The sequence below is a fragment of the Eumetopias jubatus genome, unplaced genomic scaffold (genome assembly GCF_037043125.1).
Source record: "Eumetopias jubatus isolate StellerSeaLion01/CBP00866 unplaced genomic scaffold, mEumJub1_p1.0 scaffold_6, whole genome shotgun sequence".
Lineage (NCBI taxonomy): Eukaryota > Metazoa > Chordata > Mammalia > Carnivora > Otariidae > Eumetopias > Eumetopias jubatus.
In genome coordinates, this window is record NW_028274812.1 from 106,448,967 (window position 1) to 106,587,247 (window position 138,281).

Genomic DNA, 138,281 nt, shown 5'->3' on the forward strand with positions numbered 1-138,281 from the left:
TCTGCCTTCCGCTCCCGTCATTGTCCCAGGGTCCTGGGATGGAGCCCTACATCGGGCTCCCTGCTCAGCGGGAAGCCTGCTTCTCCCTCCCCCACTCCCCCTGCTTGCATTCCCTCTCTCGCTGTGTCTCTGTCAAATAAATAAATAATAATAAAAATTTTATTTGAGAGAGAAAGCGGGGGAGTGGGTGGGGGAGAAGCAGACTCCCCAGTGATCAGGGAGCCTGACAGATGGACAGACGGATGCGGGGCTAAATCCCAGAACTCTGGGATCCCAACCCGAAGCTGAAGACAGACCCAGCTAAACCAGCTGAGCCACCCGGGCACCCTTTGATCTATTTATTTACAAGACCAGTGCTCTAACCCCTGAGCTATGGAGCCCTTTCCTTTGATCTATTTATTTAAAATTTTGTTGAATTCACCTATACAATTGCCTGAGTCTATTGTTTTCTGTATGGAAACATTTTAACTAGGGATTCAATTCTTTTTAAGATTTTTTTTTAAGATTTTATTTATTTATTTATGAGAGAGAGAGCACATGAGGGGGGGAGGGTCAGAGGGAGAAGCAGACTCCCTGCTGAGCAGGGAGCCCGAGTGGGACTCGATCCCGGGACTCCAGGATCATGACCTGAGACGAAGGCAGTCGCTTAACCAACTGAGCCACCCAGGCGCCCCATCTTTTTAAGATTTTTTAAATTATTATTATTGTTTTTTTTAAATATTTTATTTATTTGACAGAGAGAGACACAGCGAGAGAGGGAACACAAGCAGGGGAAGTGGGAGAGGGAGAAGCAGGCTTCCCGCGGAGCAGGGAGCCCGATGCGGGGCTTGATCCCAGGACCCTGGGATCATGACTGAGCCGAAGGCAGACGCTTAACAACTGAGCCACCCAGGCGCCCCTAAAATTATTATTTTTAAGATTTTATTTTATTTTTTTTAAGATTTTATTTATTTATTCATGAGAGACAGGGAGAGAGAGAGAGAGAGAAGCAGAGGGAGAAGCAGGCTCCCAAGGAGCAGGGAGCCCGATGCGGGACTCGATCCCAGGACCCCGGGATCATGACCTGAGCCGAAGGCAGACGCTTAACCATCTGAGCCACCCAGGCGCCCTATTTTTAAGATTTTAAAGTAATCTCTACACTCATATGGGCCTTGAACTCACAACCCCAAGATCAAGAGTTGCATGCTCCACCACTGAGCCAGCCAGGTGCCCCTCACTGTTTTTTTGTTTTTTTTTTTTAATGATATAGGACTATTCAGGTTTTCTCCCTCTCCTTGTCAATTTTGTTTAATAATTTTTCTGGGCGTTTCTTGAAAGCTTTATTATGGCATAGTCTTCTCTTTGACTCTTTTCAACCTCTATTCCATCTAAAGTATGTCTTTTTCATCCCTAAAATTGTTTTTCGTGTCTTACTCTTTTTTTCATGAAAAGTTTCACTAGAGATTTGTCTATTTTATTTATATCGATGTTCATGTATTTAAATTTCTTTTTTTTTTAAAGATTTTATTTATTTATTTGAGAGAGAGAGAGAGAATGAGAGATAGAAAGCACGAGAGGGAAGAGGGTCAGAGGGAGAAGCAGACTCCCTGCCGAGCAGGAAGCCCGATGTGGGACTCGATCCCGGAACTCCAGGATCATGACCTGAGCCGAAGGCAGTCGCTTAACCAACTGAGCCACCCAGGCGCCCCTGTATTTAAATTTCTGCTAAAATTTTTATTATTTCTACTTTCCTTGGGTCAATTCTGTTATTTTTTTTTTTTTTTTAAGATTTTATTTCTTTGACAGCGAGAGGGGGAACACAAGCAGGGGGAGTGGGAGAGGGAGAAGCAGGCTTCCCACTGAGCAGGGAGCCCGATGCGGGGCTCAAACCCAGGACCCTGGGATCATGACCTGAGCCGAAGGCAGACGCTTAATGACTGAGCCACCCAGGCGCCCCAGTTCTGTGTTCTTTTTCTATTTTCTTAGCTTTAAAACCTAGCACATTAAATTTCAGCCTTTCCCTTTTCTGACATTCTGATTTAAGGCTACAAATTTCTCTTCAAGTACTATTTTAGCTATATCCCCCCATGTTTTAGTATATAATATTTTTTGGAAAGATTTTATTTATTTATTTGAAAAAGCACAAGCAGGGGGAGCAGCAGGCAGAGGGAGAGGGAGAAGCAAGCAGGCTCCCCACTGAGCAGGGAGCCCAATGTGATGTGGGACTCTATCCCAGGGTCCCAGGATCACAACCTCAGTCAAAGGCAGACACTTAGCCAACTGAGCCATCCAGGTGCCCCTATAGTATTTTTATTATAATTAGTTTTAAGGGTTTTCTGATTCTTCTTATGGCATCTTTGTTGATCAGTTTAAAAGTGTTCAACAGGGGCGCCTGGGTGGCTCAGTCATTTAAGTGTCTGCCTTTGGCTCAGGTCATGATCCCAGAGTCTAGGGATTGAGCACTCTATCAGGCTCCCTGCTCAGTGGGGAGTCTGCTTCTCCCTCTGCCCCTCAGCCCACTTGTGCTCTCTCTCAAGCGCATGCGTTCTCTCTCTCAAATAAAGAAAATCTTTTTTAAAAAAAGTGTTCAAGGGGCGCCTGGGTGGCTCAGTCGTTAAGCGTCTGCCTTCGGCCCAGGTCATGATCGGGATCGAGCCCTGCATTGGGCTCCCTGCTCGGCGGGAAGCCTGCTTCTCCCTCTCCCACTCCCCCTGCTTGTGTTCCCTCTCTCGCTATGTCTCTGTCAAATACATAAATAAAATCTTAAAAAAAAAGTGTTCAACATTTCTAATTATTTTTATATTATCTCTTAATTATGTTACAGACATACAATGCAGTGTGTATAATACTGGCTTTTGTATTTGAGACTTCTTTTGTAATCTAGGATGTGGTTAATATGTGTAAAGCTTCCATGCATGCTTGAGAAAAATATGTATTATTTAGTTATTGGATAAAAGTCTAAATATATTAAATCCATTAAGTCATGCCAGTTAATTGTGTTGCTCAAAACAAATAAAAAAACACTTGGAGATTCCACAGGACATAGCTTGGAGAAGGCAGAAGCCGAAAGTGGGGAGATCACACAGGGGTAGGGAAGAGGCTCGGTGTTCACCTCTTCTGTGGTAGAATGATTGAATATGAGGGCTGAAGGCTGGGGAAGAAGGCCACTCTGCATTGGAGGGGGTCAAGAATCCGTTTTAGGCATGTTATGGGGCACCAAAGAATGTCCAGGAGACAGAGACTGATGGCTGAAGTCATGGGCAAGAACACCATTTCTCAGGGGAGTGTAGTGAAAAGACCACAGTTATGATCTAAGCCATTTGAAATTGTAACTAGGGTATCTTTGGTACCTACTCTATTAATACACATATGAGTGTGTCTTGACTCTCTGAGGCCATAGTATCAGTGACCTAAGGGGGGGGGGGTTGTGTGTGACTGAGCCCTGCCTGTCATTGTCAACTGAGCTCTAAATTGTCTGTTGTCCTCAGGCCATGATGCCCACCAGGTGTCTCTTTTTGTCTTGGGTGTTGTTCAGTATTCCCTGGTCCCTTTGACTAAGGTAAAACTTAACCCCAAATCAGTTCAGCCCAGAGTAAATTACAGGCAGGGGAAGGTGCAGGAGGGGTAGGTTCTACCACAAACAACCCTGACCTACTTAACTACTCTGCCTGCCACCTGACCCGCCCCAGGCACAAGTCACTGCCCAAAGTACAGTTCTCACCTGACTGGATTTCTGGACCCAGTGCCTGCCTGGCCCACCTGCGCCCAGATAAGGGACTGGTAAGGCTGTGGTAGTGCTACTAAGTGCTGAGGAACTCACAAACAGGAGGGACTAGGGTTAGACATCAGGAAGGACTTCGCTGCTTTCACCTAGAGAGGTTTACGTGGGAGTTCCAGATCCTGGGAGGCCGGGGTCCTTGGGTATGTGAAAGGAGAACTTTCTGGGATGTTTTGAAGGCTAGGAAGGAAGGTATCCCCGGCTTGCGTTATGGTGCCACGCTATCACAAGAGGCCTTGTATCTCCATCTCCTTCACTGTCTGGGAATTCTCCCCATCTCTCCGAGTCTGTGTGTCTCTCTGCTTATCTGATAGGTAGAGAGAGACAGGCAGAGACTTGTATTTACCCGGTGCTTTGCGGTTTACAAAATATTTTTCCATCCTTTAACCATTCCAGCTTCAGTTTCCCGGAGTACAACGGGCATAGCAATGGTCAGCACCTCATAGAGTTACAGGGAGACGGGAGGCCACAAGACACGGAAGACGGGAGCAGGGTGGTAGGTGAAAGAAAGAGTTGTTAATTCCCCTGCCTCGGTCCGAGTTGCACAGCCCAGAGAAAGGCAGTGCGCGTGTGCCTACCCTTACTTTACAGATGAGCGGCTCCGCGATGGAAAATGCCTCGTTCAAGGTCACCCAGGCTTAAAGGGCAGCGGAGCCGGCCTCAAGACGCCCAATCCGCTCTCCCACTCGCCAAGAGTCAGGTGTGAACGGCCGCGCCGCCGCGCAGCCCGCGGGACGGTGACGTCACCTCCCCCCGCCGCCGCCGTGGGGCGGGGCTCAGCAGGCTCCCCCTCGTCTCGCCCCGCCGCGCCCAGCCCCGGTCCGGTTCGGCGGTTGTCCGCTGTCAATGGCTCATCTGGGACCCGCGGGGCGGTTGGCACTGGAAATGTCTGGTGTAGGGGAAAATGAGGTCTGGCTCTGGAAGGCTCCGGGGACTGAAGCTGGGGGAGAGGAGCAGCGAGCCGCTTAGAGCGGGAGCGCACCAGGCTGCGGCTCATCCTCATTGATTCTTGGTGCCACGTGTCTCTAGGGTAATCACTTCTTGCATCCAGGCTCTCCCACAGACTCCCTAAATCACCTTTGCAAGTCCATACATATAGATCACCCCTCCTGAAGAACAAGGATCTGGGCCCGGAGAATGTGACTTGCCTGGGGTCACACAGCTGGTATTTGGCAGGCCCAAGATGGAATGCTAGGCTCTGAAATGGAACCAACCCTATAGACAGGCCTGCGAGAGAGGCCCCCCCACTTTGTGGGGCCCTGCCGACTCATTTAGCAGTTGCCCTGCAGTTTGGGGCCAGAATGCCAACTGGCTCATTCACAGGGAGCACCAGGACTACCAAGGATCTAGAGGGCTCTCAGTTGAGCACCTTCTCTTGGAAGGGGACGTGTACAGGAGCCAGGAGCCCAGCTAGGGCACTGCCACTTGATGGGTTGGGGAGGGGGGACACGGGTTGTGCTCATGTGAGGTGCCCATCTCCACACTCACCGCCAACTCGCCCTAGAAACCAGATGGGCCTCAGTGCCAGTTCTCCTGGCTGGCTGACGTCCCTCAGCCTGCCACCCTTCCAGTGTGTCAAGACTCGGGTTTCAGGCAGAACTCGCTAGCCAGAAAGCACGGCCATCTCTTTAAAGTGATTCTGCATTTCTCACTCATATCCATTTTGAATCCTTATCAGAGTTTAACATTCTGAGTATTTGTTTTCCCCATAACTGGAGTTTGCCCTTCAAGCCCCCCACCCATTATACTGCCCTCACCATGCTCCTTCCATATTCATTTCAGAGAAGATACAGCTATATTCCAGTTCCTCGGTCATCCCGGAGGCTTGACTTCTACCTTTTAAGGACTGATTTTACTGGGGCTCTTAGCTTTTCAAAAGTTTTGAGCCCCAACAATTCACCATATAAGATCAAACACAAGGGAAATGTGTTGCAGTGGCCACCACCCCAGGGAGGCCAGCAGCTAAATACACAGACTGATGCTTCAGGCAGAAATGTCACACGGAAGGAAGGTGACGACCAGCACAGGTCTTGGCAGAGTCCATGATACCCGTGATTCCCGCCTGATTCTCACGCTCAGCCCTTCCCCACCTTACAGGAAGCAAGTGCTTAGGGGCAAAGTGGAGGCCTGGCTCCTACGGTATGGTGTTGCCTTCAGAGCACCTGTTGTGGTCAGGAGCCATCACTGTGCTTGGGTCCAAGGCAGGAGACCTGGGAGCTACATTTTCTCGCCCCCACCTCTCCTGTCTTGAGGTCAAGACTTGAGGTCAGGAGAATAGAAACTGAGTGTGAGACTGCACACTCTTGGCATTTGCATTAGAAAACATTTTTGGAAAAAATATTCTAGTAATTTTCCTCCACATCTATTTGAGTACAGAAAGAAGGAAAGTGATGTGATTATCTGTTTTTCCATCCTTCAAATCATTGCTGGCATCCAGAGAAACCCACTTAACACCCATCTCCATCTCTTGAGCACAGGGAATGGAAATGAGTGGCACCACACAGCTGGAGTCAGGCATGTGGAGTGCTTGGGGAGGGACAATTTTGTGAGTACCTCTGGGAGCCAGGTAAAGCACCTGTAACTGAAAAAGTGAAAACATGAATAGAATGTAGACCCTATCTCAAAAAACATGAGTTCTGTCTGGTAGCCGGAGTATGGTCAAGGGCATGATAAAAGTTAGGTCACCAAGTTACAAAAGCTCTGAGGCACAGAAGGGGAAGGAATTGCATAAACTAGCTGTCATTGCTGGGAAATCAGGAAATGCTCAGCATACTCTGGAGAGAAACCAGCATATCACTTAGGTTTTTTGGATTATTCTGTGGCCATGTGTGGCACGGACTGAAGGACACCTGGGCTGGAGTCCTGAAAGAGCAGGCAGAAGGCCGTAGAGGGAACCCAGGGAAGAAAGACAGCATCCCTGAGGGGCTGCTTGTGCCAAGGAAGGAGCCCAATAGGACGCTCAGGTTGGGGTCCCATGGGAAGGTCAAGAGGGGCTGAGGGAGCGAAAACAAAAAGCACCGGTTAATTTCAGCCTCAGTGCCAAAGGGCACTGCAAAGGCTGAGGCATACTCAGGGAACCCTGCTTTTGAATCTGATAGGAAAGGAGTACCTTATTTTCCACCAGCCTCGGATATAAACCTTGGTTTGACGTGTACCCCTGGAGTCTCCAGTTCTCCATATAATGATATGCTTAACTGCCCCCTGAGAACTTCAGAGCTCATCAAACAGCCTTAAAAATGTGCTAAGAGCCCTTAATGAGGCCTGAAGCCTTCAATTAAACTGAGAAACAAAAGCCCTGACAGAGGTGCCAATTTGTAGTGTGTGTGTGTGTGTGTGTGTGTGTGTGTGTGTGTGTGTGTGTGTGTGTGTGTGTGTCGCCCAGCGGCCAGAACTCCCACTTCCAGTCAGGAAGAGCCATTTCTGTGAAGGGGATCCAGTGATACAGCTCCCTCCACGGAGCCACTCTTAGAGTCCCACAGACCCTTCCTTAGGAGAGTTGGAGAAGAAAAGGGGAGGGGGCCCCATTTCCATGCAAGGACACAGAGGCCCCATGTTCCCCAGGTGTCAGGGCAGAGTGCCAGGTAGGGGACATGGTGGGGCTGCAGCCTCTTCTTGCCTGGAGGTGTGGGAGTGCAGGGGAGGGGATGTTCGTGGTGGGGAGGAGCGGACCAGGGTCGCAGGTTTATTCCTGCGGCTGAGGGGTGAGGACAGGTGAGGCTTGCAGTAAAGACAAAAGAAAGACGGGGCACTGTCCCTACCCCCACTTCTGTGAAGGAAGGAATTGAGCAGCAAAGAAAAAATGGCCTTTTTCAGTCTCAGCCAGCAGTCTTGGCTCCAGACCTGTCCCTCCTCTGTGGCCCCAGCAGGGGGCACTGCAGCCCCACTGAGGCTAAGAGGACTAACTGCACCCCCCCCCCACCCCGCCACTGGACACAGGCCCAGTGCTGGCCAGGGCTCAGCGGGGTCATGCTCAACCCCCCGATTCAGGCTGCCATCCTGCTGCCCTCTCTAGGAGCTGCGGCTGGAGGACACAGGGAGCCGTGGAGAAAAAAAATTTTTTTTTATTTTATCAGAGAGCCTCTGAAGGCACCTGGTTTCTGTTGAATATAAAAAAAGGCAGTAAAATGGCAACTGTACAAGGTGCATTATTGGTAGAAACAAGGCCGGGGGAGCAGGGGAGGGGCATGGAAATGGGGGGGGAGGAGGCACATGGGGAGAATATGGAAATATTATCGATGGGACCTTAGACAGACAGTCCTGGCCCCAAGCCGCTGCTGGTAAATATGCAGAAGAACAGAGAGCCACACACGCACATATACCCTAAGCCCAGCAGTCTCTGCTGCCCTGCTCAAGCAGGGATCAGTCGGAGCCAAGCGTGTGTGGGGGCGGTGGCTGAAGGGGACTTGAGCAGATGCAGAGACTGCATGCCCTCCCTTGATTCTGACCCTCAGGCTCACAATGTCCCCACTATCCATCCGTAGACGCTCCCTCCTCAGGGCCTGGACACCCAGGCCCAGAACAGGCCGTGAGAAAGCAGAAGCTGGCGAAAAGAGAAAACCTCCAGATCACCCCTGCCCATCCCTGAAGGAGAAGAAAGGGCGCAGGAGCAGGTGGTCAGTGCAGCCCTTCTATCTGTCCACGGTTACACGACGGACCGGCACAGGAAGGAGAAGACAGCCCCCAGTGCCAGGCCCAGAGACAGAAAGAAGGCCATGATGGCTCCAGCTGTCTCTGCCTCAGTCGGCTTCACTTTCCTAAAGGCAGGAGGGCAAGGCTTCCTCAGAATGGCCCCTACCCCAGCCCCCAGCAGCTCTCCCCCCACAGAGCATCTGTGACGGCGAGACTTGCCTGAGCACAGAATTCTGCTGCTCCCCAGGCCCCTCCTACTTTCCCACCTCCAATCTGGCTTTTGCCTCGTGGGGGAATGCATAAGGGGGCTGTCTCCCACCTTCCCACATCTCCACCTGGGTACCCGGGGTGCCCCACTCTCCACCACGACCCCTTCACCTACATGCCCCTCCAGGATCAGGGAGTCTCCTGTTGCCCTCTCTCCCTCCACGAGCTGTCCACCGCTGGAGCTCTAGACCCCGCCTAATGCCACCAGGGGCCCCACTCACTTGGGCCCGAAGCACATGCAGAGACTGGCGAGGTAGCCGTTGGAGAAGGCGAAGGCAGCCATGAAGACGATGAACCAGGCGTCGTGCTCAAAGACCACAGCCAGGTGGCGGCGGGGCTGGACGTTACATAGCAACAGCAGGGGCACAAACAACATCCGGGCCAGCACCAGGCTTGGCAGCCAGTGGCTGTCCTTCCCAGGCTACGGAGGAACAGGTGGTGCCTCAGCCTGGGCTGGCCCCCAGCGCTCCACTTGGGGCCCCTCAGGATCTGCATTGGATCTGGTTACCCTTCGGGCATACTGATTGTGAGGGAACATGGTTGAGCCATCTTGAGTGCTGGAAACGTTCTCTATCTTGACCTGGCTGGTGATTATATAGGGGCGCGTGCGTGCGTGCGTATGTGTGCGTGTAGTCATTAAGCTGTATGCTTAAGACTTGTATGACTTAGTATACACAGATTATGTCTTGGTTTTTTTTTTAAAAAAAAGCATGGTCCCATTATCACCATATTTTCTTGGTTCCCTTTCTGGGTCTCAGGCTGAACTCTGCCCTTGCTTGCCCAGGGGCTGGGCACCTCCTTCTTCCGCTTACCCATGTAAATACAGCTGTAAGGCTCCGGCCCAGCCAGTCGAAGACATTGAAAGTCAAGAAACAAGACACGGGAATGAAGTAGTCTCCTGGAAAAAAAAAAGAGTAGAGTCGGGTTGGTTGTTAGGTCCAGAGAGACAGATTCAGCAACCCTAACCCTCACGGGGGCTCAGTTTCCCCAGCTGTAAAATGGAGAAGATGCTTCCAGGTCAGGGAAGGGCAAATGGGCCAGGAGTTTAGCTGGGGAGACGGAAGCACAGGCTCCCCCTGCGCCCCACTCCCAAACCTGCTCTAGCCCCGGTGTGCCCCTATCCTGGGAACCGACGGTGTCCTCACCCCAGGCACTGGTGCCCGCGATGCTGGACCGGACCTCAGCAGTCACGGCGGGAAACACCCCAATGGTGACCGTGAAGATGAAGCAGACAGAGAGAGCCGGGACTAAGATCTGGAGGAAAGGGACCCAGGCCCGTGTCTTCATGGTGGTTGTGCAACAAGGAGCCCAGAATCCCCACCCCCCCCAACACACACACACAGAATCCAGGGGCGTGGCCAGTCTCGGGTAGGGAGCGGATGGACAGTGCATGGGTCGGGAGGGGCAAAACTAAGAGAAAAAGAGGGTAAGGTGCCGAGGGCAGAACACCCGTGCCCCACATACGTTTCTGAGGATGGCTCGGATTGAGTGGCCTTTGTTGGTGGGCTGCGAGCTGGGGGCTGGAACTCTGGACTCCTCTTTGTTTGCTCCTGTCTCCTCTCCTGGGGTGGGGTGGGGTGGGGGTGACAGGTTGTGGGAGCATCACGTTGTGGGGAGGATAGAACAAGAGATGACAGAAACATTCCCCCAAAGGGCCGGGGTTAGTTGGGGATGGAGACCCCTTCCCTGGGACACAGCCACACACCCCCCCCCAACACCGAGCCCAGACCTCCCAGAGTTGTAAATCCCACGTCACAAGTCCCAGGGGTCCTGACCTCTCCCGGGAGCCTCAGGTCCTATTACAAGAATCTGAAGTGGCTTCCCGCTGCCCTCAGGCATTCGAGGGCGCCCAGCATCTCCCCCCACGTCACCTCTCCTGGCCTTCATTTCCTACTGCCCCCGGCTCATCCCAGCCCCAGTCCGTCTGGCTGCTGGCTTATAACCGCCAGCCAGTAGGGCACGCTCCTTCCTGCCCTCTGTACCCAGGCTGCCCCCTGCTGGGCGGGCCGCCCTCCGCCCCAGCGTCTGCAGGCTATTCTGACCTTTACTAATGAGGTCCAACTTGGTCTCCTGCTCCCCAGGCCCTTCAAGCTTGAACTGCTGGTAGTAGCGGTAGAACTCCTACCAAGTGGGGGACACCGGGGGGGTGGATTCAGAGGTGGAAGCTCCAGAACGCCCCCCTCCTACGCCGGGTTTGGGTCCCAGAACACCACTGGTCTGGAGCCCTGGACTCCCCACCCCCACCCCGAATCCAGCTTTCTCCATCTGCTTACCAGGCGGGGCAGGGCCAGGTAACAGACGATGGCTAAGACAATAACCCCGCAGGCGATGATAAAGTAGCCGAAGGCACTTTCTGACAGCTCTGAGCCACCTGTGTGGAGCACGTGAGTGATCAGAGACCGTCCCCACCCCTGCCCCTCCCCTCCCCCACCCCACCCCAGCAACCAGGCCGGCAGGCAGGCGGCCGTACTTACTGGCAATGGCACAGATCATGGCCACTGAGGCGAAGATACCTGCCAGGCCCTGGCCACTCATGATGGGGGCAGTGTAGCTGGTGGGCAGGAGGCCGGCCAGACCAAACAGGCTGCCTTGCAGGATGGCACCGAACGCTGGGGGCACGAGGTGGGCGTCAGCAGGGGAGAGAGAGCAGAGGGGAACTTTCTTCCACTGCAGGTGGCTGGGGGCCCATGGGAAAACGGGTCCCAGTGGGGTCGTGACACCAAATGGCCCTCTCTGCCCTGCTTCCAGCCCTGGTCCGTGCCTGCTCAGGCCTCTGGAGCCCGGACCGTCCACGGCATCCATTTCTTTCCTCCAGGGTGGGAGGAAAGGGCTCCGTTCCTGGCTGACTGTGGGTCTGAAGGAAGGGTGGGGGGATGTGGGAAGATCTCTGCCCCCTCCCAGCCCCACTTACAGTTGATGAGAACGATCTTGACCATGGTGATGACGAAGAAGGGTAGGGCAGCCAGCTGCACCTTCACCAGGACAGCAGTGATCAGGAACACCAACAGGATGGCTACCAGGCTGCCCAGGATCCGAACAGACTGGGGGATCCTGCCCAGAGGCCGGGGCGGTGAGGCTGGGGGCTCAGCCCAGGGAGAGCAAGAGGCAGTGAGGGGTCAGGCCAGGGGCCCAGGCGCTCACCTCTGATGCAGGAAAGAGTTAAGGCAGGTGAAGAACAGCAGGGGCAGCATGGCACATAACGTCATGACATTGTTGAAGACAGCGCTGAGCAAGTTCCGCTCTGGGGAGGGCACTGTGGGGGCGGCTGAGGGCTGGATGTCCTTGCTCAGCTCGGCAGTGACCAAGGACACATTCTGGGACTCGTCCAGGCGGTTTGTGAAATACTGTGGGGGTTGCAAGACAGAAGCCTTGAGACTTCTCTCCCAGCGCTCCTGAGGACACGGCAGCCAGGCCCTACATGCCCCCTGGAGCCCAGGTCCCCGAGTCTCACCCTAGTGGCTGTCATGAAAAAATTCCATGGGAGTAGCGTCCCCAGACCCAGCATGAAGAAGATAAGCCAGACGGCTTTGTACCTGAGAATGGGAGAGGAAAAAGGGGCCAAGTGATCCACCACCCCACCCTCCTTCCCAGATCAAACCTAAAAGCTCCTGCCTCCCCAACCTTCGGGCTCTCCAGCCGTTGCAGGACACAGGCATCTGTGTTTATGTCCATGTGCCTGAGACTTCCTACGGGTTTACATGGAAAGGGAAAGTGTCCTGGGATAGGGAAAAGGGCAGACAAGTCCACAGGGGGAGGAGGGCCAGGGAGGGACACAGGACTGAAAGGCATGGCCAACAGGACCTTGATTCTCAGCCCCGAAGACTCGGGGGTCCCTGCAGGCTTGGGAACCAGTGTGACCCATACATCCGGAGGTGGTTTTGGAAACCCTGCTAGGGGCTGGGGGTGGGCGGGTGAGTGAGAAAGCAAACAGAAAGTGTCTTCCACCCCCACCGGGCAGGCTGGAAGTGATTATGCTGTCTGGGCAGGCACTGTGTGGTTCCCCAAAGAGGACTCTGAGGTCAAGAAACTCCCAAACCACTCTGGACCTAGTGGGACAGGAAGGCGGGTGACTTGGGGTGGCTGGGAAGTGAGGGAGCTGTTTTTTTCCCCCCGGCCCAGACAAAACTAGCTTTGTAGGTCACACCACATAGGGGAGGCCAGGCGGTCACAGGCCATTGGACGTCATGTGGGCCGCAGAGAGTAAATGAGTGCCGCCCCATTCGGCTGGCCCGGGGCATTGCCCCCAAGCCCTACACCTCAGGACCTGTGTGCGATGGGCCAGCCTCCCCCAGGCAGCCCTGGGCCCTCCCAGCGTGGTCTCCAGATGTGTCTGCCATACCCATCCACAGCCGACGCCGGCTTTCTTCACTGAGTGACAGGGACAAAGCCCAAGGCAGGGAAAAAACAGGTCTGGCCAGAGCGCAGGGCCTGGCCTCACACAGGGAACGCCCAGGTGAATGCCCCGAGTGGAGAGGCCCGAGCCATTCAACTACAGCGCCCCCCCCCCACCTCCGCACCTCATATCCTCATGATCTTGAAGAACACAGCTAAGGGCTTGATTCAGAGGCCCAGAATGAAGGGAGAAGCCCCTGGCCGAGGCTGCCCAGAACGGATGGTCAGAGCAGGGCTGGGGGAGGGGACCAAGGCACATGGAGATGGGAGAGGGGTTCCCAGAACTGCTACCAACGGGTGAGGCTCTGACAGGACAGGTGGCCTGGGAACAGAGGAGACAGGGAACGACCCAACCTGCGGTCTCCTTAAATTCCCTCCCATCCCAAATAAACCCCACCCCGATTTTACAGGTGGGAAACAGTCACAGAGAAAGAGGTCCCACAGCCAGAAGTGGCCTAGTTCCGCGGCCTTTTGGCACAAGAGGAAGACGGGATGCGCAGGGGCGAGGGGATGCAGTTGGGGGCCTGGGCTGAAGGGAGTTTTGGACCGCAGGCATGGCTTCATCAACTGTCTTGGGTCCCAGACTCCTTGGAGAGCTTCAACCAAGCTACAGCCTCTTCCTCAACAAAACACATACGTGTGATCGTGGTGGCAGGTCTAACTTAAAGGAGCTTATAGGCTCCGGGGGTGGGGAAGTGAGAGCGAGGTCAGCTCAAGGACCAGGGTGGGCCAGGGTCATCTCAGGCAGAGGCTCAAGGCCAGGTCTGAGGAAGAGGGCAGTTCTGCCAGATGTGTTCTGGAATGAGGGGTGCCGCCAAATATTTCCCCAGAGTGATGGGAGGAGAAGCTGGAAACTGCTAGCTGGCTGGAGAGCAACAGTGGAAACACTGAGAGGCCAGGGAGGGGCTGCCGCCACCCACCCACCCCGGCCCTCCCCACAGGCACCCCAGCTAAGGCGCACCCGGCCCCCACCCCTTGGGCAGACCTGACTCACAGCTACTTTGCCGGAAGGCCAGTCAGCAGTGGAAACCCCAAATTCCAAAGGACGTGGCACCCAGCCCCTTGGAGACCCACGTCCGCTCCCCTGGATGCCCAGCCCAGGTCCCCGTACCTGTCCTGAGGCTGGTGAGTGGTTGTCATGGTGACGGCGGTGTTGGTTTTGCCTGGCCGAGAGCTCCCTCCTTCTGGAGCTTGCTGGGGGCAGAAGCAGCGTGAGGCCACGTCTTGGCCCGGCTTCCCCATAGGCCTCTTTAGGCTCTTGTGGGGTAGGCTGTGGTGGGGATAGCACACACAGCGGGCAAACTGAAGAGTCCAGAGGTACCCCCCCCCCCAGCCCCTGCCCTGCCCCTCGGGGCTGCTCAATCTGACCCCTGCGGCCAGCGCTGTCGGGGCCCCTGCCTGCTCAGGCACTACCTGGCTCCCAGCCTGGCCACCGCTATTTTTATCCGGCAGCCGAAGCAGTTTGTAAGCTGGGAAACGGGAGAGTGGCGAGCAGGAGACGAGGAGGAGGAAGTATAAGCGAGAGGGAGGGAAGGACTGGCAGAGAAGCAAGGGAACAGGATGACAGGGGCCAGGGACTGCAGCGATAATGAGGGGGGCAGGAGGGACAGGAGGGAGGAAACAGGAGTCACAGCAAAGAGGGCGCGGGAGGGGAGAACGGAGGGCAGACAGCAAACATTCGCAGCTGCAGCGAGAAAGGACTGAAGCCAGAGATGCCTCCCCGCCCCCCGCCCCACGCCCAGGTCCCTCTCTGCAACTCTGACCTTCACACCCTCGGCGGGAGGGGCGGGGGGCCCTGCCCTCACGGCAAGAGTGGACTTTGGAGAGCCTGCCCCCTCCTGGAGGCCCCCCAGCCTCCAGCCTATCTGTGCTGGGGGCGCTTTAACCTTCCTCTGCAGTCACTGCCCAAGGGTTTCCTAGTCCTGGCCAGTTTTCTAGGAAAATGCTTCACCACGGATGTGGGGACACAGCCCTTCCCACAACCAAGCCTGCCCCTCCCCCATCCCCAGGCCTGGCCCCAGGGTCACCCCATCCCCCCTAGGTTCCTCTCTGACTCACTCCCAGGCCCCTGTCCTCTTCCCCTTTCTGAAAACAAACTTGGAAGGGAAGACTGGAGGAGCAGGGGCACAGGCCTGACCTAAAGCTCCTGGCCTCCCCCCTCGGTACCCCCCCGCCGCTCCTGCTTCCCACTCGTGCAGGGGAGGCAGCCTGGCGCCAGATGAGACAGCCTTCCCTTTGGACAGCATGGAAAGCCAAGCAGGCGTGTGCTGGCGCATCCCCCACGTGCGGGCCTAGCTCTGGAGCCAGGTCTGCTGTTTGGGGTGAGGACTGGCTTCCCCACCCGCCTGGGCCTGGGCCCGGGGCCCACACTCACCGGATGCCCAGACTTGCTAGCAGAAGGGTCAGAGCAGAGGGGGCCTGGGCGGTCCTTGGGAGGTGGTCCTAGCTCAGGCTCCGGCAGCAGGCCTTGTCCATGGGCTCCCCCTGGGTAAGGGTCCAGAATTAATAAAGTGGCAGAGGCCGGATGGGGAGAGAACCCTGCAGGCCTTGCTGTGAGAGGGATCAGTCCCATTCTGAGAAGCCTCTTACACACACAGGCACACACTCACCCAGGAGATAAAAACTGCTCCCGTAGATAGCCTGGAGATAAGCCACCCAGCAGTCTCAGTAGGGGCGCTGAAGGGGTGGGGCAACTCACAGGTACTGCCAGTGCTCCAGGTCCCAGCCTGAGCCCGGCAGACACATACCGCCAGGGACCCCCAACACCCTCAATGGGCTTCTCTATCCTTCCCCATAATTCATCTCAACCCCTCCCTGGGTGAACTCCAGACTCTCCAAAGGCGTTCCTCAGCCCCTCAGTCCCCCAGCCCACACGTGGGTTGTAGGCGGCTGTACGGCAGGGACAGGAGAAACACACCCACACCTCCAGATGGAGGCAGAGGGCTTCTTCCATTCATCTTTTCAACAAATACTGACTGAGGACCTCTGCATGCTAGCCAGGCACTGTTCTAGGCACTGGGGAATGGACAGAGTGGTGAACAACAGTTTTTATGTTTTCAAGAAGGATGGGGGCAAGAAGGCTCTACCCTGGGGGGTAGGCAGAGAAGGCTCAGGACTCAGATTTTCTATTAGGTAGCAGGGAGGGGATCTCCCAGCTTCACACCTCAGCACACCCCATGCTCCACCCCTCCCCCGCCCCCACAGGCAAGATTCCTGGCAGTGAAAGAACTGGTATAGCTTCAACCCAGATGGGAGCTGGGGTGGAGAGAATAGAGTATCTCCCCTTCCTTAGTAAAATCTGCCTTAGGCTTGGGAAAGTATTCATTTCTGCCCTCTTCCCCAGCTACCCGCCCACGTTCTGTTCGCAGCTGTCCCCACCTCAGTCCTGGGCACAATCGAACTCCAGGGGAGCCTCTCCCCTCTGCCCACATCCCGACATTCAGCTGGCCAGCCCAGGTATTTTGTTCTTGCCTGCCTTTGCCCAGCAGCAACCAGGGATTTGATACCAGCTCAGAGCACCTGGTGTCCCTCCAGCCATGCCCTGGCCTGCCAGGATGGAACCCTGAAAGTAACCACCAGACTGAGCACCTCCCTGCCCCCAAGCCCCCAGCACCTCTCACGCACCCCAGCTTCTAGACACACCTTTGCGGTAGCATCCAATTCTCTACTCCCTGGGGTTGAGTGTGGGGCCAGCCACTATGTGCAGATAGCTCCTCTTGCCCTCACAACCACCCATAAGCTAGTATTAATTTGTCTTCATTGAACAGATGGGGGAGGCTGAGGTTCAGAGAGGTTCAGTCACTTGTCTAAGGTCACAGAGCTAGTGAATGGGGTGCGCTGGAATTCCAACTCAATGTGCAACTTATTCTAGCCTTCTTCCGGGGTGGGGAGGTAGGCATAAAAGCTGCTTCTCAGCTAGCCCCGTATATTGGGAGATGAGGGGAAAAACAGGGTGGGGGCCGAGGTCATCTCAAGCCTGACAAGAGCTTCAGGTGTAAGGCAACCCCCTCCCCCCTCCAATAACACACACATCCTGGCACGGAGAGCTCAACAGGCAGAAAGACAAGTGGGAGGTTACCGAGAGGAATGGGCAAAGGGGCCGCACCAAGAAGGGTGAAGGGCAGGGCTGGGACCAGCCCTCACCCACCACTGCTCTCCCCCCACGAAGGAAACCAGGGGTTCTGAGTCAAGGGAAGGTCATCTCTGGGAGTAAATGAAGATGCGCCCAGGAAGGGGAGGCCAGGAACAGACAGCTCATTCACCTCCAAGCCGCGTGCCCGCATCCCCATTTCCCCCACCCGGCGCAGTTACCGGCGCGGCCCCTCTCCTGTACCGACAAGATTCATCGAGATTACCCATTTACTCGCCCGCCCCTTGCGGAGGTCAGCTCGGCGACGGCCGGTTTCAGGCCCAGGAGCCAGGCCGCCCACGCCCCGCTCGGGTCCCGATCTCCGCAGAGTCTCCACGCGCCCTGACCCTGGCGCGCCACGTGCAGCGCGGCTCCGCACGCTCGGCGCGGGGGAAGCGGGGGCCCCACGCGGCGTTGCCTCTGCGCGCCGCGTAGCTGCCAGGCCCGGCCTCCCTGCCCTCAGGGCGGCGGGGAGAGGCGCCTTCCGCGCCGGCCGTTCCCGGTCCCCCCTCCCCGACCCCCCGGCCCCCCGGCCCCCCGGCCCAGGCAGCACCTGCTAGGAAGGAGTCCTACCGCGCCGAGATCCACGCGCCCTCTCGGCAGCTTCCCGCGCCCGCCGGAGCACATTCAAACCCGCCCTCCGCTGGGCCCGCCCGGGCCCGCCCCGGCCCGCCCCGGCCCGCGGCCGCAGCCCGCTCCCCCCTACCACGGCGCGCGTCCGCTCCCCCCCCCGCCCCGCCCCCTCTGCCGCGGCCCCGCCCCAGCTACTCCCCCCCCCCGCGCAGCTCCGGATGCGAGCCCACCCCCCCTTACCGAGCCGCCGCGCCCATGCCCCCTCCCCCCGGGGCTGCCGGGCTCACACCTCGCGTTATTTCTTAAGACAGGACCTCTGGGCCGTGCCACGCCAAACCCCGCCGCGTTAACGAGCATCCGGGGCTGGAGGGGTATCATCCCTAGTCTGTTCCACCCCGATGGTCTAGAAACTCCTACTGTCCTTGCAGCCAACCCTCCGCCCAGAGCGGTGCGGACTCCCCTCCCAGATATTCCAGTATCACTCCCCCCAACCCCCTCCCACGCCACTTTCTCCAGTGCACACCTTTTCCCTTTCCAGCGTCCGCTCCCTTTTCAGGGCCACCTTCTGCCATTCGCACTTATCCTCTGCTCCCCCCAACCCCCATGCCCAGGGACCCCTCTGCATCGTCAGTATAATCAGTGACCTGATTTTCCCACCTCTAACACACACAGACCGGCATACCCACACGCAAACGCCACACCAACCTCAACTGGGATTTGGAGGGGGATGCGTGTCTTGGGGGGGTAGAGGCACAGGTCTGTAGGCCCCTCAAAATTCACTCTTTCTGGGCGCCTGGGTGGCTCAGTTGGTTAAGCGACTGCCTTCGGCTCGGGTCATGATCCTGGAGTCCCGGAATCGAGTCCCGCATCGGGGCTCCCCGCTCGGCAGGGATTCTGCTTCTCCCTCTGACCCTCTTCCCTCTCGTGCTCTCTCTCTCTTTCTCTCTCAAATAAATAAATAAAATCTTTAAAAAAAAAAAAGATTCACTCTTTCTAAATCCAGAACTTTGGAAAAGCTGAGGAATAGCTGGAGATGGTAAGAAAAAAAGCCCCAAACAGCCTTACATCCTGAGTGAATCCCATTGTCCTCAGAGGCAGATGCCAAGCCTTGCTGAGTCCCACATCCGCCACTGGCAGAGGAGGAAGGGGGTGGGCATGCTGAGGAGTGGTCCGCCCTTCCTGCACCTCCAGGGGAGGGGGAATGATTCCCCTGCTTTTGGTTGGCCAGTACATTGGGGGGAGGGGAGAATCAGGGCCCCTATAGCAGTTCTCAGTGCTGGAGGATAATCTGTCCGCTGGCGAGGTGTAAAGACACAAAGTCCAACCCAGTGCCCACACCCCCCACACCCCAACTACCCAAGAAACCTGTCCCCTGGAGAAGCCATGGACACTAAACAACAATTAGCAGGGGGCCCCTTGGTGGCTCAGTCAGTAAGCGCCCGCCTTCAGTTCAGGTCATAATCCAGAGGTCCAAGCCCCACATGGGGCTCGCTGCTCAGCGGGGAGTCTGCTTCTCCATCTCCCTCTCTCTCAAATAAATAAATAAATGTATATATTAAAAAGAACAACAACCAATTAGCATTACTACCGTCAAAGGATGAGGCAGGGTCATACCCTCTTGCCAGGAAACAGACTGGGCCCTGAAGGGAGGTGTAGTTTTTCTACTTAGGATCAGTGGACTGTCCCCAAGCTACTCCAGAAGGGGTGTTCTCAGCCTTCCGGCGCTTCCCGCAGAGACATGACACACCATCACCCCCCAGCCTTAAGCAAACAGAGGGCAGGAAGAGGGGTAGGGTGGTATTTTTTTAGGCAATGCCCCACGACTTGAGGGCCGCTTCATGTCTGGGTCTACCCACCCCCATTCCCATCCTGTGTTTGTCCAGTCTCTCACTCTTCCTCTCCCAGCCCTCCTCTCCCCTCTTCCTTGGCCCCGGTCTCTCTCCCCACCTTCATTTCCCATCTTTGGGCCCGTGGGGGTGGCAGGACTTAGTGGTCAGACAGACCTGCCCGGCATGGCCAGGCTGGTGGCCAGTGGGTGCAGTTGTGTGCAGAGGGGGCTGGAAGGGGAAAGCAACCGAAGGGAAGTGGTGAGGGTCCCAGGCCAGACAGGGGAAAGGCTGGTTCCTCTCCCCACCCCCGCTGAGGCCTGGCCTGCTCACTAGATGGCAACAGCCAGGACTCTTACTGCTGGAGAGAAGTCCATCTGGCAGTCACCCCGCCTGGGCCCCCAGCCAGCATCCACGCCCCTTCGGAGCCTTTCCCTGACCAGAGATGGTTGCTGGGTGCCAGGGCCCTCTGCTGGACAGCCTCAGGGCCTCAACTCACACCAGCCTGTGCCAGGAGGTTTTCTGGGCAGGCCCAGCCAGTCCTGTCACCCTCTGCCCTGTCTTACGTCTTTCTCCTTCAGGTCCCTGGCACAGGAGTAGGGTGAAAAGGGCTGATCCCACCCCATCCCCCACTCTATTTGAGGCTGTCTCTTGCCCCAGACTCCCTCCTCCGTATTCTAGGCCCCAAGCCTGCCCCACCACCTCACACACCGGTCCACTCTCCCCAGCCTGTGTCCATCTGTGTTTGCTGGAAGCGTGTTTGCTTGGCTTGGCTGTTTGTCACCAGCACCTATCTCATGACTGTGCGCTCTCATTTTGTTCCCGACTCTGTGTCCGTGGCCCTGTGGCCAGGCTGGGACTAGGGAGAGGCCAATGAGGCACTTACTTGCCCGAGGTGCAAATTTTATGGGGGTGCCAAAAAATTTAGAAATCAAGATAAATAATATTTTACTGAGATGTTTTTTTAAAAAATCAAAGTTAATGCAAGAAATGATATGATGAACAAAACATCCACATTTAAAATAAAGACAAGATCCAGCCCTCTCCGGGCCATACTCATCTCACTTCCCTCACTTTCCTAGTGGATGTGTACTTAAGGGTGAGAATGAGGGTCAGAGTTCAAGACTTGAAGTTCACTACCTCTGGGCTTGGTCTTCCCAGCCTTATTTCCCAGCACTCTGCCCCTACCCTTTGCCCTGGGCAGGTCTCTGACCTTGGGGGAATCTGGATATGGTTGGGGTGGCGCAGCGGGGGTGGAAGAGTGGGGCGGGGTGACCTTCAAAGTCCGAGAAAAGCATCCCCTCCGCCGGAAATCGCAGAGCCCGACCCCACGTACAGCCGCCCCCCCCCAGCCCCACTAGGGCCCCAACTCCATCTCTCTCCGCCCGGCCCCGCGGGGCGCGTGGGAACCGCGCCGCCCCCGCCCCACCGCCCAGCGGCCCGCCTCAGCTCCCCGCGCACCGGCCGGATTTGGAAGAGGACGACGAAAATTCCCCTCTGCTTCCCCATCCTGGCCTCCTCATCTCGGGGCTGGGGCCATGGACGGAGCTCGCAGCCCGCGCCGGGTCTGACCGGTCTCCGCTGCCGGCGGGAGAGGGGCTGCAACTGGCCACACGCCGGCGCCCGGCCCGCGCTCGGCGACCTGCTCTGTCCCGCCCCGCGCCGCTCGGGAGCGAGGAGCGCTTTGGGAGGCCGGCGGCATGGGAGGCCGGGATCAGACGGAAGAAAAGGTGCCTGTGACCCTGGAGGGGAACGCGGTTAGGGGACCGCGAGCTGGAACTCCCTTCACTCCGCCCCTTCCCCCAGGTCGCCTTCCCGAGAGGGGTGAGCACGTGCACAGGCTTTGGAGGACGCCAGGAGGAAGCAGATGGTGTCGAGGGGTGGCCAGGCCGGGGTCCGGCGGAAAGCCCCGCGGGGCTGGGCTGGGGGCGCACAGCTCGGGCCTCACTTCTTCCCCCGGGGCCGAGCTTCGGAACGAAGGTGTGGGGCCCAGATGGGGGTCCGGAAAGGGGCCCGCATCCCTCATGTCCCCCTTCTGAACCTACAGCGCAAGACTCCTGGAGCGAGGGAGGACTATTATTTGGGAACAATAAGCAAATTACCCGGAGGCTGAATGCAAATGACTCTGACAGCTCTTATTTGACCTCTTAGGAGCTGCTCTTTGGGGAGGCGGAAATAATGAGGTGAATGTCTCTGGTCACTCCCCCACCCGCACCCCGCCTAGATCTCTTCAGGGACACGGGGCCCCTCAGGGCAAGCATTTCTACACTGCTCCCCTGGGTGGCTGCCCGCGGGGTCCCTTAGCAAACAAATCACCCTCTTCCCACACCACTAGGTGAGAAGAGTCTCCAACCTGGCTCAAGGACGTGACGTTTTTCTCCTTACCTTGAGCTGGCCCCCAGACCTCCAAATCGGACCCAAGACTGCTGGGTCACAGTGTGACGTACTGACTGAAGTTACACAAGGGAAACAACCTCCAGGAGATGAGGACTGCGGGACAATGGGATAGGAAGCAAAAGGAACCCTTGAGTGGTTTCCCCGCCCCCGCCCCCGCCCCCACCCCCCTGGCCACGTTAGGCTCTCTCCCCGCGTAGGAGCGTAGGAAGCTGCGTGGGTGACACGACTTTAAATGGCGTCCCAAGAACTCAAATCAACATATGTTTATTGAGCACCTGCAGCATGCTGGGCTTTGGGGCAAGACTGACTCCCTAGGGAACCAAGGTCCTACTATTTTAAGGTAAATCCTGAGTCTGGAAGACAGACCGTCTGGGTTAAAATCTCGCCTCTCCGGTAAATTGTCAGTTATCCCTGGGTAAGCACTGTCCCTCACTGGACCTCATGTCACCGTTTGGGGGTAGGGGAGGAGAGTCACTTCCTCCCTTCCCTGGAACCAGATGTGATTAGGAAAAAGGGGTCTTGGGAGGAGGAATTCAGGAGGGGTAATGATCAGTTTTCTGCTCGATGCTGGGCATCCTTCCAGTCATTCCTGTTGGGAGAGGGGAGGCGTTCCTGGTCAGACCCTTCTTGTGCTCAGTCCCGCACCGTGTCTTCCGCACACTGGGTAGGCTGCGCTCAGTGATGATGCCAGGACTGTCCTAGTCCAGAAGAAAGGCTTTCGATGACACAGCCAATATCAGGGACCGCGGCCTCATTTGGGGGGGGCTAGCCTCTCCCTCCTCTCCTGGCCAGCCGCTCTGGAGGCCTCCTCAGCGTCGGGCGGGTGTCTCTGGCTGAGGACGAACAACACACAGCCCAGCAAAGCCTCTCGAACATCCTGTGAGCCTAGGCGGCGGGCCAGTCGGCGCAGCAGGGGCAGGAGGTGCCGGCGGGCCAGGCGGGCGGCAGGCAGAAGCAGGCGGCCCACCAGCGCTCGCAGAAGTAACGGGAGCAGTGGGACGGGCATGGCTGGGTCCGTGACTGTGGAGGCAATCCAGGCTCTAGGCTTGCCCCTTTCCTGCTCCATCCTCACCTGGCCAAAACTCGGGGTGGGCAGGCTTCCCCCCTCCACCTCAGTTTCTACCCTTATGCTCCCCCCACCACCTCAATCTATGGGTCATTTTTGCTTTCCAGAAGCCCTTTCTCTTGGCAAGGTAGCTGGGGCGGGAGGGTTCTTACCATAGCTCAGATGAAGACACCAAGGCCAAAGTAAAGCTGGGGCTTGGACTTACAGTTTGCCCTTCCCAGCCTCCAGGGGCTCCTACTGTTCCCTAGATCTCCCTTCCCCCCCACCTCACCCCATTCACACCCTCAGGCTCCCTGGCATTCCCCAACTCTTCTCAATCCAGCAGGAGTTCTTCCCCAGGCAATTCTAAGTTTTCTTCTGAGGCCCCTTGATCCACCCTGACCTGACACTTCCAACCCTCCCAATCCCCCACACCCACCGGTCAGCAGCAGCTCTCACCAGTCAGAACTGTTGCTCAGAATGAATCTCTGGCTGGATTTGCCTGCAGGGGCACAGCCTCACTGGACACTACCCGGCCGCCCCATCAAGCTCAGCCCCACCCTAGGACAGCTTGCCTGGGTGGGGGGAGCCATGAAGAGACAGCTGTGTTCTGGCACCTGGTATATTGAGGGGAGGAGGCTGCTGGGCTGGAAGAAGTGGAAGGAACAGATGCAGGAATTCTTCCTGCTGGTTGTAGAACCCAGGCTGCATTTTCTAATGGTGTGACCTCAGGCACATTGATTCCTCCGGTCTCCAGTCCCATCCTCTGTTAGCTCAGTAATTGGGAGTTAACTGGCAGGGGTAATGGGAATGGAACAATGTGAGAGACCCACTTGCCCAAATCTCAGAAGCAGGAAGACTGTGGCCTAGACACACCAGCAGAGAGTGACCCACACAGGGAGAACGGGACATGGGCAAGCACTTGTGGGCTGTCTCCCGCGGGTAGAGGAGCGGGGTCACAGTCCATCAGGTAGCTGGGCCAAGTTGGACACAGTGGGGTGGCACTCCCACTCAGGACAGGAAGAGGGAGACCCACTTTAGGACCCTCGTTGCCCACTTTCCCCTCAAGATTAAGTGAAGTTCCATGAGATCGCCTGATACAGAGACAGCCTGGGTTTGTTTTGTTTTTAAATACCTCATCCTCCTACTTCCTAAAATGGGTCTACTTTTTGCCTTTCTGGACTCAGAAGAGATAATGGCCACTCTGCAGGAATGCCATTATTATAACCATTGTAAAGATGAGGAAACTGAGGTTCAGAGTGGTTAAGCAACTTACCCCAAATCATACAGCAGATAAATGGCCTGATCTCCCCCCAGACCTGCCCCTCCCTCAGGCCTTCCCACCTCTGTAAGTGGCAACTGCCACTTTCTAGTTCCTCTGGCCAAAATCTTGGACGTTATCTTGACTTCTCTCTTCCCATCACAGTTCAGTACCCGTATTAGTAAATCCTGGTAGCTCTACTTTCAAAATATTCAGAATCTCACCACCTCACTGATGTCGTCATGACGACCCTTTGTCTGAGCATTCATTATTTCTCACCTGAATTATTGTAGTAGCCTGCTAACTGGTGTTCCTGTTTCTCTTTTCCATACAGAGACCAGACTGATCTTTATAAAACAGGAATTAGATCCTGTCTTCTTTCTGCACAAACTGTCCAGGGGCTCCCACCTCACTCAGAGTTAAAGCCAAAGGCTTTCATTGTGACCTACAAGGCCTTGGGTGGTCTGACCTCCCCTAGCTTTCTGACTCAACTTCTATCCTTGTCTCTGTCATTCTGCTCCAGCCACACTGGCTTCCTTGCTTTTCCTTAACTGTGCCAGATGTGTTTTCTGCCTCAGGGCCTTTGCACCAACGGTTTGCTCCTTTGCACAAGGCTCTTTCTCCAGGTATCCATCTCATTCTATCTCTCACCTCCAAGTCTTTGCCCATATGCTACCTATCCATTCTATTTATTTATTTATTTATTTATTTATTTATTTTTAAAGATTTTATTTATTTGTCAGAGAGAGAGAGAGAGAGCACAAGCAGGGGGCAGTGGGAGAGGGAGAAGCAGGCTCCCCGCTGAGCAGGGAGCCCGATGTGGGACTCGATGCCAGGACCCTGCGATCATGACCTGAGCCGAAGGTAGACTCTTAACGACTGAGCCACCCAGGCGCCCCTATCCATTCTATTTAAAAGTACACTCCTCCACTCCATCCCCTCTGTCTCCTCTCTATCCAAACCTCTGTTTTACTTATCTCCACAGCAAATCATTATCCGTAATGCTATATATTTTGTTTTAGTTCCTTATCTTGTTGATTATCTGCCTCCCCCACAAGAATGTAGGGACTTACGTCTCTTTTATCTGCTGTTGTGTCCTCAGCGCTTGTCAATAAACAATGTAAGAATAAATCAGTAGAGGGGCGCCTGGGTGGCTCAGTCGTTAAGCGTCTGCCTTCGGCTCAGGTCATGATCCCGGGGTCCTGGGATCTAGCCCCGCATCGGGCTCCCTGCTCGGCAGGAGGCCTGCTTCCCCGTCTCCTGCTCCCACTGCTTGTGTTCCTGCTCTCGCTGTGTGTGTGTGTGTGTGTGTCTCTCTCTGTCAATTAAATAAATAAATTAATTTAAAAAAAAGAATAAATCAGTAGAGGGGACACCTGGGTGGCTCAGTCAGTTCAGTGTCTGCCTTTGGCTCAGGTCATGATCCCAGGGTCCTGGCATCCAGCCCCCCATCTGGCTCCCTGCTCAGTGGGGAGCCTGCTTCTCCCTCTGCCTGCCGCTCCCCCTGCTTGTGTGCTTTTTCTCTCCCTCTCTCTGACAAATAAATAAATAAATAAAATCTTAAAAAAAAATAAAAAGACTAAATCACTAGAGGTTCTGTGATGGGACCCAAACTCAGGCGGCTTGTCCAGAGCCTGTGCTGCAGAGCCACAGAGCTCCGTTGATCTGAATACACTCCTAGGATGTGAGAACCCCACTTGCTGAGAGCGCCTTTTGGAGAGGGGGAACCAACCTCACGAACCCAAGGGAGAAGAAGTCAGACCCCGATGGTTCCCGCTGGGACCCTCTGAAGTGTGTAATTTTGAGGGAACCATGGAGTCCCAACCAAGCACTGGCCCACATAAGCCACTGCTGTGACCTCAAGTCACCCCCCAACCTCAGTTTCCCCGGCTGTGAGGTCCTTGGACCCTGGACCTGGAGCCAGAGGCCTGCCCCACCCCCCATCCCCTCACCCCCACCCCAGCAGTGAGGGGATCCAGGGCCTGGACCAGTGAGGCAAGTAACAGAAACAGGATGTTGTCTCTGGTAAACAATGGAGAACGGGGTGGGGGGGTGGGGGGGTGAGGAGTGCTGCGTTGGGGGCGGGGGGGGGGGAGTAGCTGCCACAACCTGGGGCTAGTCATAGCTTTCTTTCTACCCCGCAACCCCCCCGGGATTAACTCCCCTGTCCACCTCCTCCCCACCCTCAACTGGATTAATCCTTCCCCACACCCATCAGCCTGCCCCAGACATTTTCTCCAAGGTAGAAAACCAAGGGCTCTGCTAAGGATTTCCTCAGCCTTTCCTGGAAAGATAATCATTCTCTCTGGCAAGAGAGCTACCACACAGCAATTCCTTCTAGTTCCTGATTTAGCCTGTGTAATGGATCCTGCCTGTACCACCCTGACCTCTACCCCCCACCCCCTGCTGCTGGGGAGAGGCCAGCAACTTTGAGGAAATTGGCCAAACCTCCTGTTCTTTAAAATCAATTAAAGAAAAAAAAAGGGATCTGACTGCCAACTTGTGAAGTTGAGGCCTGTGAACAGGACAGTAAGTCACCCCTGCAATCCTCCTCCCTGCTCCTCTTCCCAGACCCTCAGGGCCATCCAGGAGCATCTGGAGAGCCCTCCTGCCCCCCAGTTAGGCTTCCATTAATTGGGCCATTCATGTCAACAACAAGCACTGGAGTGCAAGCAAGTGTGTGCCAGGCCTGTGCAAGGCACGGAGGAACAGATAAACTGAGAGTCAGCAGATAGGGTGCCAGACAGGCAGCTGGGGAGACCAGGCCTGGGGGTGAGAGTTGCAGTATAGCTAATGGTTTTGTTGTGGGCTTTTTTTTTTTCCCCAAGCAATATCTACACCCAATGTGGGACTTGAACTCACAGCCCAAAGATTAAGTCGTGCTCCACCCACTGAGACAGCCAGGCTCTCCATATAGCTAATGGGTTCTTGCGGACCCTGGAGCACTGGGCCTCCTGCTTCTCCCACCCCTTTCTGCTTGTCCCCATCCAGGGGTCCACAGCACTTGACTGCCTGTCCTCCTCGGCCACGAGGTGAAGAATGGGTTCACAGGCTGGCTTTGGGACCCTCTGTCAGGGCTCTAGGGATGCCGTGAGCAGATGGAGTTTTTTAAAGATTTTATTTATTTAAGAGAGAGAGCATGAGCTGGGGGGGAGGGGCAGAGGGAGAGGGAGAAGCAGACTCCCCGCTGAGCAGGGAGCCCGGCAGGACATGATGCAACGCAGGACTCCATCCCAGGACCCTGGGACCACGACCGGAGCCAAAGGCAGGTGTTTAACTGACTGAGCCCCCCCAGGCGCCCCATGAGCAGACTGTTCACTGCACAAGTGGGGATAGGAATAACACCTTCCAGGGGCGCCGGGGCGGGGCTCAGTCGTTGAGCATCTGCCTTCGGCTCAGGTCATGGTCCCAGGGTCCTGGGATCGAGCCCCACATCGGGCTCCCTGCTCTGCGGGAAACCTGCTTCTCCCTCTCCCACTCCCCCTGCTTATGTTCCCTCTCTCGCTGTGTCCCTCTCTGTCAAATAAATAAATAGAATCTTAAAAAAACAAAAAACAAAAAAGGAATAACACCTTCTAGGAGCTTTGCCGTCTGGTGGCCCTCTTCTCTAACGCGGGAATTACCATAACTCCTGCCTCTAACAGGATCAAGACATGGGAAAAGACTAGGTCCAGGGCTGGCTCCTAGAAGGTGTCCAGTAGACAAAGAGTCTCCCTCCTTTCATGGTTTGGGTTTGACCTCTCAGTATACCCAATGTCTGAGGCCAGCCCAATTGGCTGCTCCTCGGAGGCCTGCTGGGAGGCACCCTGATGCTCATGCCCAGCCCCTGAGAGTGGATGTGGGGGCCAGCGAAAGCTTGAAAAATCAGTGGAGGCCTGGGGCCCCTTGAAGCCGCTGGCTCTGTCAGGCTTTCACTGTCTTGTTGTCCCCTCTCAGGGATCAGCACTGGCCTGGAGCCCTTCCCATTTGTGGGAAGTTGAGGGCAGTGTTGACCCCTGAACAAAGTTCTCGAAAGAAGCCAGGGAGGCCTCATCAAGGGTAGGGGTGCTGGGGCACCTGGGTGGCTCAGTCGTTAAGCGTCTGCCTTTGGCTCAGGTCATGATCCCGGGGTCCTGGGATTGAGCCCCGCATCGGGCTCCCTGCTCGGCAGGAGGCCTGCTTCTCCCTCTCCCTCTGCCCCTCCCCCGGCCCCCTGCTCATGCGCTCTCTCTCTCTCTCAAAGAAATAAATAAAGTCTTTAAAAAAAGGAGGGGGGGCACCTGGGTGGCTCAGTTGGTTAAGCAACTGCCTTCGGCTCAGGTCACGATCCTGGAGTCCCAGGATCGAGTCCTGCATCGGGCTCCCTGCTCAGCGGGGAGTCTGCTTCTCCCTCTGACCCTTGCCCCTCTCATGCTCTATCTCATTCTCTCTCTCTCAAATAAATAAATAAAATCTTTTTAAAAAAAAGAAGAGGGGCGCCTGGGTGGCTCAGTTGGTTCAGCGACTGCCTTCGGCTCAGGTCATGATCCCGGAGTCCCGGGATCGAGTCCCGCGTCAGGCTCCCTGCTCAGCGGGGAGTCTGCTTCTCCCTCTGACCTTCCCCCATCTCATGCTCTCTCTCTCTCTCTCTCTCATTCTCCCTCTCAAATAAATAAATAAATAAATAAATAAAATCTTTAAAAAAAAAAAAAGAAGGGTACAGGTGCTGAGGGGCAGGTGTGGAGGCCAGCCAGGGGTAGGAAGTGTTGGTGGGGAAGGGCAGAACACTAGCCTGGAATCGGAAGTTCAGCCCTGTTCCCTATCACAGCTCCTCTTGGCTCAACTATCTGAGTGGAGCTGTGGTGAGGATCCGAGGCCTGGATGTGGTGACAACTTAGAGAACATTTTGGGAACTTGCAGCTCCTCCGAGGTGAGAGATCATGCCCTTGGGAGGGACAGTCCCATACCCATGACCACCGTCCCTCTGCCCACCAATGTCAGGCAATGATAGACCCCTGAACAGGCGACTGGGTAGAGGAACACATACTAGACTTGTCAACCAAGCATGAAGAAATGAGCCGGGGAGTTGGGTGTCGCCTGGAGAGTAATTAGAGCTGACAGGTGGGGCCCTACCCTATCTCCAAGAACAGTTGCTGTGGCCAGGGAGAAGGGGGCCCAGAGAGGAGCCTATACAGAATGCAGCCCATTGTCCCTGCCAAAACAACTGTCACTCTCCTCAGACTCAGCTGATAGGACCTGGGGTGGGAAATGTGAGCTCTACTCACACTGGCAAGGCCTCACGGGAAAGTCAGCTGTTGGGGCAGGGCAGCTGCTTCCTGGACAGTGGGAAGGAGGGGTGTGGACCAGGAGGCAGGAGCAGGAGGTGAGGAAGGACATGCCTGGCATATCTGACGTGGGAAGGGAGACTGGCAAAACCCGCAAACCCCAGGAGTAAATCTAACAAGGACTGAGCAAGACCCTAGTGTTGAAAGCAAACAGTTTTTACAGAGGGACCAAAAGAGAAGACCTAAATATATGGATTAATGTGCCAAGGTAATAATGGTCAGGAAAACGTCATGTTATACAAATGTTAGTTCTCCCCCAAATTAATCTGGAAATTCAGTGTGACTCTGAATAAGATCCCAACAGTGTTGATGTCCTCCCTTTCTGGAATCAAGTAAGCTGATCAAAAAATTTATATGGAAGAAAAAAGGACCAAGAATAGCCAAGCCAATCTTTTTTTTTTTTTTTTAAAGATTTTATTTATTTACTTGACAGAGAGAAACACAGCGAGAGAGGGAACACAAACAGGGGGAGTGGGAGAGGGAGAAGCAGGCTTCCCGCTGAGCAGGGAGCCGGATGTGGGGCTCGATCCCAGGACCCTGGGATCATGACCTGAGTCGAAGGCAGACGCTTAACGACTGAGCCACCCAGGTGCCCCAATCTTTTTTTTAATAAGATTTTATTTATTTGGGGCGCCTGGGTGGCTCAGTCGGTTAAACGTCTGCCTTCAGCTCAGGTCAGGATCTCAGGGTCCTGGGATTGAGTCCCGCATCAGGCTCCCTGCCCAGTGGGGAATGTGCTTCTCGCTCTCTCTCTCTGTCAAATATTTATTGGTGTGTACACACAGGCAGGGGGAGGGGCAGAGGGAGGGAGCCCCATGTGGGGCTCAATCTCAGGACCCGAGAAAGCAGACATTTAACCTACTGAGCCACCCAGGTGCCCCAGCCAAGTCAATCTGAGAAGAAAAAGAAGAGATAATACCAAGTGTGGCCAATCTATTAATATGAGAATTACAATGGTGTGGCAAGATGCAAAAATAGACACATGACTAAGGAACAGAATAGAGAATTAATTTTTTATTTAAAAATTTTTTTCGTGGACGCCTGGGTGGCTCGGTTGGTTGAGCGACTGCCTTCGGCTCGGGTCATGACCCTGGAGTCCCGGGATCGAGTCCCACATCGGGCTCCCTGCTCAGCAGGGAGTCTGCTTCTCCCTCTGACCCTCTTCCCTCTCGTGCTCTCTATCTCTCATTCTCTCTCTCTCAAATAAATAAATAAAATCTTTAAAAAAAATTTTTTTTTCAGGGGCGCCTGGGTGGCTCAGTCGGTTAAGCAGCTGCCTTTGGCTCAGGTCATGATCCTGGGGTCCTGGGATGGAGCCCCACGTCCAGCTCCCTGCTCGGCAGAGAGCCTGCTTCTCCCTCTCCCTCTGCCTACTTGTGCTATCTCTCTGTCAAATAAATAAATAAAATCTTTAAAAAAATTACTTTTTTTCAGAATAGAGAATTTAGAAACAGACAAGGGAGTTTCTGGTCAGAAGAGGAGGGACAGGGTCAGAATACAGGGTCGGAAATGAGGCTGGGACAGTTGGCCATCCATAAGAGGGAAGGTAAATTTTGAACTTCTGGCGTACCAACTATAAATGTATGGGGTGCCTGGCTGGCTCAGTCGGTAGGGCATAAAACTCTTGATCTCAGGGTGGTGAGTTCAAGCCCCACACTGGGTGTAGAGATTACTCAAAAATAAAATCTTTAAAAACCAACCAACAAACAAATATATTCCAATGGCATTAGAGATCTGAAAGCAAAACTATACAATATAGGAGCTGATCTTTAGGAATTTGGGATAGCAGGGGATTATCTGTTTTACAGATTTTTATAAACTTTTTGTTATGGTCATTTTCAAAATTACACAGAAGTAGAGATAATAGTATAACAAACCCCATGTATCCATCACCCAGCTTCAATTACCCAGCTAATTCAAAAACTTTCAATTAACAAAAGACGCTAAAAAGAAAGTGAGAAGGCTGTCCCTCACAGACTGGGGAAGACTTTTGCGATCCACATAACTGAAAAAGATTTAGTATCAATCATAAATAAAGTACTTTTTTTAAGGTTTTTTTTTTTAAACATCTTCGGGATTTTTTTTTAAGATTTTATTTATTTATTTGACAGAGAGACACGGCAAGAGAGGGAACACAGCAGGGGGAGTGGGAGAGGGAGAAGCAGGCTTCCCACTGAGCAGGGAGCCCGTTGCGGGGCTTGATCCCAGGACCCTGGGACCATGACCCAAGCCGAAGGCAGACACTTAACGATTGAGCCACCCAGGCGCCCCCTTTTTTAAGGTTTTATTCATTTATTTGAGAGAGCAGGAGCAGGAGGGGCAGAGGGAGAGGGAGAGAGAGAATCCCAAGCAGACTCTGAGCCAAGTGGGGAACCCGACACGGGGCTCGATCCCACAAACCCAAGATCATGACCTGAGCTGAAACCAAGAGCTGGGTGCCCCACTGACTGAGCTACCCAGGTGCCCTGAGAGATTTTCAATGTAGACGAAACAGCCTTTTATTGGAAGAAGATGCCATCTAGGACTTTCATAACTAGAGAGGCGGAGTCCATGCCTGGCTTCAAAGCTCCAAAGGACAGGTTGACTCCCTTGTTAGGGGCTAATGCAGCTGGTGACTTCAGGGTGAAGCCAATGCTTATTTACTCTTTCGAAAATTCTAGGACCCTTCAGAATTCTGCTGGCTCTCCTCTATAAATGGAACAAAGCCTGGATGACAGCACATCTGTTTAAAACACAGTTTAATATTGTGAATATTTTAAGCCCACTGTTGAGACCTACTGCTCAGGAAAAAAGATTCCTTTTAAAATGGTACTGCTCATTGCCAAGGCACCTGGTCACTCAGGAGCTCTGATAGAGATGGACAAGGTTAATGTCTTCATGCTTGCTAACACAACATCCACTCTGCAGCCCCTGGATCAAAGAGTCACTTTAACTTTCAAGTCTTAGTATTTAAGAAATATACTTCACAAAGCTATAGTTGCTGTGGATTGTGATTACTCTGATGCATCTGGACAGAGTAAGTTGAAAATCTCTGGTAAGCATTTTTCTTTCTTTTTCTTTCTTTCTTTCTTTCTTTCTTTCTTTCTTTCTTTCTTTCTTCCTTCCTTCCTTCCTTCCTTCCTTCCTTCCTTCCTTCCTTCCTTCCTTTCTTCTTTTTTTTTTAGATTTTATTTATTTATTCATGAGAGACAGAGAGAGAGAGAGGCAGAGGGAGAAGCAGGCTCCCAAGGAGCAGGGAGCCCCATGCGGGACTCGATTCCAGGACCCTGGGATCATGACCTGAGCCAAAGGCAGACGCTTAACTGTCTGAGCCACCTAGGCACCCTTCCTTCCTTCCTTCTTTCTTTCTTTCTTTCTTTCTTTCTTTCTTTCTTTCTTTCTTTCTTTCTTTCTTTCTTTCTTTCTTTCTTCTTTCTTCCTTCCTTCCTTCCTTCCTTCCTTTCTTTCTTTTTCTCTTTCTTTCTTCTTTCTTTTCTTTCAATTCCTTAAGTATTCTCTATACCCAACATGGGGCTTGAACTCACAATCCTGAGATCACATGCTCTACCAACTGATCCATCCAGGTGCCCCCTGGACTCACCATTCTAGATGCCATTAAGAACATCTGTGAGGGTGCCTGGGTGGCTCAGTTGGTTAAGCGACTGCCTTCGGCTCAGGTCATGATCCTGGAGTCCCGGGATCGAGTCCCACATCCGGCTTCCTGCTCAGCGGGGAGTCTGCTTCTCCCTCTGACCCTCTTCCCTCTCGTGCTTTCTATCTCTCATTCTCTCTCTCTCTGAAATAAATAAATAAAATCTTTAAAAAAAAAAAAGAACATCTGTGATTCATGGGAAGAGGTCAAATAGCAACATAAATAGGTGCTTGTTTCAACAGCACATACACTAAAATTGGAACGGTACAGATTAGCATGGCCCCTGAGCAAGCAGGACATGCAAATTCATGAAGGAAAAAAAAATCAGGCGCGCCTGGGTGGCTCAGTCGTTAAGCGTCTGCTTTCGGCTCAGGTCATGATCCCAAGGTCCTGGGATTGAGCCCCACATCGGGCTCCCTGCTCAGCCGGGAGTCTGCCTCTCCCTCTCCTTCTACCCTTCCCCACAACTCGTGCGCACGCTCTTTCTCTCTCTTTCTCCCTCTCTCTCTCTCACGCGTTCCGTTCTCTCTCTCAAATAAATAAAATCTTTTAAAAAAATCAACATTAATAGGAGTTTGGAAGAATTTGATTCCAACCCTCATGGATGACTTTGAGGGGTTCAAGATTTCAAGGGAGGAAGTAACAGCAGATGGGGTGGAAACAGCAAGAGAACTAGAGTCAGACATGGAGCCTGAAGATGGGACTTGCTGCCATCTCATGACCAAACTTGAACAAATGAGGAGTTGCTTCTTATGGATGAGCACAGAAAGTGGTTTCTTGAGATGGAAACTGCTCCTGGCGAAGATGCTGTGCAGATTGTGGAAATGACCACAGAGGATTTAGAATATTCCATAAACATAGTTGGGAAAGCAGCAACAGGATGTGAGAGGACCGACTCCAGAAAGAAGTTCTGCTGTGGGTAAAATGCTATCACGTGCTGCAGAGAAATCATTCGTGAAAGGAAGACTCACTCAATGTGGCAAACTTTACCGTTGTCTCCTTTTTTTTTTTTTTTAAGATTTTATTTATTTATTTGACGGAGAGAGACACGGCGAGAGAGGGAACAACAGGCAGGGGGAGTGGGAGAGGGAGAAGCAGGCCTCCTGCTGAGCAGGGAGCCTGATGCGGGGCTCGATCCCAGGACCCTGGGACCATGACCTGAGCTGAAGGCAGACGCTTAACCGACTGAGCCACCCAGGTGTCCCTGGTTAGCACTTTTTGGCAATAAAGTAGTTTTAGGGGCACCTGGGTGGCTCAGTCGGTTAAGCGGCTGCCTTCGGCTCAGGTCATGATCCTGGGGTCCTGGGATCGAGCCCCCATGGGGCTTCCTTCTCCCTCTCCCTCCGCCGCCCCCTCCCCATGCTCAGGCTCTCTCCCTCAAATATATAAAATCTTAAAAAAAATTAAGTAATTTTTAATGAAGATATGCACATTGGTTTTTTATTTTTTTCTTTTTAAGATTTATTTATTTGAGAGAGCGAGAATGAGAGAGAGAGAGTACATGAGAGGAGGGAGGGTTAGAGGGAGAAGCAGGCTTCCCGCTGAGCAGGGAGCCCGATGCGGGACTCGATCCCAGGACCCTGGGATCATGACCTGAGCTGAAGGCAGTCGCTTAACCAACTGAGCCACCCAGGCACCCCTTCGCACATTGGTTTTTTAGACATAATGCTCTTGCACACTCACGAGACTACAGTATAGTGCAAACATAACTTTTATACGCACTGGGAAGCCAAAAAATTCATCTGACTCACTTTATTGCAATATGTGCTTTGTTCTGGTGGTCTGGAACTGAACCTGCAGTATCTCTAAGATATGCCTGTGTTGGTCTCTCTAACCTCCTACCCTTTTTCTCTGGATCTCCCTAACTCTCTTCGCCTTTTTCTTTCTCTTTCCCTCCCTGCGTCCCACAAATTTCTGGATCCTCAGAAGTGAAGGCAGTGTGGGCGCTAGGAGGCAGGCATCTTGCTTCCAGCTATTCTTCGGTGGGGGGAGGGGAGGCGTCCTCCTTTCTACACTCAGTTTCTCCTTGGGTATCCAGAAACGGTCCCTTTCTGCCCTCCTCCTTTCTGTTGCCCCCACAGGCAGGAGTTGGGGCTCTGTGCCAGGGATAAGGCTGACATCAGGGGCGTGGCAATAGGACAGGCAAAGGAGGGAGACTAGGGGAAACCTATGTGGAGGTGACCTTACCACGTCACCCCCATGGCAATCCAGGGGAGCATAGCCTGTGCCCTGAGCCACAGACCCAGAAGGACTATCAGTGACCACCAAACCTTTATCTCTCTTCTCCTGCCCCTTGTGAATCCAAGTGGAGAGCCCCCACCCAGGCTGGCCTCTTCTTTCCCCTCCCTTGTCCCCATCTCTCTCTTGGTGAGGAAATTCTGAAAATATGAGGGAAGGGACTGGAAACTCAACCTAGAGGTGCTTGGAAGACCTGCAGCGGTGGGTTTGGGGGATATACATCTTCAGTACCACTGAAGGTAACTCCATGTAAGTTATGGCAAAACAGATGCCGTTAAACTCTGTGTAGTTCAACTGAGGGGTATTTATTCTATTTGAAGCTGATTACGCAAATGTCGAAGAACAGAAAATACGGGCATGGTTCTTTTCTACATTTTAAACATGTTTCCATTCTTGGGATAGATAAATAGATATGAACAAAAAACTCTACCTACAGAATTACCATTAGAGTGAGAATCATCCCAGGAGAGGGTGGTTGTGTGATTGGATCAGTTTTATTTGAAGAGGGCAGCTCTCCGACCAAATAATATTAATATATTATATATTATTTAATAGAGACGCAACATGGGGTGGTGGTTAAGCAAGTAGGCTCTGCCCGGGGTTCAAATCCCAGCTCTTCTACCTACAATGTGGAATCTTAGCCAAATGAATCATTAACTGCTCTGTGCCTCAGTTTACCTTTCTTTGAAATGGAGCTGATTTAGGATGAAAAGGCATTAATACCAGTGAGATATTAAAGCGGTGCCTGGTATAGAAAACAGGCTCAGTGAAAGGTAGCACTGTTTTTTTAAATAATGTACCCACATTCCATCTTCATTTATCCCATTGCTGTTTACAAGGTATTATGATTCATGTATGTGGTCTTTATAATTTTCCCCTTAGTGTTCTCTTCTCTAGACAGATGAAAAAACTGAGGTTCAGAGAGGACCTCTGTAAGAGTCCGAAAAGGGTGGTAGTTAGACAGTGGAGGGAGATGAGTTTGCACATCAGACCCAGGAGGGTTTCAATTCCAACTGGCCCAGCTTGGCCCTACAGGAGACACCCTCGGTGGAAAGCTTTCAACGCTCAAAATGGGGAGTGATCACGTTAGCTGGGAAACCCGTGCTTTCCCTAGTCAACAAACATAGTTAGTGTTCCAGCGCCTGCACTTGAAATACGTCACTGAAACACAGCCCTGCCTCCGGTGTATCAGTAGGGGAGACAGAGGAGTAAACAGGAAATCACAATAGGGAGAGAGGATGGATTGTTCTGCAAGGGAAAGTGCCTGGCACCTTGGGAGTCAGCGGCACCAGCCAGCACGGGGCCTGGGGGTGGGGTGTGTGGAACTTCTCAGAGGCGGCCTCCAGTCAGGACCGACCTGGAGAAGGAGTGTCAGGGGTGGGGTAGGGTATGTGTGTGGGGGTGGGGAGATGGGGCTTCAGAAAGGGTTTGGTGGCGAGGAAAAGGCCGAGAGGGGGATGGTGCTCTGGGGCCAGAGGATGGGCAGAGTGTGACAGACAGTCGTGGGAGGCCTGCAGGAAAGAGGGGGGAGCAAAGTCTAGGTGAGGAAGAGCTTGAACAAAGACAGAGGCCAAACAGTGGGGTGACTTCAGGAACCGTTTGGTGCTTGCAGGGCGCGGGCTGGAAACAATGCTTGGGTGAGTCTTGGCTGTTCTGACTGGAAAGCGGGATTTTTCTGGGGGATGGGTTGATGAGCCCAAGTTTCCAACAAGGTGAAGGTGCTTCTGAAGACCCATGAGACGCAGAGTCTGACGCCTGTGGCAGGCATTCGGGCAGCGGTTAGGCTTGGGCAGGGCAGGGAAATGTGGGGCGGGGGGAGTCCAGGAGAGAGAAGGTCGCTGCAGTGGGGATGGGCAGGAGGGGTAGTTCCTACCCGGTACCTCCAGCTTACCCGCCAGTGGAGACAAAATAGGCACATGCAGAAATCCGAGAGGTGTGAAAGTGTAATGATAATCACTTCCCAAAGGAACTGGATAGATTCAAGAAGTTTCTTTCGTAAATAAATACACACACAGAGGCCTTGAGAAGCAGGAGGTGGTTATCCTGGGAGGTGGACTCGCAGGTGAATGTTGGTTTTCCACTGAATGCTTTTCTCTATTTTCCATGTTCTTTTTTTTTTTTTTTAAAGATTTTATTTATTTATTTGTCAGAGAAAGAGAGAGATTGAGAGCACAAGCAGTGGGGGTGGCAGGCAGGGGGAGAAGCAGGCTCCCCGCTCAGCAAAGAGCCCCGTGCAGGACTCCATCCCAGGACCCTGGGATCATGAGCTGACCTGAAGGCAGATGCTCAACTGACAGAGCCACCCAGGCGTCCCTCTATTTTCCATGTTCTAATGAGAATGTGAAATCCCAGAAGACAGACAAAGGACACAGTAAAAGTTATTTACACACAAGAAGAGTCTTCAGTATAGAGCCAGATGTCACCAAGAGGTCAGAGGTCACCAGGAAGAATGAGGAACTAGACGGGCTTTGGGCTGGGGCTCTGAAAGGGAACAGGTGGCCTGAGGAAAGCAGTTCTGCCGGAGGGAAGGGGAGGAGTGGGGTCCATGGGGCAGGCATTAGACAGATGGCACGGAAAGGGGAATATTTGCAGCCCCTATGGCAGGCAAAGGCAAATCTTCCTAAAATAGAAATAGCTCCTAAAATTTTATAAGGAAAAACGCAAAAGCCCAGTATAAAAATGGACAAAGAATATGCAGAGACGGCTCACAGAAAATGAAAGGACGCGCAAGCAAAACAGTTTGCTCAGTTTCACTTGCAATAAGAGAAATGCAAAGTACAAGGACACCGAGAAGCCATTTTTCTCCTATCACATTAGAAATATGCAAAAGTTTGACCACAGACCGCGTTGACGAGGCTGTGGGGAAATATGTACTCTCTTATATTGCAGTATAAACTCCCCCTATATGGAGGGGAGTTTAATGTATATACTGAATTACTGATGTATATACTCTTTAACTCAACATTCCACTTTTAAGGGCACCTGGGGGGCTCAGTTGGTTAAGTGTCTGCTTTCTGCTCAGATCATGATCCCAGGGTCCTGGGATTAAGAGTTGGGCTCCTTGCTCAGCAGGGAGTCTGTTTCTCCCTCTCCCTCTGCCTCTCCCCCCAGCTTGGGCTCACTCGCTCTCTCTCTCAAATAAATAAAAATCTTATAAAAATATATCCTGCTTTTAGATATTTATCCTATAGAAATAGCTGCATTACATAAAATGACATATGTGTAGTGTCATTCATTGTAGCATTGGTTATAATAGTCAAAGATTGGGAACAACCCTCAGTAAAGAGTTGGTAAGTCAGTGATGAGATTTCACTACAGTGAAATCCTATGCACCTATAGAAAAAGCATAAGGAAGGGGCACCTGGATGGCTCAGTTAGTTAAGCATCCAACTCTTGGTTTTGGCTCAGGTCATGATCTCAGGGTTGTGGGATGGAACCCTGCATCTGGCTCCTCACTCAGTGGGGAGTCGATTTGGGATTTTCTTCCTCTCCTGCCCCCCTGCCCCTCCACATGCACTCTCTCTCTCAAATAAATAAATAAAATCTTTTAAAAGATCATAAAGAAGCTCTCTGTGCACCAACAGAAAAATATCTCCAAGGTATCTATTTTAAATACTTTAAAAAATAAACTATTTTAGAATAATTTTAGATTTACAGAAAAGTTGTGGAGATAGTACAGAGAATTTCTGTATCCCCACACCCAATTTCCCCTATAAGTAACATCTTACCTTAATACAGTATGTTTATTACAATTAAGGGCCAATATTGATACATTAGTATTGACTAAAACCCGTACTTTGTTGATTTCCTTAGTTTTTACCAAATGTCCCTTTTCTGTGCCAGGATCCCATCCAGGATAGCACATTATGCTTAGCTGTCTTTTTTCCTTAGGCTCCCCTTGGCTGTGACCCTTTCTCAGACTTTCCTTGTTTTTGATGACCTTGATCATTCTGAGGACTACTGGGCAGGTGTTTTGCAAAATGTCCTGCAAGTGGAATTTGTATGATGTTTTTCTTATAATTAGACTAGAGTTTTTGGGTTTTGGGGAAGGAAACCACAGAGGTAAAATGCCATTCTCATCACATCACATCAAGGGTACATTCTATCAACATGACTTATTACTGTTGATGTTGACCTTGATCAGCTGCCTGAAGTAGTGTTTGTCATGTTTCTTTACCATAAAGTTACTCTTTTCTCCCACTTTTCATACTGTCCTTTTTTAAAAAGGATTTTATTTATTTGAGAGAGAGAGTGAAAGTGTGGCAGTGGGGGAGGGGCAGAGGGAGAGGGAATCCCAGGCAGGCTTTACACCCAGCGCGGAACCTGATGTGGGACTCGATCTCATGACCCCTGAGATCATGACCAGCGCCTAAATCAAGAGTCAGATGCTGGGGCGCCTGGGTGGCTCAGTTGGTTGAGTGACTGCCTTCGGCTCAGGTCATGATCCTAGAGTCCCGGGATCGAGTCCCACATCGGGCTTCCTGCTCAGCGGGAAGTCTGCTTCTCCCTCTGACCCTCTTCCCTCTCGTGCTCTCTATCTCTCATTCTCTCTCTCTCTCTCAAATAAATAAATAAATAAAATCTTAAAAAAAAAAAAGAGTCAGATGCTTAACCGACTGAGCCACTCAGGCGCCCCTAAAGATTTTATTTTTAAGTAATCTCTATACCCAACGTGGGGCTCAAACTCATGGCCCCAAGATCGAGCATCATATGCTCTACTGAGCCAGCCGGGCACCCCCATACTGTCTTCTTTGGAAAGAAGTCACTAGGTGCAACCCACTTGAGGTGTAGGGAATTATGCTTCACCATTGCCATATTCTCATCATGTTTTTTGTTTTTGCTCTTGATTTGAGCATTTCCTTACTTTCTGGCACAAGATGTTCAGGACTTATCTTGTACCTTTCCTGCAGCAGCCCTAGAATCAGACATTTCTCCAATAAGCCCCGGTTCTATTTATTGGAGCATGGTATTAGAAACCAAGTACTGGGGGCACCTGGGTGGTTCAGTCAATTAAGCGTCTGCCTTCGGCTCAGGTCATGATCTCAGGGTCTTGAGATAGAGCCCCACATTGGGCTCCCTGCTGGGCGGGAAGCCTGCTTCTCCCTCTCCCACTCCCCCTGCTTGTGTTCCCTCTCTCTGTCAAATAAATAAATAAAATCTTAAAAAAAAAAAGAAAAAAGAAGCATCATTTAAAAAAAACTGTACAAAAAAGCTATCGTGTTCATTTTGCCTTACTATTTTCCCCTCAGTATGTTTTCAGGATCTTATAGCTGTTGCTGTATGGCATCCCGTCCACTGCTTCTAACTGCTGCCTGATATTCCATGGGGTTTCTAGCAATTTATTTTAATTAAAAGAAATTTGGGGGCACCTGGGTGGCTCAGTCTGTTAAGCGTCTGCCTTCAGCTCAGGTCGTGATCCCAGGGTCCTGGGATTGAGCCCCACATTGGGCTCCCTGCTCAGCGGGGAGCCTGCTTCTCCCTCTCCCTCTGTTGCTCCCCCTGCTTGTGCTCTCTCTCTCTCTGTCAAATAAATAAATAAAATCTTTAAAAAAATAAAAATAAAAAAAATTTTTTAAAGATTTTATTCATTTATTTGACAGAGATACAGCGAGAGAGAGAACACAAGCAGGGGGAGTGGGAGAGGGAGAAGCAGGCTTCCGGCTGAGCAGGGAGCCCGATACGGGGCTCGATCCCAGGACCCCGGGATCATGACCTGAGCTGAAGGCAAATGCTTAACCACTGAGCCACCCAGGCGCCCCAATAAATAAAAATTTTTAAATATTTTATTTATTTATTTGACAGAGAGAGAGAGCACGAGTTTGGGGGGGCAGAGGGGGAGGGAAAGGCAGGATCCCCGATGAGCAGGGAGCCTGATGCAGGGCTCAGTCCCAGGACCCTGGGATCATGACCCTGAGCCAAAGGCAGACACTGTTAAGTGTCTGAGCCACCCAGGTGCCCCACACATTTTATTTTTTTAACTGAGAAATCATTGACATATAACATTATATTAGTTTTAGGTATACAACATAATGATTTCATGTTTGCATATATTACAAAATGATCACAATAAATCTACTTAACATCCATCACCATACATAGTTACACAGTTTTCTTTTTTTTTTTTTAAAGATTTTATTTATTTATTTGACAGAGAGAGACACAGCGAGAGAGGGAACACAAGCAGGGGGAGTGGGAGAGGAGAAGCAGGCTTCCCGCGGAGCAGGGAGCCTGACGCAGGGCTCGATCCCAGGACCCTGGGATCATGACCTGAGCCGAAGGCAGACGCTTAACGACTGAGCCACCCAGGCGCCCTCACAGTTTTCTTCTTGTGTTGAGACCTTTTAAGAACTGGTCTCCTTGGGACGCCTGGGTGGCTCAGTCGGTTGGGCGTTTGCCTTCGGCTCAGGTCATGGTCCCAGCGTCCTGGGATCGAGTCCCACATCGGGCTCCCTGCTCGGCGGGCAGCCTGCTTCTCCCTCTGCCTGCCGCTCCCCCTGCTTGTGCTCCTTCTGTCTCTCTCTGTCTCTGACAAATAAATAAATAAAATCTTTAAAAAAAAAAGAACTGGTCTCCTTGCAGGGCACCTGGTGGGCTTAGTCTGTGGAGCATGCGACTCTTGATCTTGGGGTTGTGAGTTCGAGCCCCACGTTGAATGTAGAGATTACTTAAAAATAAAATCTTAAAAAGAAAAAAGAGCTATTCTCCTAGCAACTTTCAAAGCTGTGATACAGTATTATTAATCGTAGTCATGATGCTGTACATAACATCCCCATGATGTATTTATTTTATAACTGGAAGTTTATACCTTTTAGACCCCCTTCACCCATTTTGCCCACCCCTCATCCCCACCTCTGATAACCACCAATCTGTTCATTATATCTTTGAGGTAGGTTTTTTGCTTTTTTGTATTGTGTTTTTTTTTTTTTTAGATTCTACATATAAGTGAGATCATACAGTATTTGTCTGTCTTCGCCTAACTTATCTCACTTAGCATAATGCCCTCAAAGTCCATCCATGTTGTTGCACATGGCAAGATTTCTGGTACACTTGAGACCCCACTGTCTCAGAAACCAGAGGACGAAGCTACGGCAATATTCTGAGGGACTGGAGAAGTCGGGCTGAGGGTGTTCTTCTGATGTGGCTTCATCTTTGCAGAAAAATGGGAGGCCAGGGAGGGGGTTCCGAAGGAAATGGGGGCAGCAGCTGTGGAGAATGGCAGTTAGTCATCAAGATGTGGTCTAGATTGCCACACAGCCTCAATCAAGACTACCCAGCATGAGCTGTGCAGGTTGCAGGCAGCAGGGGCGAAGGCTTCCCCAGCAGGACCCTACCACCCCGTGCTCTGAACATAGGAAGTTACCCACACTGAAGACCAGAAGAGAAGAGCAGAAAGCGTGGTGACAGATCCACAGGAGACAGCGAGGACAAAGTGGGAGTGGCATTCCGGGGCGTTAGGCTGAGGGAGGAGGCAGATGAAGATGGAGTCTAAAGGGGCTGAAGAAAAGGTGAGGGCTGGGGCGCCTGGGTGGCTCAGTTGGTTAAGCGACTGCCTTCGGCTCAGGTCATGATCCTGGAGTCCCGGGATCCAGTCCCACATCGGGCTCCCTGCTGAGCAGGGAGTCTGCTTCTCCCTCTGAACCTCTTGCCTCTCATGCTCTCTATCTCTCATTCTCTCTCTCTCTCAAATAAATAAATAAAATCTTTAAAAAAAAAAAAAAGAAAAGGTGAGGGCTGATGCAGATTTGGCAGGCAGGAGGAGGGAGCAGCCAGACCCGGTGCAGCTGGCGGTGGCGGGGGGGGGGGGGGCACTTCTGTGTAGATTGTGGATGTGAAGGACTGTGATGTCTGCATGCTGGCATACGTGTTGGATGCATGTGTTCACTAGATATATTTATTAAATGTTTGCGAATTCATCTCACTTCTTGAATAGTGGGCAGCTGCCCAGTGGTAGAACTCTGAGTTTGGCGGGGGGGCTCACATCACAATCTAGGTGAATGACCCTCCTTTTAGTTGTTCAGCACATAGACTGCAGATGGGGCTCCTTGGAATCTAAGTGGTGATGATGATGAGTTTGCCACCTGGGGAGTGCTGACTGTGTGCCAGGCACTGAGCACACTTTCGTCTCAGTTGTCCGCACAACACGCCCTGAGAGCCACTGGCACCCCTGTTAAAAAGAAAACCAGAGGTCTAAAATGGAGTTACTTATGGGCACCTGGGTGGCTCAGTCGTTAAGCGTCTGCCTTCGGCTCAGGTCATGATTCCAGGGTCCTGGGATCGAGTCCCACATCGGGCTCCTTGCTCAGCGGGAAGCCTGCTCCTCCCTCTCCCACTTCCCCTGCTTGTGTTCCTGCTCTTGCTATGTCTCTGTCTGTCAAATAAATAAATAAAATCTTTAAAAATAAATAAATAAAATAAAATGGAGTTACTTAGGTTAAGGCCCACATCAGCAAACCCAGACTCAATACCTAACTTAACTGCAGTTTCAACCCCTCCCAGGAATGTGACCTCTAAGCACTCAACCTAGAATTTCCTGGGCAGCACTAGGAAATTTACAGATAGACCCATTCTGTTTCCCTTGCCTAAAACAATACACCCTGCTAATTATTTCCTTTTCCTGCTTCCTCTCTGCCTTTGCAAACCTTTCATTTTCTATAGCTGGACGGGGCTTTTTCTGTTTGCTAGGGTGGGAGCCTGCCCGATTCATCAATGGTTCAATAAAGTCAATTTGATCATTTAAATTGCTGGAGTTGAATTTTTGTTGTTTAACAGATTTGGTTGCAGCTGCAGATTGAAGAAGACCGCTGATGGGCACGGTGCCTGCGAACCCCTTTTTGAGTTCACTGTCTTTCTCACCATTTCTGAGGACCGTGGATAAGTCTCTCTCAGTTGGGAGCTAGGCTCTCTTTTTGATGAGCTCCGGATCCAACTGGTTTCTAGTCCAGAGCTTAGTGGGTCAGCTTGAGTTGGCAGATGCTTCCATCTGAAACCTGAGGCCCTAGTCCTTGGTTCAGTCTGCAGGTCCCCAGTTGTTTGGAACTTCCTGCCCCAGGTCCAATCTGAGGTCCCCAAGTCTGCCTGTGGAGTTGCTAGTGGTGCACAGGGTCTTGCTATGGGCCGGTGTGCAGTGACATCTAAACCCCAGCCCTTGGTTCTGTCCCCAGATGCCATGCTGGGAGCTGAGCTTTTGGCAGCTGTTGTCCATTTGTTTGGAATCAGTCTGCATTCCCATTGTTTGAGGTCTGCTGGTTCAGTCCTCTTTCCAAACCCTAGTTCTTTGGGTACTGCCGGTGTCCACAGTCTGTTTCCTCGGTTTCTCTTGGTTTCTGTTAATGTTCTCCTCAGGTAAAGGCTGATGGGGATCTTGGAGGCCAACAAGCCACAGAAATTGGTGGGCGTGGGGCAAATGTTTCAGAGTTGTTAGAGCATGTGCCACCTGACCCAAAGATCCGTGTGTTAGGACAAGTTAGTCACAGAATGGGTTAGATCAACACTAAGTCACCTGCCAAACTCAAGAGAGTTTCCGTGCAATGAGGTGACACAGTGTGAAACACCACAGAACCCCAACTCCACGGTGCATCTCTCTCAGGGACTAATCTGGCTTCAAGAAATCCAAAGGCTAAACTGGAAAACAAAACAAACAACACAATAAAAATAAGTAAATAAATAATGAAGGTGGGATCCTTCATTTCTAGAGAGTCAAGTGTACCACCTTCCAGGGCATCTGCTTATTTTATGTCTAAGAACTGCCGTTCTGGAAGCTATAAATATCTATGAAAATGTCAGACTCTTACTAAGCATGATCTGTGTCCTGAAGAACTTGGCTTTGTAACTATCAGGTGCGAGTCCCCAGAGTAAGGCCAGATGGAAATGTGAGCTGCACCCCATTTACCACTTGGATATGGCTGGACAGAAATGAGGGCCTTACCAAACTGCTACCAGCCCCTCAGGGGAATCACAACCTAGAATTCCAGTGACCATTATGAAGAAAGTTCCAAGCAGATAAGATCCTATGAGAAGTGCACATAAAAACAAAGGCTTCAAAATTGCAAAAACAGCTTTATTGAAAGTTTTGTTGCAAAAAAGCTGATAAAAAATTAAAAAGACCCAGAAGTCATACAAACGACTGGAAGACTGTTATAATTCTTACTGCCTCCCTCTGTCCTTTACTCAAATATTGATTCTAGTTACCCTCTGTCTGAATTGTCTTTACATGACTGTAGACAAAGTCCGCCAAGTTAATGACCTTACAGAGAGCCCCATATCTACCTTCAAAGGAGCTACCCCACCCCCCCACCCCCCCCCCACCCCGCACCGCATACCGCCCCCTCCTGTGAGCCCCTCCCAGAGCTGATGGGACTCAAGGATTTTCTGGTGAACTGCTACATTATTCTTTTAGACAGCCAGGGGAAATCTAAAAAGCAAAACAAGGGGCACGTGGGTGGCTCAGTCGTTAAGCGTCTGCCTTCGGCTCAGGTCATGATCCCAGGATCCTGGGATCGAGCCCCGCATCGGGCTCCCTTCTCGGTGGGAAGCCTGCTTCTCCCTCTCCCACTCCCCACTGCTTGTGTTCCCTGCTCTTGCTATCTCTCTCTGTCAAATAAATAAATAAAATCTTAAAAAAAAATAAAAAGCAAAACAAAACCAAACCTTGTCAAATTCTAGTAAATATCACTCTTTCCTCTTCAAACCCTGCTCAGACTGGGTGTTACCTGCAACTGAAGAATCACTAAACTCTACCTCTGAAACTAATCATACAGTATATGTTAATTAATTGAATTAAAAAAAACAACAACACCAAAAACCTGCTCAGAACCTTCAGGTGGCATCCTGGAAAAACTGATGGAAGCTCTTTTCTCTCAGCAAAATGTACCCAGAAACAAACAAACAAACAAACAAACATTCCAACGTAGGCGGATGACTAGTTCAGCCCTCCACACCCAGGCTACAACTCTCTAAAGAAGCGGGAGTAAAGGCAACTGTCCGCATCTCACAAATCTTTATAAAACTAGACATGTAGCTCTAGAGGCGATTCAAAGTTCATTTATTTCTTTACTGATCCCCAAACCTCCCCTATTTATCTCAAGAGGCTTATAAATTATTGACTTTGAAAAAACCAGAGTCCTTCTTGAAGGGATTTGAATTCTCTCCCTGGACTTTGAGATAAAAATATTAAAAGTAGGGGCGCCTGGGTGGCTCAGTTGTTAAGCATCTGCCTTTGGCTCAGGTCATGGTCCCAGGGTCCTGGGATCGAGCCCCGCATCGGGGACCCTGCTCGGCGGGAAGCCTGCTTCTCCCTCTCCCACTCCCCCTGCTTGTGTTCCCTTTCTCGCTGTGTCTCTCTCTATCAAATAAATAAATAAAATCTTTAAAAATATATATTAAAAGTAGAAACCTCAGGGAGGTAATTCTTTTTCTTTCCCCCCTCTTTTTAAAATTTATAACTGGAAGTCTGTAGTCTTAATTCCCTTTGCCTATTTCACCCGAGGTAATTCTTACCGGGAGTAGAACAAAAGGGAGAAAGGCCGTTTGAAATTTAGACGAATGAAAAGTTATGTGTTTTTTCCACAAGTATTGGTAGAATAATCTTTAGCCATCTGAGCAGGTGACCTTAACTTATTCCATCTGCCACAAAAACAGTTTGGATCCAACTGTTCTTCTATAAACTAGGGCTTTGCATTTTCATGCCCATATCATGGCTAAAAAAATTAACTATAAGGTCCCTATGTGGGGCTCAATCCCAGGAGCCTGGGATCATGACCTGAGCCAAAGGCAGATGCTTAACAACTGAGCCACCCAGGTGCCCCTGTAAAGACTTCTATTTAACTAGCATAAAAATAAGCACTTATAAATGAAATATTTCTAAATCTCAGAAATATAATAGAAACTAACCCAAATGCTTTTCAGGTTCACGCAATCTGGGAAGATATTTGGTATTAAAGCTAGGTTAAGGGTGTTAGTTTAATTAAAATAGACATATCTTTAAAGATATTAGCATTGGGGCGCCTGGGTGGCTCAGTCATTAAGCATCTGCCTTCGGCTCAGGTCATGATCCCAGGGTCCGGGGATCGAGCCCTGCATCGGGCTCCCTGCTCAGCGGGGAGTCTGCTTCTCCCTCTCCCACTCCCCCTGCTTGCGTTCCCTCTCTCGCTGTGTCTTTCTCTGTCAAATAAATAAATAAAATCCTAAAAAAATAAAGTTATTAGCATTAAATATAATACTTTTCTCCTACCCGGGTTTAATAATCAAGTAAGGTCATGTTATCTCTGTTACAAAATTTGTCAACAAGAAGAATAACTTGGGACAATGGTTGATTTTATCTAATGTTTCATGAAGTTTTTGTGGGTAATCTAAACATAATTGTTATGAAAAAATAAATTGGATAGATGTAAATAAGATAAAAATTTTTTAGATAAACTTTTAAAACAGTTTCCTCATGGGGCGCCACGCTGGCTCAGTCGGAAGAGCATGTGACTCTTGATCTCAGGGTTGTGAGTTCAAGCCTCACATTGGGAGTAGAGATTACTTAAATTAAAAAAAAAAAGTTTCCTCAAATCTTTTAAACATCTTCTTTGTCTTGTTTTTAATTAGGCTCCATACCCAACATGGGGCTAGAACTCATGACCCTGACAACAAGAGTCGCGTGCCCTACTGACTGAGCCAGCCAGGCACCCCTTCCTCAGGTCTTTTTGGTAACCTGAAATCTTAAAGTTTTGCTAAATTAAGTGATGAATTAAGTTAAATTCATAGAATATCTAGATCATTTCCAAATACGTTAATTATTGAACATAGGCTTATCCTCTTTTTGCTTCCTTTTACAGAGGAACTAAAGATAATTGCATCTATTAGTAAACATGTTTTATGCCATGTTAAGAAATTTTCTATAAAAAAAACATGTTTCTAGGGACGCCTGTGTGGCTCAGTTGGTCAAGCATCCGACTTTTGGTTTCAGCTCAGGTCGTGATCTTGGGGCTGTGGGATCAAGCCCCCCATGGGCTCCACACTCAGGGCGGAGTCTGCTTGGGACTCTCTCTGCCTTTTCCCCTTGCTCTATCTCTCTCCAAAATAAATGAATACATCTTAAAAAAAATTTTTTTTAAAAACATGTTTCTAGAAATCATAATAAGTATTTATAAATCTGAAAATTCACAGTATTTTTTAAAAAGATTTTATTTGTCAGAGAGGGAGAGCGAGAACGCACAAGCAGGGGGATCGGCAGGCAGAGGGAGAAACAGGCTTCCCACCGAGCAAGGAGCCGACTCGGGACTCAATCCCTGGGACAGAACCCTAGGATCATGACCCGAGCTAGATGCTTAACCGACTGAGCCACCCAAACACCCGACAATTCAGAGTATGTTAATGTAAAAGACAGTTCACAATTATTTACTTCTTAGTTAAGGTTCTTTTTTTTTTTAAGATTTTTATTTATTTATTTGACATAGAGAGAGACAGAGTGAGCACAAGCAGGGGGAGTGGCAGGCAGAGGCAGAGGGAGAAGCAGACTCCCCACAGAGAAGGGGGAGCCCGTTGTGGGACTCCATCCCAAGACTCCGGGATCATGACCTGAGCCGAAGGCAGAGGCTTAAGGACTGAGCCACCCAGGCGCCCCCCCCCCCAAAATGAGGGTATTTAAAGAGGGAAAATACAGGACAAAATTTGAATGTAAAACAGAAAGAAAAAGAAAGTTGTAGAAGATTTGTGGAAAAGGAATTTTTGAAAAGGAATTTTAATGTGTGATCAAGCTGGCTAAGATTAAGATGAACTTATTTAAAATGAGTTTTAGGGGTGCCTGGGAGGCTCAGTCAGTTGAGCATCTGACTCTTGATTTCAGCTCAGGTCACGATCTCAGGGTTTTGAGATCGAACCCTGCCTCCACCTCCACATTGAACATGGAGCCTGCTTAAGATTCTCTCTCCCTCTCCCTCTGCCCCCACCCACACACACTCTCTCTCTTTCTCTTAAAAAAATAAAAAATCAAATAAAAATGAGTTTTAATATCAAAAGTACACTGCTGGAAAATTGGAAGTTGGCTTTTCTCTCTGTCAAAAATTTTCTCAGGGCACCTGGGGGTTCAGTGGAAAGAGCAGGTGATTCTTGATCTCAGGGCTATGAGTTCAAGATCTCAGGGTCATGGATTTGAGCCCCAGCGTGGGCTCAGAGAAGGACAGAAAACAGACTTTCACACTGGGGAGCCCATGAATGGGGAGGATGAATCTCCATAATATTTGCCTTTGAAAGTAAGAGGGACTTTCACAGTTTGGCTATTGTGGACATTGCTGCTATGAACATTGGGGTGCATGTGCCCCTTCTTTTCACTACATCTGTATCTTTGGGGTGAATACTCAGTAGTGCAATTGCTGGGTCAGAGGCCTCACACTTTAACTGAAGAGGAAACCTTTCTTTTTTTCACTCTGGCACTGGCCTGGAAAGACGACATCATTGGGATCTCTCAGGCCATTGTGGAGGGAGGTAAACTTGGCCTTTCAGACTGCTGGACTTGTCACCCAAAACTCCTATCTGTCCATTCACCATGCCACCTTGGTGGAAGAGGTTTGTGCCCTGACCGGGCTTGTCCTTTGTCTTTGGTGGTTAGCACTCTCCTTGGGCCTGTGAATGTTTAGATGGCTGGGACACAGCCAGGCAACGCCTCTTAGGGTATCTCACCTCACCGTGCCCCCAACTTTTTACAAGTGAAATCAGACATCTTATTGGTTGACTCCCCTGGATTTACATCTTCGAGTTAGAAAAGACCTACTAGGAGGCATTCACAACTCAGGATTTGCTTCCTTTGGCAGAGCCATACTTCCCTGGTTAGGAGGAAATATAAATAAGAATATGATCAGGGGCACCTGGGTGGCTCAGTCAGTTAAGCGTCTGCCTTTGGCTCAGGTCATGATCTCGGGGTCCTGGGATCCAGCCTGGCATGGGGCTCCCTGCTCCGCGGGGAGCCTGCTCCTCCCACTCCCTCTGCTCCTCCCCCTGCTCATGCTCTCTCTTTCTCTCTCAAATAAATAGATAAAATCTTAAAAAAAGAGAATATGATCGGAAACCTTTCCTTAACTCTTAAAGATATCCACAGAATCTGTCACTAAGACAATAGCTGCCCAACAAAGATCCTTCCAGCTCTCCAGCCAAAATTGTTCTTTATAATCAGATAGCTTCTGATTATCTTTCAGCTGAGCAAAGAGGTGTCTGTGCTGTGGCCAACACCACTTGCAGCACACAGATTAACCCTTCTGGGGAAGTTGAAACTCAATTGTACAAGATCACTGAGCAAGCCACTGGGCTGAAAATGGTGACTCCTTCAGCGAGGTCTAGCTTTGTCTTACTTGATTCTGATTAGTTTGGGTCTTGGAGACAATGGCTCTGAAGTGCACTCCAGAGGTTAGGGATTATCCTGTTTATAATAATCACAATAATCTCCCTGGTGCATTTTACTCTCTCAAAAGCTTTAAATGCATGTTCGCCGCCGCTAACCACCAAGCATGTGATCTCCTGAAGACTGGACTGTCAGGAAAAGAATGAAAGGACAACTGACTTAAAAATTATGAACTTTGGGACACCTGGTTGACTCAGTTGGTAGAGTATGCAAGTTTTTTTTTTTTGTTTTTTTTTTTAGCATGCGACTCTTGATGTCTGGGTTGTGAGTTCAAGCCCCATGGTGGGTGTAGAGATTACTTAAAAACAATTGTGAACCTGAAGTTGTAACCTGTGACTAACCATAGTCGTAGAATGCCTTACATTTTGATCCCCTGTCTCAGTTAAGCTTAGAATCTAACCAAAAGGGAGATGTTGCTGAACAGAAAACCACAGGCCCCACACGGAGTCACTTATGTTAAGGCCCCACATCAGCAAACAAAGACTTAATGCCTAACCTAATTGTTGTTTTAATCCCCCCCAGAAATGTGACCTCTAACCAGTCAACCTGGAAGTCCCTGGGCAGCACTAGGAAATTTACAGATAGACCCCTCCTGTGCCCCTTAGGAGGGGACCTTACCTAAAACAACACCCTCTTTGCTGATAATCCCTTCCCATCCCCCTCCTCTCTACATTTACAAATCCTTCTTTTTCTTTTTCTACAAAACTTTCTGTTTGCTAGGTGGGATGCAGCCCGATGTAGGAACTGTTCAATAAAGCCAATTTGATTTTTTTTTTAAGATTTTAATTATTTGAGAGAGAGAGTGAGCACAAGTGGGGGGGAGTAGGAGAGGGAGAAGCCGGCTTCCCGCATAGCAGGGAGCCCGATGCGGGGCTCGATCCTAGGACCCTGGGATCATGACTTGAGCCGAAGGCAGACGCTTAACCAGGCAGATGCCTAACCGACTGAGCCACCCAGGCACCCGCCGATTTGATTTTTTAAATTACTCGGTAAAATTTTCATTGTTTAGCATCACCAGTCCACAGGTGAGAAAAAGGAGACTGTCAGAGAAGTAAAATAACTTGCCCCAAACGACCCAGACAGAAGTTGGCAGCATCTTGCGCTAGGGCAAGGAACAAGATGTGGGGTCAGCATCTTGCTGGGCTTCCCAGAACCCAGTGGGACTGCCCAGGACCTCTCAAAAGTTCAAAGGACCTGCTAGTTTCCGGGCCTCCCCAGATGATCCCTGCCCTGCCCCCCTGGAACATTTCTTTGCTCCTTAGAGAGCAGCTCTGTGGGGAAAAGGTGGCAGAAGGTGGGACGGAGGAACCAATCTTTAAGAGGCTCCTCAAGAGAGTGTGACCTCTCAGACAGAATTTGTAGAGGACAGAGGAAGGAAGAGGGAGGTGGCCGGTGGAGATGATTTCTGGGAGGCAGTGGGAGCGGCAGTTGAGGGGAAGAGTGGCTGACCCAGTTTCATCTTTGAGGACACAAAGGAGGCAGGGGGCAGGGATGGTGCAGAGAATCAGTCACCAGACTGGGAGGGGGGATTGGAATCCCAGCCCCCAGCTAAGCATAAGAGGGGTGGGTGAGTGTCCTGCAAATGGAAGGAAGCCTAGGAGCAAGGCTGCAGGAGGAACTCGAAGCCAGCCACGCCCTTCCCCTCCCTTCCCTTCCCCTCCCCAAGACAAAAGTGCACACACATGCAGGAAGGATCTAGATGTATTTAAGGTCAACAGGTCCCTAAGCTAAGAGGATTTGTAAGCTGTCTCTGGCCAAGAGGCTAAAAAGCTTGCACGCACAGGACCTGGTGTACAGGCCAGAGAGACCAGAGGGGAAGCCGTGGAAAGATCTGGAAGGACAGGCGATGTGCAGTTGAGGGGCTGCTGTAGGTGGTCTGGGCTTCTCGCTGCTGCAAGAAGCTGGGGGAGGGGGGATCTGGGGGTAGAGACTCCAAGGTCCAGAACTGGGGGACCAAGGGTCCCTTGATGCTTTCTGTGAGGGCAGTAGTTTGGCAGGCAACAAGTCTCTAACAATAAAAATGATTTGAACCAGAACACCTTCCAGGCAGGCAGGAACTCACCTGTTCCCACAGTCCTCAGCCCTCCTGGCCTCACACCAAGGAGGGTCGGTTCATTTCTATGATCTGCTAGCTGGTGGGAGTGTTGGATTTTTGACCTTTGAAACGCCTGCGTTGGCACCTTTGGAGACCTCAGGGGAGGAGAGAGGAAGCAAGGGCCCTGTGGGCCCCTAACTTTGCCCAGTGCTGTCTCCTCCCATGCTGCTCCTTGGTACCATGCTCAGTACAGTCTGCGGGGAGGGACTGCTGTGCCTTTGGCATCCCTGGTACCGCACATAAATGTCAACAGCGCCCTCTAGTTTTTGTGACAGTCACACATTCTTCCCTGGAAGTAGGGTGACACCCTGAGAGCTACCGGGGCCCCTCTTTGGGGCTGGGGAAGTGATTTCCACCCCTGCCGGAATTTTCTTGACATAGAAACAAGGGACATGGAAGCCAGCGGCATGGGCTATTTATTAGAACGCCCCCAAGTGAGGCAGAGAAGAGAGGGGCTGTGCCAGGAGGGTAGTGAGCGGATGGGTGTGAGCAGGAAAGTGGTGGAGAGCCTCCACAGCCACTGGGGAAGTGACACTTAATCTCGGTAAAAATATACTCAGAGAGAGAGAGAGAGAGAGAGAGAGAGAGAGACGGGGGAATCCAGCCACCAGAAGCAGGCTGGGGAAAAAGAGAAACACGTTGGGCTAGGAGGGTGGGCAATGGGAGGGTGACGAGAGAGGGCCTGGCGCTGGAGTAAGCTCAGCCTCCAGGGCCCGGGTGCCACTAGCTGGAGCCCATTCCATCAGCAGAGACTGCGGAGCCGAGTGCAGCAAGGAAGCCCCTGCTCTGGGGCCAGAAGCCCCACACTGGTGGTGGTGGTGATGGGGGCCAGGCTCCTGGAGCTCCTCTATCCCCACATGGTTGTCTGCAGCCACTGTGGGGAGAAAAGAAGCAGATCCAAGGATTGGGGGGTGGGTAGGATGGCTGGGGGTGCCGTGAGTGGGAGTGCCAGAAAATCCCTTCCATGTACCTGGTTCAGATTCAGGTGAATATAGCCAGTATTCTTGGGGTCCATGGACAGAAAGTATGCTGTTTCAGAGAGGAGGCAAGGGGAGGGGTTTGGGAGCTGAGTCTGTGGTCTGCAAGACCTACTCCCAAAGAGGCAGGATGTCAGAAAGGGCGTAAGAAGCTGTCCCTTGCTGCTTCCCAGCTAGCCCTCAGCCCTGGAAGGACTTAAGGATAACACCTCATGGTCTTGCTATGAGCCGTATGCTAAGTGTCGCCATATGCGAACTCCTGTATTCTGGACCTCCATCCTAGGAGGCCAATCTTGTTGTTGCCCACATTTTATTTTTTTATTTTTATTTTTTAAAAGATTTTATTTATTTATTTGACAGAGAGAGACACAGCGAGAGAGGGAACACAAGCAGGGGGAGTGGGAGAGGGAGAAGCAGGCTTCCCACTGAGCAGGGAGCCCGATGCGGGACTGGATCCCAAGACCCTGGGATCATGACCTGAGCCGAAGGCAGATGCTTAACAACTGAGCCACCCAGGCGCCCCTGTTGTCCACATTTTATAGATGAGAACAGAGGACAGAGCCACAGAGAGATAAATGACTTGCTCAAGGCACAGAGCCAACAACTGGTGGAGCTGGAATTTGAACCCAGATCATCTGTGCTCTTAAGGGGACATGGTTTGGGAGCAGAGTGCTCCTCATGTGGGTGTGTGGGAGGCGGCCCCTGGTCCTTAGCCCAGGATGGGGAGTGGGCAGATGACTGACTCACTGAACATGGCCTTCAGCCTCAGGAAGCAGCTGATGAAGCTGTCAAAATCCACGATCATGTCATCGTTTGCATACCTGGCCACCAGCACCTGTGTCACCTTGTTATTCAACTTGATGCCTGGGAGAGAGAGGAGTGAGGAGGGGGGTCCAGCCCTCTGGCCACTGCGTCCTCCCTCCCTGCCCCCAAACCCTCTCTTGACCCCCTGCTAACCTGCTTTCTCGATTGCCAAGCGCATCTCATAGGAGTTCAAGCTGCCTGAGTGGTCCTCGTCACACTCTCGGAAGATGTCCTGAAGGGACAGACAGATGAGGTAGGGCCGTGTGCATAGGGTGGTGGTTGAAATAATGAAAGGCTTTCATACAGTTAACCTACAAGGGCTACCCAAGACCCAGGGCTGCCTACCGTGGCCCACTCCCTGAGTGACCAATATTCCTGTCATCTAGTGACTGTAGGGGACGTCTGGCAAGGGAAGGGGGTTGGAAACTGAGTCAGTGGTCTGAAAGACCCACTCCCAACTGGGCCTTCCGCATGTACCCTTTAAGCTGGCTGATGCCTGGATTGTACTGGTTGTTAAATATTTTGGCTAGGGGCTCCTGGGTGGCTCAGTCGTTAAGTGTCTGCCTTCGGCTCAGGTCATGATCCCAGGGTCCTGGGATCGAGCCCCGCATCAGGGCTCCCTGCTCCGCGGGAAGCCTGCTTCTCCCTCTCCCACTCCCCCTGCTTGTGTTCCCTCTCTCGCTGTGTCTCTCTCAGTCAAATAAATAAATAAAATCTGTAAAAAATAAACAAACAAACAAACAAACAAACAAATAAATATTTTGGCTAGCCAATATACAAACACTTCCACAGATCCTGTCCTGTGTGTGTGTGTCTATTCGGGGGCCCCCATTCTAGCATCATCCTTACTAATCCCCATCACTCCTGAGGACCGCCCTCTCTGCCCGCCATAAACTGCCCTTTCAATTTTTTTTTTTTACCATCCATTTCTTGATTTTTTTCCACAGGATCTGGAACTCGGGAAGCCCCAGCTTGCCAGAGCCATCTTTCTGGGGGGTGGTCAAGGATGCCAGAGAAGAGTGAAGAGGGTATCTTGGGGTCAGGGAAGCAGGGGGGCTCACTGAGTGGGGGGCCGTGTGAGACCAGGGGTTCCTGTGTGGTCACTATGGTAACAGCCAGAATGGCACCTTTTGCTACCTCAGAGTCTAATCCCCAGCAGGAAGGAGGGCATGGCTGGCCAGAGAGGTGACCACCTCTGGGGGCTAGGCTTGGGGGTGGGGGTCAGGCGTGGGAGAGCGCTGGACAAGAAGATACATCCATGAGGTTGACCATACAGCGGCACACATCTAGGCCGAAGCCCGTGGTCCTGAAGTTTCTGACTGTGAGGGAAGGAAGGGGCGGGAAGACAGAAGGAGTGAGTGGAACATTGTGGGGGATGCCGGGAGTGGTGGAGGTAAGGCACAAGCTGCAGGGGAAAGGTTGTGAGCGGTGGGGGCGGGGGGCGGGTTGAAAGACTCACGTTTGGTGACCACCTTGTTGAGCAGCTTCTGTAGCTCATACATGCCGATCTCCTTGCCCTAGAAAGGGGGACCGTCAACTTCTTCTCCGACACCTTCACCCTGGCCACCTCCTTCGGGCACCCAGACCTCAGTCTCTCACCTCTCCTCCCGCCACTATCTCAAACAAATGTATGAAGTCCTGATCTATGTCCTTCTCAGAGAATTTCTCCTGCAGGGAAAGGAGTGGGAAGGGGACCCAGTCCAGAAAGTTCCTTCACACTCCCCAGATGCTTCCTCTGATCCCTCCACCCCACAGCATCCCCTCACCTCCTGGAGTTGCTCAGCGTAGTTGGCTTCATCCAGTTCCCTGAGCAAAAGTGGAGGAAGTCTTGGGAGGTATCCAGGATCAGGGAGACAGGGATTTTAATGGGGTGGTTGTGAGGAGATCATGTCATGTATCTGAAGCAACGTGGAACAGGCTGCATGGGATCTGGGTTCTGATTCTGGTCTGCTCCCAACAGGGACTCCTCCTCCTTGTGCCTCAGTGTCCCTGACTTAAAATAAGGGTAGATTTGGGGAGGCCCAGATGACTGCTCCCTAAGCGTGACATCCTACAGCTCTTGGGCAGGTGGCCTTGGAGCAGCGAGGTAGGGCTCCTCACCAGGACTCGCTGTGCTTCTCTGTGAAGACCCGAAGCAGGAAGTCAGCATCCCTGTGTGGCTCAAAGGTGGAGGGAATGATGACATATTCCCCCGGAGGCAGCCGGAGATGGCTGCTCACCTCACGTGAGTTAGTAAAGATCTCTGAGAAGCCATGGTCCTGATACTTTATGAAGAAGTCCTTCTTCAAGCGAATATCCTGGATGTTCTGAAACTATATGTGCTTTGGAGGTGGGTACAGGGCTGGCATGGGAGGGTAAGGAAAGAGGGACCCCGAAAGTGAAGCCTGGCTGGGCAAGGCTTGCGGGAGGCGTCACCACAAACTGACCCGTCCTGGACACCATCCAACTGGCAGGTAACCTCGGTATGATCTCCTGCCCCAACTCCCACCTGAGGCCCTAGGGCGCTGGAATCCTAACCCAGGGGCCCTGAGAGCCGTTGGCTGAATTCCACCCTTTGCCCATCCACATGCAGCCAGAGGTGGGGTAGTGCCTGCCCAGAATCAAGCCCCACATCTTCTGTACCTCTTTTGGGACCTAGGAAGAGAAGAGAGAGGGAGGTCAGAGCCCCAGGATGGTGAAGGGGCTCAGGCCTGTAGAAGCCAGGTACTGTGTGTGTGTGTGTGTGTGTGTGTGTGTGTGTGTGTGTTCGGGGGTGTTGGGGGCACTGGGACACTGGCAGCAGGGTGGGGCATGGACTCAAATAGCTAAAAGTCCTAGCGTTAATATTGATAGTCCCTAAGTTTGGGAGAGCAAAGTACAGTTTATACAAAGTTTTGCCGGTGGGGGGAGATTTCTACCACTGCAGTTTAAGGACAAGAAACTGAATCCCAAGAGGTGAGGTAACGTGCCCAACTTCACACTGCTAAAAATCAACTGGGATGAAAATCTAGGAGAGCATTTTCCTGAACGTGAGCACTTTCCATGGAACATTCTTATCCTGCAGGAAGTTAATAGGTGATTACTGAAATTGAGCGTTAAACATAGTTCTGTAAAATAGTTCTTTAAAAAGGTGGGTTAGAGGGGCGCCTGGGTGGCTCAGTTGTTAAGCATCTGCCTTCGGCTCAGGTCATGGTCCCAGGGTCCTGGGATGGAGCCCCACATCGGGCTCCGTGCTCCGCGGGAAGCCTGCTTCTCCCTCTCCCACCCCCCTGCTTGTGTTCCCTCTCTCACTCTGTCTCTCTCTGTCAAATAAATAAATAAATTCTTAAAAAAAAAAAAAAGGTGGGTTAGACCAAGTGGGTTAGACCCATTAGTTCTGTAAAAAGGTGGGTTAGACCAAGATAAATAGGTTGTTGGGGCGCCTGGGTGGCTCAGTTGGTTAAGCGACTGCCTTCGGCTCAGGTCATGATCCTGGAGTCCCGGGATCGAGTCCCGCATCGGGCTTCCTGCTCAGCAGGGAGTCTGCTTCTCCCTCTGACCCTCTTCTCTCTCGTGCTTTCTATCTCTCATTCTCTCTCTCAAATAAATAAATAAAATCTTTAAAAAAAAATAGGTTGTTCTCCTATAGAGATAACCAGAGCCTTTAACACGTTGATGCCCTGCAGAGCTCGGGGTGGGAACTAGAGAATATAACCTTTCCTGAAAGACCACGTCTAACCTTGGAAATATCTTGAGGCATGTCTGGTGTCTGTTAATCTGGTGGGCTCACAGTCTAGAAGGAGGGCAAGATTTGTGTCTGTTTGTTCACTACTGACCCAGTGGAGACTGGACTGGGGCCTGGCACACAGCAGGGGTTCCATAACTATTTGAACAAATGGTCATTCATAGGATTTTACAAAGCATGATTTTGAAACATTGCCAGGGATTTCTCTTGGCTGCTGGAGTCAGTGCTCTGTGTGGGGGTATCTGGGCGGGGAGACTCTGGGATGGTTTGGAGAAGTCTCAGAGGGTTTGGGAATCAGGACACAGGCTCTGTTTCTGAGCCCTGGGTGTGTGAACTTGGGCAAGTAACCCCACCTCCCTGGTGCTCCATCTCCTTCCTCTTCCTGGAAGGCGTTCCTATTCGTAAGGCCTTTGGAAGGGTGTTGCAGGGGTGAGGCCAGGCGAGGGAGCAAGAGACTGGCTGGGGGACCTGCTAGAGTACCCACCATGTAGATGACAAAGCCAATGGTCTGCAGCTGGGCTCCTTGGGGCCGCGCCCGTCGCCAGTTCTTCTGCATCAGGGCCACCAAGCAGGTGCAGACGGCTTGGTCGTCCTCTGGGTCATCGTCGTCCTCTTCGGGGAGAGAGATCCTAAACTGGGGGTTGCTCCAGAACGTGTCTGTGGAGGAAGCAGGTCAGCAGGGCTCTGCCCTTCCCAGCCCTGGGCCTGCCTCCTTGACCAGCCTGGCAGGATCTGTGGGGCCCCCCCGACGTCCTGCACGGTGGGCCCTGGGTCCCGTCACCCACCAGGGTGGTTCCTGCAGCCCCCCGCAGTGCTGCCGCGCCGCCAGCTGCCCTCATAGAAGGTGGTGTGCCAGTAGCTCTTGTGGTCCCCAGTGAGGGCATCGGGCGTCAGGTTGCAGATCTCCAGCAGCGTGAAGTTGTCCAGGAAGTCCTCATAGGACATCCTGCAGTGCGGGGGGTGGGGTGACGGCTGGAGCCTGCGGCATCCCACACCCATAACTCCCCCCCACTGCTCCCCCAGGAGCCTCTCCATCAAAGGCACAGGTGCGAGGGTGGCAGAGGAAAGGAAGGGACGGGGCATGGGGGCAGAAGGATGCCCCCCACCCCACCGTCCCTGCCTTGAGCTGCACTGACCAGAACTCCCCATCCTCCTTCCTGAGCAGGAGCTGCCTCTGGACGTCCGGTGCCACCTTTTCCCACTCCCTGGCGCTGGAGCAGAGACAGGTGGTGGAGGGAGAGGGGCGGGGCTCAGGAGGCATTTTGGTCCTCCCCAAGGGATTCCCTCACCCCTGCCTTGGGGGTCCTGAGTTAGATGGAGAATCTGGTGGGTGGCACTGCCTCGCTCGTGGGCCTGCTGGGCGCTCTGCCCCACACCGGACAGTGCTGGTTAGGGGCGCTTACTTGTCACTCCAGGCTCCATTCCACTCGATCCGGCCCCAGGGATTCCGGACCCGAATCAGGGTTTCTGTCCTGCCTTGGTACCAGACCTGGTGGGAGGGGTGTGGCCAAAGGTCAGGGGCCTCAGGCAGGAGGGATTCCCTGGGGCTCCTTGGCTCAGGGTAGTATGCGGTTGGCAGACTCACGTCCTGGAGGTCGGTCACGGAGTAAGCATGCCCTCTCACCAGCATCTTCTGGGTCAAGGTCTCCAACTCGCTATCGCTGGTGACCTATAGAACAGAGAAGGAGAAGAATTCAGGATCCGGTCAGAGGCACTGGGGTCCCCCGAAGAGATGTGAGCACTCTCAGGGTTCACTTTTTAAGATTTTATTTATTTGAGAGAGAGAGAGAGGGAGAGAGAGCCCGAGCAGGGGGGAGGGGCAGAGGGAGAGGGAGAAGCAGACTCCCCGCTGAACAGGTAGCACGATGCAGGACTTGATCCCAGGACTCCGGGATCATGACCTGAGCCGAAGGGAGATGCTTAACCAACTGAGCCACCCAGGCGCCCTGGGGTTCAGTTTTGTTTGTTTGTTTGTTTGTTTTTTAAATTAAACCTGGTATTTGCAAATAATTGTAGATTCCCATGCAGTTGTAAGAAATAATCCAGGGGCACCTGGGTGGCTCAGTCGTTAAGCGTCTGCCTTCGGCTCAGGTCATGATCCCAGAGTCCCGGGATTGAGTCCCGCATCGGGCTCCCTGCTCGGCAGGGAGTCTGCTTCTCCCTCTGATCCTCTTCCCTCTTGTGCTCTCTATCTCTCATTCTCTCTCTCTCAAATAAATAAATAAAAAAAAAATCTTAAAAAAATAAAAAAAAGAAACAATCCAGGGAGGGGCGCCTGGCTGGCTCAGCCAGTAGAGCGGGCAACTCTTGGTCTTGGAGTCATGAGTTCAAGCCCTGCATTGGGCATGGAGCCTACGGAAAACAAGAAAAAAATCCAGAAAGATCCAATGCATCCCGTATCGTTTCCCCCAGTGGTAACATCTCACAAAACTGTAGTACAATAGCAGTAGCAAGACTGTCATGATGTTGATGCAATCTGTCAGGCTTCTACAAATGTCCCCACTTTTGCCAGTAGTCCTTTGTGTATGTTTAGTGCAATTGTACCACGTGTCTACTCTCTGCACCACCACCACAGAACCGTCCTAGCACCGCAGGCATCCCCTGTGCTACCCTCTTATAACCATGCCCGCCTCCACTTGCTATCATCTTCCCTGACCTCTCACAACTGCTTATCAGTTCTCCACTTTCATTTTATTTTTATTTTATTTTTTTAAAAGATTTTATCTATTCACATCAGAGCTAGAGAGCGCGTGCGTAACTGGGGGTGGGGGAGAGGGGCAGAGGGAGAGAATCTTCAAGTAGACCCCCCCACTCCTGCCGAGCGCGGAGCCTAGGCCAACAGATCCCAGGATCTGAGATCTTGACCTGAGCTGAAGTTAAGAGTCAGACACTCAACCGATGGAGTCACCCAGGCACCCCTGTTCTCCATTTTTTAAAAAGTTTGTCATTTCGGGGCACCTGGCTGGCTCAGATGGTGGAGGGTGCCACTCTTGATCTCAGGGTTGTGAGTTTGAACCCCAAGTTGGGTGCAGAGATTACTTAAAAATAAAATCTTTTTTTTTTAAAGATTTTATTTATTTATTTGAGAGAGAGAGAATGAGAGATAGAGAGCACAAGAGGGAAGAGGGTCAGAGGGAGAAGCAGACTCCCCGCTGAGCAGGGAGCCCGATGCGGGACTCAATCCCGGGACTCCAGGACCATGACCTGAGCCGAAGGCAGTCGCTTAACCAACTGAGCCACCCAGGCGCCCAAAATAAAATAAAATCTTAAAATAATTTTATCATTTCAAGACTGTCAGGGAAATGGAATCATACAGTATGGAACTCTCTTCGGTTTTTTCATTCAGCTTAATTCCCTTGGGATTCATCCAAGTAGTTGCATGTATCAATAGTTCATTTCCTTTTATTGCTGAGTCATGTCCCCTGGCATATGTGCACCACAGTTTAATGATTCACTCACTGAAGACATCTAGACTATTCCCAGTTTTTGGCTACGATGAATAAAGCCCCTGTGAACATTTGTGTGCGGGCATGTAAGTCTTCATTTCTCTGGGATAAAAGCCCAAGAATGCAACTGCAGGGTCATATGGTTGCGCTCCAGGTTCATTTATTTATTTGAATAAATATTTATTTGCTGGGCGTCTACTGCATGCCAAGTGGCACCCTAAGTCCTGGGATCCGGCAGTGAATGAGACAAGTCACTGCCCTCACTGACTGAAACAGCTGGGAGAAGACAGGCTGTGAATAACAATAATCCTAAGTAAGACCCTGACAGAGCACCATAAATGCTGAGGGGAAAAAAAAAAAAAACAAAGGAGAGCAAATGAGGTTAGGAGCAACTGATTTAGATTGGGAGGTAGAGGAGAGAAGCCTGAGGAAGGGGCATTTGAACTGAGATGTGAATGAGAAGGAGCTGGTCATGCAGCTCTCTGGGGAAAGAACCTTCTAGGTGAAAGCCACAGCAGGTACAAAGGCCCTGAGGCAGGACCAAGTATGGCTTACTTCGATGGAGCAGCCCATGAGGGAGGATCGCTCGATGGCCTTCCTAAGCATCCTCAGCAGGTTCCGAGGGGGCTTCTGGAGTTGGAGGCTATAGGTCACGCCCCCCGTGAAGTCCTCAAAGCCCTCTACGGTGTTGCCCCCCGACAGTGCTTCATAGGACCCGTTCAGCCTGTGGGCACAGAGAGGGCACTTTTGCGCTCTGGGATAGACAGGTCAGCTTGGACATGGGAGGGCGTGGGGAGGGAAGGAAGGGATACCCTGACCTCCCTCTGCCTTTTCCCCTGATTCCAGCTGCATCCCTACCTGTCAGGGCAGGCTTGGAGGCAAGCCCACCTTGGGGCACTCACTTGGCATATGCCTTCTCCAGCAGGGCACTCCAGAACTCAGTGCGCTCAGCGGAATGCACGAACACCAGCTTGCCATTCTTGGTGGGCAGCCGGTCGTCCACCACCACGTCCACCCACTGCCCAAACTGCCAAATCTGTGGGCGGCAAGGTGGACCTCAGTGGGGCTTAGGGCATCTGTGTGGCCCAGGCCTTCCTCCAAGCACACGCATGCACACATGCGCCACGCCCCCTCCCATGAGCACACCCCCCCCCCCCCGCACTTCACACACACTCCTTGTGTAAGAGATGCATTACGCGAGCACCTCCTGGTGGCTAGGATCAGCGACATGCCCGCTGCAGAGCGCCCACTCCCCAGAATGGCCAAGGCGTGAGTGAAAGGCAGTGAAAAGCCTGAAACTCGCCCCCAGCCTCAACTCTAGTTTCTGCCAGGGCCTCCAGAGGGACACCACCCACGCTTTGACCTTGGTTGGGCTTTAGGATTTCTGAGGTTTTAAAAAACTCTTGTGATTCTCAGAAATAGTTTTGTGATGTGAGGAATTTGTCCACATGTCACTAAACTTAATGAGCAGATTATAAAAATTATGTGACCCTGATTGACCGTTGACTCCCCATGTCATACACACACACACACACACACACACACACACACACACACACACACACATTTCTCCCAAGAGAAAGAGACAGAGACAGAGAGGGATAGAGAAAGAGAAACAGAAGGAAAGCCGCAAAATAACGATTATTTTCTTTTGGGGCTTTAAAAAATTAGCTTACATGATTTCTTTAGTAAGCAGCTATTTCTCTGATAATTAGACAAAAGCCCATCCTAATAAAAGTCATTTTTCAAAAAGAAAAGAAAAAAGGTAACTTCAAAGCACATATAATTCTTCTTTCTCCCTCCCCTCTCTCTCTCTCTCTCTCACACACCCACACACACACACACACACACACCACAAAACAACTCCAGCTTCCAAATCAACCTTCACCTGAAAATGGAAAATGCCGGCATAGTTCTTCCTGAAGCTCTGCCCCTTGGGTACCACACGGTACAACAGTTTGGGGCATGTGGTAAGGGAGCCAATGGCAGCCAGCAGCCAGCAGTCCCCTGGAAAGACAGGAAGGGGGTTGCCTCTCCCTCCCATTTTGTGAGTGTGGGTCCCAGAATCCAAGCCCTAAAGGAGCAGGAACGGGCTCTGTGGCCCCTCCCCCACAGAGCTGCTCCTCCTCTGGCTGTCCCACTAAGGACTGTTCAGGAAGGAATCTAGTAGGGAGAAACAGGGCTGAAGGAACAGGCTCTGGGGGGTGAGGCTCTTTACCTTTTCTATTAGGTAAGAGATTCACAAGTTAGAGACAGATGCTTCGGTTTTTGGATTTGGGGAGGAGGTATTTGGCCTCTGTCTTTTTTTTTTTTTTTTTTTAAGATTTTATTTATTTATTCATGAGAGACAGAGGAGGAGAGAGAGAGAGAGAAGCAGAGGGAGAAGCAGGCTCCCAAGAAGCAGGGAGCCCGATGCGGGACTCGATCCCAGGACCCTGGGATCATGACCTGAGCCGAAGGCAGACGCTTAACCATCTGAGCCACCCAGGCGCCCTGGCCTCTGTCTTGCTCCTTACCCTGAGATCTGCTTTGTGGAGAGAGCCAGTTTTCTCCCATCCCTTGAACAAATCCAGTCACCTCCCCCCATGCCCCCTGCCTTCTACTTCTACTCTATGATTACATCAGTGTATCAGTCAAGACATCTCTCCCTGATGCCACTCACATCATACTGGAGACCCAAGGGGCTTAGTCTGTACTCCAGCTGGGTCCCTGGGGCTAGGCATTGATGGGGCCTAGGGGCAGTATCCCTAGGCTAAGGTCATCCATCGAAATCTCTCTCCTGGGTACCTCAGATCTTGCTGGGTGGGGCCAAGGGCAGGGTGGTACCCTGAGTGAGTGTTCCATGGCCAGGCTCAGGCCGAGGGCACCGGGAAAGCATCTGTGATTACCAGTGGCCTCGTGGCTGCCTGGGGTACCCTTGGAGGGAGGCAAAGGGTGGTGGGGGGGGGGTTAAGGACACTCCAATCCTCCATTGCCAAAAGGACACCTAACCAGGAGGAAGCCGGTTCTCCTCTCGCAGCGCAGTGAGCCACAGCGGCAGACGTGGGGCCTGAGGTCTCCTTGGCTTCCGCCCTGCCCACAACCTGCACTTTTCTCTGCCACAGATACGACAGAATTCAGCCCCAGAGGAAGGCCGCCCTGGTCTTACCCCTGAAGATGCAGTGAAGGGTTTGGAGGAGCCCTTCCTCAGGGAGGAAGCTATCCCGTGGGGCTGGCACAGGAGCCCGTGGGAGAGTGGGCCGAGGAACCTAGTGCTCCTTTATTTGATACGTCAGACCGAGCAAGTTCTGGCACCTGCAGGCGCTTATTTATTTTTTTTCTGCAGGTGCTTAAAAAATAGGGCCTCAAGCTCTTTGACTTTCCCCCCCCCGGGAGGCGGAGCCTAACTCCTTCCCCTTGAAAGGTGGGCCAGATTCCGCGCTTGCTTTGACCAATTGGAATGTGGTGGAGGGGACCGTGTGTGTTCTCCTGAGGCGGTAAAAGGCATGACGGTTTCCTCTTTGTTCTCTCTCTTGGATCACTCTGTCTGGGGGAACCAGCCAGCAGGTTGTGTGGACACTCAGGCCGTCCCACGGGGAAGCCTACGAGGCAGGGAACGGAGGTCTCCTGGCCCGTGAGCATGCCATCTTGGGAGCGGATCCTGCAGCTCCCGTGAAACCTTCAGATGAACAGGGCTCCGCCTGATATCTTGATGGCAGCCTCATGAGAGACTCTGAGTCAGACCTAACCTGCTCTGTTCCTTACGAATTATTGACCCACAGAAACTGAGATGATAGATGTTTGTCATTGCTTTAAATCACTGAGTCCTGGGGACAATTGACTGTGTGGCGATGGGTAACTGCTAGACGACCCAGCTTGCTCCCAGACCCAGAGAGCGGCAGGTGGGGCTGGAATCACACTGGCGGGGGTGGAGCAGGGAGAATATACCTGGCAGCCTCACTCCCCTCTCCTCAGGAGGGGCGGGGCAAGGAAAGAGGAGAGACTGTCTGAACCTAGGGGGTCCCAGCTCCCCAGCCTCAAAAGACACCCTGGCTCTCCCCCTACCTCAGCCTTCTTCCGCGATTCACCCCCTCCTTCCACACCAGCTTTATTGCTCCCCACTCACCAAGGACGCCTTGGCAGATGTCTGTTGGACTGATCCCGTTCACAATGAAGTGAGGATTGCTTGTGATTTGCTGCAGAGAAGGAATAAGGACTTTAGGGGGCCCAGACATCCCCCTCCTAACCTCCCTCTCCCCATTCCTGGGGAATGACGTCCACCTCCACGTTCTAGGGGAAAACATGGCACCGGAAGGGGAAGGTCACAGGACGAGCTCAGCAGAGTTGTAGGATGGGGCAGCCAAGGTCAGTGAGTGATTTTCCCAGGGGTTCTCTGAGAGGTTTGGTGTAAGCATGGCCAGAACTGTCCCCAGGCCTGATCCAGGGTCAGGATAGAGGGTCAGGGGACGGGAGATTTCACAGTGATGGGGGCGTCATGGGATCTCATCATGGGATCCACGCCTCCCCTCCCAATACCTACACCAGGCCGCTGCCAGGAGATGTTCTGCACGTTTTTGGAGCTGGGGCCCAGATCCTTGAAGCCCAGGGAACTGGGTTCGGCGGGGAAAAAGGAGTCCTCGAACAGTTCCCCCCTCCTCAGACAGGCTGCTTGCAGGTCCTCATAGTTCTGGTTATTGTAGTTCTGGGCCTTGTGGTGTTGGCCCACGCCCTTGGCTCTGAGGCGGTTCTGGCTTACGTGAGCCGCCATTCCTGGATCCATGAAAATGGACTCTGCTTAACAATGAAAAGACAGATAACCCAGTTAAAAAAAATGGACAAGGGATCTGGATAGATAGTTTTTCTGAAGAAGATACACAAAAATGCTCAACACCATCAGTCACCAGGCAAATGCAAACCCACCTCAATGATCCACCACTTTGCACCCCCCAGGATGGCTATAATAAAAAAGACTGATAATAACAAGGGTCAGAGAGGATGTGGAGAAATTGGAAGCTTCATCCACTGCTGGTGGGAATATAAAAGGGTGCAGCCACTTTGAAAAATAGCCTGGCCATCCCTCAAACAGTTAAGCATAGAATCATTACCATATGATCCAGCAATTCCACCTCTAGGTATACACCCAAGAGAAAGGAGAACGTGTGTCCCTATAGAAAACTTGTACACAAATGTTCATGGCATTATTCGCAATAGCCAAAAAGTGGGAAGAAACCCCAAGTTCCATCAGCTGATAAAAGAACCAGTAAGACGGGAAACATACATACAATGGAATATCATTCATACAAGAATATCATTCAAAAAGAAATGAAGTGTTGGGGGCACCTGGGTGGCTCAGTCCGTGAAGCGTCTGACTCTTGATTTTGGCTCAGGTCATGGTCTCAGGTCGTGAGGGCTCTGCACTGAGCGTGGAGCCTGCTTGAGATTCTCTCTCTCCCTCTCGCTCTGCCCCTACCCCCACTGGTGCATGCTCGCGCACGTGTATGTGTGTGCACGCGTGCGTGTTCGCTCTCTCTCTCTCAAAAAAAAAAAGAAAGAAATGAAGTACTGACCCATGCTACAACATGGATGAGCCTCAGAAACATGATGCTAAGTGAAAGAAGGCAGTCACAAAGAACCACAGACTGCATGATTCTATTTCTATAAAATGCCCCAAATAGGCCAATCTATATAGAGAGAGTAGTAGAAGGGTGTGGTCTGAGTTAAACAGAGCCTGGTTGGTGCCGCGGTGTGGGAGGAACCAGAGTGGGGGAAAGGAAGGGGCAGCTGCAGGGAGGGACAGGAGGGTTCGAGGCTGTCTAGAGGTGAGACCCAGGTTGAGCCCACAGAGGGCTGAGCTCCACTGAGGCGAGAGCAGGGGGTCTCGGTGATTCATCCTCCCTCGAGTTGGCAGACAAGGAGAAGAGTTACAGTAGCAAAGCTAACAGCACTGAGTGCTTGCTCTGCGCCAGGCACACCAGCATCCAGAAAGATCCATGCAATATTCTCAATTACTGGAAGAGGAAGCAGAGGTCCCGAGGTCAAGGAGCATGCCCAAGGTCACAGGTGAGGGGTGGGCATGGGACGGAGTCTGACTGCAGACCCCAGGCAAGGGCAGACCTTACCCTGACAGTACCCCCAGAGGGAGGTGCCTCCCCGCAGTGGGAAGTCCTGTGGAATAGCACCATCTTCCCATCTTCATCAACTAAGGGGATCATGCGCCGTTTGTGGAGAAACTTCTCTGATGCCCCTTGACCCTTCCCACTACCCCAACCAAGCCCACCCATTCTCCTGTCCCACAGCGGTGTCTTCTTGGGACTTCCCTAGGCCTAGGAATGCCCCTGTGGTCTCCCCTTGTCAGCCTGACAAACCCAAACCAGGCTGCCACTGAGAGGCCCAGCACCTTCCAGCACGGGGAGCCTTTTCTCAGCTGCACTGGACCACTCCTGCCTCGGTGCCTCTGCCTGGAATCATTCCTGCTCCCACGCACACACCTTATCCACTAGGGAAAGTCCTGCTCAGCCTTCTAGGCCCTGCTCAATGCCACCTCCTTGGGGAAGCCCTCCCCTAATGTGCCCAGGCAGGGTTTGGGGCAGCCCCCACCTCCAGCACTTTCCTTTGCTGGGACACCCATCGCTGCCTGCGGGTTCTGAGTTGGCTTGTCTGTGAGCTCTCAAGGGGGGAGGTGGGGGCTTCTCTGTCCACCGCTGGGTTCCCTCTGTCTCACATAGCACCTGGCCAAGCAGGGGCTCAGAAGTGCTTTCAGGGGATGAATGAATGAATGAATGAATGAATGCCTTGCATTGTGGCCTTTCCCCTACTGACCTGGCTGGGTAAATGGTATTTCTTGAGTTCCTACTGGGATCATAGAGCAGCCCTCCTCCCTCCTAGGACTCAATGATTGTAAGGATGCAGCAGCATGTTGAGATCTCGGTGTGTCTGTCTGTCTGTCTCGGTGTGAGCTCCTTAGAGCAAACCGTAACTCATCTCAGCCACCTCCGTGGAACACTCAGTCTGTGCTGGGCACTGAGGCGTCAGAAGTGAGCACTCGCCTGCAGGGAGCTCTGAGAGGACCCTCACCAGACTATCCCTCTTCCCCATCAGCTTCATGGGCCATAGAGGCAGGGAGGAGGGGCCGGGGAGAGAGGCCACCCAGATCAGGGGGGATAATTGGGAGGTTCTTGCGGGCGGGGTGACTGCCCCCTTCTTCCTGACCGGCCCCTGAGGGTGGGGGTGCCAGAACTTCCTGGCCCTGGAAGGGTCAGGGTTGGGGGCAGGGAAGAGGGTGTGTGCAGTGGGAATCTGGGCATTCTAACCCCCTTCCTCTCCCTTTCCCCCCGCCCTCTCTCTTCCCACCCAGGCCCTCTGGCTTTCTCTTAGAAATAGTAGAGGAGCTCCTTCTCACTCCCTCAGGCCAGGGGAAAACGAATAAAGGGGTGTGTTGCGGCAGCAGGGGAATAAGTGGCTTATTTCTTTGCTCAAAGAGCAAGGGAAAGACTTGGAGGGAGGCCTGTGGGGGACAAACCTTGGAACCCCCTTCAGGTGAAGAGGGTCCAGAGAGGCAGGCTGCAGAACATCCCCGAGGAGAGATGAGAATCAGAACTGGTCTTGTTTCATCACCTGGTCCTCACCCCTGGCCCAGGTCACCGGCAGGGCAGGGATGACTGTCCCAAGTGACCTAGGCCTACCCCAGGGCCCACCCGGAGGTGTTAGGGCTAGAGGTCTTCCACCTGGGAGATCTCCCCTCCAGGGGACGCTCGGCAATGTCGGCAATGTCTAGAGACATTTTTGGTTGGCATAACTGGGGAGCAGGGGGGTGCTCCTGGTATCGGTGGGTAGAGGCTGGAAAGGCCGCTAAACATCCTACAGTGCTCAGGACAGCCCCATGACAAAGAGTTATCCTGCCGCAAATGTCAAGTGTCTGGGTTGAGAGACCTGGGTTAAGTGAGGGGCCCAAGGGCACGCGCGCAGTGAGGTGAACCACTCTGCCCTTCCACCACGGGGTCGCCTTCGGAGGCCTCTGACTTGGCTGCCTCCGGGAGTGACTGTGCCAGTCTCTCCTCGGGGTCTGGAAGGGCCAGAGGAGGGGATGGGGTCCAGGAAAACTGGAGAATCTCAGAGGGCAGACCAAGGCTGTGAAGTTAAATCTCAGCTTCCTCTTCCCTCTGGAGTGCTGGGTCTGAGCGCATTACTCAGCTGGCTGGCCGGGACACACACACACACACACACACACACACACACACACACGCACGCGCGCACACACACACGCACGCGCGCACACACACACACACACACAAAGAGGGTGACAGACCCGGGCCCTGTCAGGTGGGCTTAGGGGCGTGGGCAGGCTGAGACAGACAGACAAGGCTGGCTGTGGGAAGGACAGACAGGTGGCCATGAGTGGCTAGGAAGCTCTCTGTCCCAGGTGTGTATCCTGTCTCCCCTGCAGGTGGGGAGTTGTCGCGGAGGGCGGTGCAGCCTCCCCACCAGACGGAGGCCTGCAGATTTGGGGACAGCTGAGTTTCCAAAGCTGGCGGGAAACAAAGACGTTGTCTAGACTCCTCAGGGGACTTCTGAAGAGCGAGGACCGGGTTAGGTCTTCTCTTAGGGCGAGGCCTACACTTGTAGGGTCCAGGCAGATGGCGCGGGCCCAAGAAGCCAGGATCTGGGGTGCCCTTTATAGCAGAAGCCCGCTGCCCTCCCAGGCTGGGGGAGGGGCAGGGCTGAGCCCTTCTGCTGGTGGGACTGGCTGCCCCCCACCACTTAGCCCCCACCCCACAGAACAGGTCAACTCTGCCGAGCGCCCCTCTCCCCCGGTGCTGTCTCCCTCAGGCCCTGAGATCAGGTCCCCAGGCCTGCCTCCAGAGTCCCGTTCCGGTGGTTCTCTTAGGGTCTGGGTTTTTTTGGACCAAGAGGCCCACGCTTCTGGGCTGGGGAGACGTTCTCTCCGTTCCCTGAGTTTTATTTCTGTAATGGCTGCTGGGGCTTCCCTCACACAAGCCTCCCTCCCAGGCAGCTGTGAGAGCGGGGTGACGGGTCCCTCTCCTCTCCCCGACTCCCCGACTGTCAGTGGAGGCAGGAGGAAGGGCTCCTGGGGGTCTGGCCATCAGTGGACCGTGTGAGGAAGGGAGTGTCCAGTCTGATGGAGGGGTCACCCTCCAGGGGGCTCAGCCCCTTCCCTGCGGGGAGGCCCTAGTCTGCGGAGGTACAGGAGGGGTACAAGGCCCATCAGCGCCTACCTGGGGAGTACAGCATGTTGGTGGCTAGCGTGGTGCTTGACAGTTGAAGGTTCTGGGGGGAGGGGGAAGAGAGCCCCCACCCCCACCCCCACTCAGAACTCTCCAGTTGCAGTGGGAATCCTGGGGCAGCGGCACATTTTAATAGTTGCCTTCTTCTTCTGTCTTCCTACCCACTGTCCCCCCACCCCCAGGCTGGCACGGTCAGTAACCTAGCCCCTTTTGATCTGCCTGGTCCCCACCCACCAGCCCAAGGGCCATCTCCCTGCGGGGACGGGAGTCCCAGCACCCCTACCTGGGGACACCTCTACCAGGCTGGCTGTCCTCATTGTACTGTCCAATCAGGACAAGTCTGAGGCCCCCTCCTTAAGCCCGACGCTCCTAGGAAGGGATTATCCCTGACACCCCAACTTGACCCTTTTATCCTGAAAGCCTCTTCATTTTCAGAAGGCACCTTCCCACTGACATGGCATGGTGTCTTCACATGGCCTTCCCTCTGTCTCTCCGCACACGGACACCAGTTGTATGGGATTAGGGACCCACCCTATTCTAGCATGACTTCATCTTAAATATGTACTTTGGCCATGACCGCATTTCCAAATAAGGTCATGTGCTGAGATACTGGAGTTTAGGATTTCAACATATCTTTGACGGGGGCGGGGGGTGGGGAGACACAGTTCAACCGCTAACACTCTCCTTGTCATGGTTAGGCCACTGGCTTGGCTGTCATGTCTATCCAGGGGAAAGCATGAACTCTTTGACCTGAGAAACCCGCCCCTATAGTATATTGTATGGCCGTTGAAGACAGGGACTGTTGAGGTCATCCCGGTGACCTTCTGCCCAGCCTGGTGGAGCGTTAGCCACAGAGCAGATGCTCAGGTCACTGAATGGAATCACAGAGTCTTGTCCCAAGCTGACTTTGGACTAGTTCTCCCCACCCCCCTCTCTGGGTCTCAACTTCCTCATCTATAAGAACATTAATTACAGTTAATTAAGTTCTTATTATGTGCCAAGCACTGGGCTAAGAACTTCCCGCTTGTTTAATCCTTAAAACAGCTCAAGGACATGGTATCGTTATCCTCATGTTATAGAGGAGAAAGGTGAGGGCCAGAGGTGATATAGTATGAAATATATTTTTGGTCTCTGCTCCCGGTTCCTGAAACAGAGCTCCTAAACCCTTGGAATTTTGTGAGTGATTACCGCGTCTTTTTTTTTTCTTAAAGATTTTATTTATTTATTTGACAGAGAGAGACACAGCGAGAGAGGGAACACAAGCAGGGGGAGTGGGAGAGGGAAGCAAGCTCTCTGATGAGCAGGGAGCCTGATGTGGGGCTCGATTCCAGGACCCTGAGATCATGACCTGAGCCGAAGGCAGATGCTGAACGGACTGAGCCACCCAGGCGCCCAATAACCGCGTCTTTTGTTCTAACAAGGTCATTCCTGGAGGACTTTGGGATAGCCTCAGGATGGGGGCTGGTGGCCAGGAAGACCAAGCCATGATTAAAAGCCTAGAACTTTTAGCCCCACTCCTCATTCTCCAGGGAGGGGAGAGGGGCTGGAGATTGAGTTAATAAGCAATCATGCCTCTATGAGGAAGCCTCTATAAAGATCCTTAAATATGGGGTCTGGGTTGAGAGCTTCTGAGTTGGTGAACACACTTACGTGCTGGGAGGGTGGTGCACCCCAACTCCACAGGAACGGAAGCACCGATGCTTGGGACCCTTCTGATCTCACCCTATGTCCTTCCTCATCTGGCTATTCATCAGTATCCTTTAACATATCCTTTTCCAAGAAAGTGATAGATGTAAGTGTTTCCCTGAGTTCTGTGAGCTGTCGTAGCACATTGCAAAACCTGACAGGGGGTTTGTGAGAGCCCTGATTTAGAGCCAGTCAGTCAGAAGCACAGGTAACAGCCTGGTACTCCTGATGGGTGTCTGCAGCAGGGGCAGTCTTGTGGGACAGAGCCCTTGTGGGATCTGATGCTGACTCCAGGTCGCCAGTGTCAGAACTGACCGGAATCGTAGCACGCCCGGCTGGCGCCTGGAGAGCTGGAGAACTGGTTGGTGTGGAAAAAGTCCCCTTTCCCTCATTTGGTGTCCGACTATGTGTGTGTGAGGACAACAGTTTTCCTGTTCAGGAGGTACGACGCAACTTGCCCAGCGTCTCCCCGCTGGTAAGTGTCGGAGCTGGGATTTGAACCTAAATCCTCAGCTCTTGTCCGTTATTCTTCTGTTGGCCCCAGCTATAAAGGGAGGAAGAAAAATGGACTTTGGGGTTCCCTGTGGCCTCCCTCCTCCTTCCACGATTCCACCGTTACACCTCGAGATCCTTTCCAGCACTCAGCGTGGAGCTGGACGCTCAATCCTGGTTCAGGAAATGTGTGTCAAAGGCGTGTACTCTAACTCCCCCTTCCTGACCCGTGCTCTGCCTGTGCCAGCTAGCCCTTACCTGGGCCCCCACCCCTCCCCGTCTGTTTGCTGCCCCTTAACCCAGTTCCCCAGCCTTACTTGGCCTTCTGGACTTTTCCATCTGACCTGACGAAGGATCACTTCACTGCCCACCCCCTATTTCCAGCCTCAGAGCAGGTGTTGGAGTGTTTCTGGTTTAATCCAATGAACCTGGGGAAGGCGTTTGGTACCACGCTGGCCATTTTGGCCTTAATAATTGTGGGGTCTTGTCATTCCTCCTCTTTGGATGTCAACTTTCTTGGCTGAACAGTCAAAAGTTTTTTTTTTTTTAAGATTTTATTTTATTTAATTTTTTAATTTTTTAATTTTTTTAAAGATCTTCTTTATTTGACAGAGAGAGACACAGCGAGAGAGGAACACAAGCAGGGGGAGTGGGAGAGGGAGAAGCAGCTTCCCGCGGAGCAGGGAGCCCGATGCAGGGCTCGATCCCAGGACCCTGGGATCTTGACCTGAGCTGAAGGCAGACACTTAACGACTGAGCCACCCAGGCGCCCCAAAATTTTATTTATTTGACATGTAGAGAGAGAGAAAGAGAGAGAGAGAGCACAAGCGGGGGGAGTGGCAGGCAGAGGGAGAGGGAGAAACAGATTCCCCGCCAAGCAAGGAGCCCAATGCGGGACTGGATCCCAGGACCCCGGGATCATGACCTGAGCCAAAGGCAGACATTTAACCAACTGAGTCACCCAGGCGCTCCTGAACAAAAATTTGAATGGGTTTCATGGAGGGATCAAGGGCCAGACTGCTGCTGTTTGCAGCCTCCGGGGCCTGCTGTGTGTGTTCCTTGCTCCAAATTCACAGCTGGTTTCTGCCCCCTCACCGGCTGGCATTCCACTCCCCAGCCCTGAAACCTTGGGGACTCCGCCTGGAGGGCCACATCTCACAAGACTGTGGGTCTGTCGTGGAGCGCCTGGGTGGCTCAGATGGCTAAGCATCTGCCTCCAGCTCCTGGGATCGAGCCCCGCTTCATCAGGGCTCCTGGCTCAGTGGGGAGTCTGCTTCTCTCTCTCCCTCTGCCCCACTCCCTGCTCTCTCTCTTTCTCTCTCTGAATCAAATGAATAAATAAAATCTTAAAAGAAAAAAAAGACTGTGGATCTGTCGTACACATGAAGGCTGACGCCTGGACCAAGCTGCCCACGGCTGGCCACAAGGGAACGTGGGCCTTCCAAGCCACGTGTGTCAGGCAGGGGGCATCTCTCCGCAGCCTGGGGGGTGGGCGAACCCCACACACCGTGTGCCTCCTGCCCCTTGCCAGTGCCTGGGCGATCTTCGACAGGCTTTGTGCCGTGTTCCCTGTCCCTGCTCCTGGTCATTTCTGGTTGCCTGTCTGCAAGCCTTCGCGATACCTGTTTTTTCTCTTCCCCCTCCTGCATGCCTGCCCCCCCCCCCCAACGGGGTCTCTCCTCCTTTCTCCTCTGGGAGTTCCTTGACTCACCTTCTTCTCTGGTTCATGCTGATGGGTGGTGGATAATGGGTGGGCAGGATGCTTCTGGGCCTGTCGGGCCATCTGGTCTCACTCCTTGGTTTTATTGATGAGCAGGTAGGTGCAGAGAGGAGAGGTGGCCTTCCCCGGGTTGCACAGCGCATTAGTGACAGAACCAAGACTGGAGTTCCTGGCTCTCAGGAGACCCATTGTACATGCAGGATACAGTGCACGTGGCCACGTGGCTGGGAGGGCCTCTGGAGCGTGGGCTAGAGTGGCCACAGGAAATCTCTTACAGAAGGTGGAATACGGTTGGGTCTGGGGATGGGTAAGATTTGGCTGGCAGGAGACTTGTTTGGCAGGAGGCTTTTCGGGGCCTCAGGCACTCCTGAGGGGGAAGGGACAGATGGGTGGGGGGCCTGGCTCACTGAGGTACTCAGAAGGACTTTTCCAAGACTCCTTCCAGGCCAGTAACCTTGGACAAACCCCATAGCCTCCCCGAGCCTCCATAAGAAGAGGGAAACCACACCCACTTTGTAGGTACTATTAACGATCACAGCGTTAATTATAGTTGACATTTATTGGGTGTTTTCCACGGGCCAGGTGCTGGGCCAAGTGGGCACTTGGCATATCTTATCTCATGTAATCCTCACAGTAGACCCACGCCTGACCCTAGAGCAAGCTCTCTAAGGAGTAAATGCCTTAAAACACATAATACAGGGATGCCTGGGTGCCTCAGTTGGGCTAGGCGACTGCCTTCGGCTCAGGTCATGATCCTGGAGTCCCGGGATCGAGTCCTGCATAGGGCTCCCTGCTCAACGGGGAGTCTGCTTCTCCCTCTGACCCTCCCCCGCTTCTTGTGCTCTCTTTTACTAAATAAATAGAATCTTAAAAAAAAAAAAACCACCCACACATAATACAGTCACTTGGCACAATTCCAGGCGCATAACAACTGCTCAAGAAGTTGCAGCAACAATGACAACAAATAGTGATATTATTTGGTGGGCTACTGCGGCCCTGTTTTCTTGCCTCTCCCCTCCAGAACCGCCTGCAGAGTGTTCTAGAAGGAGCTCTCCTGGGATTTCCCTCCTCCAGGAAGCCTTCTTCCTGGGCCCGTGGAGGACCTGTGGTTTTGCTCGGCCTTTCTCCCCGAATCTCTATCCCATTTGTGTGGCTCTTGGGGATTCAGAACGTGGGTGTGTGTCCCCCTTGTCCCTCAGACTGAGCGGTCCCACCATTCCCTCAGGGCAGGGGGTAGAGACGGAGCCAAGGGGGGTGCCAGTGTGACCACAGCAGGCCCCTCCTGCCTGCGAATCCCCTCAAGTCTCCCGGGCCCATTCTCTCCCCTCCCTGGGGAAACCGAGGTCCCACACCAGCTGTCTCTTGCCCAGGCCCCGGGCAGGCCCTCCACATCCAGAGCAGGGTGCTCCTCAGTCCCCAGCCCACGTGCCCAGCGCAGCAGCGCAAATCAGACACCTGCCTCGGAGCTTGTCTTTTCGTTTTTATTTTAAAGGAAAAAAAAAAAAACAGTGCAAAAACCCATTGTTCCAGTGTCAGCCATGCCCGCCCCCCACCCCTAGGTCACCTCCCTGGCTGGGGGCCTGTCGCTTCCTCCCACTCTGCAGCCCCTCCCCCTCATGCAACCCACAGGGGCTGGAGGTGCCACTTCCTGGAGTGCCAGGTCCCAGGGGGCCTTGGGGGGAGGAAAGAATGGGGCGGGCAGCCCCTGATCTGCCTGCGCCACCCCCCCTCCAGGTCTCCAGCCTCGGCACCAGGTACCCCTCTTGGCTCTCAATAACCCTTTCCTGACCACACTACTAGCGTGGGGGGCACTGATCTGGGGGAACCCTGTCCGCACCCCTCTTTGCCCCGGGTCCGGCTCGGGGCTCTCCTCACTGAGGTTGGGGTTTCCCTCCCTCCCTCCATGGTGGGGGAGAGTGGTGTGATCCCCAGGTTTAAATACCTTAATGAAAGCAGGGGATGGGGGAGGAAGGGGCTTTAGACCTAATAAATTATTAGCGTTTTTTTTTTTTTTTTTTTAGTGTCCATGGGGGTGCGGGTGGGGTGGGGGCAGGGCGTGGCCTCCAGGGCCCCTCCCTCCCCTTACTGGTGAATCTCATTCTCTATGAGGCTGTCCTCATAAGACTGGAAGTCTGTGTCCGTGAGGCCATCAGGTGGCATCAGCAGCTCCTCATCTTGGGACGAGGACAACGGGGGCTCATCCCCTGAGCTCCCGGGACCCCCATCCCCGTCCCCGTCCACCTCTGAGTCCTGCAGCACCTGAGCGATGTATTTCTGAAGGGGAAAGCAGTAGAGGGTGAGGGTGGACAGCTGTTCCTCATGGGAGGGACTGACTGGGGAATCTCAGGGTCTCCAGGGAGCGGGACAGTGCTCCCCCCCCAGGGAGAGGTGGGCAGTCCCCTCAGGGAAGCCAGATCTCTCCCTGCCCCTGGGCGCTGGAACGGGCCTCACTTCCTGGGGGACTAATGGGGCCCCTGGCTTTGGACAGAGCCTCGATCAGAGGCTCCTCTCCACCCCTGGCCATGAGTCAGGGTACTCACCGCAGATTTGGGGACAGCGGCAGCCGTGGGGGGCCGTCCATTGCTTCTGGGGTCCACGGCATCTGTCTCCGTGTGCTCAATCTTGAGGGGTCCAGAATGAGTCAGGGAGTGGGGAGATGTCTTTGCCCTCAGCCACCATCATGACCCCACGCCTTCTTGACACCCTTGCTGCCCCTGCCCTCAGCTCCCATCCGTCCCCCTGCTCCCCTGCACCCCCCTGAGCTTCGCCCTCAGCCATCCCCTGCCCCCCTTGCCCCACACCTTGTAGTTGTGGGCACTGAGGTATTTGAAGTGTCCGAAGCAGACGTGGCAGAGACAGATGACGATGGTGATGACCAGGACCACGAATGTGAACATGGACGTGGGGGCTAGGAACCCTGGTGGGGCGGGGGGGCAAAGGATGGGGCTGCTACCTCTCCTCTGGGCACCCCCTCCCAGGGGCCCACCACCCGACTCTGGCTACCTTCTGAACGCAGTCCTGCACTCCTCTGTGCTGTCGCCCGACCTGGCTTCTCCCAGGCTCCTTGCCTGTGGCCCTTGGCCATCAGGGCCCCTCCCACGGCCTGCTCTGCCTCGACTCCGGATGGAGGCCCTCCCCCCGCTGACCTTGCCACTCCCTGAGGTGCGTGGGGGCGGCCCTCACCCGTGCGCATGGTGGAGAAGAAGAGCAGCCAGAAGAGACAGAGGATGGGCGCGGCCACCACCTGGTTCACGGCCCCTGAGTGGATCTTCTTGTCCAGCTTGGCCGGCAGGTAGGCGTAGTAGAGATTGTACCTGTCTACCAGGTGCTTCAGGAGCATGTACATGAGCCCTGGGGGAAGCCACACGGGCCCTGACCTCGGAACCAGTGGCACCGGACCTCCGTGTGTCCGTCACAGCTTGGCCTAGTCCTTCCAAGATGGCTGAAGGGCTGGCCCCCCTCCTCCTGCCTGAGCCCCCCGGTACAGGACAGAGCCCCAGGCCCATCACAGGATCACAGTGTCAGCTTCCTCAGCTTCCCCACCTCATCCCGCAGCCCCTCACTGAAAGGCCTACTGTTAGAAGTCCGTTCGTTGGGGTCAGTGAGCTTCTTCTTGAAACTTAGTGTTTTTTTCTACCCTGTCCCTACATAGAGGAGTATAAATGAGGTGGTAAGTTCTGTTTTCCTGCGGGCTGAGGGAATGGGAGCTTTTGAAAGGACAAGGAGGTTAGTTTGGGAGTTTGGAGCCTTCGATCACCGGGGATGGTGGTTAAGGGGTTAGGATGTAACAAGGGGAAAAACAGACGGAACGGGCAGGGTGACAGCTGTGAAGAAACTCTGCTAAATTTCAGAAGGAAGTGGGACGTGTCGAAGGCGCAGAGCTCAGCTACAGTGGGGTTACCATCTCTGTGAGTGGTAAGAGCCCAACCCCACCCTGGAATCCAAAGGTCTTTCTTGAGCTTATGGGACTGTCTCCAAGTGTACCGGCGGACCCTGTGTAGGAGTGTGTGTGTGTGTGTGTGTGTGCGCGCGCACACGCGTGCACGCATGTACACACAAACACGGCTGTGGGTATGTGATGTGCGTCCAAGTGCATCAGCTGAGTGAAGGCACCTGGTGCGGATGAGTATGGCCATGTTGGGGTGACTTTGCCCAGGGGCCCAGCACACCAGCCGGGGCCGGCCTGAGCTGAGATGGCTTTCCCCCTCCTCCCCCCAAGGCCGGGCCCCAGACTGAGGCAGGGACCGGGCGGGAGGCCCGAGGGGCCGGTCTCCCAGCCGGGGCCCTGTCCACTCAGGGCGGCCTGCCTTACTAGAGTGAAGCGGGTGAGGTCCTGGGTCCCCCCGAGCAGGGCCCAGGTCCCGGCGCGGCGGTGCCTACCGAAGGGCACGATGATGGGGCAGGTGATACTGTAGGTCATGACCACCGTGAAGACGCACATCATCCAGGCGTAGGCTGCGCCAAACTGGAACTCGTAGGCCTGATGCTGGGGGGGAGATGGGCAGGAGGGTGGCTCAGGGAGGGGAGGGACAGGCTAGAAGGGCGCAGGGCAGGTGGGAGGGGGCAGGGGGCCAGGAACGAAGCCATGGGGAAAAGAAACCCAATATCCAGGGTGGGGCAGGGCAAAGCAGATAGAAAGAGGGGCTGTGGCTGAGATGGAGGTCAGGGTGGGTACAGTGATGGGTCATGGGTTGGGGAGGACCTTTGAGAGATCAGGGGCTGGCAGGTGGGTAGGCCTGGGGGTGGGATGCCCAGAGCCCTCGTGTGGGGTTAGGGCACAGAGACCCTAGGTCTAGGGACCCGGACCTCCCCCAACTCCCATCGGAACACTAGACTGTCAGGACTGGCAGGGTTATCTATGTTGATCCATCGCCGCACATATGGGAAAACTGAGGCTCCAGGTAGGAAGGGGATAGCCCAGGGCCACGGAACTGGATCCCCCGAGTTCCAGCACCCCTGTGCCCCCACACCCTAGCACGGCTGCCGCTGTTTCAGGCTGGTCCCACCAGGGGGCGCTGCGCGAGCCGCTGCGGCCCCAGGCGGCCATACCCGCTTCACGTTGCGCCTCTCCGCGGCAGAGCGCGCCAGGCAGAGCCGGATCATGTACATGAGCAGGCCTGGGATGCGCAGCAGGTCCATGGCGTTGCCGATAAAGGCTGAGGCAATGACGTAGTTCACGAAGAAAGCGCCGTTGTCGGGCAGGAACACGCACCTGCGGGCACCAAGTGCTCCAGCGCTGCCCCCCTCGGGCGGCCCCGCGGCTGCCTGCCCACTGCCAGCACCACCTCGACCCCCGACGCGCCTTCCTTCATGCGGACACCCCGGCTCAGCTCGCAAGCACCCGTGCCCCAGTGCCCCCGGAGCGTGAACCCCAGGGGCAGATGCCAGAGTGTCCACAGACACCTCCAACACCCTCAGTGTGAGTGGATCCAACCTGAGAGTGTGAGCCCAGAGGTGTCCTGAGGACTTGTGCCCTATAAAGACCCATGGAGGGCGCTCCAAACCCCTAAGGCCACCAAGTGTTCAGGGGATGACTGCCTGAGATCCCCACAGACAAAGCCCGTGAGACCCTCAAAGACCCCTCAGAGTGTGCACCCTAGGATTACCCAGAAAGGACCCCCTAAGACCCTAAATTAAGCCACAGTTACCCCCAGAGTGTGAGCCTCAGACACCTCCAGAACACAAACTCCACAGACCCTTCCTCAAAGAGGGAGTGAGGAATCCAAGAACCTTTGGAATTCTTCAGGGTGGGGAATCCAAGAACCTTTGTCAATGCCCGTGACACCCCAAGTGTGAGCCCAAGATTTTTACAGATGGCTTAGAGCAAGACCCATAGAGCTTGTGCCCATATATATAGCCACGGTACATGGCCCTCCATCCCCCCACCCCCGAACAGCCTCATAGGGCTTCCCATAAAAGGTACCCTGTAAGGAACTCCACGGTCACTCCTCTGGATAAAAGCCTGAGACTGCAGAGGTCTTCCCATGACTTGTGCCCCATAAACACCCCAAGTATGAGCTCTAGAGTTCCCCATAAGTAGTCCAGAGTTGTGAGCCTGAGATTTCCATAGATACTTAAAAGTGTGGGCTCCAGGAACCTTCAGGGGTACCCCCAAATCACTCCCAAAGTATGACCAAGATCCTACTACAGACGTCTCCCCAAACCTCGAGTAAAACTTGACTCCTAGAGTTAGTCCCAGAATACAAGCTCTACAGGCTGTCACAGAAATCCCCCAGTGTGGGTCCCAAAGCCCCAAATATACCTTGACGGTGACCTCTACATGGGTTCCCAGGGAATGAGCCCCAACACAGACCCCAGGGACATCTCCCACGTCTATACCTGAGCACTGTGGTGTAATCTTGGGGATGACCCTGCCACGCCAGGTGAGCTCCCCCCACCACCACCTCCAGTGTGTCTCAGACATACCCACCCCCGCCCTCTGGGCTCTTTCCCTGGGGGCCCAGGTCACTCACTCAAACCGAATAGCTGCCTCAGCCAAGAATTTCTTGTCAAAGAGCCAGCGGAAGAAGAGGTCCAGGCTGGAGAGGAGGAGTGGAGAGGTGTGGTGGGGGGCTGGAATGGCCCAGAACACCAGGGGAGGAGGAGTCTAGTCCATGAGCCTCTGGGGACGCCCCCCCAGCACCTCTGTAAGGGAAGTGGGAGCCTGAACGGCTCCCCTCGTCCATCCTAACCCCCTACCCCCCAACCCCGGCTCCTGTCCCGTCTCCTGTAACCCACCTGCTCAGTCCCAGTGAGGGCAGGAGCAGCACCATGAAGATGAGGAAGGTGTAGCACTTGTGCATGGTGGTCCTGTTCTCCCCGGAGCTGCAGTGGGCGGCACAGGGGCAGGGGTCAGGTGAACCAGCCCCCAGGCCTGCTCCCCCAGCCGGGATGGTATCTGCTGGGACGGGGGCCTCCCAGTGTGAGGATGCGGGCCAGCCTCCCTTCCCTGGCAGCTCTGGGACTGCCCGGGGCAGGGAGGCTGAAGGGGAAAGGGCTGCCCACCTGGGACGGCCATACACCTAGGAGGGCCAGGGTGCGGGGCGTGTGAGGCGTCTCACCGTGTCCAGTGGGCTTCGAAGAAGGCCGAGTAGTAGACGATGGTGGGGAGCAGGGCCGAGAAGCACCACAGCAGCAGGGTGGGGAAGAACTGAGTGATGATGGGGTTCTGCAGCGGGGCACAGGGGGACATTTCAGGCGGGGGCCATCTAGCGGGCCGCCGTCTAGCTTGCTTTGCTTACCTACCCCCTCCCCCACTGAGCCCCAGGCCCCATGGCTCTCGGGGCCCCGTGGCAGAAGTCCAGAACATGTGCAGGGCCAGGGCGAGGGTGGGGGCGAGTCTCATGAGTACCACTGCAGGGTGAGTTACTCTGATAGTTAGCATTTGCGGAGTACCTCCTAAGTGCCAGGCACTGGTCATGGGCTTTACGTGTATGGATCCTCCCAACAATGCTATTAGTCCATTTTACAGATGAGCAAACTAAGGCAAAAAGAGTGTCAGCAGGTTACCCAGCTAGTCGGGGCGGTGAGGTGGGGATGTGAACCCAGGCCGACTGGGTCTGGTGTATTTTGCTCTTATCACTCAGGAATTTTCAAACTGTCTAACTCTGGACTTTGAGGCTCCAAGGAACTGGGCGAAGGAGGAGCTGGTGAAAATGACCCCTCCCTCTATGGCCCTCTGAGCAGCCTTGCTTTTCCACACTGGGGTTCATGTTAAGAGTCCTTTCGATAAGGGCGTCCGCATCTAAGTTCGGAAGCCAGTGCTCTGGTCCCAACCTCTGTTCCTCTGTCGGTGAGATGGGGGGGTGAGATGGGGGCTTGTCTGAGGTCGCACGGTCAGTTAAAACTGGCTGTGCGCTTGCTCTCTTCCCTGGTGTCTCTCTAGGTGTATGTGACCCCAGGGGTGGTGTCACGAGGGGGAAGGTGGCGGGGAGCCCAAGGGACATTCCCAGAGGGCTCTGCAGCCCTTCGTCGTGGGGGGGTTGTCAGCGGGGCTGGCCTGGGAAAGCAGAACCGGAGCTAGCCAGGCCAGAGGGCGTTCTGGCTCCCCCCGCCCCCCGGAGAGGGCCTCGAGGCCTGGTATCTGTGTCTCGCACCGCGGCACGGAGGGAGCGGGGTGGGGCCCGGGCCTCACATTGAGGTACTCCACAGGCTTGGTGACGTTGAACTTGTCCATGGTGGTGATGATGATGGCCGGGGTGGTGAGGAAGAACAGGAGGATGAAGAGGACGACATTGATGACCAGGCAGCGCAGCCACCAGAGGAAGCCCCGGATGGACAGGTGCTCCCTGGGAAGGCGGGGGAGAGGGTCGTTCTGGGGCCACCCCGGACTGCCCTCTCCTCCCGTCCGCCTGCCGGGGCCACTGGGCCCCGCGAAGCCTGCCCCGGCCGCCGTGCTGCGCTCACCAGTAGATGTTCTGGGGGTCGGGGGCGTAAGACACAGTCCAGTTGGAGATGTGCAGGGACTCGCTGCAGGACGAGGCGCGCGGCTCCCCACGGCAGGTGCAGCCCTGGCACTTACACACGTTGAAGTCCTTCAGGATGCTGGGGGAGGGGCACTGGTTACCGCCACCGGCCGGCCCTGAGCACGGGGACCCGGGAGCCCCCACGGGGATGGGCAGGCAGGGGGCAGGGGCTCACATGGCGGTGATGGTCTCGTTGTGGAAGGTGACAAAGGCCATGCCAAGAGGCTTCTCGTTCACCTTCTCCTTCTCCCGCTTGTAGTCCTCCTTCAGCTTCTGCTCCAGCTTCGTGTAGTACTCGATGGCCTCCACCTGCAGAGGGCGAGTGAGTGAGGGGGGTGCTGCGGTCAGGGAGCCAGGCTGCTCCCCAGCACACCCAGCGGCACGGACCTGGGGCTTACTCCAGGCTGGGCGCTGCTGTAGGCTTTCTACGTGTTAACTCGTGTAATCCTCACGACAGTCCCGAGGTAGGTACCATTAGCCCCATCTTATAGAGGAGGAAACTGAGGCACAGAGCAGGCGAGAAACTCACCGAAAGCCACAGAGCCAGTAAATACAGCACAGTGCTGTTCTCTTGGCTGACCCCTTACTGATTTGGGCTTTGCCAACTTGGTCACCGCAGGGATGGGGACGAACCCAATAGGGGAAGTGGGGCTTTGAGGACTGCAGGACCAGGTGGGGACCTGAGGGCGGGGCTGCACCCTGCTCCCAGTCCCGGCCGCCCCCCCAATCCTGGCATGGCCTTGCCTGCTCTGGGAGTCTGTTGACCTTTGGTTAGTTATGTGCAAGACCCATCTGTGTGTGTCTTCCCAGGGTCACGGGACCCGGGCCTGGAATGTGTCCATCTCTACTGCGACGAGGCTTCCCGGGATCTGTCCATCTCTTCCCCATACCCAGCAGGAGCTCTGGGGGCCTGGCGTCACCTCGTACCTGTTCACAGCCTCGCACCACGCAGCAGCAGAGGTGACCACAGGGCTTGGGGTTGATCATGGTGGGGACATTCTCCTTGCTCTGGAGGTTTGTGAAGTAGAGCTTCCCCCGCTCAGCCTTCTTCCTGTGAGACCCAGGTGCCCGGTCACCCGCTGGCCCGGCTGGGGCCAGGAATGGCTGGGAGGGTGGGTAGGGAGCTCAGCTCAGGGGTCATCTAAGTCCACTCCCTAAGGACAGGGTGAGCTTATTCTTGGATCTGCTTAGAAAGCATGGTTCAGATATTCAAGGGTCTTCCCACCCACCTCCTGAGGGCCAGAAATTCTTCCTATGGTTTGGCCTAAGTTTCTTAAACTGCAGCTGAAGAAGGGTATGTCCTCAGATGGGGTGGGGATGGTGGACCCCTTTCCTCTTGCAATGAACGCTAACCTCTAAGCCTTGCTCTTTCCAGAGCTGAACTGACAGGCACTCCAGGGGTTGAATTAAAATCAAATGCCCTGGGAAACACCTGGAAGGGGAGCCAGGTTCCCATGAGGCAGCCAAGATGCCTTCCACAGTAGGCAGAAGCCCCTCCCGTGTCATCCCCCCCATTACCTCTCAGCATCGAGGAACATAAGGCGAGCCACATTGTAACATGGGCGAGCTTCAAGAACCGTGCAGTTGGGATAGGCCTCCCTGAAACACAGTCCACCATCATCTTCTGCGGGGACGCTGCCCACCTGCCCCCACCCTGTAGCCATGACCCCATCACCTTTAAGACAACACACCCTGAATTCAAGCTCCTTCTGTCTGGTCTACAAAAATGGGAGTTCCATAAGAGTAAATCTTTGAAATTCCTCCCCGTGTTCATGTGAGCAGCAGGAAGCATGAAGGCTCAGGGGCCTTGTGCACATGGCAATGAGCCAGGATGTGAGAGTACACCTGTGTGGCTGGCACCAGGGGGGCCACGGCTGTGGCCTGATTCATCTCCAGAGCTCGAACTTGCAGCTGAGAGAAACTGTTTCTACTCATGGGCTGTTCTCTTAACCCTGTTTCCAGAATACCTGGTTACAGTTCAACACTTAGCCTTGACCATGAACTGACCCCAGCCAACCCACAGCCCAGTCTACAGAACGATCCTCGCCCCAAGACTGACCAGAGATGGATCCTGAACGCTGACCTGAAACTGACCCTTTACTGGGATCCAAACTCACCCATAACCCAGATCCAAGACTGACTTTCTAACCCTGACCCAGGATTGACCCTAACCTTGCTTTGAAACTGAGCAGAGAGAGACTGTGACTCTTGGTCCTGGTACCTGGGGCACTCAAGGGGCGCTTGCTCATGGAGGAAGAAGCAGTTCCTTCTTACTTCTCATCACACACTGCTCCCTGCTCCCTAATCTAGACTGAAGCCCGTCTTTTAAAAAAACTTTTTAGGGGCGCCTGGGTAGTTCAGTCGTTAAGCGTCTGCCTTCGGCTCAGGGCTCCCTGCTCAGCAGGAAGCCTGCTTCTCCCTCTCCTGCTCCCCCTGCTTGTGTTCCCTCTCTCACTGTGTCTCTCTCTCTGTCAAATAAATAAATAAAATCTTTAAAAAACAAAACAAAACAAAAAGCTTTTTAATGAAGAACCACCAAGTGTTAAAGGTGCGCAAGATCTGGTTCTAAAGAAACAAGATGGATGGTGCAATCCACGAGAATTTGGAAACTTAAATCTGGGATGGGGTCCTTGAAATGCTCTGCGGACCTTTCCCCAGACACCGTGTTGCTCCAGCTATTTTAGGGCTCTTCCTTGGAAGGGCCTTCAGCCCTGTGGCAGGCTAAGTCCTCAGGCTCACCCGACTCATCTCTAACCCCCTAATCCCCACCACACAGGCTCTCTGATTTTACACACAGGAAATTCCCTAATTCTGCTGGGGTAGTCCCCTAATCCAGACAGACCATGGACCTGGATCACAAACCCTACTCCTCACCATACATCAGGCCTGGGCCAACAGCTTAGACATAGTAGGTGCTCAATAAACACGTGCTGAACGAATGGATCAATGAGATGGTCATTCCCTCATGCTCACCCCCTTGATCCCCCAAACCCCAATTAGGACCACAGTCTCCCCCACTCCTGCTTAAAGGCTGACCACTAATTTTAATCACAGTCTGCTTCCTAAACAAAACCACAGGCTGACCCCTGAAACAGACAACCTGAACCACGAGCTCCTCACGGACACATCAGGTCTGTTATGAAGCACACAGTAGGTGTACAACAAATGTGTGCTGCGTGGATGCCTGGTTCATGCGGTTCACTTCCTCACTGCAGGCAGGGCCCTGTCAGGGTCCCCCGGCTCACCCTACTGGAAACAGCACCCCTTCCTGACTCCTTCACGCTGTTCCTCTCCTTGCTCTGGTTTTCTTCTGGGCACCCACCCTGCTTTGACAAGGTGTCTATTACTAGTTCATTTATTTATTATCTGCCTCGCCCACCAGAATGGGAGCAGGTGAGGGCAGAGGCTTCTTACTTTTTTTTGTTTGTTTACTGCTGAAACCCCAGCTCCTACTCCAGCACAGGCACATGGCAGGTACTCAACAAGTATTTGTTATTAAAGACTTACCAGTCCAAGCTGACAGCTGATTCCAATGGGACGGTAATATTAAGATGTCACCTAATTCTGAGCACACACGTTCCTTAATCCTGACCCAGACTGCCCCCTAATGCTGATCACAGCTTGGACTCCAGATAGGATCTCTAAGTCGTTCTCGTACTGACTGAGGATGATCTAATTTTGACCGCTGTTCTGTAACTTCTGGGAGGGCAGGGCCTGTTTCTAATTTGCGTACGCTTGGAGTGTAGAAGGTGACAAGACATGCATGGTGAACGAATGAGTACACATCCGCTATCGGGGATCGCAAACCGCTCATTGGCCTGCAACAAAGTGGTCTGCAATCTGACCCTGACTAGACACTGCCTCGCAATCCTGTTCTGACCCAGGACGACTGACTTCTGATCCAGGCCAACTGACGGTGGATCGAGACCTCGCGAAGTCCTGATCCTGACCACCAAGGTCCCTTATCAGGGCCACTGGCTAACTCCTAATTCTGGCCACAGACCGACCTCAGACCAAACCTCTGATCAGACCCTGCACCGGCTCCTAAGGCTCACTTCCACTGTGCGAACCCCTGAGAGCTCAATGATCTTTTGTTCATTTCTGTGGTCCCAAGGCCCACCGCAGTGACTTCGGCCTAATATCATCTGAGAAAGTCTGCTGAGTGTACAGATGAACGTGTGACAGGATCCCTAATCCTGTACACATACTGTCCCGGCCACCTGGCCCTCCTGGAGGTGTATATCCCCCTCTCCACAAGACAGAACTCCAGAGCTAGAAAGAGCCTTGGCGAACATGTGCGCCTGGGCTCCCTCAGGATCCGCTGAAAGCCAGTCTGCACACAAACCCCAGAATGTCACACAAAAGTTTGAAGCCACACACCTCAAAGGGCCCATGGACCCCGGGTCAACAACGCATGACCCAGTTCAAGCTGGGAGGAGAGGTGGGGTGGGGGAGGGGGGATAGGACCATACTTCTCTCACTTTTCAAGTATTTCTTGTCTTTCCCCTGTTCTTGCGGGGGCCTCTCACCCAGCCCAAGTGCTGGAATGCCCTGGACTCACGTCATTCTTCTATGGTCTCACCTCCGTGGTCTCACCTCCACCCCCACATCAGCCCCAGACCTCAGTGGGAGGTGTGAGAAGTCTGAGGGGCTGAAAGGCAAAGAAGGGCCCACAGGACCTGGGGTTTGGGGTAGGCGTGGCCACTCACTCAAAATGCTTCTTGATCTTTTCTGACTCTGCATATTTGGAGATTCCATTGATGAAGAGAGTCCGCTTCACCTGGGGTGAGAGAGGGGTGGGTCTGCCTTCTGGAGGAGAAGGCTCGAGAATATGCCAGGTGGGTGTGGGGAACAGGGAGCTGAACAGGTGGGAGGAGGCCTTAGGGATAAGCCACGTGCCAGGGGGAGGGTATCTAATTGGAATCCGGCAGCGAGCTTAATGAAAGAGCCACCTGGCCCCTTGCTCCCGAGGGGGTCATCGAGGGGAAGGGGGGATGACTCCCTGACCCTCAGGCCGTAACGGCCTGGCACAGTGGCTGGCCTGGTGATGAATGCAGACAAGCGCATGTCACTACCACAGCATCACCACGGCTGTTTCCTGAGGGCCGGGCACAGCGCGGGTGCTTTCCACGGGTCGCGTCACTTCACCTTCCCACCGACCTCAGGAAGGTTCTGTTGTCCCATTTTATAGATGAGGAAGCTGAGGCTTGGGGAGGAGACTTAACGTGCAGGATAGGGGCTCTTGAGCTGCTGGGCCAGGATCAGAACCCAGGTGGCCCCACCCTGGTGTGGACACTCCTTGGGGCCCAGGCAAGGGAGGCCCGGGGGGAAGGCAAGAGGCTGGGGGCGGGGTAGGCCAGGGCTCTGCTCTGCTCACCAGGTCGTCCTCCTTGTAGCGCATCTTGGAGGTGTGTCTACGCATGCTGTAGACGGTGAGCAGCAGGTACAGGAAGGCGAAGGAGGTGTGCAACCATAGCAGGTTGTTCCTGGGTGGGGCACAGGGGCACATGGAGCCACTGGGGACAGGAACGCACTCAGACAACCCCCAACCTCCCACTGTGAATTCAGCCCCTGGTACAGGGCCCCTCTCCTGCCACGGGTCTTCTGGCACTGACCCCTTCGCAGGGCAGGCCCCACACTCCACGTTGTCCAGGCCCCAAGATTATTCCACTGCAGCTGAAATGTCCCCAAGAGGTCATCTCTTGGGACGCCTGGGTGGCTCAGACTGTTAAGTGTCTGCCTTCGGCTCAGGTCATGGTTCCAGGGTCCTGGGATCAAGCCCCGCATCGGTCTCCTTGCTGAGCAGGGAGCCTGCTTCTCCCTCTCCCTCTGCCTGCTGCTCCCCCTGCTTGTACTCTCTCTCTCTCTCTCTCCCCCCTCTGTCAAATAAATAAAATCTTCAAAAAAAAAAAAAAGAGGTCATCTCTTCCTGCCCTGCCCACTGGCTACACTGCCCCCTCCCCCCAATTGCCTGCTGCCATTTTTCCCCTGGCCTGTGGTCACACAGCTACTTCTGGATCTGGTCATCCCCGGGGATCCCCAGCAGACATCCACCTCCTCTGTCTCCAGCCCAAGTCCTCAGGTCCCCCAGCCTCTGGTGCAACCTCAGCAACCCCTCCCCCAGGGCTCCCCCTTGCACCCCTCCCTGTTAAAACAGCTAGACTCCAGCGCAGACCCTGACCTCCCTGAACCGGCTTCCCCACCTTACCCTGATTTCAGGTTGGCAATGGTGGTTCTCCCGAAGCTGTAGGCATTGTTCTCTGGGGGGGGGGGCGGGGAGAGGGAGAGGACGGTGCTGGGGTCAGGACCTGCGTCCCCCGCCCCCGCTCCTCCCCTCCGGCCCCACCCCCATCCTGGCCGGCACTGACCCAGCAGGTCCCCTGAGAAGTTGACAGGCAGCACGATGCCCACAGACAGGACTCCCACGACGACCAGCAGCCCGATGATGTGCCGCTGGAAGGACAGGTAGTGCACAGCGTCGCCCCCACATTTGTCCCGGATCTCATCATCCCTGCAGGCGTGGGGCGGCCGGGCACACAAGTGAGGACTGGGGCGGGGCGGGGGGGCACGGCTTGCCTGCCTGGCCCGCCCGCCCCCACCCCATGTCCACCCTAGCCCCGGCCGGTCTGGCAGCACTACAGGGGTGGGGGGGTCTCGGGGCCCGCTATTTTCTGGGAGGGGAGAGGAGAGCACGGGAGAGGGAAGGGGAGGGAAAGGAGAAGAGAACAGAGAGAGGAGGGGGCAGGGGGCAAAGGGGAAGGCTGCAGAGAGAGGAGGAAAGGGGGAGAAAGGTGGAGCAGAAGGGACATGGAAAGGGAGGGTGAGGAGGGAGAGAGGCAGGCTGACCAAAGAAGAGGTAGAAGCGGGAGGGAGGACCCGGGCTGGGGACGCAGTGGCGCCTTATGGGGGGGGAGGAGCACAGACGTGGTGCGCCGGGGGAGGGGCCCCGGGGGGGGCGGGCCGGGGTGTGGGCAGTGGCGGTGCTGACCTGTCCGGGCCTCCTGCCTCTCTCAGCGCTCACTGCCTGCCTGCCGCACTCTGGCTCCATCTCCTGACTTCTGCCTGCAGGACACTGGCTCCTGCCTGTTGCTGGCTCGCTGCTCCCAGCCTGCCCCCCCCCCCCCCCCGCCGGGCTGCACAAGACTCTGAGGTGGGGGGCTCCAGCCCCTGCCACAAGGGCTCGGAGAGCTGTGGGCAGAGCGGGCCCACCAGGGAGGCGGGCACACGGGAGACTGTGGGGTAGGGTGAGGCCCAGCTCAGGGGACAACAGAGGCCGGGACCCCAGGGCCTGGCCTCCTGGAGTAGGGAAGAGGCTGCTGGGCTGGCTGGGAGCGCTAAGGCCCTCAAAGCTGTTGGCCTCTGGATTTTGTAGGGAAGTGACAGGTTCTGAAGCTTCTCTGTTTCTCTCTTTCCTTAGAGTCTGAAGACTGTTCACTTACTTTATCCTGAAGATGGCTGTCAGCCAGGAACAGAAACCCTGGGGGGACAGAGGGCTATCAGTTGGAGTTCCTACCCCAACCCGAACCTCCCTTCCCCCTCGAATCCTACCCGCCCCATTCTCATGATCACCTCCGGGCTGTGGCCCACCTTGGCACAACTGCCACAACCCCCCAAAGAAAGTAGCACACCCCAGAGGGGGAGAGGGAAGGTGCCAGCCCTCAAAGGAGAAAAGGACCAAGGCCAAACTGGGCTATCTGCGGATGCTCATGCCCAGAGCTGTAGATCCCTGCAAACAGCCAACGGGGCAGTGCAACCAGGGGAAGGCCTGAAGCTGTGTGGGTCAGGGTAGGGATGGGTGGGATTCAGGGTTCTAGCAAGGGCACTGGGAACCTCCAGCCCTGTAGCTAACAAGAGTCTGCAGCATGGCTATCAACAGCAGAGGGGCAAGCCAAACTGCCCGAGTTCCTGCCGCCTTTCTTCCAGCACACCCCAGAGGGACCAGACCCTGGGTCCCTGTGAGCTGCAATCTCCTACCCTCAAGCTCCCAGGCCTGCCTTCAGACAGAGACTCACCCCACTGACAGCAGGCTGGGGACATACGGGGGAGGGCTAGGCAGAAATAACCCTCCCCCACCTTCCTTCTAGCAGAAGGGCCGGGCTTAACCCAGGATCGGGGAGAGAGGTGCCTTCCAGCTAAGATGCAGGACTGCTACCTGTTGCCAACACCACCTGAGTCTAGGGACCATCTGGACACCTCTGGGTGGGCAGGGGCGATACCTTTGCTTTGCCACTTACCAGTGTGAGTCCAACTCAGGAGGCTGACTGGCTTCTTCTACTATGGCTGCTACAAGAGCTGCTGTCCCCAGGGCCCCCAGCCCAAGCTGGACTGACCAGGGACATCCCAGGGCCTAAAGATTAGAGTTCTGTCCAGGACCCTCATGCTGGCAGAACGACAGGGGCCAGGCAGGTAATGCCAGACTGCTGGGCCTGACGTGAATGAGGGTCTGGGGACTGCTGTGAATCACCACGTACATGCCTTGTCTATAGGGGCCTCTGCCACTCAGCTCCAATCTGCAACTGGCCCCACCCAGCCAAGGGCCACCAGCCTGCAGTCTCTGAGCAACACAACGAATTCTATGTTTTGCTGGATGGGCCAGAAAGGCCTGTTGTTACTTCTAAAACCCTGCCTAAGGAAAAGGGGGTCCTTGGGATTAATCGGTGGAGACAGGCACAGAGTTCTATGTGGGGCAAAGTCTGGGATTCGTGATGTTAGGCTGGTGCTAGCTTGGGGATTAGCACGGAGTACAGAGCCAAGAGTTCCAGGTCGGGGTGGCTTTCCTGTGGCTCTTAGACAGGCGTTGTCCTTGCTGCGGAGAAGGTCACACCCCATAGGTCCCTGACCCTGTACCACTGGAGCTAAGGCTGCTGAGCCCCCTGTGCCGGAGGAGGAGCAGGTAGCTAACAGGTCTGGGGGAGGGCACTCACATTGTCTCTTTGGTCAAAGTCCACGGAGCTGGAGACAGACGTGAGACGCTCATACCGGTCATGACTGTCCCCGTGCATAGCTGAGGCCACACTGGGAGTGGGGGGGGGTGAGAGAGCAGAGAGCCTGGTGAGTCTGAGCTCCTGGGGAGCAGGGCTGAATTGGGGGGCTCCCACTCCAGAGCTCCCGGGGCTAGACAAGGCACAGAAAGCACAGAGGCTGAAGCGGGGAGGGATGACTGCCTTCCCCCTGCCTCCCTTAAATCCGCCTCTTTCCTTCAGGAGGCCTGGGGGGCACCAGTGCAGGGCAGTGAGGGAAAGGAGGGTGTCTTCATCGTTACCCGCGGAGGCTGAAGTAAGAACGGGAGCAGGCCCTGCAGTTCTGGAGCTGACCAGCAGGGGACCGGATGGGGGGCAAGAGAGCCAATGTTATGCACAGGGCAATGGGGAGCTGAAGGAGAGGATGGACTAGGAGAGCCCCAGGAGGGTTAGGGATAGAGGGGGCTGAGGGATGTCCCCCAGGTGGGCCCCTCCCTTCCCCTTTCCCTGACCCCAGCAGCTGCCGCAACTCCAACGTCAGTCCTATAGACAGAGACCAATGATGCGACCTCAAAGGCCAGACTCGGGGCTCCGTGGGAAGTCCCCCTCCCAGGCCTCCAGAAGGGCTGAGCAGGGAACCCTGAAATATGAAGAACTAGTTGTTAGGGGATGGCAAGCCACTGGTGACACCCAGTCTTGTCTCTGTGACCAACAGGTGAGCGTACTGTAAGTTTCCGGGAGGACGGCCCCTCCAGCCCAGCCACCAAGAGGGCAGGGCACACAGGGAGGGGCTTCTCCCAGGCTGAAAGCCAGAGTGGAGGATGGAGTGGTGAGGCAGAGACAAGTTGGGGAGCCCCCTGCTCTGCAAAGCACACCGCCTGCGTTAATCCGAAACATGAGCCTGCAGAGGAGAAAACTGCAAAGAGAAACCAGTAACTTGGCAGGAAGAGAAGAGAAGCATGAGAGAAGAAAAGAGAGAGCTGGTTTGGTGGGGATGAGGGGGCAGGTGCCCCACATACTATTCCTGTTCCACTCGCTCCCTCTCCTGCCACCGGCGTCGCCTGGGGAACAGAGAACAGACAGGGTTAACGGGGGAGGGGCGGCGGGGGGGTTCCCCGGGGAATGGCAAAGGCTGGAAGCCCATGCCCTCATGTCCCCCACATCCGCTCTGGGACTGGTCCCTCTTCATCCCCCCAACAAAGGCGGATGAAAGAGGGCTGGCTCTTTCTTACCCCTGAGGAGTGTGTGTGTGTGTGTGTGTGTACAGGTAAGGGAGAATCCCAAAGCCTTACCTGTCTGCATCTGTCACCAAGGCCAGCCGCCCATAGTCCCAAGCCACCTTCCGGAGGATGGAGAACAAGAACAGCAGTGCCTGAGGGCAGAAGGAATGGTTGGCAGGTGGACAGACTGTCCATGCACTGGACTAGCCAGGAGGGCAGGGGCGGAGGGGCTGGGATGACCTTGGCTCAGGTGAACTGTGGGAGGCTAGGCTCGGGCTGGGTGATGCAGACCCCTCCCACAGGTAAGCCTGGGGAGTCAGAGTCAGGTGGAGGACAGGTTAGGGCTGCGGGCGTTAGCTAGCTATCTACAGGGTGTGGATGCCAAGTGGGGGGGAGGTGGTGTGTGGGCACTCACAAGGAAGCACATAAAGTCAAGAGCCAGCACGGTGGGGACGCCCCCAAAGGGCAGGCCCTGCAGGACGGTGCTGCGGATTCGGGCGCTGTAGCAGTAGTCCTTGGGGTTGCTGTTGTTGAGGGCCGTGGTGCCCAGAGTGGCCAGAAGGAAGGGCAGCATGGCTGCTACTGCCGCATGGTCCTCCTGGGCAGAGAGCACAGTGGTCAGCGGGGCTTGTTCCTGATGCCCCGCATGGCTCCCAGCCTAAGCACAGGGAGAGGGAGCGAGGGCAGATCATCCGGCAGCCTGGGTGGGTGGAAGTACTGGCTTTCTGAGATAAGGGCCTGGGGAGGGGAGGGTTGAGTCACATGGATTTACCTTCATTGGCTGTAAGGCTGAGACCCCACCCTGGGTCTGGGGAACTTGGCCCAGATCTGGACTGGGGAGACTGGTTTTTCTAAGCTGGAAGTTGTGAGTCTCTAACGTCTGCCTCCCACCACCTCCATATACACACAAACACTACACACACACACACACACACACACACACACACTCACTCACATGCTTGCTTTCTCTCTTTCTCTGTCTCTGGAAACTGAGTACGAGGGAAGATGGGGAGGTCGGAGGCCTGAGGATTCAAGGCGAAGAGGTGGGGTCTGGAGGCCAGGAGAGGATGGGTCAGGAACCAGCTAGGTCATCCTGATCTTCTCTTCCTACCTCTTAGAAAAATGGCATGGTTTCATTGGCTTAGAGTTTTCAACTCTGTTAATCACTTTCTCAATACAATTGGCTTAAAAAAAAAAAAAAAAGAAAGAAAGAAAAAGATGTTCAGCTTCAGAGCTGGTCCTCTGTGCTCAGAGTAGGGACCTGAGGATGGGGTCAGAGTGGGAAGTCAGTTAAAAAGTAGGACTTCCGGGTTTGTGTTATCGGCCTGGTCCCAGTCACTCCTGCTTGCTCTCATTCCTTTTCTCCTGCCTCGGCAGCAGCTACACCCTCCTCCCCTCCAGCTTCCTCACCTCTCCAATTATCTCAGTACAGGGGTCACCTGAGTGGTGTGAGGACTACAACTCCCAGAGTGCCCTGCTCCTGCCTCCGGAGTAGGGCAGGCTGGGAATGCCAGGCCCTCCAGCTTTTCTATTGGCAAAGGAAGAGAGAGAGTGGGTGGGGGCCTCTCAGCCTGCCCAAGCCCCCTGCAGCCAGGGTACTACCCTTCAGCCCTGATCCCCACCACTGTGGGGCTGTCCAGCCTTCTGTGGACCTGGAGGATGGGACGGGGGAGGAGGAGGGAAGGGGCAGCCAGCCCGGATACCTGGGTTCTGGGAGTGCCAGGGGACGAAGCCTAGCAGGGCCCTGGGGAGCTAGGGTGGAGGAGAAGTGTGGCCGAGGCACTGCTGCCCCACCCGCATCCCACTGGGGGGCCCCTGGGGGCCCCTTCTGCTGACAACACTGAAACTCTGCCTTGGTGGGGGGGATCCCCAGGGAAGAGAGGAAACCAGACAAAGAGAGAGAACAACAAACCTAGAACCGGTGATAATAACTCTGGGAGCAAGCATCCTCCAGCCTCCTGGGTGGACTCAAGGGTTTCTTCTGCCCACTGATCCCTGATTTTCCCTAGTCTCTTCCTAACACTTAAATTACAGGACAAGAGGTACCAGCTCTTGGAGGGGGAAGCTGTGGTTGTTTGTATGTTTCACTTGGTCCCAAGGAGTCTCTGAAAAGCCTGTGTTAGGAAGGCTAAGGTAGTACCTGCCTGGTGTGTTATGCCTCCCTCTTCCGTTCCAGCTCAAGTTGCCTTAAAAAAAAAACCCCAAACCGAAAAACCCTGAAAACCCCATTAATTCAGTGATTGCAACAGGCACCACTTATCAAGTGCTCACTGTTTCAAGAATAATACATACGTGATTTCATTTAATCCTCGACAATCCTGAGTTGGATATTATTGCCATTTTAAGATAAGGGCACAGGGGCTCAGAGAGGTTAAGTAACTTTTCCTAAGTCACACTGCTAATAAAATGATGGGGTTCAAACCTAGGTCAACCTCTTTCTAAAGCTAGAACACTGTTCAGGGCATCATGCTCTTCTGATGTGCCTAGAACAGGACTCTGCAGAACATGGAAGTTTTGTACATGCTCATTAAATGTTCTCCAGCTAGAAAACACCAGAACACTGTGGGAATATGTATGTTCAGGTGTGTAGACATGTGTTGATGTGTCTGTGTGTGTGTGTGTGTGTGTGTGTGTGTGTGTGTGTAGGGGGAAGTAGGTGACTGGTCTCTTAAGTTGGGGTGTGGGTGTGGGTGTGCCTGGGAGCCTGGGTATGTAAACATAGGTGCATAGAACCCTGGGGCACCAGGGTTAAAGGGGAGGTTAAAGGTAGGTAGAGGTAGCTTGGGTGTGTGGTAGTTGGGGGCCCTCTGCAGTAGCACCTCCCCCCTTAACTCCCTACTCCAGTGAACTCCACCAATCAAGACAGCTGTCTCTCTCCCTAACTCCAAGGCTTCACCAGGCCAGAATATAACGGGTACAGGGAGCCTGGGTGGTTCAGTCGGTTGGGCGTCTGCCTTCGGCTCAGGTCATGATCCCAGGGTCCTGAGATCGAGTCCTATGTCCCCATGTCGGGCTCTCTGCTCAGTGGGGAGCCTGCTTCTCCCTCTGCCCCCCCCCGCCGCCTCGTGCTCTCTCTCACGCACACGCTCTCTCTCAAATAAATAAAATCTTAAAAAAAACAAAAAACAAAAACGAATGTAACAGGTACAAACCCCTGGAGGCCCCCCCCACCAGTCCTCTTCACGCTGAAGGAAGGTGGAACATTCCGGGAGCTTTTACATTAAGGGGACCCCACAGGGTGGGTGAAGGTCCAGGTAGATGCTTAGTAACTGAAATTACCATGTCCATCTGCTGCCTCCCTCTTTAGAGTCACAAAGCACTCTCCCCTCCACAAATGCATTGCTCTTACATACCACCCCCCCCCCCCCCCCCCCCCGCAAACCCAAGGAAGGTAGGGCACACTTGCTGGATCGGATCACCATCCCCACTTTACAGGGGAGGAAGCAGGGACCCAGGGAGCAGAAGCAACTCACAAGAGGTCACAGGGTAGGTGAAGGGTGGAGCCAGGGCTGGTGGCTTTTAGGCTGACTGGATTCCTCTAAGCTCCAAATTGTGGGGGTGAGGTTGCTGGGCTGAACTTCACCTAGGGCAGCTACTCAAAGCTTTTAGTGAGAGCAGCTGGTTGGAGGGAAGAGACTGAGGCAGAATATTTGCGGGGAGGTGTTGGAGGGGGCAGTTCATCCACTCAGCCAGCTGTATCCTGGAAATTCTCTAGTCTGACACTGAGGCTTTGGCCGCCAATGGGTAGAGGGTGGCGGAGGATTTTATTTCCAGCTATCTAAAGGTTGTTATTTTACCATTAAGAAGTGGCAGGGGTGGGGGAGTTATCAGGTAAAAAGTTTTTTTCTTCCAGAGTCACTTGGGAAGATTTCTTCGTTTAGGGCCTGGGCTCCTAGGAAGGCGGTGTGGTCTGAAGAGAGGAGATGATGATGGAGCCCTGCCCTGCTATTATGTAACCCAGGCCTCAGTCTTCTAAATTGTAGCAAAGAGGTATTAATATCCTTGCTCCACCCCTCCCAACTTCACAGGGACCGGCAAAAAAGTATCCACGCGTGAGGATAAAAGCACTAGGAGGGCGCCTGGGTGGCTCAGTTGGTTAAGCGACTGCCTTCGGCTCAGGTCATGATCCTGGAGTCCCGGGATCGAGTCCCGCATCGGGCTCCCTGCTCGGCAGGGAGTCTGCTTCTCCCTCTGACCCTCCCCCCATCTCATGTGCCCTCTCTCTCTCATTCTCTCTCTCTCTCAAATAAATAAATAAAAATCTTTAAAAAAAAAAAGCACTAGGAAAAGAATGCATTATCAAATACTAATTTTACTCTGATTTTGTGCCAGGCACCGTTCTAAGCGCTTTACACATGTTAACTTATTTACTCGCCATCCAGACCCTGAGAAGACACTGAGGTGCAGAGAGGGTACATAACTTGCCCAATGTCACACAGCCAGACTGTCATAAATCCAGATATGGACCCACGTAGCCTGGCTTAAGTATATGCTCTTGACCACTGCATTTTGCTGCCCTGGCCCACAGAGGAGCCGCTTCCACCGAGGGCCTGGGAGTTGGGGGCTGGGGGCTGCCTGCTACAATTCTGGAGAAATGCCACATCCTATTGGTGTTTGCCCTCCTTTTTGCCTGTAGCTGCCAGACCCTCCACTCAGACCCTGGGCTTGTGATTTCAGATTCTGGGAGAAGTGTAGAGGCCAGGTGACAGAGCCTGGGGGTTAAAAGCTCAGGCTCTAGGATGAGACAGATCTGGCTTCTGACCTGGGCAAATTTACTTCACCACACTGGGCCTCAGTTTCTTCATCTGAAAATGGGAATAATCATCCAGTTGTGTGGTTGTTTTGAGAACTAAACAAGATGACTTATGTAAAAGCTCTTAAGAGAGTTCAAGGCACGTGATGGATTCTAAAGAAATTAGCTACTGTTATTAATAAAGTCTGGCATAAAAGGGTTGGTTTAGTGGAGGAAACTGGTAAAAATAAAAATAAAGGAAAACACACTTTAATGATAGAGCCCCTCAGTCAGGATGGGCTTCTTGTTTAGACCCAAGGGCTTATATGGCATTTGGGACTCTGCCACTAAGTGGCAGGGAGTGTCCCCAAACTCTTCAAATATACCCAATCCATTTGTAGCAGGCCGGAAAGGTGGCGGTATGGGAGGGTGATGCTATGCCAGGATGGGTCAGAAGTTCAGAGAAAAGAACCTATTATTGATCAACAACCAGGCAGGGTGCCAGGCTCTTTATCTGTGTTATCTAGTTGATCCCCATGATAACTGTAAGGAGGTGGTAGTAAACACACTTTTAAATTAAAACTAAGGTTCAGACAGGTTAAGTAACTTGTCAAGGTCACACAGCTAAACAATGGCAGAGTTGGAATTTGAACTGAGGTCTCTAAGATGCTGTTATAATTGGAGAGAACTTGTAGGCTGTCCAAAAGGGGATTAGCCACTCCAGCTACCTTTAGCTGCCCACCACCTGCCTTCTGCCTTGCCACATCCCCACCCACCCACCCATAGGCCAAGACTGAGTTGGGTGAGCCAACAGCAGGCCCTAGCATGTGCCACCTGGAGCAAGCCAGGGCCTGGACCCTCTGGTGCCCTGGAGGACAGTCATGCTGCCAGCATACCAGGGCTGGAAGCCTGGTAGACACTCCCACTCCTCTCCTCACAAGCTCCTGGGGGACAAGACCGAGGGTCCATCCTTAAGAGGCGTTGGGCACAGCCTCATTCTTCCTGGGCCGACCCAGGGCTAGAGTGGTACTGGGTAGAGAAGCTGGGACTCTCCTGCCCCGCAGGGAAGTGGAGTGCTGAGCGGCCAGACCTCCCCCCAGAGGACCCAGGCAGGTGGCAGCACAGAGCCCCAAGGGCAGCGGGCCCCTCTGACCTCTCCTCTCCACTTCCAAGCGACCTTCTCTTCTGAGGAACAAGACGCCAAATCTTTGGGATTGTCCTCCCTAGACAGTCAAGAAGGCCAGGAGGGACAAAGCGCGCCCCCTCCCCCCAACAGGGCCTTTGCCCCACTCCTGGTTCCGTGTCTGAATCCTCTCCCCACCGCACCCTCCAACGCAGGCCCGGGCGGCTCATGAATGAACTGCACTGTGTGGGGCGCAAGGAGAGGACACGCTCCCGGGGCCAGTCGCCTCCCCATGCCGCGACCAGTCCCCAGACGGGCCGGGGGCAGCGGCCGGCTTCATGCCAGCACCCGCGAACCCTGCCCTTGTCCGAGCCCGAACCCCGGCCCCGGGTCGGCTTCTGGGGTACTCAGCCCCAGAAACAGGAGACAAGATAAAAGAGACCGAGGGCACTGGACTTAGCGACCCTGGAATCCAAAACTCGGGGGCGGGGGCGGCAGGTTCCCCACAGCGGCGGCGGGCTGATGGGGGCGCAGCTGGAACCCTGAGGGGCGCGCGGGGGACGCGCACCTGGACCGGGCAGGTGGCAGAAGAGTGGCGCTGGGGGGCCGGGGGCGGGGGTCCCACCCCTCGGGATCTCCCCAGGGGTGGGGACAGACGGCGGGGCACATCTGGACCCTCGGCAGGGTTCGGAGGACTCGCATTTGGCTCAAGATGGTGCGGGGTTGGGGGCAGCGCGCGGCACCACTAGGTCCCGCGGGCCCGGGCACCTCTGGGTCCCGCAAGAGGTTGAAGGGAGGGGACACGCAGCTGAGTCCAGGTTTTTCTTTGGGTGGTGGTAGGATCCTCAAAGAAAAGAGAAGGGGCTGGGGAAGGGTCGCGTACTCACCCCCAGGCGCAGACTCGGCTCCGGCTCGGAGCCCCGGGTTGGGGCGGGGCGGGGCTGGGGGAGGGGGAGGGGGAGTCGCTGGGCGGCTCGAGCTCCGGGCTCCTGCGGCGGCCGCGGCAGTCTGGGGGAGGGGGAACAAGAGGAGGGAGGGGGATGAGGAGGGGGCGGGGCCGCGCAGGTCCCACCCCCCACGCCAGCACACGCAAGGCGCGCGCGCACTCTCAGACCGCCGCTCTCCCGGCTGGGTAGGGCGCGCAGGCGCAGTGGAGCGGCCGCGTGGGGGGCAGAAGGCGGCGCTGGGCCAGAGAGACCGGCGAGAGATATTCCCGGGCGGCGAGAGCGGTATGGCAGGGTGGCTGGGGGGAATGGGCGTCAAGCTCCTAACTTTTTCTCCGCTGTCTTCCTTCCCTGCAGTAGGGAAGGCGCACTCACCGGGGTGGGTGGGGAGAAGCTGGAGTGGGAGGTTAGTGGGCCCCTTGGGGGCAGAGGGGCGGCCTCTGACCCCTCCCCTCCCCTCCCAGTCCCCAGGGGCGGCGGGGACCCCAGTGGTCCCTGCACCCCGCGACCCCCTCCTGCGCTCACCTGCCTTCGCAGAGATGTGGGGCCGGCCTGGGGAGCGGTGGGTTGCGGTACAGCCTTTGCGAGGTGGTCTCAGCCGGTCACCCTGCCGCGGCTCCTCGAGTTTGTCTTACTTCTCTCGTCTTCCCTTCCCTTTCCCAGCCTGGGTCTTCAAATAACTTGGTGACTCGTTTGCCAGGCGTTTCTGTGGTGTGGAGAGTGAGTCCACTGCTTTCTGTCATGCCAGTGAGTGGCTTCCCCGGCTCCAGGGGGTTCCCAGGTTTCTCATTTCACCAGAGGCTGCATCAGCCAGGACTAAGACTGGAAAAATGGAAAGGGAGGGAAAGAGAGAGAGAGACGTGTGTGTGCATACTCCTGTATAGCATCCACACAGATCACAAAGGCATGCAGAATACCAACTTATTCATTGAATTTTGGGTTCCTGGAAGGCTCTCTTCAGGCTTGAAGAGGGTTGGTCTGGGGACAAAAAGGAAGTATTGCTTTCCATAGTGGGCAGAAAATGAATTTTGCCATCCTAAAAGATTGAATGGACTGAATTTATAAAGAGGGTAACAAAAGGGCATATGGGTGGAGTACCCTTGGGTAAGTTGGGAAAAGCTGGGATGCTGGGATATTGGGAGCTACTTAAACCCTGGCTGCTGGACAGAGGAAGGTACTGCCTACCTGGTTGTGCCCGGTTCTTGTGATTGGTCATTGTCTCTGCTGTCTGCTGGCCTTTTAAAGGGTTCATTAGTAGTTTTTGGAATGCAACTGTGAGGTTTGATTTATTGCAGTTCAAACTGAACTCCCATTCAAACTGAGTCCCATTGGTTAGCTGGAATCCAGTTTAGTGGATCTTGGCCATCATTTAAAAAAAAAAGATAAGCAGAGTGCATTGTACTTAGTAAGACCAAGTATTGTTTCTTGATGCTTGCTTTAGGTATACGTATGTGAACGTGTTAGGTCTTATACCATGTGTGTTTTTTGTGTGTCACAGAAAACTTCGAAATGCATTGGTCTTCTGTATCCTCCTGTTTGCCTTCTTGCCTTCCTCAGTCTGAGTGTTCAGTCATTTAAAATTGTATACAAGGACTCAGCACACTGGGAACATACAATAACGAACAGAGTGTGTCTCTCTTTTTTTTTAGGGGAGGTACTGCCCAAGAATAGAGACAGTTTACTCTTCACTCATGGAAATACAGAGAATTGAAGAACAAGCATTTTGTTGGACAAGGAAGTGGGTTGGCTTAGGATAGAAAGGAGAATGGGGTGAAATTGTCTTTGGTAGACTCCTTGGTGGGAAGAATCGTTGTAGATTTGGATTGTGGGCGTTGTTTTGGGTAGGAGCAAGCAGTTGAGATGAACAAGGATCTGCCCTGTTTTTTTGTTTTTATTTTTCTTAGATGGAATTGTCCATTCAACCCTTAGAGCTTCTTGGATGTATATTTACTATGGAACTTTTCGCATATTGTGTTGATTTTGTGGTTGTAAAGCTGGTGTGATCCATTGCCAATAGCACTTATAATGGAAGTGGATCTCTGAGGATCACTACAAGGTATTTCTTACGTATTACTATTTTTTAGTCTGAACATCTGGGGGATTCCTGGCCTATTTCTGCCTGTGCCACATACTAACAGGCAGAAAGAAGAGGGAACTTTTCAAAAAGCCTGAAATGGGGGCGCCTGGGTGGCTCAGTCGTTGAGCGTCTGCCTTTGGCTCGGGTCGTGGTCCCAGGGTCCTGGGATCGAGCCCCGCATCGGGCTCCCTGCTCAGCAGGAAGCCTGCTTCTCCCTCTCCCACTCCCCCTGCTTGTATTCCCTCTCTAGCTGTCTCTCTGTCAAATAAATAAATAAATAATCTTAAAAAAAAAAGCCTGAAATGATAATTGAATCAAACGCACTATGAAATCCATGAAGAAACAGTGGCCAAAATATTTTATTTTATTTTATTTTTTTTAAAGATTTTATTTATTTGAGAGAGAGAGAATGAGAGATAGAGAGCACGAGAGGGAAGAGGGTCAGAGGGAGAAGCAGACTCCCTGCTGAGCAGGGAGCCCGATGTGGGACTCGATCCCGGGACTCCAGGATCATGACCTGAGCCGAAGGCAGTCGCTTAACCAACTGAGCCACCCAGGCGCCCCCAAAATATTTTATTATTGCTCCTGATTATCAGGGGTAAAAACCTTGGCATGGAGTCCATTTTTCAGGTGGCACTCTGTTTGGCACTGTACGTGATTATTTAGACTCGCCTCAACATTTAGAAACTTACACGATGTAGGAGTCCTTTTAAGCCTATCTTGTCCGATTTTTGTGTTGGGGGGCCCACATAAAATGGATTTTCCTATTTTTGTTACTTGGATAGTTCTTACGGAAATGGGACTTGGGGCCCCAAAGGTCTCTTTTTGAGGGTCTCAAAAATCAGGTTACAAGTTAGCCTTTATTTTAGAGGCTGATGGTTTGTTTTGGGTTATAGCTCACCCTGGTGCGATTGTACATGTGTATTAGCAACGACAACCAGTTTGTAAGAGCGGACTGATTTAGAGTCCCGCAGTGTTGCTCTGGGTCAGATAATACACTTTTTTGTTAAGAAAGGCACCAGGTAGCTTATTTATTAGTGAAAGACAACTCAGAGTGGGAAAGTCCCTCTGTCAAAAACTGAAAATCATTTGTGTCTTTAGAAAAGAGAAGGAGCACTTCGTCGTGTCTACTTTAACCTGTGAAAAACACTTTTAGGAGTGAGGGATCTTTTATTTTTATTTATTTATTTTTAAAGATTTTATTTATTTATTTGAGAGAGAGCATGAGCAGGGGAAGGGACAGAGGGAGAGGGAGAAGCAGACTCCCCACTGAGCAGGGAGCCCGAAGCGGGGCTCAATCCCAGGACCCTGGGATCATGACCTGAGCCGAAGGCAGACGCTTAACTGACTGAGCAACCCAGGTGCCCCAGGAGTGAGGGATCTTTAAAGACACACCCTTGGTGCTGCCCTGAGAATCAGGGAGTGAGGCTCTTCTCCCTGGTCAACATCTGGGAAACAAACTGATTATGCTGCAGACCTGGTCCCTGCTGGTTAGTTCAGAGAGGGATTCCCCACTTGAAGGCAACCCCTTTCGTGGGAACCCAAAGCATTTTCATTTGCATGCCTCTTTGCTCTTCCCTTGGACCCCTGCTTGACAGAGTTACTGAGGTCCCAGAGAATGGGAGTGGAAGAGATATGCTTTTCATCAGCAGCATCCTGTCTTTGAGTGCAGGGGCTCCCGTAGGATTTTCCTTTTCTCTACTGCCCAACTGACAACTCCATAAACCTGGCTCCTTGCCAGTGGCCCAGTAGAGGTACTAATGGGAAGGAAATGTGTATATGAATAAGTAGACGTTAACTTTGCGTTGTACAGTTTTCCCGAGTTTGACCATACCAAGATTGTTACAGACTTATTTCTGGGACTGTAGGTGTTTGCACACCTGTGAGGTAGGGATGAAGGGGGAGCAAAGCTAGAATAGATAAAATCCACACATTGAAAAACCAATTTGAATAATTGAGAATTGGCATGTATATTAAGGAACCTCTGTTTTAAATACTTTTGTAACAAGGTGGAACATAAGGTAAATAAACAAGCATGGGACAAGAACCCTGGAAACATTTTATCTTTGTGAATCAAATTAAGAAATGGAGTCCTAGCTGGTAGCCTTGGTAGAAAGAGCCCACTGTGCCATGGAGGGAAGCTTTGCTTATTGATAGTGATGCTGTGAAAACTGACACCTTGGCAGGTGAATCAGATCAGCTTCAGCTTTGGTCCTAGGCTGGGCTGGGTGTAGTGCAGATATTTACTGAAAAGACAGGGGCACCTGGGTGGCTCAGTCAGTGAAGCGTCAGACTCTTGGTTTTGGCTCTAGGTCAAGATCTCAGGGTCCTGGGATTGAGCCCCATATGGGGCTCTGTGCTCAGCGGGGAGGAGGTCCTGCTTGAGATTCTCTCCCTCTCCCCCTTCCCCTCACTTTGCACATGTACACTCTCTCTGTAAACAACAAATAAATAAATCTTAAAAAAAAAGCTTTTTAGGTGGATGGGGCATTGGCTAGATGGGTATTAAAGAGGGCACTTGTGATGAGCACTGGGTGTTGTAAGTGATGAATCATTGAATTCTACTCCAGAAACCTATATTGCACTGTATATTAACTAAGTAAAATTTAATTTAAAAAAAAAAAGGACAGCTTTTTAATTCCTGAGTTTTACAACAGAGGAGAAGGTGCTTACCCTCTGTGTGGTGTGTTTCTTTCTGTGAAATTTATTAGTGGTTAAAGCAGCCATCTTATTTGGGTAGGGTGCAATAGAAACAGACTTCTGACTTTGGACAGTCAGCAAGTTGCTTAGCATTTTGGACTTTATTTCTTCATCTGCAAAAATGGTACTTTATTGAGCCCCCAGAACTATTCAAAACCTTTAGCAGATTCAACCCTTTGCACACTATTGCTGTTTGTTATTTGTCTATAGGTTTCTGTTGGGTGCTCATGAAGGGAATCATCCAGGGGTGCCTGGTTGGCTTAGTCAGTAGAACATGCAACTCTTGATCTCGGAGTTGTGAGTTCAAGCCCCACGTTGGGTGTAGAGATTACTTAAAATCTTAAAAAAGAGAAAAAGGGAGTCATCCAACAAAATGATCTATGAAAGTACTTCAAGAATTGTAACACGTTCTACTTGTGTGAGGTTAAAAAAAAACCACAAAACTTCCTAAAAGAGACTAATTGTACAATAAAACAGTAATGAGTTTTTAAGCAACAAGTGAGTACTTACAGGTACAGGAAGGTTGGGGCGACACCTGCAGGAGATGGAAGGGCCTATGTCTGCATGATAGGGTAGAGGGCCAGGGAGTGCCTTTTTTGATTGCTGGAAGCTGATAGGCTTCTGCTTTTCCCTGTTTTAATTAAGAAGGACATTTCTGTCCTTACCCTAGGTGTTTTTCCTTTTTGTGACTGAGCCCTGCATTTGTATGGCGTTTCTTTTTAGTTACTGACAATGTGCTTAGAACATGCCTTTGTGATTGTGCTGAACTTTTGATGTTTTTTTTTTTTTTTTTTTGGTTTGTTTCTTTGGAGCCCATCCTCTTGAGAGGCCTTTAAAATGTGCATAACAGAGGCGTCTGGGTGGCTCAGTCGTTGTCTGCCTTCAAACCCCCACATCGGGCTCCCTGCTCTGCACGAAGCCTGCTTCTCCCTCTCCCACTTCCCCTGCTTGTGTTCCCTCTCTTGCTGTCTCTCTCTCTCTCTGTCAAATAAATAAATATAATCTTAAAAAAAAATAAAACGTGCATAACACCTCAGGCACTTAAAGATGGAAATAGTTTAGGTGGAAACAATGAATACATATGATACTAAGTATACCATTTTGCTGTTCCTTGCTCAAGTAGTGGTATATTCCTGCTTTCTACAAAGCACCAGAGGTATAGACTTTGCTTTTCCAGGTCAGTCTCTGTGCATTAAAATTCATTAAACACGAGTTCCCTGTGTCTAGGAGGCTTTCCCAAGTCACTAGGAGCCTGAGTGGAGGACACAGGAAAGACCACCAACCCCCCGGCTTGGAGCCTCTTTGGAGCTGGGGCATGAATTGCAATTGCAGATTGAATTGTATTCACTTAACAGATACTTAGTAAACTCCATTCATGTGTATTGCACTGAGTCCTCTGAGTGTGCAGCAATGAGCAGTGCAGGCCTGGTCCCTGCCCTCACTGAGTGTATTTCCAAGGGGACCTATAAAGTGATGTCAAGTAAAAAGCTCACCTATGTGTCCCTGAAACTTACAGGGCCTTCAGAACAGAAGGAGAGATCTTAAAGCTAAACCAGGATGGAAAATGAGTACAATTCTTGGATTGTATTAAGTAATCTCTTTCATTCCCTCCCTCCCTCCCCTCTTTCCTTCTCTTGCTTCCCCTTCCCCCTTTCCCTCTGCGGAGAGGTTGTGATTCATACTATAAACCCGGAGGGCAGTACTTGGTGCTGACCAGGAAGTGGCATGAAAAGCCATCTCTGGCACTGGAGTCTCCAGAGTACCTGGCCTCTGAGTGAGAGTGTTGTGGAGGAGGAAATATCTTTGGGTTAGTTTCCTGTGCAAACGCAAGACTCAGAATGACATTGCTTGTGAAACAAAGCATTATATATATAGACTGCTCCAAAGTGAATCAGGGCCTGTGTCTGCTGATGGATTTATGCTGGGAAATAACATCAAGGTCAGTTGGAGTTGCTTTGAAGTAAATTGCTGCCTCCATTACTCTGGCCTGATCCAAACCAGTTATTTAGTGGTGGGATGAGGTGATTTTCCACAATGGGTACTGTAGGCACCAGGCCCAAGAGATGATTCCAGGGGCTTGTAAACCTGGCATGGGCTAATCCTCCCATGACCGGCACAGTGGCTCTCCTAAAGCATGTTTGCATGTGATGTCCTGGCTCCTGATACACAGATACGAGCTCTGCATCATCTGGTTTTCCTTCTGTGTAGAGCCACGGGTGAGGGGAATCTGTTCTTCTGTTGGCTATCTCATTTATTTTATTCAACAAATATTCTTTGCATTCCTACTCTTTCAATACCTGCTGGGGTCTTTTGCTGGGGTGGGAGTGGAGGGGACCACAGATTTTTTTTTTTTTTTAAGAAATAAGGGACATGGGATGCCTGGGTGGCTCAGCTGATTAAGCATCTGCCTTCAACTCAGGTCATGACCCCAGGGTCCTGGGATCAAGCCCCTCATCAGGCTCCTTGCTCAGCAGGGAGCCTGCTGCTCCCCCTGCTTGTGCTCTCTCTCTTTCTCTGTCAAATAAATAAAATCTTAAAAAAAAAAGAAAGAAAGAAGGGACATGTATATAGTAAGTGAATATATTTGATTCTTTTGTGCTTTTTTTTTCTTTTTTTTTTTTAATTTTTTTATTGTTATGTTAACCACCATATATTACATCATTAGTTTTTGGTGTGATTCTTTTGTGCTTTTATGTTCATGGGAATGCTTACTGCTGTCCATTTGATGTCTTAAGTCCTTTGGGTGTGGAGGTCACCATCAGATCCACTAAAGAGCTAGTGAAAAGTCTGGATTGGATTGGACCTCGTCTTGTGAAAATGGAAGTACCCCCTGGAGATGTGAATGTATTACTCCTGTGTCTGAGGGCGGTACACATAATCCTCGTGATCTGAGTCTCTATGATCTCTGAATTCTGGTGTGAGTTCAGGTGCCATGTTACCAAGACCTCTGGCTCCTGAGTTTTGGAGAATGAATAGCTAGAACTAGAATGTGAAGGGTTATCAGCCTTATCTGAAGACAAGTATCCAAATGCATGTAGTTGCCTGAGTTTGGACGGTGAACGTTGGAGCTGTGAGAGCTCCTCTGGCACGGGATCCCCAGATGTCCTCAGTGTGCAGGAGCGGGTAGCAAGTGATGCTGCAGTTTTGCACGAGGCTTACTGGGGGAGATGTGTTTGGTGCTGGCTCAGATTTAGCCAGGCAGAGACGGGCATAGGTTGTGGGGGTGGCTTGTGAACGAAGCACGGAGAGGAGGTTTAGGTTTGGGTTTGTGCCCAGGCTGCCCAGCAGATTTTAGAGAGGTGCCTTGAATTGTGGGTTTGTTGTACCCAAGTCAGGAAAGTTCTGGGAAGCCCCCAGCACTTCGGCAGTCCTTGGCTAACGTAAGTGTTATTGAAGAAGAGGTGCAGTGTGGAGAGGCAGGGTGTTGCAGTTCTCAGGAGAGGGAATGTGGGTGGGTGGTGCTGGGCTAATCTTGAGGGTTCTGTGGAGGAGCTGCGGAGCCTCTTTTCTCCCCAGGAATGAGAAAAAGGGCCCACCAGCGTCAGATGGGAAAACTTGGCCGAGATCAGAGGTCACTGCAGCCTGGACCAGACGGACTGCTTTTCAGAGCCTTTTTTTTTTTAGATTTTATTTTATTTTTTGAGAGAGAGAGACAGCAAGAGAGGGAGCACAAGCAGGGGGAGTGGGAGAGGGAGAAGCAGGCTCCCTGTGGAGCAGGGAGCCTGACGTGGGGCTCGATCCCAGGACCCTGGGATCATGACCTGAGCCGAAGGCAGACGCTTAACGACTGAACCACCCAGGCGCCCTGGAAAAATACTAATATTTAAAGTTAAATCATGTTAGCTGTTGAGTAAGAGCATGGGTTCAGGAAGCTCTTGGCTGTGTGACCGTGGGCAAATTCTTTCACCTCGCCGGTTAGAGAATTACTCCTCATGTGTAAAATGAGGCTAACACTAAGGCCCATTTTGGAGAGGTTTTTGTGAGGCTTAAATGAGATGGTACCATAAGGTACTTGTCTGGTCTTTCTCAGCAGATTTCTCCATGAGGCTCTCTGCAGCCAAACACGGGGCTAGAACAGGGGTGTCTTGCAGCTGGCATTGCCCCCTGGCTGTAGGGTTTTCTTTTCTTTTTTTTTTAAAGATTTTATTTATTTGAGAGAGAGAGAATGAGAGAGAGCATGAGAGGGAAGAGGGTCAGAGGGAGAAGCAGACTCCCTGCTGAGCAGGGAGCCCGATGCGGGACTCGATCCCGGGACTCCAGGATCATGACCTGAGCCGAAGGCAGTTGCTTAACCAACTGAGCCACCCAGGCGCCCGGCTGTAGGGTTTTCTTCAGCATGCCCCTAAGTGATTGATGCCTGGGTGTTGTGGGCCACTGGGGTTGCCATATTTGTTGGTGCTAGCGAGCCACAGGATTGGGGTTCTGTAAGTTGGAGGCCCTGGTGTTGGGTCAGTGTTTGTTCTTATATCTTAAACTTGCTCTTCCAAATTCCGCTTTCAGCTGTGGTGGGGGGCAGGTAGTTTTTCTGTGTTATATTGTTGTTGGGGAGACTGACCCAAATAGAGGCTTTGGTCAGTGGCTTGGCAGGAGCACCCTTTGGCTCTACTTGGCTAGCCCTCAGCTACCCAGGTATTCTGGCGCTTATATTTGGGGAAAGGTGACATGGTGACAAGACAATGCGGCAGTTGCTCAGGTAGTCTTCCTGCAGAGGGTAGAAGCTCTGGTTTCAGGAGGCATGCCAGGCTTTCCTCTCTGGAGGACTTGGGGAGGGGTCACTGGTTGGGTGTGTACAAGAGGATTCCTGCTTTCTTCCGGCCTGTGGAAATGATTCAAGCAGGAAGGCATCCTCTGTGCTCTTGTATTATAGCAAGAACTGCTCTGGGCCATCCAGCTCTCTGACCCCAGTTAGAATATGAATCAGCAAAACTGTAGCTGGAGTTCCATCTAATCATCTGCGTATCTTTTAACCACTGAGATTTATATTTAGTGACTAATGTTTTTATGCTAGAAGTACCATCTCCCACACAAGTCCCCAGCAGGCTGGCTGTGAGTAAGGACACTGACTTAGAAATAAACCCTTTCCCCCTCTTTTCCTGCAGGATTTGCCATGGCTTTCTGTGCTGGGCTCTGGGGCTCCTTCACCCACGCAAGCCGAGCGCTCAGCCAGCGCAGTTTCAGGTAACTTTCCCATTCGGCTCTTAGAGCTGTGTCTCTGAGTGAGCCTCCCATCAGGGCTGGGTGTTATGCGACTAGAAAGGGAGTGGGAACTCACAGAGGTGGGCCTGGCGTCTGGGAAAGCTAAACGGGCCAGAGCAGCTGGGGTTTGGCTGGGTTGGGTAAGAGGAATGGTTAAGGACGCGACCTTGCTGTTGGAGGTGGGGTAGGGAATGGCCGACAGTAGAGGAAACTTCAGTCCTTGCCGGATTCTTGCAGTGACTACAACATCTCTCTGACCCTGTTATTCCCCCAGTGCGTGAAAACCTCTTTTAAAAACAGAATCTCTTTTTAAAATGTTACATGCGTATTACCAAAACTCAGGCATGGTAGAAGTGTGACAGCTTTACCTCCTTTTAGATGCTAAGCCAGGACACAGAGCACGGGGTGCGTTATTGTTGGCAGACATGCCTCCTGGCCCCATTCGTGCACTCACTCCCGGGCATTTACTGAGCACTGCGCCTAGGGTTGCTCATAGATGAATAAGAATCGCTTCCTGTCCTCAAAGCGTCTTCACAGTTGGCCACAGGAGCAAGCTTGGAAACAAATAACTCAGAGGAGATGTGACCAGTATAATAACAGGGGTTTGTACGGTGCTTTGGATGGCTTGAGACGGGCTGCTAACGGAGGAGGGGGAAGGGGGCACAGAGGCAGCCTTCGCAGAAGGGAAGTGGGAGCAGGCCCCGGCCGGGCCTCCAGGGGGGTGGTCAGTGGTAAGAGATTGTGGCCCTTGGATGGCAGGTAAGTGGGGGCCAGGTTGTCAACACTGTAGACAGTGCTAGACCACTGAACAGTTCTAAGGGGAGTGTTCTCAGCTTTATGTTCTAAAAGAGAGCCCCTGGCTGGCACACGGAACCACACGGAACCAGTTTGGACACTAATGTAACAATCTTGGTGTAAGAGAGAAAGCTGCCAAACTGAGGAAGTGTTGGTTGGGGTGGAGGGAGAAGACAGAGGGGCTTCATGGCTAGTATCAATAGGACTTGGCAGCCAGGGTGCTGATGGAGAGAGAGGTTTGCAGCATGGGAGCTGGAGGAGCCCTTATCTAAGTAGGAACTGCAGCAGCACGGGGAGGTGTGCGAGGGGAGATGATGAGGTCAGTGTGGGACCTAGTGAGTCTGCAGAATCAGTGGGGCGTGGGGGGGGGCGGGGGGGCTTAGAGTGGAAGTGCAGGGCTAGAATACAGGAGGGAAGTGAGGCCGGAGATGGAATTTACTAGTTGGAAGCAAAGGGAATCAATAAAATTGCCCCAGAGTAGTCATGTGGAATGCGAGGGGAGAGCCTAGGGTTACCCTGGAGAATGTAGCACTTAAGGTGCTGGCATCAGAAAGATAGAAATCCCACTGTTATCAGACGCTTAATAATAGCTTATCTGCCTTTAATAGGTACACTTTAAAAAAAATTCCATTCTAGTGGGGAAAAATGCACTGAGACAAAAGATCCTTACCTTGACTTATTTCTGGTTTCTTCTTTTATGTCAGGGGACTCCCTTAGCAGACCTACTCACTCATATCGTCTGGCTCCCAGCAACACATAGATGGGAAGTTTGGGAATCAGTGTATTCTGGCGGAGCAGGTTTTACAGGCTAGGCAATGGGTGAGGCCTGGCCCATAAAATAGTCCCTTAATCCTCAGAGTTCTTTTGGATACCAAAGGCTTTCAGTTAGGCTGCCATGAAGTTCGTTGTAACAGAAAATTGGGTTCTATTTAAAACCCCTCCAAGTCGAGATGTTGACCCAGCCGCAGAAGCTTATGACTGTGAAGAAACTGTCTTGGGCTCAGAGAAGTCTTCACAAGCACCTGACTTTCTGTCAGGGCCCTGGGTTTTGCTCTGTTCATTGCGTTGTTGATAACGTGATCTCTCCCAGGCCTTGTCCTCAGAGGCCTCTGCACCCTGACCAGGAGAGATACAGACCTCAGACTTTTTTTCTTTCCCCAGCACCACCAGGAGCCTCAGTGCAATTCAGAAGATGACGCGGGTTCGTGTGGTGGACAACAGTGCCCTGGGGAATACCCCATACCATCGCCCTCCTCGTTGCATCCACGTCTATAACAAGAACGGGGTGGGCAAGGTGGGCGACCGGATACTGCTGGCCATCAAGGGACAGAAGAAAAAGGCACTCATTGTGGGGCATCGCATGCCCGGTCCCCGGATGACCCCCAGGTTTGACTCCAACAATGTGGTCCTCATTGAGGACAATGGGAACCCTGTGGGGACCCGAATTAAGACACCCATCCCCACCAGCCTACGCCAGAGGGAAGGTGAATTTTCCAAGGTCCTGGCCATTGCTCAGAACTTTGTGTGAGCAGGGCTCGGGCCGCTGGCTGCGGTGGGACTCACGAGAGGGGACTCGGGGCCCCATGGCTGGGGAACAGTGTCCTGTGAAAAAATAAATCTTTTCATGTATGTTTCCTCCTGAGCTTTTTGGGATGTGGTCATGAGGTAAGTTGGCACCGAAGCAGTTAAAAGGTGGCCTAGCCTTTCTGGTCACATGATGGCATGAGGTAGCCTATGAGCCCATCCAGGATTATCAAGCTCTGGAAAATGGAGGTACAAACCAAATGCCAATTCATAAATGTACAGTTGGACTCTGTCACTTTCTTACCAGGCAACCTTTTTTATTTTTTATTTTAATTTTTTTTTTTTGCCATTCAGGGTATTTCTCTTTCTGTGTTGGAGGGCTCGAGATATTAAATGGTTATGAAGATTGCAGGTTAGCATGAATAAGGACAGAGGGACTTGTTCCGTCTAGTGGAACATTGCATTCAGGCTTCACTGGAACCCAGGCAGTGATCCTTTCTCTACTGTGGGGGTACCCTCTGTGAGGGACCAGAACACTCCTGTGTGTTCAGTACTAGAAAGCTTCTTCCCTTGACTGCTGGGGAAATGGATTAGCCTTTCTGTTTTGCAGGTGACCTGATCTTGGGCCTGTGCAGGTGAGTCCATTGATTTGTTGATCTGGGGGAAGACTTAGGGGCTCCCTGAGTTCCTTTAATGAGATCTCATCAACTCATTTATAAATCCTTTCATTTATTTATTCAGAATATCCTTTGCACTCACTCATTGTATATTCCAGTGGCCTCTCGGCGGTAGAATAGCATAATGATTTAGAACATAGGCTCTATAGCCAGACTGCCTGGGTTTGAATCCTGACTCCACCACTTACTACTTACTGACTTTGGGCAAGTTTTTTATTTTATTTTTTTAATTTTTATTTATTTTTTTAATTTTTATTTATTTGACAGAGAGAGACAGCGAGAGAGGGAACACAAGCAGAGGGAGTGGGAGAGGGAGAAGCAGGCTTCCCGCGGAGCAGGGAGCCCGATGTGGGGCTTGATCCCAGGACCCTGGAATCATGACCTGAGCCGAAGGCAGACGCTTAACGACTGAGCCACCCACGCGCCCCTGGGCAAGTTTTTTAACTTCTCTGTCCCTCAGTTTCCTCCTCTGTAAAATGGGGATATAATAATGGCACCTACTTGGTAGGAATGATGGGAGAATTCAGTGACGTAGTACCTCTAAGTGACTGGCAATAATAAGCACTCAGGAGGTATTAGCTAATTTCTGTTTCTACTCTGCATGTGCCAGTCCCAAAGAACAATGGAGAGTGCAAGTAGATGAGGTCCTTGCCTTCACGGAGCTTACAGTGTTCCCAGGGAAAATTGACACAGATCGCCTAAGTACTCGGATGCACATCCTTAAGTGGGAAAGTGCCTGTGATAGTGGGAGTAGACTTTCTTCCTGAGGGATTGGAGACAGCTTCCCCGAGAAAGGGTTGCATCAGCTGCTTTCCGAGGAATGATTAGGAGTGAGAGAAGTATGCTGGGGAGGAGTGCGGACTCAAAAGGGGAAGAGGGGAAGGAAATAAATGGATAGGCGTTAGTTAGGCAAGAGAGGAGGGGAAAATATTCCAGGCAGAGGGAAGAGCATGTGCAAAAACCCTGTGGCAGTGGTGAATGGGATACCCACCAGGGACTTGAAAAAGCCAGTGTGGCTGGAGCTGGGAGAGTGGGCTGGAGCGTGGTGTAGGGTGAGCACCGGAGAGGAGCAGGGCCAGGCTGTGCAGGGCCTTGTAAGCCCCAGGCAGCTTTCCTTGTCCTGAGGGCATCAGCATACTGTTGGGGGTATTCAGCATGTCAGGTAGGGGTGCTGGGAGAGGAGATTTGCTTAGATTTGCTCTGCGGACAGAGGCTAAGGGAGGCCAGAATGGGTAGCTTTGCAGCAGACCCTGTGAAGATGACGAGTTGGGTGGGGGTGGTGGTGAAGGAAGGGAGTAGAAACCTCGAGGAGGCTCAGTTCACTGGGCTTGGCAGTACATTTCGATGGTGGGGAAGGCCAGGAATGGGTCCCGGGTTCCTGGCTTCCATGCCTGGATGGTTGGTCCTACCAAGCATCGAGGGGGCAGGGCCCTAGGAGCAGTCTGGGCGGGAGAGGGAGCAGTTGGGGGCCTCTGGATGGGGGTGCCTTTGAGACATCCAGGAGGTATCAAGTAAGTAGCTGGATGTAAACGATCTCATAATTGGAGCGGCACTTAGTATCTGTTTTTAAAGTATTTATGTATCTGTCTCTTCTTGGGTCCCTCCTAGTCCTTAGGTTTGGCAGGCACGGGTCCGTGTTTTAGATGAGGACACTGAGTTTCTGAGGTAACGTCATTTCATGGGGTCTTAAAACTAATAGGTGGTAAAGCCGGTTTTGAAGTCAGTTCTTGGGACTTAAAACTGAGGGGTCTTTTCACAACATTGTGGGGTCTTACTTTTGGGGTTGATGAGTCCTCTCCACCTTAAATTGATTCTCTAGCTGTGATCCTAGAGCCTGTTGCCTGCTAAGTCCTGACTGCAAGCAAGCGAGGACTAGTAGTTTTCTGTCCTCCTGGTTGAGGTGGGCACCGCTTCCCCCGCCCCAGGGTTCCTCTGACTAAGCTTGATTCAAGGTACCCTGGGTGCTTTCGGAGCTAACGTCCCTTTCCTTCCGGTCCTCCGCAAGGGCTGCTGGGGTCTGTGGCTGGCCTTCTCTGCTGCCGTGGCTGACCGTGGCCCAGGAGGAGGACTCCCACCCAGACTGGGCCCTGCTTTGTCAGTGGTGGGTGTCTCTCCAGCTGCAGCCGCTGGTACTCAGCAAGCTCCTCATTGGTCTGCTTTCCAGGCTGCTTCCCAAAGATTCAGGGAGAAGAGACCCCTGTCCTGGAAGGGAAGGCAGACTTGTGATTCTCTGCCAGGCAGCACCTGCTTAGGGGCTGGGCCTTTGCTCTTTCCTGAGCTGCCCCCTTGCATCGCAGGCCCCTTGCCTTCTGGGGTCAGGCTCGGTCCTTCCTGTGCCCTTAGTGAGCAGACAGCGTATGGATCCTTTCACGAGTGTGCGGGGTCCTGCCACGGGCTTACCCAGGTCATTCAAATGACTGTCCTCACTGTCCCCTCTGGTCTTCCGTGGGCTTAAACACCCCTCCCGAGGTGTTCTCTGCTGACCACCGGAAGGCTGTGGTTTCCACAAAGCCGAGTGGCTGGAGCCTGCTCTCTGTCTGTGATGCAGGCCTTCCCAGCGCACAGCCCAGAATAGCCTCAGCTTTGCTGCTTTTCCAGCTGCCCTGTCACTTTGCAAACTGGGATCTAATTTGCTGTCCGCCCTCCCCACCCCAGTGTCTCAACCAGTACCACTTTCTTTGCTCATGAAATATTTATAATCACAGATTATATTTCCCTATGGGTCTAAGCTGGCTTTTGTTTTTTTCCCTTCTGCACCCTTAAGAAGCTGCCCCTGACAGGTCAGAGGAGAGCCTTGTGTCTCTCGGTTCATAGGCTTCGCCGCGGTGTCTCCTGTGGTGTCCGGCTCTACCCGTAGTTTTACTCCCTCTGCTACGGCTCCACCGCAGAAATGTGGTGGAAGGGGCTGTAGGTCCGTGGTTGTGGCTGGGGAGGCCTGGGCGCGCACTGGGCCTGTGCTGCTGCCTAGTTGGGCAAACCAGAGCCTCAGGGGAGTTGCACGGGGGCTGGGTGCTTAGGGGACCCAGCCAGTGAGGGGGGCCTCTGCAGCCCTTGCCCCAGCCACTTTGAAGGGTGTGCCCTTGGCTGCAGGTGGGGACCTGGCCAAAGAATGTGCAGAGATCATCCTGTCACCACCGGCACTCCTGGAAAACAGAAGCCATGTATCTGTGGCAGGGTGGCCTCTTCCTGGGTGACAGGCAGGTCCCTCCTGAGACCTGAGCCCAGCCTGGCTTTAGCGAGGGCGGGCAGTGAGAGAGAGTCCATCGGGAGTCAGAATTCGTCTGAGGCTGGCCTTCTGGGTCTGAGGGGAGCAGAGGAGCCCCTCCCTCAGCCCTAGGGTGCACCTCCTCTGGGACCCATGGGCTCGGGCCTTACCTGGGCCCAGCCTCCCTAGCTTCCCTGCTCTGTCCCCTCATTGCCTTCCTTGGCCTCTTCTCATGCTCTCTCACATTCTTTCTCAACTGCTGAGAATTGTTGGTTTTGATGAAAATTGCATGCTGCTGAAATCAGATGATGACCTGAAAGTCAGATCTGTCCTGGCAGCTGCGCTTCTCTTCTCTGGTTCTGTAATCCAGTCTTAAACAACAAGCTGTGGGACTCTGTTTTATTCTCTCCCACCTGGAGGATGGGTATGGATCACAGTTCAGTTCCCCTCAGCATTTTGGACACTTGCCCAAGTGTATTCCCAAATGTTAGTCATGTTCCAAATTATTTGGACTTCCCAGGTTCACAGTGGTCATGAGTTTGCTTCTCAGTTTTCAGCATCAAACCAATGTCTTTATGACATTTTTTTTTTTTTTGGTCTTTATGACTTTTTAAAGGCAGTTTCCAGCCAGATTCAGGAACAGCGATGCCTATTGTCATTTGCTTGATATTATGACAGGCTATCTCATAAGACAGACCACAGCTTTTTTTTTTTTTTTTTTTTTTTTTTAATGAAAGTGACCTTAAACATTTTGGGAATTTCACAAGAGCTCTTGAACAATCAGGATTGGCAGTTGATTTTAGGGCAAATGTTTACCCGTCAAATAGAAGCAGCTCTTGGTCAATGAGGAGTGATGATCCAGTGTGGGATCAGAGCCGTCCTCCCTGCTTCCCCTCTCCTGTGGGTTCCCTGTAGATACGTAGCGACTCCCAAAGGCAGGAGGGCCCGGCACCGGGAAGAGGAGCGACAGAGACCTCTCCCACCTGCTGGCCCTTTTCAGGGATGCTGCTCCAGGCCTGTGCCAGCCCATCCCCACAGGCTAACCCAGTGCCCTTCCTGTACCTCATTGGCCCCATCCTTAACTACAGTAATGCCCTGGTTTGCTGCCAGCTCTGGTTAAAGATTTACTGGTGAAGGAGAATGAAACCCCTGCTTGAAAGGAGGTTTTAGGGTTTGTCTGTGGATTTTGTGTCTCATCCCCAAAATTTGCGAACAATTGAGAATTAGTTACACAGTCCTCAGACTCTGCCGCAGGTGTCCCTGTCCCACACGCTTCCCTTTGTACTTAATTAAGTTGCTTTTTGGTAGGTAGCTTCTTGCAGAGGCAGTCTACATATACGGGTTTTTTCTCCCTTTCATTCCATATAAAAGTTAATTTTAGTCTGACTGCTCTCTTTGTTTGTAAGATCGTGGTTTTAAAAAGCCTGATGCCGAAGTACTTAGTGAAGTGTCTTGATATCTGCAAAAAATTATCAATTGATGAATCTAAATGAGTATATGGCAATTGTACTATTCTTTTTTTTAAAAGATTTTATTTATTTGAGAGAGAGCAAGAGAGCACAGACGGAGAGGGAGTGGGAGAAGCAGACTCCTAGCTGAGCAGAGAGCCCGATGCAGGGCTCGATCCCAGGACCCCGAGATCATGACCTGAGCCGAAGGCAGATGCTTAACTGACTGAGCCACCCAGGCGCCCCTCTTTTAATTTATTTTAGGTTTGATGTTTTCAAAATAATGATAGGGATAAAAGAAATAAAAAGGAATTACTGCCTCTTTTTCTTTTTTAATTCTGATGATCAAACCTGTGTTGGGAACATGCTCCCACTGGTCGGTGCCCAGCCTGGGCCCCTGCGCCTGAGGCTCTGGCTGGCTGATGGGGACCCGACAGTGCAGCAGCTGGAGCTGTTCAGTCCACTCGCTGCTGCCCACCCTCCAGCTTCTGGCTGGGCCTTTCTCACTGCCTGTCCCCTGCCCCCATGGCCTGGACTTGGTTTCTATTCTTTCCTTCCTCCAGGAACGTGGCAGTAGTGTTTCTAGCTCTGTTCTAACATCCGGCACATAGTAGATATGCAGTAAGTGTTGAATTAATAAATTACTTCTATTTAAGTTCATGGTGAGTGTTTAAAGGAAAGGAGAACTTTGTGTTTCCTAAGTACTGGTCGTTTGGTGTGTACTTTGAGTTTTCCCTTCTGTGACATCCGGCTGGGAGCATAGGGTACCTTTCTCACGGGGCATGTCGGATGTAACCCACCTGTGGCTTTAGTTTATTTCAAAACAAAACTGGTACGGTTTGCACCTTTCACTATGACCGTGTGGACATGGGGGCTGAGGAGCTCCCCAAATTTCACAGATGAGGGAAGCAAATTCAGGATGAGAACTCAGATTTTCTAGTTCCCAGTCCACTTCTTTTCACTGCAGTTCAGCATCACTGAGCACTTCTTTCACCACTCAGCTCAGAAATCTGAATTTTCTGAAAACCCTTTTGGAAGGGGCCACACCTCCCCAACCTGTGGGGGCAGAAAGCAGCATTGGTGTGAGGAGCTGGGAGAATCCTCTGTGACTGGGCTGGCCGGGGGGGGGGGCTGGTTGGGGAGGAGGGGGGGTGCTTGTGCTGCTGTGGGCTGAAGCCTCCCCTCTGGACCCTGCATCCCCCACCGGGTCCCAGGGCTTCAGAGACCACCTCGCTGCCTTCTCTTCCTTCCTCTGAGCAGCAGGGCGCTTCCTCCCGGGGGTCTGCCTGAGTTGTGGACACCACCACTGGCAAACCTCAGCCTCTTCGGAGCACTTCCACTTTGCAAAGTGCTCTCACCTTTGTGGTCTTACCTCATGCCTACTGCTAAGGTGTGTTCCAGCCTTGAATTCTGTGACTCCAGCCTTGGTGACAACTCTGGGTGGTAGGTCAGGTTGAGGTCTTTATTTCATAGATAGTAAAACTGAGTGAGTATGCAGTGGAGTTGGGCCCAGTGGTCTTTTTATGCTCTGTGGGGCCTCTGCTGTGCTTCGTATGCCCCTAGCACGGCTCTTCACACCACTTTGTGATTGGGCAGGCCCCAGGTACTCAGGAGTGTCCGTCCTGTTCTCTGCCGTCTCCCTGGTGCTCAGTAGGTACACAAAAAATATTGACAGCTCAAAGATTAAAGTTTGGATTCTTTTTTTTAAGATTTTATTTAGAGGGAGAGAGAGCAAGTGGGACAGAAGGGGCGGAGGGAGAGAATCTCAAGCAGACTTGGTGCTGAGCACGGGGCCTGATGTGGGGCTCGATCTCGACCCCGAGATCATGACCTAAGCTGAAACGAAGAGTCGGACGCTTAGCCATTGGAGCCACCCAGGTGCCCCAAAGTTTGGATTCTTAATTTAGGAGTCTGTGTCGTTTAGATGTTTAGTATAGGAGTGTGTAAAATTAAGACATTTTCAGAGTATTCCCAAGGACCGGTGCTGGACAGGGTTGCATATCTCTGTGCAGATCCTTACCCGTGGACTTTACCCACACAGGACAGATGCCCAGTGTTTCCTGCTCTTAGGACGTCTGCCCATGCTGAGTGTAGACTAGTAACCCTGTGAAACCGGAGTTCATGTTCATGCCCAAAGTGTCAAGATGTGCTTTCTTGGAGAGAACTCATGATGAGTGTGGCTTTTGGCCATACTTTTGATATCTCTTGCCAGGACTAGCCGGGATGAAAAAGGAGCCCTTTACTGGAACTTGCTTGCTTTCTTTTCCAAATAATAAAATACTATTCCCCCTCCTAAACTTGGTTTCGTTCATATGAAAATTTTAATCCCTTCAAATGTTTAGGCAACAACATAAAAGAGAGTTACAAGGTGGCTTATGAGGCAGTTGTTTGTACAGGGGTTCAGAGGACAGCAGTCCCCTTCAGGCTGGGGGGACGGAAGGGGTGAGGTGAAGGTGAACGACTCAACCCTTGCGACAGGTTCGTCGGGTTCACATGATGTCCTTGGAAGCAGTCAGCAGTCCTCAGGCTCAGATAGGGGACAGAAAGAGGATGGAAAAGAAAGAGGAAGAGATGCATGTGACGCTGACAGTGTACTGCCATAAGCTGGCTTTAGCATTAAGTGCCAAGGCTGTTGGTTGCTTCTTGTTGACAAAGCTTTTCTACCTTCCTCCATCTTGATTCCTCCACTGTCCCCATCCGGAAAGATACTAAATAAACACACTTGTTACTAAAGTTGAGTTTCTAAATCCTCACCATGTTTGGGAGAAAAGAAAGTTGTGCAAAGGATAAGGCAGTGGTGCTTAACTGGGGACATTTGTCAATATCTGGAGGCATTGGTGATTGTCACAACTGGGGGTGGCATCTAGTAGGTAGAGACCAGGGTCAGTGCTAGACACGCCACGATGTACAGGACAGCTTCCACAACACAGAACATCCGGCCCCAAGTGTCGATAGTGCCGAGGATAGGAAACCCTGGGGTAAGACTGGTTGTGTGTAAGGGGACCAGGGACATCCGGGAGTCACAGTCAACCATCGGTCCCTAAATAGTGGTGTTGCATTAGAGGTGTGAAACCCTCTAACACCGAAATCCATGAAACTCTGTATTGTTCGCTGTTTACCTGCCATTTTACCCTGGCTTGAGCCCTGTAAGTGGAGCAGCAGCTAATGGGGGATTTAGAAGGGCTGCAGCTTCCCAAAGGGTGGAGAAATAGACCAGCAGAGTCAAGGCCATCAGAGGACTAGGCACTGGGCTCGCAGAGTGTGGACGGAGGGTCTCAGACCGCAGGGGAGCCGTGCGCTGGGGTTGCAGGCAAGGCTGTAGCTTGGGCTCAGCTGTCACTCACCGGTCCGGTCACGGAGGCTGTATTGATCGCTGTTCACCTGCCATTTTACCCTGGCTTGAGCCCTATAGGTACAGCACCACCACTTTCCTAGTGGTGACACTCGCAGCCTTCTTAACTTACAAATCTCACAGCTGTGGAGTCCCTTTGGGTTTGCCCTGCTATCCCTGCCCATTCTTAGTTTCCACAGGGTGTGGCACTCTTCCTCCAGCCCGGGGCCCAGCACAGTGCCAGCATGCTGTAGCCTGCTGCCGAGTTCTGAGACAGTCCAGCTTTCCGTGTAGACATCACTTTCCGCCTGGAGTCTGATGGCTGATTTTGTGCCAGGTACTTGACACATTCTGTCCCAACTAGTCCTTGAGATGACTCTGTGTGACCCCTGTGGCTGATATGTGAGTGAGCAAACCCAGGCTGATGACGGGCCGGGATTCGAAGGCAGGCCTGTCTGACCTCACAGCTCCTGTTCCTTCTGTCGCCACTCACTTGTGCTGGGGATCTTTCTTGGTAACATGCCCTCCCTCAGCGGGTAAAGTCTCCCGGAAGCATCAGTTGGATGGGTGGCCACTGCGGAGAGCCACAGTTGCCTCCAGTTTTCTCTGAGGTCAGTTCCTTCTAGCCGGCCAAGGGCAGCACTTCTTGCTGGAGGCCTGCTCCCTGCCTTATTTATCAGTACTGTCCGGTCCCCTGCAACTTGAGCTTCAGCTCCAGCCAAGGAAGTGGGCCTCCCCTTGCAGTCTGCGCCCAGCCGACTGTGGGCCCCCTGGGGCTGTCGCCTGGTCTTGGCTCACTGCGCAGCTCTCTGCACCCAGTAGCGAGTGGGTTCTCAGTGTTTGCTGAGTGATTCATCAAACGAAGAGCGCGGGTCTTTTGCCGCCCCCATGAAAGGCTGCCTCTACCTCTCCTAACCCATTCCCACCTGGAAAAGCCAGACCAAGGAGGTCCTGTACAGGCCGGCTGAACAGCTCTGCTCACCGGGTCCCGCCAGCGTGCAGTCCTGTACTTGGTTGGCCCAACCCCTCCCACTCTCCTGCTGCCTTTATGCCCAGGGAAGCTGGCTGAGCCCACAGCTGTGCCTTTGCACATGTTTGGCTTGGAATGGCCTTTTCTCCTGGAGACGCGGTAGTCATCCTGTGGAGCCCTGCTCAGACAGCTCATCGATTAAGTTCTGATCCACTGACATTTATTGAGCCCTGGGCGCAGACATCTTAATTTGCCCCTTTCTGCCTGGTTCTGTCCTGGAGGCTAACCTGCAGGGACTGCGTCGGGGACTCCCAGGCCCTCTGACTTCCAGCTGGGTTTGGCCAGGGGGAGGCTCCAGCAGGAGCTCACAGGACAGGAGGAAAGAGAGGGTACGGGGTGCTTTTTGCTGACTCCCGCCCCTGCAGGGCTGGCTGCATCCCTCGGTCCCCTCTCGGAGCAGCTCTGCCACACCCCTTCCAAGAGTCGTGCCCCTGGGCCACTGTGGAGCCCACTGTGCTGCCTACACCTTTTTTTTTTTTTAAAGATTTTATTTATTAGCACAAGCAGGGCAGAGGGAGAGGGAGAAGCAGGCTCCCTGCTGAGCAGGGAGCCCCATGTGGGACTGGATCCCAGGACCCTGGGATCATGACCTGAGCCGAAGGCAGATGCTTAACTGACTGAGCCACCCAGGTGCCCCTGCCTACACCTTTGTTAAACCCTTTTCAAATGATTTTGATGGAGTGGCCCACCTGTGACCTGCTAGGACCCTACTGGATACAAACATGGATCATGTAAACCCAGATGGCGAACGACGGCCCCTGCCCTGGAGAAGCTCCTGGGAGGTGATGGGGTCGGTTCATTCTATAGGAAGTGTCAGAAAGTGTCTGCCTCAGCAGCCATTAGCCTGGGAGACCCAGAAACACTTCCCGAGGAGATTCCTGGAAGCCGGAAGATTAGCCAGTCCAGTGACATTGTAAAGTGGGAGCGCCTTTCATCCCAGCCAAAGGCAGAGATGTGACACTGAGTGGGGTGGACCGCGAACTGCCAACAGTTTGGGGGCCCTAGAGGCTAGTGGGGCTACACCCAGCCTTCTCACGGCCTGGCTTTAAATACTCCGAGACTCTTCGTCCCAGATTGCGGTTGTCAAGATGGACCAGGCTGCTGAGCAGAAGACCCTCTAACGGCTGGTGGGAGGGCCAGGCAGGAGGCAGGGAAATCACTCAGTTCAAGAGATGTAAGAGCACTAGGGTAGGGCAAGGCAGGGACGAAGGATGGGAGTCAGGACGTATTTGGGGGAAAATTGGTATTTAGCAGTTTGAGCCAGTTTGGCATAGAGGAGTCATGTTGGGAGATAGGGCAGGGGTCCAGAAACTCAAGAAAGCACAACCGGGCTATATGGGGATAGGTTATCAAGGGCTGAGCTTTGCCTCCAGAGGAACTGTGTGGTGGGAAACAATGAAGGAGAGTGGGGGAGGGGAGGGGAGGAGCTGAGCATGGAGCAGCCTGCAGGCTGTGCCTGCGGAGGGGGAGTGTGGCCAGCTCAGGGGGTGACTGGTGGTGACTTGGGCCAAGGCAGGGAGGGGAAGGTGCCTGCAGCATCCCTGATACGGCTGGGGCCTGCTGGAGGCCAGGTCTGACTGCCTGTGACTGGGGGCGTGGGGCTCGAGGCTGACCTCTGAGCCGCTTTCCTGAAATAAAGTACATCCATGATCCTGAACCTTGAGTCTTAAACCTGCTGGGCCACCCAACTGTGGAACTGCCCCAGAGGTGGAATGGGCAGGATCCGGTGAACATTTGGAAGTGGAAGGAGGTGAGGGTGCCTTCGGAGGTCTGTAGCCTGGGGGGCTGGGGGGGACCCTGGGAGAGGAGAGGAGAGGAGAGGAAGGGAGCTCTTTTCTGGCTATTGAGTTGCAAGTGTTTGGGGGACAGTAAACACAAGGTCGGGGAGAGAACAGAGTGGAAGGTTGCGGAGGCATCAGGACGCATGTGGTCACTCAGGGAGAGAGGAGAGGGAGAGGAGCCAGAAGCCAGGGCACGGCCCTGGAGAGCTCTGGTGTTTTAAGAGCTGGCTGGGCAGGAGATCAAGAAGAAATGGGAGGGAGGGAGAAGGGCTGGAGAGAGGTGTGGTGTGAGGAGGAGGTGGTCTCCCTGGTCCCAGGGCGCAGGGGCCCTTAGAAGCGAGGTCTGCAGAGGGATGGGTGGCGTGACCGCTTGGGTGTCACTGGCGCAGAGTGAGGGCGCAGGCAGCCCTCAGTGGGTCGAGGACGGGTGAGGGCGTGCGGATGGTCACAAGGAGTGGGGAGGACTTCTTCCAGAAGCTTGTCTGACAAGAGAGGACCGAGAGAGGGCAGCATGAGGAACGCTTTGAAAGGCTGGGAGAGATCCGAGCAGTTTGTACATGGGTGGGTTCTCCTTCTAGTTGGGAGGGGGTCTTTAATAAGAAGATGCTAGCATATGTAGAAATCACCAACAAACGGAGGCCAGCCTTGAAAATTCCTTGAGCAGACGAAACCAGGTTAGTCATAGGAGCCAAGCTTAAGTTAGCTTATTTTGCACGACTGACTTGACCTGGGTCACTTCTTGCTTATGCCCCTGGAAATCACAAGCAAAACTGAAACTTTTCCCAAGGTTGATAGGAGGTAACAGTGACTAATTCCCTGTCATTTAAGGAAACTCTAACATCATAACCAGTCACTGTGCAGAATAAACAGTCACTGCTTCCTCACCATATAAACTGCTTTAAAACAATATACTTGAGCCTCATTCCTTGTTTTGGCTTAAGTGCTGAATGCTGCCTTGCACACTGGCTTTGTGGTGTGTGCACAATAAACTTTTATTACTTACTACTTGGGTGATTCACTGGTTTTACTTCTGTTATTTTGGAACTTTTGCTATCTGGTAAGTGCTAGGGAGTCAGTATCATCAGCACGAGGAGACCCATCATTAGCATGGTTTACGTTTCACCCTGAAGGCCCTCCGGTGACACCCAGGCCCAAGGAAGGGGACCCCCCCGGGAGGAACTTAGAACAGAGCTGCCTGAGGGAGAGCTGGGGCCCTGGGCGGAGGCAGGCTGATGCTCCAGGAGGAGTGGATTTGGGGTTCCATCCCTCTGACTTAGGCCTGACGGTGATGTGATGGGGCAAGTGATCGCCAGATGGCGCCTTTGTGGCCTTTGGGACAGGTGGGTGTTGCCTAGGGCTTCAGGCAATTTCGATCACATTGAGTGAGCCCCCTCTGCCTGCCAGCCCTCTCCCAAGCATTCGGTGTGCTGATACTATCTTGTCTTCCCAAAGCCTTAGGAGGTAAAGGTTCTGTCAGTCTTGCTGGGCTGGGCCCGTGCTGGGTGGGGACTGAGGTTCTGATGCGGGACAGTAACTGTCTCCGGTCCCAGGGCCAGGAACTGGTGGAGCTGGGGTGCTCGGCCTCTGCGGTTGCTCCTGGAGGTGGGGGCCCCAACAGAAGGGAGAGCAGGGGAGCCGGAAGGAAGGAAGCGAAGGGCACCTGGGCCCTGAGCCTGGTGGCAGGCTGGGCGCTCGGGGAGGTCAGTTTGTGTAGAGGGGCGGGCGGGCGGGACCTTGCAGGGTTCACTCCTGAAGGCCTTGGGAGGGGGTGGCTGTCTCCGGAGAGTGGGGGTGAGGGGTGGGAAAGGTAGGGATCAGCTGCCCAGAAGGAGGGAGAGGGCTGAGGATGGAGAAAGGGTTGTCAGTGTACTGGGGCGCTGGGTCCCTGTGGTTTCCTGCCTGTGCCCTAGAGGCGTCTGCCCAGCAGGGCTCAGTGGCCACGTGCGGGGTGGGGAGAGAAGGTGGCTGTGGACATCCTGGGTCAGGGTCTGCAGAGCCCCCTCCCAGTGGGTTGTGTGGCCCCAGGACAGAGTTGACCCCCCCTTCCACTCTGGGTCTTGAACACTCTTCTGTTCCTGGGTGCCACGCATGGGGCTGTGCCTGTGGAATTACGAGTCTGCCTCCAGGGGGTGGGGACGGTGCTGCCTCCTGGAAATCTTGCCTTTTTTTTTTTTAAGATTTTATTTATTTATTTGACAGAGAGAGACACAGCAAGAGAGGGAACACAAGCAGGGGGAGTGGGAGAGGGAGAAGCAGGCTTCCCGTGGAGCAGGGACCCCGATGCGGGGCTCAATCCCAGGACCCTGGGACCATGACCTGAGCCGGAAGCAGACGCTTAATGACTGAGCCACCCAGGCGCCCCAGAAATCTTGCTTTTGTCCCCTATGAGTTCCTCAAGGACTGGAGCCTTGTCCAGCCCACAGGGGGATTGCATATTTGTTTCCTCAGCCTGGAAGCTCCACCTGGGAAGGGGCCGGGGCTCGGGCCTCTCAGGAAACCCTGGCCGCCCACTTCGGTCTTGGCCTCTCCAGCACAGGTGGACACACTAACACACACACACATCCACGTTCATACACACGCACTCACTCCCATGCGTGCACACACACCTACACACTACGTCGGTCCCAGCGCAGGGTCTGCCCCGTGGTGTCTCCCTGGTGTGGCCCCCAGAGGTGGGGCAGGGACTTTGCTCACGGTGTTTCTCATTTGTCCACAGCAGATTTAAGCTCCCAGCCCAAGGGGGTGGCAGGCTCTGAGTGAGCCTTTGTCCCTGCCCTGGAGAGGGTCCTGGTTGTCTAAGGATCTTGGCCAGAAGGAAGGAGGCAAGGGCAGGGACACAGAGCAGCGCCTACCACGTGGCACTGGTGACTTCATTCTTTTCACAGCAATCCTATGTGGCAGGGATGACTTCATTTTGTAAAGTGGAAACTGAGGCACGGGTTAATTAGGTGCCCAGGATGAGGGGTGGAGCCAGGATTTGGGCTAGGTCTGGCTGCAAAGGTCGTCTCAGCTGTAGATGGAATCCTTGTTGGCTAAACCGCCGGGAGGGAAGAGGCTTTATGCTGCCCACCTTGCCCTTTTGAGCATATAACATGGTACGTTCTAAAGATGCAAAGTTCACACAGGTTGGTGCTTCTTAGCTTTTATGAGGCCCTCTGAAAACCAGAAAATCTGTGAGGGTTATGGCCCTTCTCCACCCCTCTCTGCAAAATAGTCCATACATCCAGAGGCACACATAGATAAATTGGGGTATGATTTCAGGGGTTCGAGGCCCCTGAGGCCTCCAGTGGTCCCCAGATTGAGAACTCCCATCAGGTGTATTTGTGAGCAGTGTGATCGACAAAAGGTGGTGTCCCTGCCCCGTGCAGGCCTCCTGCCACAGTGCATAGGTATGTTCCTTTCGGCCCCGCTTTTAATAATGAAACCTGGGAACAGTTTGAACAGCCATCAGGAGGGGCAGGTTTGATCAGTAAAGCCCATCCAGACACAGTGGTTCCAAGAAAGGGGGACATAGGTGTAAAGAGATGTAGCTCTCCAGCACATATTGTTGAGTGGGGAAAAGCCTGTTGAAGAGTGATATACACACACGCATCATTTATATAAAATAAAAGCACTCAACAATATTACTTATTTCTGCACATGTGGAAAAATGTGTGTTGAATGCCCAGAAAAAGGACTGGGATCATATCCCACAGGGAGTTGGGCAGTTCCAAGCCTGGAAGTCCTGGAGGTAGAGGCTTGGAGTCTTTTCCCATGAAGCATCCATGAATCAGTTGAGTTGAGAGCTGGCTGGTCATCAAATCAGGTCAACCCTGTGACCTGGCAGTTCCATTCCCTGAATCTTCAGGCAGGGCCAAGGGGTTATGTGCAAGGACGCTCATGGCAGGATTGTCGAGGGGAGGAGTTGGAGGGAACCCGGATGCCCGGCACCCCGAAAGCGGGGAAATAAATGGTACCCACGAGGGACTAGCAACATGGATGGGTTTTTTGAAAACTTGGTGCTGAGAGAACGAAGTAAGAAATACGTGACGTACTAAGCACCAATTTAAAAAAAAAACAACAACATGCACTCGTTTTGCAAGAACGCATACAAAAGGTTGGCTGTGGGTGGGGCTGAGGAGTGGGAATAAAAGCGAGATAAAGACAAAGGGTGTGTGGTGAATTCAGTTCCCCGAGGGCAGGTGAGGAGGGAGGCCGGGCTGGTCAAACCGACATTTCTGTGCACATCACGACATCTAGTGGGCACAAGGGCTCCCAGCATCCTGGTCCCAGAGCCTGTGCCTCGAATATTTCCCAGGACAGCCCAGCAGCGGCTGGGGTGGGGGGTTGGGGGAGGTGGGGGTAGAGGGGGCTGTGGGGGGGTGGGGAGATGTTTCCTGGTGTGGCCTTTCAGCAGAGGGGCAGGGACAGGCTGGCTGAGCTTTGCTATGGGCAGGTCCAGGGGTGGGGGGTGGCGGGCTCTGCACTGATTTAGGGGTGGGGGAAGCTTCAGACAGGTTGAGCTCCTCACCACCCTACTGTGGCAGGCCGGGGCAGAGGCTGAGGCCCAGACGCCAAATCCTCTCATGCCTACCTCAGTCGTGGCAGGAATCATCTGGCGGGGTCATCATGAAAGCAAAGAGGGAAGAAGATGGGCCTGGGGTCTGTGGGCATAAAGAGAAAGCTCTGGGTGGATGGGGTCGCGGGCAACAGGGCCTGGGGCTGTTGGTTAGGAATGGATCATGGAGCCAGGCCAGGCAGGGGCGGGGGGGGGGGGGGGGGGGAGTGAAGCAGGGTGGGTCCTGGGGTGAGGCCCTGCAAAGATCCCTCCTTATCTACTGCCTGAGCCCCTTTGCTCTCCCAAATACCCACCAGACTGGTTGCAGAGGTCGTGTGTGATCAGGATAAGCCTGCCCCGGCCTGGGAAGTAGGGGGGATGGGCGGTTACCAGCAGACCAGTGATCTCTGGGGTTTGAGGGGCCCTACCCTGCTCCACCTCCCTCTGTAATTCACAACTCACCACTGCCCTCTTTCCTCTTCCTCTCTTCTCCGTCAGACTCTGTCCCCTCCTTTATGTTAGCTGTCCCTTTCCCCCATCTCCAGCCTCTCCTGCCTCTGCACTGGAGTTCTCTTCCTAAAGCACAGAGCAGCTTAGCCTGTTCAAGAACCTTCCTTGGCTTCTCATGGCTTGTGAGTCAATTCCAACATCCTTGCCAGGCACTCAAGCCCCTTCTAATCTGGCCCAACCTGCCTCCCCACACTTGTCTTCCACGTTCTGCAATGCCTTGCTTCCCATCCCCGAACCAGACCATGTGCTCCCCGTCTCCAGCCTCCGCTCAAGCTGTTTGGAACACTCTTCCTCCCCACTTCTCTGCCTGGTAAAGTCCTCCTCATCCTTAAAGTCCTGTTCAGTTGTTAGCACCTCCGCAAAGACTGCCCTGGCGAACTGGCCACCCTCCTGCCCTTGTCATTAAATCAGCTGTCATTAATCCCTTTCCAGTTACTGCATTTTGGAACAGCCAGCCCAGTTCCTGTTCAGCGGGTAGAGGAAAGAAGTGTGCCTTCTGACCCCAGACTGCGTGGAGGAATCTTGCTTGGCCACTCACTAGTTGTGTGACTGTGGGCAAAGTAATTTACCTCTCTGAGCCTTAGTTTTCTTATTGGCTAAATGCAGGTGAAGCTCTCATTACACAACCCAAATTCCTAACCCCAGTCTGCAAGGCTTTGCCTGACCTGTCACCGGCCCCTGTCTCCGGGTAGCTCGCCGCGCTGCAGCCACACAGGGGCCCCCTCCCCCCCAACTCTTCATTCTTGAACATACTAAGTCCTTGCCTCCGAGCCTCCGTATCTGCTGTTCTCTACCTGGAATGCTCTTCCTTCTCCTCCACCTCATTTCCAATGTACACCTCCTCAGAGAGGCCCTCGGCAGCTACCCCCTAAATCGCCGGCTCCACTCTGCTTTGTCCCACCTTCTGTGTATTTTCCCCAATTTAGAATTTTCCTACTTTTTGGGGGCGCCTGAGTGGCTCAGTCCCTTACTTAAGCACCTGCCTTCTGCTCAGGTCATGGTCCCAGAGTCCTGGGATTGAGCCCCGTGTCTGGCTCCTGCTTCTTCCTCTCCCCCACCACCCCCTCCGCTCTCTCTCTCTCTCTCTCTCTCTCTCAAATAAATAAATAAAATCGTTAAAAAATTGTTTAAAGAATTTTCCTACTTTTTGCCTTGGTTGTCAGCTCTTGAACTCTTGCAGATGAAGCTTTTGTCTCTGGGATTATGGAAGATGACCAGACTTGATGCATTAGCCCTGGCCTCCCCCCTTCCACTTGCTCATGGGAAGCCCCTCAGGGCAGGGAGTATGTCTCCGTCATGATTGTATTCTTCACACAGAGCACCAGGCCTGGCCCAGGGTAGGCCCTTAGGCCACATTTGCGGTCTGTCTGCCCATCCCTGTTCTTCCTCCCTTCTTTGCTCTTCACAGCTCTTCATGGTCTCCTGATGGCTTCCAGTGCATGCCAGGCTGAGGGTGGCATCTTCCAGAGTAGGAGTGCCTCCCAGGCAGGGCCCTTGCTTTGCTTCCAAGCCCAAATCAGGATTTTCAGTGAGGAGTCTGTGGTACAGTCCTGGCTGTAGCATCAGAGGCCTCGACTATGCCCTCGGTGTCACTCCAGGTGGTAGGACAGTGACCTAGAATGGTCTGGTCTAACCTGAGAGACTTGGAGAGGGCCAAGAGGTCCCAGTATTGACCCTGGGCCCCTCCCAGGTAGAAGAACTTGGGCTGTGAGTTGCTCGGGATGAGTGGGCTCCACATAGTCTAATGAAGCCTCATTTGGTTCACAAGAAAATTGGTCCCTGAACATGGCTTGTCCCTTCTTAAGCCAAACTAGAGGTCTGGTAAATGGGAGGTGCTATGGCTCCACGTCACCCCCTTCATTGCTGGAGGATAGGCCTCTGTGTCAGGATGCAGGGAGCAGTCTCTTGGTGGACAGAGGCTGACCTGTGAGGATGTCAGTCAGCTGATCATCAGTCAGCTGATGTGGGGACCAGGGGCTGGAGAGAGCCGCCCTGGTGGGGATGGACCCCAGGGGCCCCACCATCTTCCCACCCGCTGAGCAAGTGAGGCAGGATTCACCCTCTGCCAAAAGAGGGAGACTTGGGGTGCCTGGGTGGCTCAGTCGTTGAGCGTCTGCCTTCGGCTCAGGTCATGATCCTGGGGTCCTGGGATCAAGCCCCTCATCAGGCTCCCTGCTCCGCCGGAAGCCTGCTTCTCCCTCTCCTGCTCCCTCTGCTTGTGTTCCCTCTCTCTCTGTGTCTGTGTCAAATAAATAAATAAAAATCTTTTTTTAAAAGATTATTTATTTGAGAGAGAGAGAATGAGAGAGAGAGAGCACATGAGAGGGGGGAGGGTCAGAGGGAGAAGCAGACTCCCCGCCGAGCAGGGAGCCCGATGCGGGACTCGATCCCGGGACTCCAGGATCATGACCTGAGCCGAAGGCAGTCGCTTAACCAACTGAGCCACCCAGGCGCCCTAAATAAATAAAAATCTTAAAAAAAAAAAAAAAGAGGGAAACTTGAGGGGCAGGTCAGGCGGGGCTGTGCTCCTCAGTTTTGAGGATTTACCAATAAAATTTCAAAAAGTCATTTTGGGAACTGATCTAAGGGTTGCTGGCATCTTAATTTGTCAAATAAGGACATAGGATAATTTAAAAAATTAATTTCTTTTTTTTTTAAAGATTTTATTTATTCATTTTGCAGAGAGAGAGAGAAAGACAGCAAGAGAGGGAACACAAGCAGGGGGAGAGGGAGAAGCAGGCTTCCCGCGGAGCAGGGAGCCTGATGCGGGCCTCGATCCCAGGACCCCGGGATCATGACCTGAACTGAAGGCAGACGCTTAACCGACTGAGCCACCCAGGTGCCCCTAAAAAATTAATTTATTACTACATCCTAAAAAATGAACATGGGGGCGCCTGGGTGTCTTAAGCGTTGGTTAAGCGTCTGACTCTTGGTTTCCGCCCAGGTGTTGTGATCTCAGAGTTGTGGGATCGAGCCCCATGTTGGGCTCTGCACTAAGCATTGAGTCTGCTTGTCCCTCTCCCTCTGCTCCTCCCTCTCTCTCTCTCACTCTCTCAAATAAATAAATAAAATCTTTTTTAAAAAATGGAAAATTTAATACAAAGAAAGAAAGAATAATCTTTCTCTGGACAGGTTTATAGGCATTCTTACACTGACATTTTGGGCTGCGGATGGGTGAAACCATGGTTAGGAGCCAGCTCTTGGGAATTGTTGGCTTAGGTGTTTGGGTGTGTGTGTGTGTGTGTGTGTGTGTGTGTGTGTGTGCTTGCTTGCGTGTGCACGTGCAACCTCTGGGAAGGTGCTTGTCCAGGTGAAATCTGGTTGGGACCCACGTCAAGGGCCTGTGTGGGTGCAGAAGGAGAGGGCGAGAGGGAGCAGACTTCGCTGAGCTCTCGCTGTGTATCAGGTACTATGCTTGGGGCTTTTCCACACGTGTGAACTCACCAAATTCTCCCAGCAACATGGAGAAATGCTGCTGCTTTTTAAAACATTTATTGTCACTGTTTTTTTAAAGATTTATTTATTCATTTTAGAGAAAGAGAGAGAGCAGGGGTACGGGGCAGAGGGACAGGGGACACTCAGCGCGGATCCCGACACGGGGCTCAATCTCATGACCCTGAGATCGTGACCTGAGCTGAAACCAAGAGTTGGACGCTCCAGCAACTGAGCCACCCAGGCGCCCTGAGAGATGCTTCTTTGTATCTCCATTTTCCAGATGAGAGAACTGAGGCCCGGGAAGGCACAGTGGATGTCCAAGATCACAGCGCCAGGGGTGGAGTCAGTATTTACATCCGGTCTGTCTGAATTCAAGGCCAGAGCCTTTATTTCTCCAGTGGGCCGAGGGACAGAAATGTTTAAAATCGACTCGCGTCCCAAATTTGTCAGCATAGCGTCCGGTAGAAGTGTGTTTTATTTACTCTTTCTGTCCCAAAACGCTGAGGCTAACCCGGTGTCGGCCGCCCCCAGGCCCGTGGAGGGAAGGGTCAACTACTGGTCTCGCCAGGTCCTGCCCTTAAGTCACTTTTTTTTAAAACTTAAACCTCCCCATTCCTCCTCCCCCAACCCCTGGCGACTGCCCATTTACTCTGTCTCTTTGAATTTGCCTGCTGTGCACATTTTGTACAAATGGCATCTACAGCATGTGGCCTTCAGTGACTGGCTTCTTTGACTCAGCATGGTGTTTGCAAGGCTCATCTGCCTTGTCGCACGCGTCAGTACATCATTCCTGTTTATGGCCAAATAATATTCCGTCATATGGATATACCACATTTCCTTTCTTCGTCTGTCAGTTGACGGACGTTTAGGTTGTTTGCACCTTTTAGCTATTGTGAATTGTGCCGCTTTGACGTTCTTGTGCAAGTTTCGCCTGAACACCTGTTCTCGATTCTTTTGGTACATACGAGGAGTGGACTTGGGATCATATGGCGAGTCTATGTTTAACTTATTGAGGGACCGCCAGACTGTTTCCACGGCAGCTGCATTCTCTGCTCTCGGCAGCAGCGTGTGAGGGTTCCAGTTTCCCCACCTCCTTGCCAACACTGGTTGTTTTCCTTTTTATAGCCATCCTGGTGGGTGTGGAATGGTATCTCATTGTGGTTTTTGATTGCGTTTTCCTAACGTCTAACGACATGAATCATCTTTGCCCTTAACTCTCTGGGGGGCCTCCAGCAGGCCCCTTGCCCCCTGCATGCCTCAGTTTCCTTGTGTCTAAATCGGGATACCATCTAGGGTTGTTGTAAGGGTGAAATGAGTGACTCATGCGAAGAACTTAGCACCCGTGCCAGACATGCAGTGGGGACGCTCGAGACCGTGTCAGGCGGCCCTAGTCCCACCCTTGCTCAGGTAGGGGAGAGGTTGCCGCTCGGGGGACCCTCCTGGCTCTGACCAGCTGGGACTCTGCAGGGTAAGTCAGAGCTGTTGCCTTCTGCCTGGCTGTCTGCACCTCTCTGCCTCCCACCACCCTGCGTGCCTCAGGGATCCGTGACCCTTCCGAGGCTGGGCTGGGACTGGTTTCCAGTCAACCAAGAAGATATTTCTGGAGTGTAGCAGATCCCCTGAGGCCCTTTTTCCATTTCTGTGCATCCTCCCCGGCCTCTGTGTGCTTTCCCTTCTGTGGGCTCTCTCTATAGACTGTACTCAGCTACTGGACCAAACTGGAAGTGCCTGGAAGTTTGCACCCCCCGAAGTGGCCCTTAGCCAGCAATGGGGTGCAGGTGAGAGAGGGCTCAGCTCCCTTGCCTGGCATGGGGAGGACCCTGAGGTGTAACGTGTACCCCAGAGTCTCCTGCGGGACAGGCTGAAGCCAGCCTCTGAACCCTTGTTGGCCCACCCTGCTTCCCCCAGTCCCTCTTCAGTGTCCCTGGGAGCACTGCCTTAGGAAACCACTGAGCTGGGAATCCCCATCTCAGGATCCGCTTCTGGGGAACTTTGACCTAAAACCCGCAGCACCTACTGTGTACCTAGCCCTGTGCAAAATGCTGAGATAGACAGTGATAAACAAGATGTGGTTCTTTCCTCCAAGGAGCTCACAGCTTGGTCGGGGCTGGTCCTGATCAGTAATGCTAATGGCCGATGTTGCGCACCTACTGTGGGCCAGGCACCAGGCCGACCACTTTATGTACCTTACGTAAAGGGACGCCTGGGTGGCTCAGTTGGTTAAGCATCCAACTCTTGATTTCAGTTCAGGTCATGATCTCAGGGTCGTGAGATCAAGCCCCGCATCAGACTCTGCTCAGCACTGAGTCTGCTTGGGCTTCTTTCTCTCTCTCTCCCTGTGCCCCTCCCCCCCCACTCATGCTCTCTCTCTCTCTCTCTCTCTCTCTCTCTTTCTAAATAAGTAAAATTAAAAACAAAAACAAAAACCCTGTAACCCTCTGTGCAGGGATGGTATTATCACTACCACTTTACAGATGAGAAAACAGGACCAGAGGTTAACTAATACGTGGTCTGGCATGGCACGGCTCGGAAGAGGCAGCACTCACCCGGAGCCCCGGTGTGTCGGCCCCAGAAAGCCCATGCTCCCGACCGACCACTGCATCTGTGTCATTTCTTTATAGAGGACCACGCTTTGGGGCGGGGGTGCGGATGCACCAGCTGCTCCCATTCAGTAGAGGACAGAGCTTCTGCTGGGCTGCGCTGTGACTGGTGGCCAGGGGGCTTCACAAGTAATTTGTTACTGATCTTGGTTAACTTTCTGTGACTGATTATTTTTTTAAAGATTTTATTTATTTATTTGAGAGAGCGTGCCCACGAGTGAGGGGAGGGGCAGAGGGAGAGGGAGAAGCAGACTCCCCGCTGAGCAGAGAGCCCGACACAGGGCTCAGTCCTAGGACCCTGGGATCATGACCTGAGCCGAAGGCAGATGCTTCACTGACTGAGCCACCCAGGAGCCCTGCTGTGACTGATTTTAATTAAGAAGAAAAGTCGATTCAAGCCCATCTCTCTGATACAGTCACTCCCTGCTCACTTACCTTTCCAGAGCAAGAGATGAGTGGAGGTCCTGCTCCGCAGGAGTGCAGGCTGCCGGAGGTGAAGACCCCATCCCATGGGTGGTGGTATAGACAGGGCTTGCCTGGTCTTCCCACCATCTGAGCTCCCTGGAGCCGGTGCCCCAGGCTCTCATGGGGGAAGGAGGTGTGGCCATTGGCCCAAGCCCCTTTGTGATAGAAGCCCCCCCAACCTTTTCCGTCAATAACCGCCAGACCCTTGGGAAATCTAACGTACTGTCTCAGGAGAAGCCAGGCTGTTGCTGTCAGGGCTGGTTAAGAGCACAGACTCAAGGCAGATTGCCTGGGAGCAAATCCTAGCTCCGCTGTTTATTAAGCTGAGTGACTTGGGGAAAGTTACTTAATCAATTGATGCCTCAGTTTTCCCATCTGTAAAGTGGGGACAATAATCACCCTGGCCTCTTAGGATTGTTGTGAGAATTAACTGAGATAGTACGTATAAGGCAGGCAGAAGTCTGCCTTGCACGCAGCAGGGACTACACGAGTGTTGGCTGCTTTATACTGTCACAGAGGGTTGTCCGGGCTTGGCTGAGACTCCTGATCACCCGACAGCCCCTGACAGAGCCCCTGAATCTGGACATGCTCTCCTACACAGACGTCCCTGGACCCCTCTGTGTTCCTGGGGTTGGGGGGGGCGCAGGAGGAGAAAGACTTCTACCTCCCTCTTTCCCCAGCCTTCCCCTCTCTGGCTGGCATCTCGCCCATGCGGGGCTCCTGATGATTCTGAGTCAGAGACCCCAGCAATGGGACTGGGGGCTGAGGGGGATGGTCCCAGGGACACCACCCTAACTCTGCACAAGGGCACTCTTTCTATCAGCCTACTGACCTCATAGTGAGGGAGCAGCTGACTCAGCATCCCACACCTGTGAATAAGCCAGCTCTGGGGGCCCCTGGGTGGCTCAGTCGTTAGGCGACTGCCTTCGGCTCAGGGGTCCTGGGATCAAGCCCCGCATCTGGCTCCCTGCTCCGAAGGAAGCCTGCTTCTTCCTCTCCCACCCCCCTGCTTGTGTTCCCTCTCTCGCTGTCTCTCTCTCTGTCAAATGAATACATAAAATCTTAAAAAAAATAAAAATAAAATCAGTCACAGCAGGACGCCTGGATGGCTCAGTCGGTTAAGTATCTACCTTTGGCTCAGGTCATGATCCCAGGGTCCTGGGATGGAGCCCCGCCTGCTTCTCCCTCTCCCTCTGCCCCTCCCCCGGCCCCCTGCTCATGCTCTCTCTCTCTCTCTCTCTTTCAAAGAAATAAATAAAATCTTAGAAAAAAAAAAATAAGCCAGCTCTGCCATTGCCTGACCCTGTGACCTTGGCAGCTCCTTCCCCTGGTCCTAGTGACGGAATGAGCATTTATGAAACATTACCTCATTTAATCCGCACACTCATGGGTGATTCCAGTCCTCACACAGGTATGCAGGCAGAGGCAGCAAGAGGTGAGTAACCACAGGAGGAACAGAGAGATGTGCTCAGGGAGGGGCTGGGCCTGCAGACTTCTCCCCCCTTATAATAACTGGACTCACAGGGGCATTTCCTCTGTTCCAGGCAGGTGCCGTTAAGGTGAGGAACCTAGGCCACAAGCAGGTAGAGCCAGAACCAGAAGCAAGTCTGCTTATATATGGTACCAGTGCCTGACCCTTGGGCCTCAGGGATGAGGGCCAGGTCTGGGGGCTCAGTCCTTGGGGCCAGGACCATGCCTCTGTCCTACACGTGGCCCCTTGGCCCGACAGGCAGGCTGAGAAGACGCAGGAAGGGCTTGGCCACTCAGAGGGCAAGGGGCTGTGTCTCTCCTATCAGACTGGGGCCTCCCTGAGGTCAGGGGCTAGTCTCAGACTCTCTTATTGGGAACATTATCTTTTTTTAAGTTTCTTTTTTTTTTTTTAATTTTTAAAAGATTTTTTTTTTTTTTTTTATTTCTTTGACAGAGAGAGAGACACACAGTGAGAGAGGGAACACAAGCAGGGGGAGTAGGAGAGGGAGAAGCAGGCTCCCCGCTGAGCAGGGAGCCCGATGCGGGGCTCGATCCCAGGACCCTGGGACCCTGGGATCATGACCCGAGCCGAAGACAGACGCTTAACGACTGAGCCACCGAGGCGCCCCTTTTAGAGAAGTTTCTATTAGAGAAACTGGCAAACTCACACAGAAGTAGAGAACAAAACATAATGAACTACCATACACCCATCCCCAGACTCAGCAGCAATCAACTCATGGCCAATATGGTTTCATCAACCCCCTGCCCATTCCACCACCCCCATCAACCCCCTGCCCATTCCGCCCCCCCCCGGCCCCCCCTTAGGTGATTTGGAAGCACACAGCAGGCTGCATATCATTTTACAGATTTTTCTGAATGTGCATCTAAAGATGAAGGCTCTCCTTCAGGAAAAGGACAAAAATCCCTTAATTATAGAGATGTTTGTGAAGGCAAGGACTTGCTTCTCATCTCCTCCTTGTAGCCAGCTCAGGGGAGCCCCATGGCCATGGGTTTGAGGTTCCTTCTGCTTCCATTTCCAGGGCACGAAAGATGCCCAAGCTGGATGGACTCTGAGCGTGCGGTGGATT

At 53.0% G+C, this 138,281-nt stretch overlaps 5 protein-coding genes and 1 non-coding gene across 11 annotated transcripts; 2 read left to right on the forward strand and 4 right to left on the reverse strand.

The window, feature by feature from the left end:
* Positions 1-7,802: 7,802 nt before the first annotated feature.
* On the reverse strand, positions 7,803-17,831 carry SLC29A1 (solute carrier family 29 member 1 (Augustine blood group)). Of its 4 annotated transcripts, none has more exons than XM_028097882.2 (14): positions 17,728-17,831; positions 15,420-15,529; positions 14,157-14,235; positions 12,105-12,186; positions 11,795-11,997; positions 11,565-11,704; positions 11,128-11,262; positions 10,927-11,024; positions 10,696-10,774; positions 10,118-10,215; positions 9,799-9,907; positions 9,466-9,551; positions 8,875-9,074; positions 7,803-8,511 (listed from the first exon to the last, which is right to left on the reverse strand). In XM_028097882.2, exons 3-14 carry the CDS (start codon positions 14,183-14,185, stop codon positions 8,400-8,402), a joined length of 1,371 nt encoding a protein of 456 aa, XP_027953683.1. In that variant the 5' UTR covers positions 14,186-14,235; positions 15,420-15,529; positions 17,728-17,831; the 3' UTR covers positions 7,803-8,399. The 4 variants fall into 4 exon arrangements, with proteins under 4 accessions (XP_027953683.1, XP_027953682.1, XP_087880083.1 ...); XM_028097881.2 differs by having other exon boundaries at positions 14,157-14,239; XM_088023957.1 differs by having other exon boundaries at positions 14,157-14,239; positions 17,748-17,766.
* Positions 17,832-22,721: 4,890 nt separating this feature from the next.
* Positions 22,722-22,976, reverse strand: MYMX (myomixer, myoblast fusion factor). Its single transcript, XM_028097884.1, has one exon. The coding sequence runs from the start codon at positions 22,974-22,976 to the stop codon at positions 22,722-22,724; it is 255 nt and encodes an 84-aa protein (XP_027953685.1).
* A 10,460-nt stretch (positions 22,977-33,436) lies between these two features.
* On the forward strand, positions 33,437-33,538 carry LOC114204692 (U6 spliceosomal RNA). The gene has a single exon (XR_003608220.1). It is a non-coding gene; the product is annotated as a U6 spliceosomal RNA (small nuclear RNA).
* Positions 33,539-53,766: 20,228 nt separating this feature from the next.
* On the reverse strand, positions 53,767-71,080 carry CAPN11 (calpain 11). Its single transcript, XM_028097771.2, has 22 exons — positions 71,062-71,080; positions 66,369-66,619; positions 65,955-66,024; positions 63,738-63,856; positions 62,752-62,885; positions 62,405-62,573; positions 59,989-60,072; positions 59,807-59,892; positions 59,540-59,614; positions 59,189-59,349; positions 58,888-59,060; positions 57,323-57,334; positions 56,801-57,012; positions 56,467-56,506; positions 56,300-56,368; positions 56,160-56,217; positions 55,955-56,019; positions 55,621-55,689; positions 54,854-54,932; positions 54,644-54,760; positions 53,890-53,948; positions 53,767-53,793 (listed from the first exon to the last, which is right to left on the reverse strand). Exons 1-22 carry the CDS (start codon positions 71,075-71,077, stop codon positions 53,767-53,769), a joined length of 2,145 nt encoding a protein of 714 aa, XP_027953572.2. The 5' UTR covers positions 71,078-71,080.
* Positions 71,081-76,435: 5,355 nt separating this feature from the next.
* TMEM63B (transmembrane protein 63B) lies at positions 76,436-100,408 on the reverse strand. 2 transcript variants are annotated; one of them, XM_028097718.2, is made up of 24 exons: positions 100,356-100,408; positions 94,029-94,211; positions 93,686-93,765; positions 93,413-93,454; positions 92,358-92,448; positions 90,873-90,910; positions 89,802-89,944; positions 89,642-89,693; positions 88,811-88,919; positions 88,143-88,213; positions 84,952-85,032; positions 84,361-84,484; positions 83,609-83,742; positions 83,375-83,512; positions 83,103-83,256; positions 82,030-82,136; positions 81,707-81,793; positions 81,442-81,507; positions 80,018-80,180; positions 79,349-79,454; positions 78,152-78,319; positions 77,770-77,885; positions 77,509-77,589; positions 76,436-77,242 (listed from the first exon to the last, which is right to left on the reverse strand). In XM_028097718.2, exons 2-24 carry the CDS (start codon positions 94,185-94,187, stop codon positions 77,051-77,053), a joined length of 2,502 nt encoding a protein of 833 aa, XP_027953519.1. In that variant the 5' UTR covers positions 94,188-94,211; positions 100,356-100,408; the 3' UTR covers positions 76,436-77,050. The 2 variants fall into 2 exon arrangements, with proteins under 2 accessions (XP_027953519.1, XP_027953520.1); XM_028097719.2 differs by lacking the exon at positions 100,356-100,408 and adding an exon at positions 94,569-94,666.
* A 211-nt stretch (positions 100,409-100,619) lies between these two features.
* MRPL14 (mitochondrial ribosomal protein L14) lies at positions 100,620-112,809 on the forward strand. 2 transcript variants are annotated; one of them, XM_028097906.2, is made up of 3 exons: positions 100,620-100,697; positions 110,289-110,367; positions 112,342-112,809. In XM_028097906.2, the coding sequence occupies exons 2-3, from the start codon at positions 110,297-110,299 to the stop codon at positions 112,706-112,708; spliced, it is 438 nt and encodes a 145-aa protein (XP_027953707.1). In that variant the 5' UTR covers positions 100,620-100,697; positions 110,289-110,296; the 3' UTR covers positions 112,709-112,809. The 2 variants fall into 2 exon arrangements, with proteins under 2 accessions (XP_027953707.1, XP_087880085.1); XM_088023959.1 differs by lacking the exon at positions 100,620-100,697 and adding an exon at positions 101,589-102,468.
* The last annotated feature ends 25,472 nt before the right edge of the window (positions 112,810-138,281 follow it).

Coding starts and splice junctions, on each gene's coding strand:
- CAPN11 (XM_028097771.2), bottom strand. Junction 63,857..65,954: donor CATCTGCCAAGGCGTCCTTG/GTGAGTGGGGAG, acceptor CTGTCTTTCCAG/GGGACTGCTGGCTGCTGGCT. Junction 59,893..59,988: donor CCGTGACCGACCTCCAGGAC/GTGAGTCTGCCA, acceptor CCCTCCCACCAG/GTCTGGTACCAAGGCAGGAC.
- MRPL14 (XM_028097906.2), top strand. CDS start 110,297: ATGGCTTTCTGTGCTGGGCTCTGGGGCTCCTTCACCCACGCAAGCCGA. Junction 110,368..112,341: donor CTCAGCCAGCGCAGTTTCAG/GTAACTTTCCCA, acceptor TTCTTTCCCCAG/CACCACCAGGAGCCTCAGTG.
- TMEM63B (XM_028097718.2), bottom strand. CDS start 94,187: ATGCTGCCCTTCCTTCTGGCCACTCTGGGCACCACGGCCCTCAACAAC. Junction 80,181..81,441: donor GAGGCAGCTATTCGGTTTGA/GTGAGTGACCTG, acceptor TGGTGCCCGCAG/GTGCGTGTTCCTGCCCGACA. Junction 77,886..78,151: donor CTTCTCCACCATGCGCACGG/GTGAGGGCCGCC, acceptor CCGCCCCACCAG/GGTTCCTAGCCCCCACGTCC.
- SLC29A1 (XM_028097882.2), bottom strand. CDS start 14,185: ATGACAACCACTCACCAGCCTCAGGACAG. Junction 9,075..9,465: donor TTACAGCTGTATTTACATGG/GTAAGCGGAAGA, acceptor GTTCCTCCGTAG/CCTGGGAAGGACAGCCACTG. Junction 8,512..8,874: donor TGCATGTGCTTCGGGCCCAA/GTGAGTGGGGCC, acceptor TCCTGCCTTTAG/GAAAGTGAAGCCGACTGAGG.
- MYMX (XM_028097884.1), bottom strand. CDS start 22,976: ATGCCCGTCCCACTGCTCCCGTTACTTCTGCGAGCGCTGGTGGGCCGC.